Source organism: Syzygium oleosum, unplaced genomic scaffold, assembly GCF_021117445.2.
Source record: "Syzygium oleosum isolate NSW1041296 unplaced genomic scaffold, Sole_v2.1 Sole_v2.05, whole genome shotgun sequence".
In the NCBI taxonomy this organism is placed as follows: Eukaryota; Viridiplantae; Streptophyta; class Magnoliopsida; order Myrtales; family Myrtaceae; genus Syzygium; species Syzygium oleosum.
In genome coordinates, this window is record NW_026607489.1 from 6,601,941 (window position 1) to 6,746,119 (window position 144,179).

Genomic DNA, 144,179 nt, shown 5'->3' on the forward strand with positions numbered 1-144,179 from the left:
GGTTGGCACGTGGTTCGAGGCGAGGTAAGCTTGTCGTGTGAAATTGGTTGTGTTGTTTGGCTATTCGCATGTTAGACTTGTCTGGGTACGCATTGGCCTACGTGGGGTATAGGGGGTTGCTTATTGAGACTCGTTCTCACGGTTATTATATAACCATTTCAGATCCGCGATCGTGATCGATTCGGAGATGCCGCCAGAGCTCCACAGGGATTGAAAGATAGATCATTTACCCTGTCTTTTGAGTACCGTTTGTAGAGGAGATAAGTTTGTCAACCACCGTCCCCTTTTGAAAATTGTGGCTTTAAATTTGGTAGACTGGGTTATTGTTTTGTAATAGTGACTGCTTTATGATGTATGCAATTACTGTTGCGTGCTATCCCTTTGTTATTGTTTATTGTCTGGGTTAATTAATTTCGCTTCCGTTTGCCTTTATTGTTGGGTGTTTCGTTTGGGTCGGCGACGCGTCCTGGGACGTCGTGTTCAATACGACCGTGGAAGGGGTGTCGCGAGCCCGTTGGGGTTCGGGGCGTGACATCCCCGTTGAGTTGGTATCAGAGCAAGGTCAGCTCGATCCCAGTGGTCGAAACCTGGAGTGATAAGGAGCGATGACTTTGGGGTAGCTAGTTAGGGAGACTTGTTGGCCATACGTTACCCAGACTGTTTGGTTATGATTGCTGAGTGATATTATGCACTAATACGTGAAATGCAGGTGCGTCAGGACTTGAGGTAAGTGCACGAACTATGTTGGTTGTGATTGGTTGTCGGTTGTGATTGGCTGCCTGCTTAGTGAATTGTGTTGTGATTCACTGCCTAGGGCTTAGACTGGTATAGTTGGCCTAGGTTTTTAATTCCTGCGTGGAACTTAGCAGGTGAGCGTTTGTGAGAATCGGTAAGATGAGCAGTCGAGGTCGAGGTCGAGGTAGAGGTCGAGGTCGAGGTCGCGTAGCCCCGTTAGCTGGAGTTATGGAGGATCCTAGGGTGGATGAAATCTGGAGAGCGCTCGAAGAAGCAGGAATATTATCTGGTAGACAGACGGGGGAAAGAAGTGTTAATGTCGCCGCTGTAGCTGCCAGCGAGATTGTTGGGAATAATGGAGATCAAGGGAATAATGTAATTGGTGAAAATCCCGGTCCAGTGCGAGTAAATGCGATTAGGCCAATGTCCAAGCTGGTCGAGCAGTTTCTGAGGTTGAAACCCCCAAAGTTTGATGGGAGAGGTGACCCCGAGGCTGCACCGAGATGGGTAGAAGAGCTAGAGAAAGCTTTTGAGGTGCTGGGGTGTACTGAGGAAGAGAAAGTAACCTTAGGAGTCTACCAGCTTCAGGAAAATGCTAGCGATTGGTGGAGAGCCACCAGAGGTCAAGTGTTCCCCGCTGGTACTGCCCCGAATTGGACTATTTTTACCGAGACCTTCAATGGTAAATACGTCTCGGAAAGCGCCCGAGAGCAGAAACTGGCGGAATTTATGAGACTCCGCCAAGGTCAGAAGTCGGTAGATCAGTATGAAGCCGAGTTTGCAAGGCTATCTAAATTTGCCCCCAGAGTGGTGGAGGACCCAATGGACAAAGCTAGGAGGTTCCGGGATGGGCTGAAGCTGGACCTTCGCAGTCAGATGATCTCATTGAACTTGAGGGGCTATAATGAGATTTATGAAAGGGCTCAGGCAATTGAGCGAGATCAAACGGATCGGGCTGCAGCTTCTGGATCGCGGTATGCCCCGACTAGGGATGACCGTCAACTTGGGAAAAGGCCCATGGCAAGAAATAGTCGCTTTGTCCCTCCCGTTCGGAGGAATATTGGGAAGCCAAACCGTTATCAGAACGCCCCATGTAGGCTATGTGGTGGAAGGCACTGGAATGGACCGTGCCCAAATAGGAGCGGAGTCTGTTTTGTATGTGGCGGAAGGGGCCATCAGATGAAGGACTGCCCCAACAATAGGCAGGCTGGGTCGCCTGCACTCCTGCCGCCGCCGCCCCGGAATGGAAATCAAACTAGAGCTATCCAGCCGGCCAATCAGAATAGGCCGCCGGCCCAAGGCCGGGTGTATGCAATGGCAAGGAGGGAGGCTCAGGACGCGCCTGGCGTGGTCACAGGTACTGTCTCTCTCTGTGATCATGCTGCATATGCCTTGTTTGATCCGGGGGCGTCGCATTCATTTATATTTGAGCAGTTCGTTGAATTATCTGGGATTGAGCCGAAATCGCTTGATGTTATGCTGTGTGTTACTACTCCACTGAATGATAAAGTGCTGATTGCGTTTGGATGTCCCGATTGTAAGATAGTGATTGGCGATAGGGAAGGAAGGATAGATTTGGCGGTTTTATCTATGCATGACTTTGATGTGATTGTCGGTATGGGTCGTTTGGTCAAACAGAGCTGTTATGGATCGTAGTAGCGAGGGTGATCCAATTTAATCCAGTTGGACATCCTAGATTTGAGTTTGTGGGAAACCGAGGAGGAACCTCGATCCCTTGGATTTCGTCGCTCGAGGTAGCCAAGCTTCTGAATGAAGGGTGCCAAGGATTTCTGGCAAATGTAGTTTATTCGACGGCTGGAGAGCCGAGGCTAGAAGACATAGCCGTGGTGTGCAATTTTCCTGATGTTTTTCCTTAGGAATTGTCGGGACTGCCACCTGATAGAAAAGTGGAGTTCGTGATTGAGTTAGCCCCAGGAACGGAACCGATCTCGAAAGCGCCCTATAGGATGCCACTGTCTGAATTGAAGGAATTGAAGGTCCAAATGCAGGAGTTGCTAGATAAAGGCTTTATCCGTCCGAGTGCGTCTCCATGGGGAGCACCGGTGTTATTCGTGAGAAAGAAAGATGGATCTTTGAGGTTGTGCATAGACTACAGACAGTTAAATCAGGTGACCATTAAGAATAAGTACCCACTACCAAGGATAGAAGACCTGTTTGATCAGTTGCAAGGTGCATCGATATTTTCAAAGATCGACTTGAGGACGGGTTACCACCAATTGAGGATTAAGAAGGAGGATATACCAAAAACGGCATTTAGGACGAGATATGGGCACTATGAGTTTACGGTAATGCCGTTCGGATTGACTAACGCCCCTGCAGCCTTTATGGACTTAATGAATCGGATATTCAAGGAGTTTTTGGATCAGTTCGTCATTGTCTTCATAGATGATATTTTAGTGTATTCAAAGAGCCCCGAGGAACATGAGGTACACTTGGAAAAGGTTCTACGAACGTTAAGAGAGCATGCACTGTATGCTAAGTTTAGCAAGTGCGAGTTTTGGTTGAACCGAGTAGCATTTCTTGGGCATGTAATTTCCGGAGAAGGAATCTCCGTGGATCCGGCAAAGATTGAAGCAGTGATGGATTGGCCGAGACCGACGACGGTTACTGAGGTTCGAAGCTTCTTAGGACTGGCAGGTTACTATAGACGATTTGTGGAAAGATTCTCGGCAATAGCCACTCCATTGACAAGGTTGCTTAAGAAAGAGACTAAGTTTGAATGGACGGAAAACTGCGAAGAGAGCTTTCAGGAGTTGAAGCAGAGATTGACGACTGCGCCAGTGCTAACGATCCCTTCAGGACCGGGAGGATATGAGATTTATAGCGATGCTTCGCTCAAGGGATTGGGATGTGTGCTAATGCAACATGGAAGGGTGGTTGCTTATGCATCGCGTCAGTTAAGGCCTCATGAGATGAACTACCCAACTCACGACTTGGAATTGGCAGCAATCGTTTTCGCACTTAAGATTTGGAGGCATTATTTATATGGAGAAAGGTTCCAAATTTATACGGACCATCAGAGCCTCAAGTATTTATTTTCGCAGAAGGAATTGAATATGAGGCAAAGACGTTGGATGGAGCTTCTGAAGGACTATGACTGTGATATTTTGTATAATCCCGGAAAAGCCAACCGGGTAGCGGATGCCTTAAGCCGGAAATCGAGCATCGCACAATTATTAGTTAAGGAGTGGATTTTATTGGAAGAAGCACGAGACTCAGAGTTTAAGTTTGAGGTAGGACGCCTCTCCAGTTTGGTGGCAACGTTAAGGATTGAACCGGAAGTGCAAACCAAGATTAAGGCGTTGCAGTCTACGGACCCTGAGATTCAGAAAATTCTGGAGATGGATGGCACCAAGAGGAAACCGGACTTCCAAGTGTCCGAGGACGGAATTCTTAAGTTTCGAGGACGTTTGTGCGTACCCGAGGATTTGGAGCTTAAGGAAGAGATTTTATCGGAAGCTCATAGGAGCAATTATAGCATTCATCCGGGCAGCACGAAGATGTACCAGAACCTTCGACAGCATTATTGGTGGAATGGAATGAAGGTGGATGTGGCCAAGCATGTGGCCAAGTGTTTGACGTGCCAGCAAGTGAAGGCACAACATTGTAAACCTGGTGGGATGTTGCAACCGTTGGAAATCCCAGAATGGAAATGGGAGCATATTACGATGGATTTTGTAACGGGATTGCCAAGAAGCCAAAGGGGACACGACTCTATTTGGGTGATAGTGGACAGATTGACCAAGTCAGCGCACTTCCTGGCAGTGCGAAAGGATTTTGAGCTAGAGAGATACGCAGATTTATATATACGGCAGATAGTCCGATTGCATGGAGTACCGGTATCGATCACTTCGGACCGTGATCCCCGGTTTACTGCTAATTTTTGGAAAAGTTTCCAAGCGGCCTTAGGATCAAAGTTGCAGTTTAGTACGGCCTATCATCCCCAAACGGATGGCCAGTCTGAAAGGACAATTCAGACTTTGGAAGATATGTTACGGGCGTGTGTATTGGATTTTAAAGGTAGCTGGGAGGAACAGTTGCATTTGGTTGAATTTGCCTACAATAACAGTTTTCAGCAGAGTATTGGGATGGCGCCGTTTGAAGCACTTTATGGCAGAGTGTGTAGAACACCCTTGTGTTGGGATGAAGTGGGAGAAAGAAGTGTAACAGGTCCAGAGTTGGTTCAGCAGTTGATGGAAACGGTAAAGATTATCCGGGAAAGGCTAAGGACCGCTCAGAGCCGTCAGAAAGGTTATGCGGATCGGAGACGTAGGCCTTTGGAGTTTCAAGTGGGGGACCACGTTTTCCTCAAAGTGTCGCCTATGAGAGGACTATCTCGGTTCGGCAAGAAAGGGAAGTTGAGCCCGAGGTACGTGGGTCCATTCGAGGTCTTAGAGAGAATTGGCACATTGGCTTATCGTCTCGCTCTACCGCCGAATTTATCTCAAGTGCATAATGTGTTCCACGTGTCTATGTTAAGGAAGTATGAACCGGACCCGACCCACGTGCTAAATTATGAAGAAATAGACGTGGACGACACAGTGTCGTACGTGGAAAAGCCAGTAAGAATCGAGGACAGAATGGAGAGAGTATTGCGGAACAAAACAATTCCGATGGTCAAGGTAATTTGGGAGCATCATGGAACTGAAGGTGCGACGTGGGAAAGCGAACAGTTGATGCGACACCAGTACCCCCATTTGTTTGAATAGTTAGGTTGGATTGTAAATTTCGAGGACGAAATTTTTGTAAGGGGGGAAGAGTTGTGACATTCCGAATTTTGGCCCAGAGTTGGGATTTATAAAACGTGTAATTCATCAGTGTGCTTATAGGAAAATCTCGCCCGGGAACTGATCACTCTCGGTTATTATTATTTTTTTTAAATTAGAGATTTCGCTAGAATCGCACTCGATCGAATTTGGCCGTTATTTAGAGCCCAAACTTTGGTGTCGAATTTCTCGGAGTTTCGGGACGAATTTAATTGGACGGTGTCGATATTATTGTGGCCAGCGTTGCTATTGCCAGGAATATGTGGAAAGTGGATTTTCGACCGGATGCGAATTTGGACTAGTAGACCTCCCTCGTAGTGTGTTTTGAGTTATTTTCTTTTGGCCCTTTTTCCTATATTATTAATTAGGATTATTGTGGACCGTTAGATCGTTTTTGAGTTCGAACGTGGGCCGTTGGATCGCGATCATTAGGTTTGACTTTGTGGTTTTCTCTCTCTCTCTCTCTCTCCCCGGTCACCTCCCCCTGCGCACGTCTATCCCTTCTCCCCTGTGTCAGACCCATCCCTTCACCTTCTCTCTCTTCCTTTTTCTTTTTCTTCTTCCTTCTTTCTTCTTCTTCTTCCTCCTCCTTCGCCGCTCGATCGTTTTCGCTTCGCTTGCACCGGCCCGACGCCGACCGAGCTCGCCTCCAGCCCCGTCGCCGCCGTCGCTGCCGCCGCCGCGTCGCCCGACCGAGCCGTGCGCCGCTCGTCGCCCGCGACCGCCGCTCGTCGGCCTTGTCCGCCTCGTCGCCGGCCCCGTCCACGCGCACGCGAGCGAAGCTGACTTTGCTTGCCGCGTCCGCCGTGGTCCGGACGCTGCCCGGCCCGTCCGCCGGCCTGTCCTCCGTCGCCCGGCCACCCGAGACGCCGCCGTGCCACCTCCGGCCGCCGCGCGACCCCCTCTCCCCCTGTTTCTCTCTTCCCCGACGCCTTCCCCAGTTTCGGCTCCCAGCGTCGCCGCCGCCGCGTGCCGTCGTTCCGGCCGCCGCCGCTCGGCCTCCGCCACCCAGACTTTCCCCCCAGCCACTTCCGCCGATCTGCCGCTCCCCCCTTGGCCGCCACCACCTTTCTTCCTCTGTTGTTCTTCCTCCCCGACGCCTTCCCTGTTTTGGGCTCTCCCCGGCGCCGCCTCGACCACCCGCCGCGCCGCCGCACCGGCCGCCGCCGTCGCTGCCCGTCTACCACCACCTAGCCCCGGCGACCCGCTCGGCCCAGCCCGAGCGTGCCCGGGCCGTGGCCGAGCCCGCGCCCTTGCTCGTACGGTTCGGCCGAGGGGGCCGTCACTGTTCATCAGGGCCCATTCATCGTTCATTCCGAGTCATTGTTCATCCGGGCCCATTACTTGTTCATTCGTAGTACTCGTTCATCCGGGCCCATTCTGTTCATTGAATCATTGTTCATCCGAGCCCATTATCGTTCATTCCGAACACTTGTTCATCATGGCCCGTTCTTGTTCATTCAAGCCTTCGTTCATCCGGCCCGTTTTTGAGCCCGTGCGGGTTTTTCCCGAGCCAAATTGAAGTAAGTGACTTGCTAAACCCTACCTAGTACTTTGGGTATTTTATAGGCTTGTCTCCGGTTTAGAACGGCTAGGGCGTGTTTTAATTAAATTATATTATGATATAATTGTGCTAATTGGATTGGATAAAATAATGTGCATGATTTGGGTGATTATACGTGGCCGACTTGAACGTCGGGTTTGTGGATTGACGTGGCGAATTGTGAATATGGATCCTTTGATGCAATTGGCGTGAAATTGATTGAATTGAATGGCGTGTGCATGCCTGTCGATTTTAAGCCCGGATTGATCGGAGGGCTACGGACTTGGGACGTGTTGACGGCGGTCCGTGTGAAGGCATGAATGGTCGATGTGCCAAATGGATTCGGGCTTGAGACGTGTTGACGGTGGCCCGTTAAAGGTGTGTTGGACCGGGACGTGTTTACGTCGGTCATTGGAAATTGATTGAATAATGTGGCTTGGGACGTGTTGACGGCGGCCGCTGGAAATTGATTGAATAGTGTGGCTTGGGACGTGTTGACGGCGGCCACTGGAAATTGATTGAATAGTGTGGCTTGGGACGTGTTGACGGCGGCCACTGGATTTGATTGAATGGTATGGCTTGGGACGTGTTGACGGCGGCCATTGGAATTGATCGAATTGTGTGGCTTGTGTGCCTGTGAGACCGGACTTGAGACGTGTTGACGGTGGTCCGTGAGAGGAAAGTTGGTTGGACACGTGTGTGCGATGTGACTGATTGGTTTGGCGGATTGCGAGTGGGAGTGTGTGCCGAGTGATTGTGATATGGTGGTGAACTATTGTTGCGTTATCATGTTTGGACTAATATGCAGGGTTGGCACGTGGTTCGAGGCGAGGTAAGCTTGTCGTGTGAAATTGGTTGTGTTGTTTGGCTATTCGCATGTTAGACTTGTCTGGGTACGCATTGGCCTACGTGGGGTATAGGGGGTTGCTTATTGAGACTCGTTCTCACGGTTATTATATAACCATTTCAGATCCGCGATCGTGATCGATTCGGAGATGCCGCCAGAGCTCCACAGGGATTGAAAGATAGATCATTTACCCTGTCTTTTGAGTACCGTTTGTAGAGGAGATAAGTTTGTCAACCACCGCCCCCTTTTGAAAATTGTGGCTTTAAATTTGGTAGACTGGGTTATTGTTTTGTAATAGTGACTGCTTTATGATGTATGCAATTACTGTTGCGTGCTATCCCTTTGTTATTGTTTATTGTCTGGGTTAATTAATTTCGCTTCCGTTTGCCTTTATTGTTGGGTGTTTCGTTTGGGTCGGCGACGCGTCCTGGGACATCGTGTTCAATACGACCGTGGAAGGGGTGTCGCGAGCCCGTTGGGGTTCGGGGCGTGACATCTACCATCTGTCCGAGAGTGAGAGTGACCAAGTATAACATAACCGAACGAAATTGTTCGCTTGGTGACTCTTCATTTTTGTCCTTCTATATCCGAAATGTTTGCTTGGTGACTATTCATTTTCGCACATGATCGAACGAAACTCTTCGGTTATTAGCAACTGTTCATTCCGACTCTTCAATTTTTTTTTGTTAAAAAAAAACATCCGTGAGAGAGTCATTCTCTGATTTTTCCAAAAGTCATATTACTGCACTCTCATTCTTCATCATTGTCATTTTTGTGCGCTTATTCTGCGAAGTTGCGTTAGAAGGTTTCCTTTGAAGAAGTACCGCTTCATAGGAAAGGCGATCCGTTCTATCCTGGGAGGCAATTGTTCAACAACCTTTGGGTACCGGTAGAGGGGACAAATTATCTTAAGGATACAACGTCAATTCGTTGGGCTCGGATCAATCGTAAAAAATGGATAACTCATTTCAGGTTTGGCGAACAACTTTACTTTATTTTGCACATACAAATACACGTATACGTACAACAATCTTAAGACAATTTGTATTATCGTGTTTGTATAGTTACATTATCAATCATTTCTGTCTTCATTTCAGAAATGGTTACAACATCGACGACGCCTATTGCGTCTGTTCTAACTCATGGAGAGAAGCCGAAAAAGTTCAATGGGGCTGATTTTAAGAGATAGCAACAGAAGATGTTGTTCTACCTCACTACATTGAACTTGGCAAGGTTCCTCGTTGAGGATGCTCCTAACTTGGATGAAGGAGAGACAAGCAAGGAAAAGTTTGCTGCTGTAGATGCATGGAAGCATTCTGACTTCCTGTGTCGCAATTATGTCATCAATGGTCTGGACAATTCCCTCTACAACGTTTATAGTCCATTGAAAATGGCTAAGGAGTTGTGGGAAAGTTTGGACAAGAAATGCAAATCAGAAGATGCTGGGTTGAAGAAATTCATCGTCGACAAATTTCTGGACTTCAAGATGGTGGATTCTAAGACCATCTGAAGTCAAGTTCAAGAACTTCAAGTGATTATGCATGACATTCATGCTGAAGGTATGATAATTAGTGAATCATTTCAAGTGGCTGCTTTCATTGAAAAGTTACCACCGTCTTGGAAAGATTTTAAGAATTATATCAAACACAAAAAAAAGGAATTATCACTTGAAGACTCAATTGTTCGATTGAGGATAGAGGAAGACAATAGGAATTCTGAGAAGAAAGTTGGCAGCAATCTGGCGGTCTCAAGGGCCAACATTGTTGAAGAAGGATAAAAAACCAACAAGAACAAGAAAAACTATGGACAGGGATCCACCCAAGGCCTGAAAAAATTTGTTGGCAAATGCTACAATTGTGGAAAGCCTGGACATCGTGCCAAAGACTGTCGAGCCAAGAAAAGACAGAAGACTCAGGTGAATGTGGTGGAATAGATTTTCAATGGTGTTGATGATATCAATCTTACTGCTATGATATCCGAGTGCAACATGGTGGAAAACCCCAAAGAATGGTGGATTGATACTGGAGCAACTCGTCATATTTGTGCAAATAAATCAATGTTCTCATCTTACATGCCTATGGAAGGTGATGAAAAACTCTACATGGGTCATTCATCGACCTCTAAGGTTGAATGTGTTGGAAAGGTTGCTCTAAAGATGACATCTGGGAAAGTTATGACACTAAATAATGTGCTACATGTGTCAGACATACGCAAGAATTTAGTGTCCAGATCTCTTCTTAGCAAGAATGGTTTCAAGTTTGTATTTGTGTCTGATAAGTTTGAACTCTCCAAGAATGAGATGTATGTAGGAAAGGGTTACCTTAGTGATGGTCTTTTCAAGTTGAATGTAATGACTGTTATACCCAATGATATTATGAATAAAGTTGTTTCTGCTTATGTGCTTGAGTCTCCTAATTTATGGCATGCTAGATTAGGACACGTTAATTATAAGTCAATAAAGAAATTAATGAACATGGGGTTATTGCCAAAATTCGATTGTTTCAAGTGAAAAATGCCCAGTGTGTGTTGAATCTAAATTTTCTAAGCCTCCATTTCATTCTATAGATAATAGAATCACAGAACCTTTAGATTTAATACACACAGACTTATGTGATTTGAAAGCAATACCGACAAGGGGTGGTAAGAAGTATTTTATTACTTTTATAGATGACTGCTCGAGGTATTGTTATGTTTATTTGCTTAGTAGCAAAGATGAGGCTGTGAATGCTTTTAGAACTTATAAGTCTGAAGTTGAAACTCAGTTGAATAAGAAAATTAAAATAATAAGTAGTGACAGAGGAGGTGAATATGAATTTCCTTTTGAAGAAATTTGTTCTGAGTTTGGTATTATTCACCAAATTACTTCTCCTTATACGCTGCAATCTAATGGGGTGGCAGAAAGGAAAAACCGGTCTTTAAAGGAAACAATGAATGCATTGTTGAATAGTTCCGATTTACCACAGAATTTGTGGGAGGAAGCTGTTTTGACGGCGAATTTTATTTTAAATAGAGTACCCCACAGAAAGACACAGTAAACTCCCTATGAGAAGTGGAAAGGTAGAACGCCTAATTTGAAATATCTCAAAGTGTAGGGGTGTTTGGCTAAGGTTGCGATTCCTAAACCAAAAAAAGTTAAAATAGGACCGAAAACCGTTGATTGTGTCTTCATTAGATATGCTATTAATAGTAATACATATCGATTTCTTGTTCATAAGTCTGAGATCCTAGATATACATGTTAATACGATCATTGAGTCAAGGGATGCTTCGTTCTTTGAGAATATATTTCCGTATAATATAGTATATGAGCCAATTAATAATGATAAGAGGCCTTGGGACACTATACCTAGAAGCAATCCTATGGAGGATGAACCTAGACATAGTAAAAGACAAAGAAATTCTAAGTCTTTTGGACTTGATTTTCTAACATATTTGTTAGAGAATGAGCCTCAGATCTTTAAAGAGGCTGTGACATTCCCAGAAGCCCCGTTCTGAAAAGAAGCTATCAATAGTAAAGTTGAATCCATCTTGTCAAACCATACATGAGAATTGATTGACCTTCCTCCTGGTAATAAACCACTACAATGTAAGTGGATTTTCAAGAGGAAAATAAAAGCGGATGGTGCTATTAATAAATATAAGGCTAGGCTTGTAGTAAAAGGATACAAGCAACGAGAATGTTTTGATTATTTTGATACTTATTCACCTGTTACTAGAATTACATCTATAAGGATGCTAATTGCCATAGCAGCGGTGTATAAGCTTGAAATCCATCAAATGGATGTGAAAACGGCTTTCTTAAATGGGGATTTGGAAGAAGAAATATATTTGAAACAACCCGAAGGATTCATTGTTTCCGGACGAGAGAAGAAAGTATGTTGGCTTATCAAGTCACTCTATGGATTGAAATAAGCACCAAAACAACGGCACGCTAAATTCGACCAAGTCATGTTGTCGAATGGTTTTAAGATTAATGAGTGTGATAAATGTGTATATGTTAAGAACACTCATAATGGTTTTGTCATTTTGTGCTTGTATGTAGACGACATGCTTATAATGAGCAGTGATAGTGGGGTTGTCAAGGCAACCAAACGCATGCTCATAAATAAATTTAATATGAAAGATATGGGGGTTGCAAATGTTATTTTAGGAATTAAAATCCATAAAACATCTGGAGGATTAGCTCTATCACAGTCTCATTACATTGAGCAGAACTCTGGGAAGTGCCAGAATCTAGACATTGTACCAGTAAAGACCCCGATAGATGTTAATTTACATTTTTCAAAGAATACCGGTGAAAGCAAAGCTCAAAATGAGTATGCTAATATACTAGGCAGCTTGATGTATGTCATGAATTGTACTAGGCCAGACATTGCTTGTGCTATGAGTAAGTTAAGTCGATTTACAGTTAGTCTAAATGAAAACCATTGGAAAGCTATGAAACGTGTATTTGGCTATCTGAAGCATACTCAAAATTATGCTTTACACTACACAGAGTATCTAACGGTACTTGAAGGATACTGTGATGCAAATTGGATAACCGGCACAAGAGACACAAAATCCATAAGTGCGTATGTGTTTATACTTGGTGGGGGAGCTATATCTTGGAAATCATCCAAACAAACTTGTATTGCAAGGTCTACTATGGAAGCAAAATTTATTGCTTTGGATAAGGCCGGTGAAGAAGCTGAGTGGCTTCGAAATTTCTTAGAAGACATTTCTAATTGGCCTAAACCAGTGCCAACTGTGTGTATTCATTGTGATAGTCAAGCGGCAATAGGCAGGGCAAGGAATGTCATGTATAATGGAAAGTTCCGACATATATGTCGAAGACACGATACTGTAAGATAACTACTTTCTAGTGGAATTATCACGATTGACTATGTGAAGTCAAAAGATAATGTTGCGGATCCATTAACAAAAGGCCTAACTAGAGAGATGATTGTGACAACATCAAGGGGAATGGGTTTAAAGCCTATAAAATAAGTTATCATAGCGGAAACCCTACCTAGTTGACTCAAGATCCCAAAATCTAGGGTCAAAGGGACAGCCAAGTTACGCAGGCGGAGTAGTGTACTGTCAACTTTTACTCATTCCCGTATGGAGATAGTACCGACATGTGGAGGTTAAGTGTAAGCTTTTAATGATTCTGATTCGGGTATGTGATAGACCACACAATCAGAAATTACCTATGTAAGTGTAAAGTGATGGCCACTTTTTATGAAGAATTTGAAAGGCCAAAATTCTCTAAAGCACTCATGAAACCAGGCGGTGTTCATGGCCAAAACGAACACAACAGTGAGAACCAACTTTGTTTGAGAGATAATTGTGTGATTTCTATTGTCTTGACTTACACCGAAGGTCGACAGTTCAAAGACATCAAGTCTACTGATTGACCGAGTAAGTCCGATAGGTCTCACTAGGGAAAGTTCAAAGTCTCTGACTACTTATCCCAATGCAACATTCTCTCATGAAATAATCGCACTTTGCATCTCATGCATACACGAAGAGTCATGATATCATAACTTCTCATTCATGTGGGGGATTGTTGGGATTTTGACATCCAAATCCCATAGAATTGAACGAGAAGTGTGTGAATGAAAGTGTCCCACATAGGATAGAAGAGGTGATGGGAGATGGTTTATTTTGAGGAGCCTCTCAAATGGGTTTGGGCCCTAAGGGGTACCTCACTTTTGTGGAAGAGAAAGGACCTACGCCAAGCTGGGTCGGTTTCCTCGCGCGTGCTGCCGTCCGTCCGGTCGGGCCGGGCCCGGGTTTGCGTCGGTTTTATTTTTTCCCGAAATTGTTCCGAACAGATATGTTTGTTCGTAGGTTCGAATTCTACCATCTGTCCGAGAGTGAGAGTGACCAAGTATAACCGAACCAAACGAAATTGTTTGCTTGGTGACTCTTCATTTTCATCCTTCTATATCCGAAATGTTTGCTTGGTGACTATTCATTTTCACACATGACCGAACGAAACTCTTCGGTTATTAGCAACTGTTCATTCCGACTCTTCAATTTTTTTTGTTAAAAAAACAAAAACATCCGTGAGAGAGTCATTCTCTGGTTTTTCCAAAAGTAATATTACTGCACTCTCATTCTTCATCATTGTCATTTTTGTGCGCTTATTCTGTGAAGTTGCGTTCGAAGGTTTCCTTTGAAGAAGTACTGCTTCATAGGAAAGGCGATCCGTTCTATCCTGGGAGGCAATTGTTCAACAACCTTTGGGTACCGGTAGAGGGGACAAATTGTCTTAAGGACACAACGTCAATTCATTGGGCTCGGATCAATCGTTAAATTCGGATCACTCATTTCAGGTTTGTCGAACAACTTTACTTTATTTTGCACATACAAACACACGTATACGTACAACAATGCCTTGTCATGCTTCATCTTGAAGCTCTTCTCTAGTGGCCCTTGCTGGTGCTAGTAACCAAACAGTAAACGAGGAAGTGGAGGCACTCCTAACATGGAAGTCTAAGCTAGATAGCGAGAGTCGCTATACTCTATCTTCGTGGAATGGAAGCAGCCCTTGTTCATTGTGCGGAATCGTTTGTGATCCTCTTGGGAGCGTTGTGAGCTTGAACCTTTCAAATTCTGCCATACGTGGTACGCTTCATCATCTCAATTTCTCTCAATTGCGCAACTTGGTCACTCTAAAGTTTGGTAACAACTTGCTCTACGGTAACATCCCTCCGAGCATTGGCAATCTTGACAAGCTTACTCATATGGGCTTGTCTCTAAACAATCTTTTGGGAAACATTCCAACTCAAGTCGCGTCCATGCAATCTTTACAAATTATCAATTTGTGGAAAAATAATTTCGCTGGCTCAATTCCCAGTCAGATATGTAGTTTGACCAACTTGTCGGGCCTATCCCTTTCAGATAATAAGTTTTCTGGTTTCATCCCTAAAGAAATAGGAATGCTCAAATCTCTCAATTATCTCCACCTAGAGAAAACCCTCATCACTGGTCCAATTCCTTCTTCCATTGGAAACATTAGCAGGTTGTCGGATTTAAAGCTTTCCCGTAATCAACTGGTTGGGCCCATTCCAAAGGAAATAGGAATGTTGAAGTCTCTAAGTTAACTCGATTTATCAAATAATGATCTCAATGGATCCATCCCTACAACTCTAGGAAATCTGAGTAATTTGGCATTTCTTTATCTCTTCGGCAACCTACTTTCTGGCCCCATACCTTTGGAAGTTGGAGGAATGAGATCCCTCATACATTTCCAATTGCTAGTCAATGATTTAACAAGTCCTATCCCGTCATCTATAAGGAATTTGAGCAATCTGAAAATCCTTCACCTTTACCAAAATAAGTTATCTGGTCCTATTGCTAAAGAACTAGGAATGCTCAGATCTCTCTCTGATCTCGTGCTTATGGAAAACAGTCTCTCTGGCACGATTCCATCCACTATAGGTAACTTAAGCAAGCTCACATCCCTGCAACTAGGTGATAACAAGTTTGTTGGCCAATTGCCACAAGATATTTGCAGTGGTCGAGTTCTTCAAAGGTTTTCCGCGAGAAACAATTACTTCACTGGTCCAATTCCGCGAGGCCTAAAAAACTGCACGAGTTTGTATAGAGTTAGGCTCGAAAACAACTAACTCAAGGGAAATATATCTGAGGCTCTCGGCACATACCCTTACTTAGATTATCTTGAGTTGAGCAACAATGAACTTTACGGTGAACTACCACCTAGAGTGGGTGAATATAGCAATTTGACTAGCCTGAAAATCTCCAACACCCGAATCTCAGGCGTGATACCCTTTGAGCTTGGCAACATGACCCAATTGCATATACTTGACCTCTCTTCAAATAGTCTTGTTGGGGAAATTCCAGAAGACCTGGGAAAACTAAAGTCACTTCTAGAGCTTTCACTCTATGACAATAATCTCGTAGGCTCCATACCTCGAGAACTTGGATCGCTGTCTGATCTGTCAACAATTAACGTTGCCAGAAATAACCTAAGTGGCTCAATTCCTAGAGAACTTAGGGAGTGTTCAAAGCTTCAAATATTGAATTTAAGTAGAAACAGTCTTGACAGAAGCATTCCCTTTGAGATTAGCAATCTTCAATCTCTTCAAATTCTCGATATGAGTCAAAATTTGCTTACGGGAGATATACCTGGACAACTTGGGCTATTGCACAAATTGGAAACACTCAATCTCTCACACAATCGGCTCTCAAGTTCCATTGCGTCGACCTTTGATGAGATGGCAAGCTTGACATCCATTGACATATCATACAATGAGTTAGAGGGTGCCTTATCAAACATTCCAGCCTTTTGTAATGCTACAATTGAAGTTGTGAGAGGAAACAAAGGCTTGTGTGGAGTTATTCCTAGTCTCACAACCTGTACAGCCACAAGGTCGAAAGGAAAAAACAACAACAAAAAGTTGCTGCTAATTTTGATTCCTACTTTAGGTTGTCTACTCTCTTTGCTTCTTGTTGCGGGAGCTTCAAGTATCGTATGCCAAAGAGTAAGGAAAATAGAGGCTAGTTCGATTGGTGAAAGTAATAAAAACCCGTGGGCAGTATTGAGCTTTGATGGAGAAATGGTCTATGAGAACATTATTGAAGCTATAGAGGAGTTTGATGCCAAATATTGCATCGGTGTGGGAGGACATGGGAGTGTTTATAAGGCCCAGTTGCAAACAGGTGAAACTGTTGCTGTAAAGAAACTTAAGGAAGCAATGGACGTCGAAATTGCTAGTCGAAAAGCATTTGAAAGGGAGATTCATGCATTGACCGAAACTCGGCATCGGAATATCGTCAAGCTCTATGGCTTTTGCTTGAGGTCTCAACATTCATTTCTGGTGTACGAGTTCTTGGAATGTGGCAGCTTGAAGAATATATTGAACGATGAAGAGAGGATAACAACATTTTACTAGAATAAGAGAGTGAATGTTGTTAAAGGTGTGGCTAATGCTCTATGCTACATGCACCATGAATGCTCTCCTCCTATAATTCATCGAGACATATCGAGCAAGAACATTTTACTGGATGAAGAATATGAAGCTCACGTCTCTAATTTTGGCACGGCTAAGGTTCTAAAACCTTATTCATCCAATTGGACTTCCTTTGCAGGCACCTTTGGATATGCAGCTCCAGGTAAGTTGATTTCTTCGAAATTTCACCCACTTCATTTTATAGATATGAAAATGCTTATACGAGATCCTCATCCTTACCTGCCTTGCTTTAAACGTCTAGTTACCTAACACTAAATCCAAAGCTACTCGCATGGTTTGAAGTTCAACGAGATTTAGGCCCATCAGTTACTAAATCGAAACTTTTCCTTAAAGAAATGAAAATTTTAAAATCCCATTGGAATCCAGCGTATGCATTGATTTATAGTAAATTCGATTTGTTCAAAATCAGCTTAGATTAATGGAGCATGGAAACTGTATAAAAGCTAGAAAAAATCTGCTCTTTTCTCTATGTAGAACTCGCATACACTATGGAAGTGAACGAGAAATGTGATGTTTATAGCTTCGGAGTGGTGACATTGGAAGTAATCACAGGAAGACATCCGGGAGATCTCATATCATCTATTCTGTCCTCATCTTCATCGTCCTCATGCCATTCAACGGCTTCTTGGCCACTGAAAGAACTTTTAGATAAAAGAATTCCTTACCCGAAAGGTGATGTGCTAGGGGAAGTGGCTTTTGTGACAAAGATGGCCTTTTCGTGCTTAAGTCCCAAACCAGAGAATCGTCCGAGCATGCAACAAGATTCTCAAGCGATATCATCACATAGCTCGATCGTGTTAACCGCATCAGAGGACATCGAATTGGAAGAACTAGCTGATCCTACATGCTTCACTTATTGAGATATTTTGGTCTTTCTGTTGTCCCCCGTGTAGTAAGCTGTCTTCTGTATTTTATTTACCTTAGTCAACTTCATTATCTATTCCAGCAATGTTTAATTAACTACTTCAAAACACTTCAGAATCAATGCCATTTGTAATTTCAATCCGAAAGAGTTGGACTACAGCTGCGACTTCCAATCCTTAAGAATGACTCAAAAGATAATAAGATCATGATATTTCTTGCAGCTATTACATTTGCTTGTTACACATCTTCGTTCTCGTCATGTAGAATCGTGAAGAAAAGGTGATACGCTCAAAAGGTGCTAGAGCACAATTGGTATAAGCTGGCGTTAAGCTTTATGAATGTCCACAAACATTATAAATAAAAGAAAAACTCAAATGCAGATTAGAGTATGATTTGCTTAGATCAAATTAGGTAAGTATTTACAAATGTCTACCAACATCATAAATGAAAGAAAAACTCAAATGCATATTAGAGTATGATTTGGTTAGATCAATTTTTTTTATTTGGTTGAAGCTTAGATCAAATAAGGTAAGTAACTTTACATACTTCAAAGAGACAGACCATATTTTAGTAAGGATTAACTTTTAAGGGTAAGTGCGAACTAAGTCCTAAATTTTGAAAGTACAATAAAATCCTAAAACTTGTCATATTGATGCAATCGAATCCCTCCATTAACTTCGTCTAATTTGCCTAATGGATAATGTTGACATGATATTCATTTGGGTTTTTCGAATATACGTGGCGCTGCATCAGAAAAACTAAACTTGAAATATTAAAAAGAAAAAAGAAAAAGTATCATTGATTAAAAGACAAGGGCAAAAGGATAAAATATAAATCCAGAACTTTTTTTTTTTTAAAAAGTGCATATCAAAGGTTGGGTTCGGTTCGAGGGCTGCCCTACTTCACCGGCAAGGGTATTGGCAAGGGCACCCTCGCCAAAGAAGTACGGGTGAAGGCATCGCCTCTTAAGCCTCCTCTAGCATAGTATGTTTTCCCTTTTGCTTTATTTAACTTTGCTTCCTTTTGTCGCGACCCTCCCAAAAAGGGGTCTGGAGAAGCGGATTTAGAGGTAATGTCGAGTTGAGGACTAACGATCCTTAATCGACGCGGGTTCCCTCAAGACCTCACCTCGGGTGACGTTGGGATTTTCATTTTAGTTTGATTTAGCCTTTGAGAATTCTACGTGATAGGGTGCCGCCACTAGTATATTGGGGAGCCAAATTAGATACGAGAGTATATCTCACTTCCTACACAATCAGAGATCTAACTACAGGGACATGATTATACTAGATATTTAACTAATGCCCTTTCGGTACCTAAACTTAATAATTTGTCAACTAAGTCTCACATGCAGTCTTTTTATCCAATTACGAGTCCTAAAGTTCTCATTCGCTAAGTGTCCATGTGATGTCTTTGTGTTTGTTATGATCCTAAAATGTAACATAACCATTAATTAAAAGAATCAAATCACAACACAAAAGCAATATAAAAGAATCATAACAAATTAAAAAGATCGAGTAAAAGATTAAGTGTAGTAAAGTAACCCTATACAAGTTAATCAGAAAAATATATATGGCTTCGTTATTAAGCCTTGGGACAGTAACCCCGTGAGTTAAATTTAAATCAAATTCTATTTATTTTCTAAGAGATTAATCTACCAAAACCTAAACTAAACCAAAGGTATCCATTAAAATCCATTAACTATATGTATACTAACTTAATGAAATTAAACTAAATCGAATACTAAGATCTAACAATCTAAACAAGACCTAGTTTTCTAACTATTTTCCAATTTTTATTTTCTATTTTTTAACTTATTTATTATTATATATTATGATAAAAGAGGATACAGGTCGGGCGCTCTCAATTGAGTTAAACCCAATCCACTAAAACCAAAGCAAACCCAAAGTTACATAAGGGCAAAGCCACCAAAAATTCTAAATTATACCTGTCGCGACCTTCCCGAACCGGCTTGGTCGTCTAAGGGGTTTGGCTAATGGATTACTAAGTTAAACCTAACTCAAGCTCTCCCAAGTCCATTCCAACTCGCAACTTAATGTTTAAGTTGTTAGCAAGCAAATCAATTTCATCTAGAAGTTGCCATTAATCAGTTTTTGATGGATCGATTAGACATCCAATTAAAGCACGGGAGAAATACTTCACTTCTACGAACTAGAGATTCAATGGGTACGGGGACTTGATTACACTAATTGACTAACTAGTACCATTTCAATACCTAACCTTGTTCAATTACCGCCTAATGTGTTCACACTAATTGAGAGTCTTAAAATTCCATTCCCAACCAAGCTAAGGGAAGCAACAATCAACATATGAACCTAACATGCATAATTAATCACGTGCAATGTTAAATTAAACGCGCAATTTAAAGTGTGTGAATCAAACAAGATGCAATCCAAACATGGCACAAATCACACAAAAGGGCGAGAAAAGCTAATTCCAAGGCCCAAACAATATTTTTTGATTTTCCAGATTTTTTGGAATTTTTCTGATTTGATTTTTTTTCGATTTTTTTTTAATTTATCTTTTTAAAAGAAATTTTAATAATTTTTTTAGTGTTTCTTTCAATGTTCTTCAGACTTTTTAACATTTTTTGGATTTTTAAACATTTTCGATTTTTTTGAATTTTTTTAATATTTTAATATATATATTTTAAATATTTTAATGTTTTTTATTAATAAAATAAAGAACTCCGGACCGGGTCCCCTGACCCGATCCGCCCGACACCTGACCCGACTCTCTCTGACCTGCCGAGGATCTTTTTTCTTTTTCTTTTCTGATTTTTCTTTATTTTTTCTTTTTATCCCTCTTTTCTTTTCCCTTTTTGTTTGTTTCTTTTCTTTTTCTGTTTTTTTTTTCTTTTATTCTCTTTGACTTTTCTTCCCCTCTTGCGTGACTCTCTACCCAGAACGTCCCCTTCTTCACTGTTCTTCACCGAGACTACTTCTGATGCTTTCACCAAGAACTTCTTCACGAATCCAGCCGAGACCACGCCGGGAACCTCACCACCGGCCGTCGTCTCGCGAATCCCTTTTTCCCATTAAGGATTTGCAAAAAGGGATCTGCAGGTCCCATTTTGACGAGGTTCACGGCTTGTTTCCAACATACAACGCTCGGAAAAGGTTTATGGAGTGTTGAATGTTAGCCTTTGTCGACGGGACCGGGCGACCACCGAATATGCTCGGTGTGCCCGGCATCCGAGAGGCAGGGGAGGAGGAAGCACAACAGGGGACCTGAACCAACACTCACCTGGTTCGTGTCTGTCCCAGACCAAGCGCGGCAGTTGGGGGGTTCGGCGGTGTCTCGGGTCGCCCTCCGGCAAGTGGGTAAGACTCTAAACTCACCGATTTCGCTCAACTCTCTCCCGGCCTCCTCTTTCTCTCTATTTTTTTTTTCTCTGTTCTTCCTTTCCGTCTCTGTTTTTTTTCAGTAACCTCTCCTCCCCTCAAGCTCTCCTCTCTGTTCCTTTTTTAATCCTCACCCCCTTCCCTCTTTCTCGTCCCCTTCCAGACGACTTTTGACAGTCAACAACGCCAGCCACCTTCCCCTTCCATTTCCAGCTCAAAAATCCCATTGATCAGTGCGCTTTCCCTATTTTAGTCTATGTCAGAAGCCGGTCCTCTTCTTGGAGACTGAATCAGGTCTGTTTCCTTGCTAAAACGGCTGTAGCGCTGTGCCATCGCCTCCTCTCTTCTGGAATCGCGGCTATCAACCTCCTCGTGCAGAGCGAACTTCTGCTTTGTCGTCTCTGTTTGTCCTCGTCCTAGCCGAGCGTGAGCGTGAGGCGAAGGAGTGGCTGAGGGGCTAGGCTAAAGGCTGGAAGAAAGGCCAGGTTGGGCCGGAGCTACCGGGCCAAAAATAGGCCAAAAGTGGGCCGAAAAGAACAAACCCAAAAAAAAGGAAAAAATAAACAAACGGATTGGGCTCAAACAGCTAAAATAATTTAAAAAGGGGCCGGCCCTATCGGGCTGGGCCAAATCGGCCCGACCGATCCTCCTCCTCCCTTTTTTTTTAATTAATTAATTTTTAATTTTTTTTAAACTTGTTGTCTCCCTTTTACATTAATTTGGCCCGCTTACAATTTAATCATTAATTTAACGAGAGGGGCAAAATTAGGTGTCAACTGTTTACGATATTTCAAGGTGTAGAATTGGACTCTTCTTATTTCGTCTCTTGCTCTTTCTATTTTGCTCATTCCTCTTACATGTCAATATGCGTTTGACATGATCCTATTTGCATCTCGCATTTCACATGTAACGTCTTCACGTGGTTCAAGCCCCAAATAAAATATATGGAGTAATCGGAAAAAGTCATGGCTATCATTTCCTCTATGCTGTGTTTCGCGGAGTGGAGGAATCTTCTCCAAAACCGCTATCGCTTCAAGTGGGATGTGAACGCTTTTGTGTCACTCTCTCTTCCATCACATCGGATCCCGTACGATCTTTGGGGGGAACTTTCTTCACTATGCTAACTCCACATTAAAAGCATTTTTTAACCGATGTTAAGTTTTCAAAGTTGTTGACTTACATCCTAGTCCTTATTCTAAAGAAGATTAACGAGTCTTTACAAATAGAGGGCCACATGTATGGGGTACAAGTTGTGATGTGAGACGTGTGTATCACAATTAACAAGAAGTATATTTCTTTGTCAATAATGGTTGATTTGCTAGTCAAGTCATCTAATGAGAGCGAGAGGGATGATAGTATGAAATAACGAAGCTTGCTAGTCTATAGATATATATGAGTTATAAAACCAAAAGACAAAAGAAGTTTAAATTTGGAAACCAAAATGAAGTAAGGTTATTCAATAACTTGTTTCATGATTTCATGTTTTACTTTTGGGTGAGCGTTTGATTTGGGGCAAGAGACGAGGGTTCCAAGCAACAACTCTAAACTCTTTCTTTTTTTCAATTGTAGAAAATGTCATCGTTTTTATCTTCGACGACCACGTCAGCACTAGCCTCCCGCTAGTCCCGCCACATGGAATGGCCGGCGTTGACCGGACATCCACGCAAGCATTTTCCGGGGTAAATTTGCTGGATTGACTAAATTAACCGTCACATGATAGGTTTAGGATTTTTTGGACAATTTTTCTGATCAAAACAAGCTCGACCCATTGCAATTTGCATACATAAGATTAATGATCATTGTCATGTCCGTTCGCATTTAATTTTCATCCACGTATGTTATTAAGTGATATCTTGTATATTCATTATTGGTCAGTTTCCAAAATTTTTAACCGATATCTCACAGCGTAGAATTGGACTCTTCTTATTTCGTCTCTTACTCTTTCTATTTTGCTCGTTCCTCTTACATGTCATTATGCGTTTGAGATGGTCCTATTTGCAGCTCGCATTTCACATATAACATCTTGACGTGGCTCAAGCCCCAAATAAAATATATGGAGTAATCGGACAAAGTCATGGGTATCATTTCCTCTATGCCGTGTTTCACGGAGTGGAGGAATCTTCTCCAAAACCGCTATCGCTTCAAGTGGGATGTGAACTCTTGTGTGTCACTCTCTCTTCCATCACATCGGATCTCTTACGATCTTTGAGGGGAACTTTCTTCACTATGCTAACTCCACATTAAAATCATTTTTTAACCAATATTAAGTTTTCAAAGTTGTTGACTTACATCCTGGTCCTTATTCTAAAGAAGACTTATGAGTCTTTGCAAATAGAGGGCCACATGTATGGGGTACAAGTTGTGATGTGAGACATGTGGATCACAATTAACAAGAAGTATATTTCTTTGTCGATAATTGTTGATTTGCTAGTCAAGTCATCTAATGAGAGCGAGAGGGATGATAGTAGGAAATAACTAAGCTTGCTAGTCTATGGATATATATGAGTTATAAAACCAAAAGACAAAAGAAGTTTAATTTTGGAAACCAAAATGAAGTGAGGCTATTCAATAACTTGTTTCAAGATTTCATGTTTTACCTTTGGGTGAGCGTTTGATTTGGGGCAAGAGACGATGGTTCCAAGCGACAACTCTAAACTCTTACTTTTTTTTCAATTGTAGAAAATGACATCATTTTATCTTTGGCGACCATGTCAGCATCGGCCTCCCGCCGGTCCGGCCACGTAGAATGACCAGCCTTGATCGGACATTCACGTAAGCTTTTTCCGGGGTAAATTGCCGGATTGACTAAATTGACAAATTATTAAAAGGTTTAGGACTGAATTGACTACCCTATAATAGGTTTAGGACTTTTTGGACAATTTTCCTGATCAAAACAAGCTTGACCCATTTTAGTTTGCACACATAGGATTAATGATCATTGTCATGTCCGTGCGCCTTTAATTTTCATCCATGAGTGTTATTAAGTGATATATTGTATATTCATTATTGGTATGTTCTCGATATCTCAAGTTGTAGAATTGGACTTTTCTTTTTTTCGTCTCTTACATGTCAATATGCATTTGACATGGTCCTATTTGCATCTCGCATTTCACATGTAACGTCTTCACGTGGCTCAAGCCCCAAATAAAATATCTGGAGTAATTGGACAAAGTCATGGGTACCATTTCCTCTATGCCGTGTTTCGCGGAGTGGAGGAATCTTCTCCAAAACCGTTATCGCTTCAAGTGGGATGTGAACTCTTGTGTGTCACTCTCTCTTCCATCACATCGGATCTCGTATGATCTTTAGGGGGAACTTTCTTCACTATGCTAACTCCACATTAAAAGCATTTTTTAACCGATGTTAAGTTTTCAAAGTTGTTGACTTACATCCTAGTCCTTATTCTAAAAAAGACTTATGAGTCTTTGCAAATAGAGGGCCACATGTATGGGGTACAAGTTGTGATGTGAGACGTGTGGATCACAATTAACAAGAAGTATATTTCTTTGTCAATAATTGTTGATTTGCTAGTCATGTCATCTAATGAGAGCGAGAGGGATGATAGTATGAAATAACGAAGCTTGCCAGTCTATGGATATATATGAGTTATAAAACCAAAAGACAAAAGAAGTTTAATTTGGAAACCAAAATGAAGTAAGGCTATTCAATAACTTGTTTCATGATTTCATGTTTTACTTTTGGGTGAGCGTTTGATTTGGGGCAAGAGACGAGGGTTCCAAGCAACAACTCTAAACTCTTTCTTTTTTTCAATTGTAGAAAATGCTGTCGTTTTTATCTTCGATGACCATGTTAGCACTAGCCTCCCGCTAGTTCGGCCACATGGAATGGCCGGCGTTGATCGGACATCCACGTAAGCATTTTTCGGGGTAAATTTGCTGGATTGACTGAATTGACAAATTATTAAAAGGTTTAGGATTGAATTAACCGTCACACGATAGGTTTAGGATTTTTTGGACAATTTTCCTGATCAAAACAAGCTCGACCCATTGCAGTTTGCATACATAAGATTAATGATCATTGTCATGTCTGTTCGCTTTTAATTTTCATCCACGCGTGTTATTAAGTGATATCTTGTATATTCATTATTGGTCCGTTTCCAAAAATTTTAACCGATATCTCATAGTATAGAATTGGACTCTTCTTATTTCGTCTCTTACTATTTCTATTTTGCTCGTTCCTCTTACATGTCATTATGCGTTTGAGATGGTCCTATTTGCAGCTCGTATTTCACATGTAACGTCTTGACGTGGGTCAAGCCCCAAATAAAATATCTGAAGTAATCGGACAAAGCAACAGTCATGGGTATCATTTCTTCTATGCCATGTTTAGCAGAGTGGAGGAATCTTCTCCAAAACCACTATCGATTCAAGTGCGATGTGAACTCGTGTGTCACTCTCTCTTCCATCACATATGATCTCGTACAGTCTATGAGGAAAACTTTCTTCACTACGCTAACCGCACATTAAAACACATTTTTTGCCAGTGTTAAGATTCCGTTTGTTTTGTGAAAAATAAAAAATTTGGAAAATATATTCTTAAAAATGATTGTTTATATCCCCGCTACCTAGACCGTTGTCAAAAAATTCCTAGAGAAAACCCTCCTAAATTTACTAGATTCGACATTTCCAAATCACGTGACTTAGCTTTGGGGTTGACGTCAAAGCCCGCGAAGTGAGACGAGCGCAAGACAATGACGCTGCAATGGTTGTAGTGAATGAGCCTCCACCAACACGAGTTCGTCTGCCTCCTGTGCCATGCCCACCGCGTCGACTAAGATGGAATTAATCGAATCACGACGCAGCAAAGAAAAATCTGAGACAGCGCGCGCGGCAAGAACTAGGCACACCACTCCCCAGCTTGATGCGTCAGTACAGTGAAACGCAGGGAGCAGCGACGTCGGTGGCCATAAATGTCAACGATGACCAACGAGCGTCTGCGAGGATTGCGGCTCTGCGGGCTGACTCAATGGTGCGCTTGGTACGAGATGTTGTGATATGATGGTGATCTTGAACGATGAAAGAAACAATAGTTGGTGGGGTGACTACTGAGGGTGGTGGTATGTGGAGTCACCCTTGGTGGAGATCTCTCCGGGCGTATTTGGTAAAAGGACACTATAAGTATCATAAGTTGTGTACGGAAATTACTTTGGTGCCATAGCTTTTTTTCGAATCACTTTGGTGCCAACTTTTTTGAAAAACGATCACTTTAGTGCCAATGCTGACATGGCCGCCGGAAATATGACGTGGCTCTTTTTTGATTAATTTCCGATGCTGACATGGCTCACCGGAAATTTGATGTGGCTTGCCGGAAATCTAACGTGGCTCTTTTTTTGGCCAGAATTTTGGTCGGAGTCACTTAAGTGATCTCTTTTCCTCCGACCTGGCACTAAAGTGATCCGAAAAAAAGTTATGGCACCAAAGTGATCTCCGTACACAACTTATGGCATTTATAGTGTCCTTTTACTGGGCGTATTTCAAGCAATCCTGTGTGTGCCTTCTTGCACCGGTCTTTCTTGAAAGTAGAAAACTGTATACCCCCTCTTCAATCAGATATCTCTTATCGACCGAAAAAAAAAAAAAAAGATCAGATATCTCTTTCCTTGGTTGATCAAATCTATTGAAGATATTGGAGCCCTCGCATCCACTCTATCGCTCTTAATATATTGAGAAAATTCCAAATAAGGGCCTGAAGTGAACCATATTTTAAATAAAGGCTTGAAGTGCTATTATTTTCTCAAATAAAAGCTTGAAATAAACCTTGTTTCAAATAAATACCTGAAACAAGGTTTTCGTCCTTTACATTTTTGAAATTTTTTCCTTTGTCTTTTTCTATTTTTTTCTTTTCCTTTTCTTTTTCTTTTTTCTTTTTCCCTTTTCCCTCTATCGGCCGTCGTCGGGCCTCGTCGATGGCCGGCAAAAGTCGCTAGATTCAAGTGAGGGCCGCCCTCATCGGCGTTGGGCGAGGGTCACCCTGGGTTGGGCGAGCGAGGGCGAGGGTTGCCCTCACCGGATCTGGCAAGGTTCGCCCTTGCTCAAGCAACCCTCGCTTGATGCCGGCTAGGGCGGCCCTCGCCTGAGGCCGACGGCGTTGGCCATCGACGAGGCGCCGCGATGGCTGGGGGAGTGAAGAGGGAAAAAGAAAAAAGAAAAGAAAAAGAAAAGGAAAGTAAAAAAAATCAAAAAGTATATTTAGAAATTTTTTGACTAAAATATCCTTTCTCCGACGACTGATATAGTCAAATGTTGGCTGGCCGGCCAAAAGTTATTATTTGAGACAATTTGGCCATTTCATGCCCTTATTTTAGATGATTTGATCACTTCATTCCCTTATTTGAAATAATGTCAACTTCAGGCCCTTATTTGAGAAAATGATAGTACTTCAAGCTCTTATTTGAAATTTTCCCTAATATATTGGTGGTTATCCCATGAATCTCTCGCTACCCTTTTGGTTTAAACGTGTATTCACCTAATATTACCTTTCTTTAAATACGCCCATAATGTATATTTTCATCTGACATCTTCATTTGCCATGCGTGTATATATCGAAAGAATTGTGCGCCTCTAAGTGAATGATCGAATAAATGGACCCATGCAGCACTTTTACAACTGGGCCGACTTAAATGCAAATTATGTGGACCTATCGCAATTAAATAAAAATGTTTCTAAATGCAAATACAAATTATGTTAATTATATTTTAGTATAGGGGTCGCAATCGACTCCTAATTTTTTATGCAACAAATAACTAAATAAATCATCAAAATTTAGGTGTCAACAAGTTATAATCGTGTTCAGTGACACCACAGCCCGCTCAAGAATCGGACTAAATACTCAGGACCATCTATCGTCACTCTTGTTGGACCTAGACCGGCTGCAAGTCCTGAGAGCTTGCTCCAAAAAGACAATGAACTATCTTTCAAAAGAGAGGCCCATCCTTCAATTATTGTTAAAGTTGTGATTTGGATTGCGGGAGATTACTTGTCCAGCAATTAGTTGATGTAATTCGAATTATTGAACCTGTTTGTTTGTGTTCTATAAAGCAATTATAAACATATTATTTAAATTTCAAATAAATTGTGAAAAATTAGATGTGAATAAACGTGAAAATATTTCTTTGTTGTGAACCTTTCGTGTGTTTCGAGCAAAGAAAGGGCCAATCGCAAGATTTAAATACAATTAAAAGATAAAAGTACAAATATATCCACACATGCTCGAAGTTGACTAGACCATATAGTTGATAGAGACCGATGTGAATTATTGTACGTAACAGAGCAATCAAGTCTATCCTAAAGTCGATATAAATTGACAAAAATGATTTGTCAGCCATATCGTAATTCGACAATTTGCATTTTGGACTTATTCATCAAAGTCTAAAGTATTTTATTAAAAAAAAAAAGATATCTGTTACTTTCATTCTCCACATTTTGGGAACTATTTTTTTTTTGTATTGGTAGAGTTAATGTGTAGTAAACAACTTTCTTCCATCATTATCTTTTGGTAATTTTTTGATAAACAATATATAGAAAAATCACCTAAACGACGGACAGAGGCTAACTGATTCACTCACACTCACTCTCACTCAAGGACGCAGTTGGCTTTGATTTTCAATATTACTCATCTTTTTATAGTTTAAATTTGCAATAAATTAGAAGTCCAAATTCCCTATTGATATAAAGGATGTATGTCATGGACTTGCTTCAACGTGGCATGAGTGAAATACGTCATCTATTTGACTCCCCACATTCTATTTTGAGTTTACACATGCTCGAGACAATGTTTATTACATTTAACCTTCAAGTAAAAGGAAATATTATTCTAATAAATGAAAGTGTTTCTTTGACCGGAAATATTAACTCTTCCTAGTTGATTTACCATTTTTAATGCTCCGAAACACCTGACGGTCAAGAAAATGTTTTTCATAGAAATTCTTTTCAACGAAGTAAGCACACCGTAAAACGAATTTCTTTCCCAGGAACCTGAATTTGGATACTACCGGTACCAACAAGTGACTTCCGAGATCATAGATCCAACGATATCCTCGCATCAATTAGTCAAGTGGAAGACCTACCATTGATGAAGTCAACGTAGGCAAGTTACGGGTTTGTTAGCACTTATTCGATTTGAATGTTGTGGGCTCTTCTTCACTGCTCTTGACAATGAAAGCTCTCATGCCGCTGTCTTTATCACTTGCAAGAAAGAAGCACACATACGAAAGCTTATTCAACTAGGACTCAACGTAGATACGAAGGTCTCACAGTTTTCTGCTGTGCGGCTGGACAGAATATGCTACAGAAGTCACTCTTGAAAGGGTGCCGGATTTTAATTTTTCTCAAACCAGAAAAGCCAAAACTTTCGGGAGCTGTCACGGACAACAAGCATTGGGTGAGCTTAGAGCGTGAACCAATATTTGACTTGGTCTGAGATGGCATAAAGATACCACTTCATTCTACTACAAATACCTCGGCCGCTGGCATTGCCATTGCAACAAGAAAAGCCCCCTCCTCATAGCTTTAAAACATCCTGTCAAATGGCGGCATCATCTCAAAAACAACCCTCAATGCTCTTCCTAGTTTATGTCCTTCTCGTGCTTATTATGCAAGAAATGTCTCGTCCTGCTTCATCCAAAAGCTCTCCTCTAGTGGCCTTCGCTCTTTCAGGTAGCCAAACAAGAGATGAGGAAGTGGCGGCGCTCCTAAAATGGAACTCTAAGCTCAACAGCGAGAGTCGCTCTATCTTGTCTTCCTGGAATGGAAGCGACCCTTGCTCTTGGCGTGGACTCAGTTGCAATCCTCTTGGGAGCGTCATCAGTTTGAACCTCTCGAGCTCCGCCATCGGTGGTACGCTTCACGATCTCGATTTCTCCTCATTGCCCAACTTGGTCACCCTTAAACTTGCCAATAACTCGCTCTTCGGGAACATCCCCTCGAGCCTTGGCAATCTTTCCAAGCTTGCTTACCTAGACTTGTCTCAAAACCACCTTTCTGGACACGTTCCAACCCAACTCGGATCGATGCGGTCTCTAGAAGTTCTGGAATTGTCGTTGAACAACATCACTGGTCCAGTCCCCAGCTCCATAGGAAGTATGAGTAACTTGACTGGCTTATTCCTACAGAACAATAAGATCTCCGGGGTCATCCCTCGAGAAGTAGGTATGCTTAAATCTCTCAATTATCTGCTTCTACATAACAACAGCATCACCGGTCGAATTCCTTCTTCCATTGGAAACATGAGCAGTTTGATGAAGTTATGGCTTTTGAATAATGATATCACCGGGCCCATTCCAATAGAAATAGGAATGTTGGGGTCTCTTAGTGAGCTCGATTTATCAGGCAATTACCTCGATGGATCTATCCCTACAACTCTAGGAAATTTGAGTAAGTTAGGCTATCTTTACTTCTATAGAAACCAACTCTCTGGCCACATACCTGAAGAAGTTGGAGGAATGAGATCCCTCACATATTTTTCGCTGTCAAACAATGATCTAACAGGTTCAATCCCATCGTCGATAGGGAACTTAAGCAGCTTAGACATTCTTTATCTTTATGACAATAAGCTTTCCGGTCCTATTCCTCTGGAAATTGGAAACCTTAGGTCTCTCTCTCAACTCGCTCTCAGTAGTAATAATTTCACGCGATCTATCCCGGAAACGATAGGGAAGTTGGGCAACTTGACCAGCTTGTTCTTCGAAGAAAACAATATCTCAGGCCCTATACCTTCTAGTATTGGAAACTTAAGCAAGCTCAATGGATTGTTCTTGTACCAAAATAAGTTGTCCGGCTCGATTCCGAAAGAGATGGGAAGACTAGGAGCCCTTGGTGAGCTGTCTCTATTTCAGAATAGCCTAGAAGGCTCTCTTCCAATTGAGATCAACAATCTCACATCCCTGACAAGCCTACAACTATTCAATAACCAGTTCGTTGGCCAATTGCCACCGGATATATGCAACGGTCAAGTTCTTGAAAATTTCAGTGCTCACGACAATCACTTCACAGGACCGCTACCAAGAAGCCTGAAAAATTGTACAAGTTTGCATAGAGTTAGGCTCCAAAATAACCTGCTAAAGGACAACATTACTGATGTTCTCGGCACATACCCCTACTTGGATTACCTTGAGTTGAGCAATAATGAACTTTATGGAGAGCTTCCACCGAGATTGGGTGATTGGAGCAATTTGACAAGTCTGAAAATCTCCAACAATAAATTATCGGGCATGATACCGCCTGATCTGGGAAAGATGACTCGATTGCATGTACTGCATGTATCTTCGAATAATCTTGTCGGGGTAATTCCAAAAGAAGTTGGAAAATTGCAGTCTCTGATAGAGCTTTGGCTGGATGGCAACCATCTCGCCGGCTATATTCCTCGCGAAATTGGAGCATTGTCTGACCTATATCAAATCAACGTTGCAGGAAACAAGCTAAGTGGCTCAATTCCCAGAGAACTTGGGGAGTGTTTGAACCTTCAGTATATAAATTTAAGCAGAAATAATCTTGAGCAGAGCATTCCGATTGAGATCGGCAAGCTGCAATTTCTTCAAAGTCTAGATCTAAGTCGAAATTTGCTTACTGGAGATATACCTCTCCAAGTTGGAACATTGCACAGTTTGGAAACACTCAATCTCTCACACAATCAACTGTCGGGTTCAATTTCACCGACTTTGGACGCTATGACAGGCCTGACATCTGTTGATGTATCCTATAATGAGTTAGAGGGTCCTTTACCAAACATTCCAGCCTTTCATAATGCTACAATTGCTGCTGTAAGAGAGAACAAAGGCTTGTGCGGAAATATTACGGGTCTCACGCATTGTCCAGGGACGGCGACAAAAGGGAATGGCAGAGACAAAATTTTGCTGCTCATTTTACTCCCTACTTCCGGTTGCCTGCTTGCTTTGTTTCTTTTGGTGGGAGTTTCATGCATTATATACCGAAGAACAAGGCAAGAAGAGACTGACTTGATAGAAGCGAGCAGTGAAAGTATGCTGGAAATATGGAGCTATGATGGAAGAACGGTGTACAAGAACATTATTGAAGCCACCGAGGAATTCGATGCCAAAAATTGCATCGGCATGGGAGGACAAGGGAGTGTTTATAAGGCCAAGTTGCAAACGGGTGAGATTGTTGCTGTTAAAAAACTGAACGGAGGACCAGATGTTGAAATGGCTTGTCAAAAAGCATTCGAAAGGGAGATTCATGCTTTGATGGAAACCCGACACCGAAATATCGTCAAGCTGTATGGCTTTTGTTCGAACTCTCGCCATTCGTTTTTGGTTTATGAGTTTCTTGAATCGGGCAGCTTGGAGGATATTTTGAAGAGCGAACAAAGGATAAGAATGCTCGACTGGAATAAGAGAGTGAATGTTGTTAAAGGTGTGGCTAATGCTTTGTTCTACATGCACCATGAATGCTATCCTCCTATAATTCATCGAGACATATCGAGCAAGAACATTTTACTAGATGAAGAATATGAAGCTCACGTCTCGGACTTTGGCACTGCTAAGGTTCTAAAACCTGATTCATCCAACTGGACTTCATTTGCAGGCACATTTGGATATGCAGCTCCAGGTAAATTCTTTTCATGAGATTTTACTCCTTTTCATACGTGAGTATGTGATATTTCCCACATTCAACAAATCCTACTTAAAAGATAGATGAATAATTTGGCTTCATTTGTTTAACAGATACCTAACATAAATCCCAACGTTCTTCAAATGTTTTCCTTTGTGCAGAGTTACTGAAATATAAGTCACGTTAAAGGATAAAACGAGATATTGTTGTTAGTGGATGGGAATTATTCTAATCACATTGAAATCTAAAGAAAGTACAACGTGATTTGCAGTAGAGAATAGTTAGCTATGATAACGAGCTGGTGAGAGTTGCTACTTTCATGAAATTATAATCCCTAAAATTGGAGATTTTCCAAATATTTTTACATTATCAAATTTACCGTCACATATTATTTTTCAAGACAATAATATTCAAGAACAAAGAGGAGATTCAAATGGTTAAGAGTCCTAGAAAAACAAGTCCTCTTATCAGGATAAGGATACAATTTGAGTACACGGATTGATTGGATAAGGATTAGTACATGTTTTTTCTGTTTGACATTTAAGGCTCGGTCCAAATACAAGGTTTCTTTAAACTGGTTCCACTTACTTAAATGTGCATCTAAAAGACTAAAAGATCAATTTAGACAGCATTAATAAGATCAAGTGAGAAAAAGAGCTGTTCTATTTGCAGAACTCGCCTACACAAGGGAAGTGAACGAGAAATGCGATGTCTATAGTTTTGGAGTCGTAGCAATGGAAGTGATAATGGGAAGACATCCACGCGATCTCATATCATCTCTCTTGTCCACATCTCTACCATCATCAAGTGATTCGACGATCCCACATTGCTCACTGAAAGAAGTTTTGGATCATAGAATTCCATACCCTGAGGGCGATTTGCTAGGGGAAGTGGCTGTCATGACAAAGATTGCATTGTCATGCTTGAGTCCCAAACCGGAGCATCGTATGAGCATGCGACAAGTTTCTCAAGAGCTATCAGCACATCGTTCATTCATGTTGAATTCGTTAGAGAACATAAAATTGGAATACTGAGCTAATATTAGAGGCTTCACTTGTTGAGCAATTCTTGTCATGTCTGTACATTTGCATCGGTTATCCATGTCATTTTATATTGTTCCAATATTATTTCAATGTGATTAAAAAGTACTTTTCATTAAAAATGAGTGAAACTACGTCAATTCTTATTAGTTCTAAGTTAATTCATATTGTATTGTGTCAATTTTGTCTCTCATTAACTTGCGGTCGCGTTTGAGTCGTGTTCTCGTGTCATGAATGGAACCACCACCTCTAGTCCTGCCAATACTTGCAACTATTCTGTCTGCGAAACTTCAAACGCATGTATCTCCTCCTTTCGACATCAGTATTTGTGCGATTCTCACGGCAACGAAAAGTTCATGATTTCTAGTTTCTAGGAAGTGCGTGGATCACATTCTCATAACTGGAATACAAAGCACGAGCGCGACCTGTTTTTTGATGACTATACCAGATGAACTTCGGCTGTTCATCAGTAAACTAAAAACAGACTCACCCTCCGTTTGGTTTTAGTCCAACCAGACTATGGGAGTTCGCATTCGGTTCTTTGTCAGCTCTATGGCCTTACAATGTTCCTTTACTTGTTTCGTCCTTATTACCCAATATTGACCAAACTTTGACTTGTGATATCTCGTTTAAGATCTAATTGAAGTAATTCATAAGTATCCGGAAAGCTCGCAAACTCAACTCTCAAACGGTGCCACCATTGAAAGCTTACGAAATTTAAGTATCATCAAGATCAAATAATAGATATTTTGTTATATGATATCTTCAAATCGGATTTTGACAATTTGCGTATGGTCGGGATGCTCTCAATAGATGCTACCCAAATATTCCATCGGATAAAAAATTCGAATATGTAAGGCTTCCGATCAAACTTGATCAAGTTGTGAAATCTTAGGTTAGAAGAAAGTTGTCTACATTACTCTCTCTCTCTCTGTCACATTTATATACAGGGATGCTCTCTAAGTTATTGCTGTTACTATAAAAGAAGAATTTTTACAGCGCATGATAAGTGCATTGACCCCGAAGAAGGCAATCAGCTTAAACTTGTAAGTCTTACTCGTTTAATCCATTTTCATGTAATACAAATCTAATAATTTATACTTGACCTAACCCATACTCGACCTGACCTACATTACTAAAATACTTCAATATTTAATCAAATCTAGAAAAACTCATGCACGAGAGAGAGAGAGAGAGAGAGAGAGAGAGAGAGAGAGAGAGAGAGAGAGAGAGAGAGAGAGAGAGAGAGAGAGTCAAAGATGTGAGTTAAGTTACTTAGATTTAAGTAAGTTGTGAATTCATTTAACACCATTCCAAACCCATTTATGAACCATTGACAAAAAAAAAACTCATTTATGACCGGATATAACTAACTCATATAACATTTCAACCTATAAAAAATGAATTAAGAAATGAGTTTCTCACCCATTTTGACAGGTTTATCATAACACCTCATTGCATAATTATTTTTCTTGATGATGGCTTCTAGATTTATGAGATAAAAATGGAGAGAAAATGTAGCCCCAAAAAAAATTCGCAAAAAGGACTTTGTTGTGCTTTTGTTGAATTTCATGCTTTTTTGGGCAACGAATTCATATTTAATTAAAGCAGGTTGGGATTGTACTTAAGCAATATTAAGTCCTTGCTCTGAAGAAGACTAAGAAGTCTTTGCAAATAGAGGGCCCCACATATCATCAGATGTACCGTGTACTAGGGGTGAGCGGTTTCAGGTTCCTTACAGGTTTTACCTAGAACTTGGAACCTAATCTCAAGTGCAGATTCCTCATTTTTTTGGAATCTGAAACCTATCTATCGAAACTTGGAACCTAAAACCTACCCTGTCACAGGTTTTAAGGTAGGTTTCAGGGTTTAACAAGTTTTTTTTTTCATTTTTAGTTAAACAAAACGAAAATGAACGCAATAATACCGAACAAGTTTGTCATTCACCAAAGAAAATACAAAAGACTAGTTTTCCTAGCATTACAATTAAACTGAGAAGTTATTACGTGGATCGATACTAGGATTGAGTGGTTCCATGTTTTGTACAGGTTCCACCAAGTGGAACCTGCCCATGAGAATAAGTTCCTCATTTTTTGGAACTTAGAACCTATCCTATCACAGGTTCCAGAGTCGGTTTCAAGTTATACCCAAGTTCCACTTGTATATTAATTGAATAATTGCAATTAATCATCATCTTTAATGACAACCATTTGTTGTTATGATCCGCTAATTACAACTTATATTTAGACACACAAAGAATATGAAACATTAACAAGTCATAAAATGAAAGCTCAAATTAGTAGTTCTAAATTATACACCCATCATCTAACGCCATGAAACACCGCAAGATCACGTGAAGCCATAAAACCAAGAAAAAACACAAAAAAACTTGTTTAGGTTTCAGGTTCCAAGTTCCACTTACCTAGAACCTAGAACCTATTCGTCAAAACAGGTTCCTCAATTTTTGAAATCTGAAATCTATCTTGCATATCTTAGAACCTGGAACCTATAGGTTCCCACCGATCAGGTTTTCAGGTTCCAAGGTAAAATCTCAAATCATGCTCACCCCTACCGTGTGCAAATGGGAGACGTGTGGTCACGAGATGGTGTCTTAACTCTTTGCTGATGATCGTCGGTTCATTAGTCAAAGTCTTCTAATGAGAACCAACACCAAATTCGAGTAACAAAAGCACAGAAAAAGTTGGAAATCAAAATGAATTAGGTTATTTCAACTCGAAATTACTTCTTTTCTTGAGAAAAAAGAAATTGGGAATTTCATTTTATTAGCATAAATTGTTGGGGGGACGGAGGTGAAAATCCACGTGAGTAATTTGGCTATTTTCTTATTGTTAATTTATTACTCCTATCGATAGTGCTATTATTATCGTTCTCCCTAACTATTGACACATTGAAGCTAATAGTCAAGAAGCATCTTCAAACGAAATATGTTGCGGTTAGATAACTCCGCCCGAGCTGTCTGGCATTTTGCTCACAAACGCAAATGGAACTCGTGACCTCGTGGAAGAAAGATGAATGATTCACCAATTGGCCAACCACCTTGATGGTTTATCAAGATGAAGACTACAAAGTATTAAAGATGGTAAAATCCATCGAGTGCTCCAAAAGTACTCGTAAGTAAGACTATTGCATTGCTCAGTATTTTGCCTACCAACTGATGAACTGTTGCATTTTAGCACTCCGTGGCACGATTAATGGTAGTTGATCGTCCGAATCCTTTTTGGGCCAATAGAAGAGGAGCCCCATTATCGTCCAATGTATAAAATTTGGGGGTCTCACGGTGGGTCTTGAGGAATTCGTCAAGGCCTCCACCTCTACAAGTACCTGCATCCACGAACATGAGTTACGGTGTATCGATTTTGACCCGGATTGGCCGTCCGATGCCTAAGTAATTGAGGAGAGTGTATTCTAGGAAGTTTGAAATGGGGAAGAAGAAACTTACCATAGTTGCTTTCTTAGCATATAGAAGTGTGGATAATTTTGGTCATTGGATGTTGATCAGCATGTGGTGGTCTACTTATAACTGGCGGCTATATGTCATGACAAACGGCTATTTCATAATATGTCATGTCAAACCGCCCTCATTGGCCAATGAACACTTGAATTTAGTGGTTTCACTGTCGTCTCTTCCAATGGGATAGCTTTTAAGTGGAGGTCTTTTCAGTGTACCCTCATCAGATTTACCCGACTCTACTCAGATCGTCTCTCCTTAGCCATATCCATCAGGAAGCACCCATGATGAACAGTCTAGATAAGCTTGGCAGACCATACAAGACATCGAGATAAGGTTCAAGTCAAGTCATTATCGAGTATTCCGTGAGAAGGTGGGATCAATGAAAGCGACTAGGACTTTTCTTGTACGCGCAAGCGTAAGAAAAGTCCTTTAGCAATGAATGCTCTTAACTTCCGCATCCAACGACTCAATTTGTACAATACCCAAGTCCCAATGCTGAAATCTCTTTTGGGTGTGAACTTATATTCATACGAATCTATCGAGCAGTTTGGAATTCATGAATTTACAATAATGTCGTCCTCGCATGTAATAAGGCTATATTACCGTGAATCGATGAATGAAAAACAAGGGATCAGGGATGCAATACAAATGTTGATGCCCAAAGACCCAAAAGTCGAAAAGAAAAAAGAAAAAAGGTAAACTGATCAAAACAAAGCTCTCAATGCTTGCTTGAGACCATATATGTAACAGCCCGAATTTTGATGTAATTCCGGGATCAATAATGCTGATATTATTTCGCATTTCATTTTAGTAAGTCTCGCCTAGAGCTGATCACTCTCGGGATACTAACCAATGGGGTATGGCTAACTAGAAATCGGTACGTGGACCGGGGACCCTATCGTGAAACGGACACCGATCACGAAAGACGCTGAGGGAATATTTTGGGCCAACGTGGGCCGATCGTAGGAAAGGGTAATGGATTGGGTTTGGCCAAGGCCTACGATGTATAATAGGGACGCAGGTGATTCTGCAAGACCGAAAGTACACGTGGCCAACCAGTCCTGAACTTAAACCGAACGATCGTGACCTCTGGAACTAGTGATAATTTCTCATTCTTTCAATGATTGGGACCATTACGATACGGATAGCCCTAGGTCGATACGCGTAACCTCTAAACAGCCGCCCGTTAGTGAGAGACCCTGAAATTAAAAGTTTAGCGAGTATTGTTCACGGAATTGGGCCCGGATTACGATGTCGATTTTCAAAGGCTTAAGAGACTATTTTTGGGAATCTGACGTCATATTACGCTGGCCACACACGTTTGGAGTTAGTACGAGTAAAAATTGAAATTTCGGTCCGGGGGTGAAAAATTACGATTTTGCCCCTCGGGACGCCAGCATTGCTTTTCGAGGCCAAATGAGGTTATTTTTCTAGGCCGACGCCATTTTTGGGTGGCCACGCATACCAGGAGTCGTTTTGGACAAAAACTGGAATATCGACAAAAATTGAAAAAATAATATTATTTTATTCCCGAAACTTTGACGTGAATTTTCGAGGGCTTGCGCGATGAATTTCGCGATTCCGACGCCATATTATGTTGGCCACGCACATATGGAACACGTATGTGCGAAAATTGAAATTTCGGTTCGGGATCGGAAAATTATGAAAATGCCCCTAGGCTATTTTTGGACAATTCCGAATTTAGAAAATTTTTGGGGTTCTAACCAAGGTGAGTTAAATTAATTCAGGTCTGGTCAGCCCTTGGTTAGGGACAATTGACCATTTTAACCCTAAATTATTGGATATGGATTAATCTCGGCCATTGGATCAAGGGCAAAATTGTCCAAATGGCCAAGATTTTGATACTTGGACTCCACTTAGACCATCTTTGACCTTTTTGACCAGACCCTCTCTCTCTCCTCTCAGCCTATTCGGTCATTTCCCCGTGCAATTTCTTCTTCTTCTCCGTTTCTTGTTCTCGTTAGTTCCTTTTCGCATTTTGCACTGTTCACGCCGAACAAGATTAGCCGGAGCCGCGGCCGCCCACCACCGTCGCCACAAAGACCCTTGGACCTCCCTCTCACTGTTCACCCACCACACCCGGTTTTAGTCCGTAACAGCCTTCTCTCTCTCTTTTTCTCTCTTCCCGTTCTCGCAAACATGCATCACGGAGTCCGATCGCTGTTCGTTGACACCCAGCCTGCCCAAAGACGTCCATACGCCGCCCAAGACTGGTCCGTACAGTGTCCGTACTGCGCTGCATTCCACGCGCCGTACGGATCACTGTTCACGCGCGGACCGTACGGCCGCCGCAGCCATCACTGGCACCTCGCCGGCCACCGTTCCCAGCCTGTCCGTATAGTGTCCGTACGGAAAGTACTGTTCACACACCGTGCGGATCACTGTTCACCCGTCCGTACACCGCACCGCCGTCCGCCGGGAATTCCGCCATCGGTTTCACTGTTCACCAGTGATCGACCGCCGTTCCCCGACGTCGTGACTTTGGATTAGGTGAGTAAAATTCCTAAACCTGGATTAGGACTGATAGTGCGTTTTTCCTGGACTGGTTTAGGTATTATCGGTGCATTTTGGACTGGCTTAGATAATAGCAGTGTGTATTTCAGACTGGGTTGAGGACTGATTGGTAGAAATTAGGGTTAATACCACGAAAAACCCTAAACTGGTACACTTGTGACACATTTACCCCAAACTATTTTTTTGACCATAAAAAACCCCAAACTGGTACACCTGTGACAATTTTACCTCGAATATACCACAAAAAACCCCAAACTAGTACACATATGACAATTTTACCCCAACTAATTTTTAATATTATTTTTTAATTTTTTTTATTATTTGAATTTTTTCTTTTTTTCTTCACTTCAACCTCTGGCCGGTCGCCGGTCCGGCGACCGGCCAAAGGCCGAAGCCGGCGAGGGCCGCCCTCGCGGCCGCCGGCGAGGGCCGCCTCGCTCGACTCGGCAAGGGCGACCCTCGCCGGATCTAGCGAGGGCGGCCCTCGTCGGCGTCGGGGCGAGGGCCGTCCTCACCCGCCCGAGCGAGGGCCGCTCGCCGGCCGGCGAGGGCGCCTCGCTCGACGCGGGCGAGGGTCGCCCTCGCCTGAGTCGGGCGAGGGTCGCCCTTGCCTGGGCGGGCGAGGACAGCCCTCGCCCGACGCCGGCGAGGGCAACCCTCGCCCGACGCAGGCGAGGGTCGCCCTTGCCAGATCCGGCGAGGGTAGCCCTCGTCCGATACCGGCAAGGGTCGCCCTCACCTAAGTCGGGCGAGGATCGCCCTTGCCCTGGGCAGGCGAGGACAGCCCTCGCTCGACGCCGGCGAGGGCGGCCCTCGCCCGACACAGGCGAGGGCAGCCCTCTCCCGATACCGGTGAGGGTCGCCTCGCCGGATTTGGCGAGGATGGCCTCACCCGACGCCGGCGAGGGCGCCCTCGCCCGACGCAGGCGAGGGCGGCCCTCGCCCGATACCGGCGAGGGTCGCCCTCGCCGGATCTGGCGAGGACGGCCCTCGCCCGACGCCGGCGAGGGCGGCCCTCGCCGGCTTCCGCCTCTGGCCGGTCGCCGGACCGGCCAGAGGTTGAAGATAAAGAAAAAAAAAATAAAAGGAAAAAAATAAAAAAATAAATAAAAATTCGAAAAAAATAAAAAAAATAATATTAAAATTTTAATTCAGGGTAAAATTGTCACATATGTACCAATTTGGGGTTTTTTGTGGTAAGTTCAGGGTAAAATTATCATAGATGTACCAGTTTGGGGTTTTTGATGGTCAAAAAAATAGTTCGGGGTAAAATTGTCACAGGTGTACCAGTTTGGGGTTTTTTATGGTCAAAAAAATAGTTTGGGGTAAATGTGTCATAAGTGTACCAGTTTAGGGTTTTTCGTGGTATTAACCCTAGAAATTATTATCGGAAAAATTTAGTGGATTAATGAGAATCATTGGGGAGGATAATGGGGTTTAATGATCAATTTAGGAGCTTGTTGGTGAAATTGCCGGGTATACCCGGGTTGACTGATTGTACGTCAATTGTGCTTAATTGTGGTTGATTTCGTACTGCTATGTCGTATGTTGTGTGGCTGATTTTGTGGAGTGCGATTGGCCATTGTTTGGTTTACAATGAATTGCTGATTTGTGAATCGCACGTTAGGCCACACGGTATTAATTGGGCCAATTAAGCACGTGTTGTGACATTGGGTGTCTGAATTATGTTGGTGCTCGTGGTGCATTGCATTGCATAACATGGACACGCATTGCATATGCCAAGAGTGAGGCATGTGATGAAATTGTGCGAGAATGCGTGTCTGTTACGAGCATGTGATCACCTAAAATACCCCGAAGCGTTATACGCGGGTTCGAATAATAATGAGTTGTGTGATCACCTACGGACCTTCGGGTCGATACCGTCCTCATGCACTTTGAAGCAGGACGATGCCCGGTACGTCCGGAAGGCGACCATCCTCATGCACTTTGAAGCAGGCTCTGGTTCGCAAGGAGATCAGTGTTGCGCCTCATGCACTTTGAAGCAGGCTAGAGACACTGGGCCAGATCGGTTGCTGCGCCTCATGCACTTTGAAGCAGGCTAGACGCACCGGGCCGTGAAAAATTGATGACTCGAGTCGTAATAATAATTAATTGGGCAAGTGTGCCAGTGTGGGCCAGTGGGTCAAAGAAATGTGCATGACATGTCAATGACATTTGCATGCATAAACATACATTGAATAGCATGCGAGTGTGTGAGACTCGGTGTATGAGCATGTGATTGGCGTACGTGTGATAATGTGTGCCACGTATGTCCCGTGATTATTACATATTGAACTGTCTAACCTGCACGGTCAGAGAATTGTATGATTATGGTTGTGTTATGATTTTAAATGTTTGTTTCCGGTCAGGAGATTGCATGCAAGCCTAGCCTAGGTTTAGGGGTTGAACTCACTGAGATTCGTCTCACGGTTGTGTAAACCGAAACATTTTCAGACCCCCAGCAGTAGGATGCCGAGGTCACCACCTCTTTTTGGAATACCGCATTTTATCCGGCAATCGTCAAGCATGCACCCCGGTGGGGACGGAGCAGAACGGAGAAGTGGCTGTTTGGGTTATTCCCAGCTGTTGGTGTTTCCTTTTTAGTTGTAGTGAACACTGTAAAAAGAGTTTTAAAATAGTAATATAAGTATGTATATATTTTCTGCGTTGATCGTTGTTTATTGGATGGCTATCCTTGGCTCATATTGTAGTTGTCTGGGTTTGTTTATTTTATGCTTCCGCTTGTGTTTGATCTCTGTATGGGTGTGGGTCGGCGACGCTTCCTGGGACGTCGCAGTCAAACGACCGAAGGTGGGATGCTCGCGCTTCGTGGGGTACGGGGCGTGACAATATATGTGATGAAAGCCATGGCAGTTCACATAAATTTTGATCATTGTCGTGTCCATTCAGCTTTAATTTTTCTCCATGGATGGTGATATACTATATATTCATATTGGCCCGTTTCCAAACAGTTTTATGTCTTTGAGGGAAGATTATTTGTCTAACCCGATATCACAACAAAGGTCACGTTTATGGACTTTGAAACTCCTTATTTTAGCTCCTTCCTATTTCTATTTCCCTTGTTTTCTTGCCTGTCGATATTTATTTGACACGATCCCGCAACGCTCTACTTACAAGTGGACCAAGGAAAATGGAGTAAACAATTAAGTCCTCCATTGACGTCGAGTGTAGGTCCATATATGGGAATTTGTCCAGTCTTCTTCACTGCGTGGAGGACTCTCCTCCATCACTTCCAGCGGGATGTGATGTGAACTTTTGCGTCACTTTCTCTCGCATCACATCTTTCGTTGCCGACAGAAATGTTCTTGACCATGCTAACTGCATATTAAAATACATTTTTCAACCAAAAACATGAAATGGTAATCATCTCATGATCGGGGTAAATTTACCCAATTGAGCTAGGAAAAGTGTCAAAAAAAAGTCCTAAACATTTAATATTGGTGCCAATTTAGTCCTAAACCTTATGTATTTGTGCCAATTAAGTCCTAAAATTTTTTTTTGTGTCAATTTAGTCCTAATCCTTTTCATTGATGTCAATTCAGTTCTAAACCTTTTGTCTTTGTGCCAATTCAGTCCTAAACCTTTTGTTTTTGTGCCAATTCAGTCCTTCCGGTCAATTTTGGCTGGATTTTGCTGACGTGGACGCCGGCCGGCCGATAGTCGGTCACCGACGCTGACGTGGAACACTTTTAATAATATTTTAATATTTTTTTTGAATTTTTTTATATCTTTATATCTTTTTTTCTTTTTTTTCTTTTCAGATAGTCGGTCGCCGATAGCCGGCGACCGGCTAGAGGCCGGTGAGGTCATGCCTCGCCCAGTCACCGGCGAGGCTGGACCTCGTCAGATCTGCCAAGGCCGGGCCTCGCCTGACGAGGGCAAGCCTCGCCATGGATCCAACGAGGTCGGGCCCTGCCCAGCCGCTGGCGAGGCTCGAGCCCTCGCCGGAGGATGTGAGGTCGAAGGCCTCTGGCAATGGCTTGAGCCTCGCTAGTGGCCGGCGAGGTCGACCTCACCAGCCTCTGGCCTCTGGCCGGTCACCAATCTGGCGACTGGCTAGAGGGAGGAGGGAGGGGAGGGAAAAAAATAAAAAAATATTAAAATATTTTAAAAGTTGTCTACGTCAGCACCGGTGACTGGCTGTCGGCCGGTCGACGTCCACGTTAGCAAAATCTAGCCAAAATTGACCGGAATGACTAAATTGACACTAATGCAAAATGTTTAGCATTGAATTAACACCAAAAAAGGTTTAGGACTAAATTGGCACCAATGCAAAAGGTTAGGACTAAATTGACAACGAAAAAAGGTTTAGGACTAAATTAGCATTAATGCCAAAGGTTTATGACTTTTTTGGCACTTTTTCCCAATTGAGTCTATAACACCTCATGCCAAAATATATTTTTCTTGATGATGGCTGATAACGATCTCTACACAAAAAGTAAGAGAAAATATAGCTCAAAACACTCATTAGTATTTCTGAAAAAGAAAAAAAAACCGAAAATAGGACTCCGTTGTGCATTTGTTGAATTTCATACTTTTTTGGCAACGGATTCATTATTTAATAAAGTAGGTTGGGATTATATTTCAGCAGTATTAAGTTTTCGATTTGTGAATTATCTCCCAGAAAACAAATTTGATATTTCTCTTATTCACTGAGAAGCAGTGATCATTTACTTGTTTGTTGAATTGGTGGTGTCGATTCTTCTATAAATACGTCGCTTATAATTAGTCCATTTCAACACATATGCACCTAGAAACGAAGAAAAGCCCACCCCAAATAACCTCAAATCTCTCATGGTTTCGTCTCAGAAACAACTCTCAATGTTGTTCCTCCCTTACCTCCTTCTCATGCTCGTGCAACAAATGCCTTGCCTCGCTACATCTCGAAGCTCTTCTCTAGTGGCCCTTGCGGGTGCTGGTAACCAAACGGTAAATGAGGAAGTGGAGGCACTCCTAACATGGATGTCTAAGCTAGACAGCGGGAGTCGCAATACTTTGTCTTCGTGGAATGGAAGCAACCCTTGTTCATGGCGTGGAATTGATTGTGATCCTCTGGGGAGCGTTGCGAATCTTTCAGATTCTGCCATACATGGTATGCTTCACCATCTCAATTTCCCCCATTTGCCCAACTTGGTCACCCTTAAGCTTGCCAACAATCAACTCTTTGGGAACATCCCTCCGGGCATTAGCGATCTTTCCAAGCTTACTCGTCTGAAATTATCTCGAAATAATCTTTCGGAAAACATTCCAACTCAGCTCAAGTCATTGCGATCTTTACAACTTCTCGATCTTAGGGATAATGATTTGTCTGGCCCAATTCCCATTGAGATATTTAGCTTGAGCAACTTGACCGAACTATACCTTTCAGTTAATAAGCTTTCTGGTTTCATTCCTAAAGAAATAGGAAGGCCTGGGTCATTGCGATCTTTACAAGTTCTCGATCGCAGGGATAATAATTTGACTGGCCCAATTCCCAATGAGATAATTGGCTTGAGCAGCTTGACTGGTCTGTACCTTTCGAATAATAAGCTTTTTGGTGTCATCCCTCAAGAAATAGGAAGGCTTAAGTCTCTCATTTTTCGCCACATAGCGGACAACCGCATTGATGGTCCTATTCCTTCTTCTATCGGAAACATGAGCAGCTTGTTGAAGTTATGGCTTTTCCGTAATCAACTAGTTGGGTCCATTCCAAAGGAAATAGGAAAGTTGGGGTCTCTTAGTGAACTTGACTTATCTTCTAATTATCTCAATGGATCTATCCCTACAACTCTAGGAAATCTGAGTAATTTGGCATTTCTTTACCTCTATGACAACCAACTTTCTGGCCCTATACCTTTGGAAGTTGGAGGAATGAGATCCCTCATACATTTCCAACTGCTTAACTAATGATTTAACAGATCCTATCCTGTCATCCATAGGAAATATGAGCAAACTGAATATCCTTCAACTTTACCAAAATAAGTTGTCTGGTCCTATTCCCAAAGAACTAGGAATGCTCAGATCTCTCTCTATACTCGTGCTTATAGGTAACAGTCTCTCTGGCTCGATTCCATCCGCTATATGTAACTTAAGCAAGCTCACAAACCTGCAGCTAAGCAACAACAAGTTTGTTGGCCATTTGCCACAAGATATTTGCAGTGGTCGAGTTCTTCAATATATTTCTGCCAGTGACAATCACTTCACTGGTCCAATTCCGCGAGGCCTAGAAAACTGCACAAGTTTGTATAGAGTTAGGCTCGATAACAACCGGCTCAAGGGAAATAAATCTGAGTGGTCTCGGCATATACCCTTACTTAAAGTATCTTGATTTGAGCAACAATGAACTTTACGGTGAGCTACCACCTAGACTGGATGAATATAGCAATTTGACAAGCCTGAAAATCTCCAACACTCGAATCTCAGGCGTGATACGCTTTGAGCTTGGCAACATGACCCAATTGCATATACTTGACATCTCTTCAAATAGTCTTGTTGGGAAATTCCAGAAGACCTAGGAAAACTAAAGTCTCTTCTAGAGCTTTCACTCTATGATAATCATCTCGTAGGCTACATACCTCGAGAACTAGGAACATTGTCTGATCTATCAAGAATTAACGTCGCAGGAAATAACCTAAGTGGCTTAGTTCCTGGAGAACTTGGGGAGTGTTCGAAGCTTCAAATTTTTGAACTTAAGTAGAAACAGTCTTGATAGAAGCATTCCCATTGATATTAGCAATCTTTAATCCCTTCAAATTCTCGATCTGAGTCTAAATTTACTCACGGGAGAAATACTTGGACAACTTGGGCTATTGCACAAATTGGAAACACTCAATCTTTCACACAATCAGCTTTCAGGCTCCATTGCGTCGACCTTTGATGATATGGCAAGCTTGACATCCAATGACATATCGTATAATGAGTTAGAGGGTGCCTTACCAAACATTCCAGCCTTTTTTTGTAATGCTACAATTGAAGTTGTGAGAGGAAACAAAGGCTTGTGTGGAGTAATTGCTAGTCTCAATCCCTGTACAGCAACAAGGTTGAAAGGCAAAAACAGAAGCAAAAAGCTGCTACTAATTTTGATTCCCACTTTCGGTTGCTTACTTTCTTTGCTTCTTGTTGTGGGAGCTTCAAGTATCGTATGCCGAAGAATAAGGAAAACAAAGGCTAGTTTGATTGATGGAAGCAATGAAAACCCATGGGCAATATTGAGCTTTGATGGAACGATGGTATGTGGAAACATTATTGAAGCTACGGAGGAGTTTGATGCCAAATATTGCATTGGTGTGGGAGGACATGGGAGTGTTTACAGGGCCCAATTGCAAACAGGTGAGATTGTTGCTGTAAAGAAACTTAAAGAAGCAGTGGACGTCCTTACCAAAAAAAAAAAAGAAGCAGTGGACGTCAAAATTGCCAGTCGAAAAGCATTTGAAAGGGAGATTCATGCTTTGACTGAAACTCGTCATCGGAATATCGTCAAGCTCTATGGCTTTTGCTTGAGTTCTCAACATTTATTTCTGGTGTACGAGTTCTTGGAATGCGATGGCTTGAAGGATGTATTGAACAATGAAGAGAGGATAACAGCATTTGATGGGAATAAGAGAGTAAATGTTGTTAAAGGTGTAGCTAATGCTTTGTGCTACATGCACCATGAATGCTCTTCTCCTATAATTCATCAAGACATATCTAGCAAGAACATTTTACTAGACGAAGAATACGAAGCTCCGTCTCTGATTTTGGCATGGCTAAGGTTCTAAAACCTTATTCATCCAATTGGACTTCCTTTGTAGGCATCTTTGGATATGCAGCTCTAGGTAAGTTGGTTTCTTCGAAATTTCACCCACTTCATTTTATATATATATGAAAATGCTATACAAGATCCTCATCCTTACCTGCCTTGCTTTAAAAGTCTATTTACCTAACACCAAATTCAAAGCTATTAGCACGGTTTGAAGGTTCAACGAGATTTAGGCCCATCGGTTAATAAATTGAAACTTTTCCCTAAAGAAATGAAAATTTTATGATCCCACTGAACCTAGAGTATGCATCGATTTATAGTAAATTTGATTTATTCAAAATCAGTTTAGATTGATTGAGCATGGATACCGTATAAAAGCTAGAAAAAATCCGATCTTTTCTCTATGTAGAACTCGCATACACAATGGAAGTAAATGAGAAATGCGATGTTTATAACTTCGGAGTGGTGGCATTGGAAATAATCATAGGACGATATCCGGGAGATCTCATATTGTCTCTTGTGTCCTCATCTTCATCATCCTCCCGCCATTCAACAGCTTCTTGGCCACTGAAAGAAGTTTTAGATCAAAGAATTTCATACCCGAAAAGTGATGTGCTAGGGGAAGTGGCTTTTGTGACAAAGATGGCATTCTTAAGTCCCAAACCAGAGTATCGTCCAAGCATGCAACAAGTTTCTCGTGCAATAACGACACATAGCTCGATCGTGTTAACTGCATCAGAGGACATCAAATTGGAAGAACTAGTTGATCCTACTTGCTTCACTTATTGAGATATTTTGGTCTTTCTGTTGCACCCCGTGCAGCAAGCTGTCTCTTCTTGTATTTTATTTGTCTTAGTCAACTTCATTATTTATTTTTGCAATGTTTCATTGATTACTCCATAACACTTAGGAATCACTGCCATTTGCAATTTCAAGTCGAAAGAGACGGACTACAGCTGCGACTTCCAATCCTTAAGAATGACTTAAAATATAACAAGATCGTGATATTTCTTGTAGCTATTGCATTTGCTTGTTACAATTCTTCGCTCTTGTCATGTAGAATCGTAAAGAAAAGGTGTTACGCTCAAAAGGTGCTAGAGCACAATTGGTATAAGCTGGCATCAAGCTTTATAAACGTCCACCAACATCATAAATAAAAGAAAAACTCAAATGCAGATTATAGTACGATTTGCTTAGATCAAATTAGGTAGGTAACTTTAAATTTTTCAAAGAAGGAGACCTATTATGATCCAGAAATATAACATAACCATTCAACTAGAGCAAGCAAACCACAACACAAAACCAATATAAAAGATTTATAACCAATTTAAAAGAAAGAGTAAAAGATAAAATGTAGTAAAGTAACCTGATACGATTTAATCAAATATTAATATCGGGCCCTGTTATTAAGCCTTGGGATAGCAACCTCCACGAGTTAAATCCAAATCGAATTCGATTTCTTTTCCAAGAGATGAATCTACCGCCGAGACAAGCAGACACGGAAATAGAACAATGTATCTGTGTCACTCTCGGTGGGTAGGTAAAATCTCACAAAATCATGTTTGATGACTAACGAATCGATCAGTAACAAACAAAATACACTAGCCTGTCTTCAGATTAAACGAAAGCAGGCAGTTATCCCACGTACGCCTGTCAGAGACATTTCATCAAACATATGGTGAGTGTCTCGGATAAGGGTCCTATCTATACGCAACGCTAGCGCGATGTTTCGATTCAACAGTATCGCATCAGCGAAAATTCAGACCAAATCGTCAACGACAGCTCTAATTTTCGCTCTCTCTCAGTGTCGAACGAAGGACAAAAAATGATTTCTCAAGAATGGTCCCCTCCCGGTGAGTGAGCGCGCGCGTTGCAGTTGCCAGACGAAGGTGAGGGAGAGAACAAAGGGTGCTCTTCCTTTCTGAATCGAGCTGCGTCTTTGAGGCATTTGTATTATTTTATTTTACTATTTTGCCTATGACTTTTATACCATTTCTCAATCTTATATTACAAATTTGGGTTTATTTTATATTTTTTAGTATTTATAAACTTAAATATCAATTATTAATGAAAAGTTAAATTTATCTATTCTAAATAAAATAAGGGCGGGCCGAATTTCAAGACCCTGCCTTGCCCAGCCCGCCCATTAAAGGGCTAACGGGCCCAATCCTTTTTCGGACAATAGAAGAGGAGCCCATGATAATCAAAATCATTAATCGAGTGGACCCAACATTGGGACCCACATGATCGACGGTCTAGACGAGGTTCGGCAGACCATGTAACGTTTTTTTGCGCGATGACATCGAGAAGAGAATCAAGTCAAGTCATTGTGCAATACTCCTATAGATGGTCAGGATCGACAAAACTGTTGGGGCTTTTCTTGTGTGCACATGCATATCCTTTCGGAATGCTCTTGACTTCCACATCCAATAACCAAATTAGCAAGAGTAACCAGCTCCCTCAAGAAATCTTTATCTTGTGTGTTATAAACAATTGGGGCTTGGAAAAATTTAAACTAAGGATCTCCAACTCTGATACCATATGAGATTTTATGAGATTATCATCGACTATTCTAAAGCTTAAGCTGTCAGATGAAAGCGTGATTTAATATTTAATTACTCTAACATAGTCTCTCTTTCTTTTTATCGTTCAAATGAGATAAGCTTTTCCTTTGCCCTTTTGTTAGCTCTTTTTTCCTTTCTTCAGCTCTTCTTCACCGACGCTCATCATCTTTGTTATTGAAGGTCCAGCTCTTCTTCAACTGCGCTCAACACAGCTTTCCACTACAATGGAAGCTCCTTGCAAAACTGATTCCTTTGGGACGAGTTCGGGAACCTCGAACGAATTCCCTCACCGTGACCCTGTGATTTTGGTATGATCGACATTTTTTCCTCTTGCTTGTCAATTTTTTTTCTCCTTCCGTTTCGTCGCTCCTCTTCTGCTTTGGTTGTTCTTCTTCTACGGAAAATTTCACGTCGTGGCTGTGGTTTAGCTTGATTTCAAGCCCTCTCAAAGACGAAATCCGTTCTGGAGGGTTTTGATTCTGGTGCTGATTGGAGTTTCATCAGTGGTTTCGATCTTGTTTATTGCCTTTAGTGGCGACTTAAGAATGTATTAGCTGTTAGTTTGTGGAAGGTTGTGTCTGTGTTCAATCGAAGCACCCATTGTTGGAAGAGACCACCGCCTAACGTCTATAGTGCAAGCAGACCGCGATTGAACGGCATTGCAGCAAACTGTGACTGGTCTTTAAGTTCTTTAAAAGGAATTTTTCCTATTTTGTAAAATTTGTTAGTTCAAATGCTATTCATGAGATTGAAATTATTTTCCAAATGAAATCTAAAAACTAGAATTCGTTTTTGATCACATATCACCAAACAAATAAAAATTAACTAGTTTTTTAGAAATGATTTCTTGGAAAGCACTTTCCTTTATCATGAAGTTATCCTCAAAACAAACGCACCCCTAATTTTGTCTCACTCTTTCTATTTTGCTCGTTCACATTCCATGTCATTATGCACTCGACATGGTCACATCTGCATCTCACATTTCACGTGTAATGCCTTACTTAGACGAGAGATGGAGTATGATCCAGCTCGATCCACGTGGGTCAAGCTCCAAATGAAATATCTAAAGTAATCGGACAAACCGACCGATCATTTATCGTCATAGATATCATTGATTCAAGTGGGATGTGAACTCTTGGGTCACTCTCTCTTCCATCACATCGGATCTCATACGCTCTTTGAAGGGATTTTTCTTCGACCAATGTTAAGTTATTAGTCAAGTTGTGATGTGAGACGAGTGGATCACAATTCACAAAGAAGTATCTTTCTTTATTGATGATCGTTGGTTGGTTTACTAGTCAAAGTCATCTAATGAGACCGGGGGGTTGCAAATAGAGGGCCACGCATATCAGATGTACGGTGTACAAGTTGTGATGTGAGACGAGTGGATCACAATTCACAAAGAAGTATCTTTCTTTATTGATGATCGTTGGTTTACTAGTCAAAATCATCTAATGAGAGCGCGGGGGGGGTGGTGTTGGCGGTGGTGCAAAAGAACGAAGCTTCCTAGTCAATTCATATATCTGAGTTATTGAAGCAAAGACAAAAGAAGTTTTAATTTGGAAACCAAAATGAAGTAGGCTATCCAACAGCTTGTTCCGTGAATTCGTGTTTTACTTTTGTTCTGCACATTAAGTTCAAACTTTCGAGTGCAAATCCGACAATCAATGATATTCCATGGTAATGTAAAAAAAAAACTCTGCTTTCTGTTACTGTAGTTTCACTACTTTCCTAATCATTTCTCCGCACTTTCACTTTTTTTAATCAATTCCTACTAATTACAAGATAAAATATACGCACACTTGGTCTGACATGCCCCAAAGATAAACACAAGGGACAAGCGATTGCAACATGCTACTCTGATTATTACAACTGTCCGGCGGTTTCAAGCAGCTAGATTTCTTGGCCTCATCCTTGGCCAACTGCTCTGTCCGAGGCCTTCCTTGTGCCTGGAATATGTGGCTGGTCATGATCTTGGTGCACGAACGAAGTGCAACTGCACAATTGTAGCTTGAGTGGACATTGGCTCATGCGGACCTTGGCTAGCGCATGACTCAGGCAAGAAGGTGAAACGCACACTGGGGGCTTAGTGCTCGTGACCAGGTCATGTGCACTAGCTGGGTCCGTGACTTGGCCCCGCATGTGGCCATGCCTTGGCCGTAACCCGAGCCATGTCCTAGTGAGTGAGCTCGTGAACCAGCCCCTTGTCATTAGGATCACCCAAGAGCAGCAACCCGTGCTTCACCCAAAGCTTGCGATTTCCGTTTGCATCGACCGTTCCTTCCTCAATGCCATCCATTCATGCTCGATCATTGGTTGCCTTTCTCACGCACGCTTAGTCCCTGCTGGTGATCCGTGCTTGGCATGAGTTCAAAGCCGCAGCCCGTGCCAATGCTCTGATTCAAGGGTCTAATAATAGGCCACTCAAAGGATACAATATCTTTTGATCACTCAAGAACCCTAGGAATCTGCCAAAAGGGACACAGAGAAAAACAAAGAGAAGATAACAAGATAACTCCCGAAAAGAAATTTTATTAAGGGAAAAAACTATAAAAAAATCTCAAACTATGCCCACTGTAACACATTTACCCTAAACTTTTTTTTGTGACACCAACAATTCCAAGTTTGTACCTGTGTGAAACATTTACCCTCCGTCAAGGTTCCGTCAACGAACACCATTAAAAATCTGCTAATATAGACACCGAAAAGCAAACAGTGGCACCCACGTAGCTTAAGTGAAATAAAACTGATGTTATATTGACTGAAAAATCATCTGACGGAACTTTGACAGAGGATAAATGTGTCACAGACGTACAAGTTTTGGGTTTTTTTATGTCACAAGAAAATTTTTTTAAGATAAATGCATCTCGATGGGCATGATTTGGAGTTTTTGATATCACAAAAAAAAAATCATGTAAATGTATCACAATGGACATAGTTTGAGGTTTTTGGTAGCTTTTTTCCTTTTATTAAATAACTCAATCCTCTTGTCTTGCAATGAAATACTCAAAAGTACTTATTGCTATCACATTGTAATTCTATTATGTAACTTCCAAGTAAGGCGAAGATAACTAATCTAAAATACGCAATTCAAATAAAAAACATTATAATCAAATTCCTAATCTAGGATAGAATAATCCTAAATAAATTGAAATCATAACTTACAAACCAAGAAGGTATAATGCCCTCAGATTTACTAAATTATGCTAGGAAAAATATTAGAATTCTACTGAATACTAATTCTATAATAGGACATCAATTGGGCAAAATATCTTCAGCAAATCTCCATGCTCTCCTCATTGCCCCCCGTGTTACACATGATCCAGCTGACGTGGTAGTCAAAGAATACTAGAGTGTGATGTATTAGGATTCGCCGCACAATCACAAAGAAAATAGAGAGTAAAAAGCGAGAAAGAGAATTTGAGACGCAAGGTTTTATTCTGATTTACCCTTAAACTAGAGTTACGTTCAGCTGAGGATTCCACTATAATTAACACATCGCACCTCTTTGTTACATCTCTCAATTACAAAAGAAATAGAACATATATAGGAAATAATTTGATTCAAAATAGGAAACCTCTTTCTAGGGACCCCCATGCTATCTAGTTGTTGGGGAGTATGAACCACACCCCAACATGACGCAGATTACATATTTCCTACATAGACACCTACATTGATAGCGAATGGGTAGGAGAATGAAAAAATAACAGAAATAATGTATTCCCTTCACAATCCGTGCTCATGAAATGGTGTTCGCATAGGCAATAATTACTCCACGTCATGCTTCGGCACCCTCTAATGGCTAAGTCAGTTGGATTCGATCGGATTTTGTGCCGGAGGGACTAGTTTAGACAATTTTGTAATAGTACAAGGAGGACTTGACCAGAAAAATTAAAAGTACAAAAACTTGATTAGAAAAGTTGTGAAAGTATAGAAACGAAATGTAGAATGTTTCCCGATAGTATATCCCACACCTCCAAGAGAGAGATTAAATATCAAATTCCATGGCCCACAGGACAGCTAATTAATTAACTCGTGGATGTGCTTTGGTGATACTGTCAGTTTCAATCTTGCTGTTGCATTGAAGATGACCAATGACTCGGTTGTTGACTTCATTTGTCCACTACGGTTCTATAAATGCCTAGGGCATACATGGTTCATTTGCTAACACATTCGCGCCTCTAGAAACAAGAATACCTGTCATGGCATCATCTCAAAAGCAACTCTCAGTTCCATTCGAGGTACTTTATCTTCTTCTCGTGCTCGTGCATAATATACCTTGCCTTGCTTCATCCCAAAGCTCCGTTGCTGGTGTAACTAACGAAACAAAAGACAAGGAAATGGAGGCCCTCCTGAAATGGAAATCTAAGCTCGACAAGGAGAGTCGCTCTATCTTGTCTTCATGGAATGAAAGCAGCCCTTGTTCTTGGCTTGGAATCGCTTGTGATCCTTCTGGGAGCATCATCAGCTTGAACCTTTCGAGTTCTGCCATATGGGGCACGCTGTACCATCTCAATTTCTCCCAATTGCCCAGCTTGGTCACCCTTAAGCTTTCCAACAACTCACTCTACGGGAACATCCCTTCAAGTATTGGTAATCTTTCCAAGCTCACTTATCTGGATTTGTCACGAAATCGTCTTTTTGGACATGTCCCTGCTCAACTTGCATCACTTGGATTGTTACAAGTTCTAGAGATATCACATAATAATTTGACCGGTCCAATTCCTAATCACATAGGTAGTCTGAGCAACTTGTCTGGCTTACATCTTTCGGATAATAAGCTTTCTGGTTTCATCCCTAAAGAAATAGGAATGCTCAAATCTGTCAAATTTCTGATGTTAATGAACAATCGCATCACTGGTCCTATTCCTTCTTCGATAGGAAACATGAGCAGCTTGATAAAGATGTGGCTTTTCGATAATCAACTTGTTGGGGCCATTCCAGAGGAAATAGGAATGTTGGGGTCTCTTAGTGAACTTGATTTATCAACCAATTCTCTCAATGGCTCCATCCCTATAACTTTAGGAAATCTGAGTAATTTAGCATTTCTATACTTCTATCGAAACCAACTTTCCGGTCCCATACCTTCAGAAATTGGAGGAATGAGATCCCTCATACATTTTCAGCTGCTGAATAACGATCTAACAGGTTCGATCCCATCATCCATAGGAAACTTAAGCAATTTGAATTTCCTTTTCCTTCACAAAAATAAATTGTCTGGTCCTATTCCAAAAGAACTGGGGATGCTCAGCTCTCTCTCTGTTCTCATGCTCTACGACAACAGTCTCTCTGGCTCGATTCCTTATACTATAGGTAATTTGAGCAAACTTGAGATATTGGCCCTAGCCCAAAATGAGTTGTCTGGCTCGATTCCGAAGGAGATAGGAAAATTGCAACTCCTCACAGCTCTGCATCTATTTGAGAATAACCTAGAAGGCTATGTTCCCATCAAGATTAGTAATCTCACATCACTCTCAACCTTTGAAGTATCAAATAACAAGCTTGTTGGTCGACTGCCACCAGATATATGCCATGGTCAAGTTCTTGTATGGCTTACTGCTTCTGACAATCATTTCACAGGAGCAATTCCACGGAGCTTAAAAAATTGTACAAGGTTGTATAGAGTTAGGCTCCAGAACAACCAGTTAAAGGGAAGTATTACTGATGCTCTTGGCATATATCCCAACTTGGATTACCTTGAGTTGAGCAACAATGAACTTCGTGGAGAGCTTCCGTCCACATTGGGTGAATGGAGCAATTTGACAAGCCTGAAAATCTCCAATAACAATTTATCGGGTGAGATACCATCTGATCTTGGAAAGATGACTCAATTGCATATATTAGACCTCTCCTCAAATAATCTGTTTGGGGAAATTCCAAAGGAACTCGAAATGCTATCGTCTCTGCTAGAGCTTTCGCTGGATGGAAATCATCTTTCAGGCTACATTCCTAGAGAAATCGGAACACTTTCCAATCTACAGAGGATTAACATCGCAGGAAACAACCTGAGTGGCTTGATTCCTGGACATCTTGGGCACTGTGTGAACCTTCAATATTTAAATTTTAGTGGAAATAATCTTGATATGAGTATTCCTATGGAGATTGGAAACCTGCGCTCTCTTCAAAATCTCGATTTGAGCCAAAATTTCCTTGCGGGAGAGATACCTGGACAACTTGGGCTATTGTACAAATTGGAAATACTCAATCTCTCACACAATCACCTCTCAGGTTCAATTCCGTCGACCTTTGATGATATGGCAAGCTTGACATCCATCGACATATCTTATAATGAGTTAGAGGGTCCTTTACCAAACATTTTAGCCTTTCGTAATGCTACAATTGAAGTTGTGAGAGGGAACAAAGGCCTGTGTGGAGTTATTGCTAGTCTAGACCCCTGTACAACAACAATGTCGAAAGGCAAAAACAAACACAAAAAGCTGCTGCTAATTTTGATTCCTACTTTAGGTTGCCTACTGCTTCTTGTTGTGGGAGCTTCCAGTATTTTATGCCGAAGGGTAAGGAAAACAGAAGCTAGTTCGGTTGATGGAAGTAATGAAAACCCGTGGGCAATATGGAGCTTTGATGGAAGAATGGTTTATAAGAACATTATTGAAGCCACGGAGGAGTTTGATGTCAAATATTGCATCGGTGTGGGAGGACAAGGGTGTGTTTACAAGGCCCAGTTGCAAACAGGTGAGATTGTTGCTGTAAAGAAACTTAAGGAAGCACCGAACGTAAAAATGGCTAGTCGAAAAGCATTCGAAAGGGAGATTCATGCTTTGACTAGTGCTCGACATCGAAATATCGTCAACCTATATGGCTTTTGCTCGAGTTCTCGACATTCATTTTTGGTGTATGAGTTTTTGGAATCTGGCAGCTTGAAGGATGTATTGAGCAACGATCAGAGGATAACAACATTTGACTGGAATAAGAGAGTGAAAGTTGTGAAAGGCGTGGCTTGTGCTTTGTCCTACATGCACCATGAATGCTCACCTCCTATAATTCATCGAGACATATCGAGTAAGAACATTTTACTGGATGAACAATATGAAGCTCACGTCTCTGATTTTGGCACGGCTAAGGTTCTAAAGCCTTATTCATCGAATTGGACTTCCTTTGCAGGCACCTTTGGATATGCAGCTCCGGGTAAGTTGGTTTCTTCAACATTTCACCCCACTTCATTATATAGATAGGATAATGCTAATACAAAATTCTCGTCCTAACCACCTTGCTTTAAATTTCAAAATACCAAAGACAAAATCCAAAGCTACTCATAGATTTGAATTCAAAATTGATTAGTTGAGATTCAGGCCACCAATTAGTAAAGTGAAACTTTTTCCTAAAGAAATGAAAATTTTAAAATCCCATTGGGATCTAAAGAATGTATTGATTTATACTTAAAAATATAAATTTCAGTAGCCTCTTCATTAAAAGGAGTGAAGTAGAATTTCCCTATGTTGATAAATAATCGAAAAGAGTCGCTTAAATACCCAACACCACAACACCCCCTCCCCCTCAATAAAAATAAAAAAAGAAAAAACTTGTTCTACTAAGCACCAATGGCACGTAGTGATACTTTTTTAATTGACAAAATCATTTAGATTTACGAAGCATGATTATTGTATAAAAGCTAGACAAAATTTACTCTTTTCTCTATGTAGAACTCGCATACACAATGGAAGTGAACGAGAAATGCGATATTTATAGCTTTGGAGTGACGACATTAGAAGTAATCATGGGAAGACATCCGGGCGATCTCATATCATCTCTTGCGTCCTTGCCTTCATCATCATCGAGCAATTCAATAGCTTCTTGTTCACTAAAAGAAGTTTTAGATCAAAGAATTCCAAACCCGGAAGGTAATGTGCTAGGGGAAGTGGCTTTCGTGACAAAGATGGCCTTTTCATGCGTAAGTCCCAAACCAGACCATCGTCCAAGCATGCAACAACTTTCTCGAACGATATCGGCGCATGGCTTGATCATGCCAACCGCACCAGAGGGCATCAAATTGGAAGAATTAGTTGATCCTACATGCTTCATTTATTGAGATATTTGGGTATTTCTGTTGTAGCCCGGATAGCAAGCTGTCTCCCATACTTTGTTTAGCTTTGTCGATTTCATTATCTATATTTGCAATGGTACATTAATTACTCAAAAACACTTGGGAATTACTGTCATTTGCAATTTTAACCCGGTAGAGATGGGCTACAGTTGCGACGTCCGATCCTTAAGAATGGTTTAAAAGATAACAAGATCATGATATTTCTTGTATTTATTACATTTACTTGTTACGATTCTTCGCACACTAACGCGAATCAATTTGGCTTGTCATTTAGAATTGTAAGCACTAACGCCAGAAAATGTGACTAGCTCAAAAGGTGCTTGAGCACAAATGGGATAAGCTGGCATCTAGTTTTATGAAGTTTCCTCGAATTCTTTTATTTGAATCCGTACCGACATCACAAACTAAAGAAAAATCCAATGCAAATCAGAGTATGATTTGCTTAGATCAAATTACCTGCGTAACTTTATATTCTTCGCCAGGAGAGAACATAGTTTAGTATGAATATTTTTAGGGATAAGTGTTAAAAAAAATTAAACTTGTCGTGGATGTGCAATTGAATTCTAAAACTTTCAAAATGCGAGATCAAATCCCAGAATTTGTCAAATTAGTGTAATCTAAAATCTGCATTAGCTCCGTCTAATTTCCCTCATGGAAAATGCTGACGTGACATTTTTCTATATTATCTAAATAAATATGGTGCTGTATGAGCCACATCAGGATAAAAATTTAAAAAAAAAATTAAGAAAAAGGAATAAAAAATTTAGAAGAAAAGAAAAAAAAGGATAAAAGAAGAAAACAACGAAAAATTAACCAAAGTGCATATCGAGGATTTAGTTGGGGGGGCGGACCTGCTTCATGGGCAAGTGTAAGTTGACCGTTGAGGGCCCGTGGACCTCGCCTGACCCTCCCGGAGAAGTTGGGGGGCGATGGCACCGGCCCTTCAACCACCTCTTGTAGAGTGTGTTTCCCCTTTTTACCTTTCGTCCTTCTTCAAACTTTTTAATCTTTTCTTAATCAAAATCAACATCGTGTTGGTCATTGTTGCACTATTCATTAATATAATGGCCATGTAGGAAAGAGAGGTAATATAGAGAATCACATCAACATTATTTGTTGGCCAAATTAGAGAAATTAGCATAATTTAATTGCATCAATTTCACAAGGTTTATATCTTAATTACATTTTTTGAAAGTTTTATGACCCAATTACATTTTCATAACAAGTTTTAGAACTTCTGACATACTTATCCCTCATTTTTACGTCCATTACCATTGAAAGTGCCCAAGCCAGCCCGAAAGAAAACATGGGCGGGCCAAGGCCCCCAACAAGCCACCTTTTTCTTAAAGTTGCATTTAAAAATAAATAAATAAAATAGATTGATTAAAGTCCCTGCTTATATTGAGTTTGCTCTGTTTCCGGACTTTTAAGTCACTTACAATTTATCTAATGTCACCAAGAGGTGCAAAATGAAATGGAAAATTGATTTAGATTAGGGAATTTTAATGATTGGAAAAGTTAATATGAATCCAAACATGCTTGCCCGAGGAACTACGAGCAACTCTCAAATAGTTGCTCGGGCTTCCTGCTTGCATGTATTGAGAAAAAGGGAAAACTAACTAGTCCAACAAAGCTCCGATCGGCCGATATAAAAATATTAATTGATGGCAAAACTAGCATAAATTTTTAGGCCAGATCAGGGAATAGTTCATCCGAGTCCACAGTCATTACGAAATGTTTAGTTCGAGCCATAGCTACACTGCATTACCCACGACCCGAATGTGTGAGGTTAATGAACCAATCACTAGAGGCCCATCATGATGCTAATAGTTAAGAGTCTCTTCACACGAAATATATCGTGGTTAGGTAATTCACTACGAGCCGATCAAAAGTTTGCTCGTACATGAATCAAACCATCCTGGTGGTTTGTCAAGAAGAAAACTACCCGACATGACTTATCACCTGTATACCGTCTCTCCTCAGCCATACCCGTCGGGAATCAAACATGAATAACGGTCAGATCAGCATGGCACACCATGTAAGACATTCAGAAGAGAACCAAGTCTAAGTCATTGTGGAATACTTCAGCACAAAGTGGGATCAATAAAAACAGTCCAGACTTTTCTTGTGTGCGCGGGCATAAGAAAAGTCCTCCGGTATTGTTCTTGAGTTCCACATCCAACAACTCAATCAGCATAACAACCAGGTCCCTAATGGTGAGTTCTTTGTTGAGTGCGTACTCATATTTATACGAATTTATCGAGCAATGTGGAATTCGTATTCTACAATAATGCCGTTCGTGTATGAAATAAAGCTACATTACATGAATCGATCAATGAAATGAGGGACCCAGAGATGCAAAACCAATGTTCATGCCAAAAGACCCAAAATTCGAAAAGGAAAAAAAAGAGCTATACTGATCAAAACAAGCTCTTGATGCCCACCGGACGCCATATACATGATAGGAGCCATTGCAGTCATAAATAAGATTAATAATCACTGTCTTGTCTGCACGGCTTTAATTTTTCTCAATTTTTTTCCATGGGTTGTTTCAAGTGATATACTTATATATTCAGATCGGTTGATTGCCAAGCAGTGTAAGTTTTTGAGAGAAAATGATTTGTCTAACCTGATATCATGACAAATGTTATGGTTGCAGGCTTCGACGCTCCTTATTTTATCTTTTTACTCTTTCTAGTTTGCTTGTTTTCTTAATTTCACATCTTGGGTTTCACATTTAACGCCCTACTTAGTACTCACAGTGTTCGACCGTTTTCTAATAGCTTTAAAATGTGGGGAAAAATGCTGGTTTAACTTATGGAGTGAAAGTCCTCGTTAGTAATTTGGAATAGATAGTTGAGTGGGCCAAGAAGAATGGAATTTGATGGTTTAGTCCTCCTTTGACGTCAACTGTCCTTCCACAGGGGCAAGTTGTCCGGCCGCCTTCAAGAACAAAATATCTTTGGCCACTTGACAAACCAAATATCGAGCCGACGTTAAAAAGGCCAGATTGAAAGAACAAGAAAATAGCTTTTGATTAACCCGATTGCGCCTATAACACCTAAAAATTATTATTTTTCTTGATGATGGCTTCTGTGTTTATGATAACGATCTCTATATAAAAACAGAGACAAAATATAACTCTAAACACCCATCATTATTTGTTTAATTTCATGCTTTCTCAGCAGTGAATTCATAATTTATTAGTGCAGGTTGAGATTGTATTTCAGCAACATTAAGTTTTCAGCGTTGTTAACTTACATCCCAGTCCTTACTTTAAAGAAGACTCGATGAGTCTTTGCAAATAGAGGGTCACGCAGATCAGACGTGCATATCACAATTCACGAGAAGTATATTTCTTTGTTAATAATTATTGGTTTACTAGTCAAAGTCATCTGATGAGAGCGAGATTTGAGAGGGACGGTAGTTCGAAAGAACGAAGTTTGCTAGTCTACTGAAAAATATGAGTGTTAAAACCAGTAGACAAAAGAAGTTTTAATTCGGAAACTAAAACGGAGTAAGGCTATTCAACAACTTGTTCCATGTCAATAGGCATGCGGCCCTGCTATTGAAGGGATTGGAGAAGTGGGGACGCTAGTATCACATATGCGAGTTGACGTACATCCCAGTCCTTACTCTAAAGAAGACTTGATGAGTCTTTGCAAATAGAGGGTCACGCATACCAGACAAGTAGATCACAATTCACGAGAAGTATATTTCTTTGTTAATAATTATTGGTTTACTAGTCAAAGTCATCTGATGAGAGCGAGCTTTGAGAGGGACGGTAGTTCGAAAGAACGAAGCTTGCTAGTCTACTGAAAAATATGAGTGTTAAAACCAAAAGACAAAAGAAGTTTTAATTTGGAAACTAAAACGAAGTAAGACTATTCAACAACTTGTTCCGTGTCAATAGGCATGCGGCCCTACTGTTAAAAGGATTGGAGAGGTGGGGACGCTAGTATCACAAATGCGGATTGACTTACATCCCAGTCCTTACTCTAAAGAAGACTCTATCAGTCTTTGCAAATAGAGGGCCACGCATACCAGATGTGTGGATCACAATTTTCGAGAAGTATATTTATTTGTTAATAATCGTTGGTTTACTAGTCAAAGTCATCTTGTGAGAGCGAGATTGAGAGGGACAGTAGTCCGAAAGAACGAAGCTTGCTAGTCTATTGAAAAGTCTGAGTTATAAAACCAAAAGACAAAAGAAGTTTTAATTCGGAAACCAAAACGAAGTAAGACTATTCAACAACTTGTTCCGTGTCAATAGGCATGTGGCCCTACTAGTAAAGGGATTGGAAAGGTGGGGGCGCTAGTATCACAGATGTGGAGTTCAACTCTCGCCTCTGCAAGAGGCAGAGCAGAAAGTCAGAGAGAAATGAGAGTTAGAAATGGGATAGACCAAAAAAAAATACAACTTATTTCGTGATTTCATGTTTTACTTTTATACCTCAAATGAAATTCAAACTGCCGAGTGCAAATCCGAAAGTCTAAAAAAAATTTGAATGTATTTTTTCAGCTCCAAGTGAACGAGTCTTAAACTCAAAAGGACTTCCTTTGAAGAAAAAAGTTGAGAATATAGATGATATTTCATGGTAATATAGAAAAAAGCTTTACTTTTTGTGGCGATCCCTTCACTACTTTTTTTTAACCAAATCTCTGCACTTTCATTTTTTCTAATCAATTCCCGATAATACAAAAAATTTTAATTAAGTCCCTCAGTTACGATGATGCCAAGATGTATGGAACATCAAATAAAATAATATCTTTAATAGCAAATAATAGCAAATAACGTCGAGATGCGTTGAATGGATAATTAAAGAAAAAGGGTTTTCTGATCTTGTCTAGGTTAAGGACCCCAGTTCGGAGGATACAGGAAAAAAGAGACTAATCAATGTAGGTTCCATTAACCGAATCACCACCTTGGTAGGCGTCACGGGGCAGAATTTTAGCCACCAAATTTTCAGCCCAGTGTTGTCGGCAAGCATCTCGCCTTGACTTGACCAGGCCACAAACCATTAAGCAAAAAGCAAACACGATGGCGAACTGAATCCCACGGGTCAAGCCACACACGGCACATTCCGACACGAGCATGCACGTCCCAAGCCTTCCCTTTGGTCACGTTCATAGCACCCTTCCACAAAATCCAGGTCACGATGCCCCTGGTCACACGCCAGATTGCACCTGTGACTGGTCCACAAATACTTGGTCAATCACGGCTAAGTGTCTGTCCACACTGGGAATTTGTCCAGTTTTGATGCAGTGTTCAGCGAATAATTCAAGCAAAACCTTACTTAGAGAGAAAAATCTCGAAATTCAATATTGATGATAATAATGTTATCTCTTCAAAACAAACCCTAAACACCCTTTTATAGGGGTTAAACCTAATTACAATAGGAAACCCAATCATAATAGGAAAATTACCTAATCTGAATTGGAAACTTAATCATAATAGGAAAGTTACATAATTTGAATTGGAAACCTAATCATAATAGGAAATCTAATCATAATAAGAAAGTTAATATGCATCAAATAGCAAGATTACAAAAACGACCCTTAAAATTAACTCATAAAAAAATACTAAAATAATAGGAAAAAACCATCTAATCGCATCACCGTTTCGCTTTCCGTTTGGATTTCTGTTTGTCCAATCGGTCCAGAAATGCACCACTAATAAATTCTGCATCATTCTCCTCCACTTGAAAAGAACTCGTCCTCGAGTTAAAATCAGGATCTGGATATAACGACTCTGTGGACTCATGAAACGGTGACAAATCAGCAACATTAAAAGTGTTGGATATGTCCATGCTATGTGGAAGGTCTATAACATAAGCATTATCGTTGATCTTCTTGCTGACAGCGTAAGGTCCATACTTCTTGTGCTGTAATTTACTGTAAGATCCAACTGATAATCGCTCTTTACGAAGAAAAACCATGACTTGATCACCTATCGCAAACACCTGCTTTCGCTTGTGTTTATCTGCTCCAGCTTTATACTTATGATTAGCTTCCTCTAATTTCTGTTTGACTTCATGATGCTCTTCCACAATCTGTTTAGCCATATGATCCGCTGCTACACTTTTATTCGCTTGCTTAGGCAACTGTACCAAATCCAGAGTATGCTGAGATGCCTTTGTATAAATAACGGAAAAAGGCGACCTGCCAATAGAACTATGAACTGCATTATTATAAGCAAACTCTGCTTGTGATAAAGCAACATCCCATTACTTCGGCTTATCTCCACAAATGCTTTGAATCAAGTTTCCCAGAGTTCTATTAACCACCTTTGTTTGCCCATCAGTCTGCAGGTAAGCTGTGCTACTGAAATTCAAAGATGAATCAAACAACTTCCACAAAGTCCGCCAAAAATGCCCCAGAAATTTGCTATCCCTATATGAGGTAATAGACTTGGGCACACCATGCAATCGAATCACTTCCTTAAAGAATAATCTAGCCACACTTACTGCATCAGAAGTCTTCCTACAAGGAATAAAGTGCGCCATCTTGGAAAATCTGTCAACCACAACGAAAACAGAATCCGCGCCTCTTTGTGTCTGTGGTAAACCAAGCACAAAATCCATGGACAGATCTTCCCATATATTGTTAGGAACAGGTAAAGGCATATAGAGACATGTATTCTTAGATTGACCCTTAGCAGTCTGGCAAACATAACACTTTTGTACGTACCTACTGACATCTCGACGCAACTGGAGCCAGTAAAATCGCTCCCGGACTGCAGCAATAGTTTTATCACGGCCTAGATGTGCAGCTAATCCACCATCATATAAATCGCGAATTACCTTCTCTCATAATGATGTCCAAGGAAGGCAAAACTGATTGCCACGCATCAGATAACCATCCTGCACATAAAATTCTTGTACAGGTTGACCAGCAGTACATGACTCCTAAATTTTTGTAAAGTCATCATCATCTGCATAACAGTCTTTCAGCTGCTTGAACCCTAGAATTTCCTGGCTCAACATAATCAACAAGCCAGCTCTCCTACTCAATGCATTTGCTACAACATTATGCACACCTGACTTCTGCTGTAATCTGAAAGGAAATTTTTGCAAAAATTGACACCATCGTGCATGCATATCTTTGCTAATCCTTTTCTAACTATTCAGATACTTCAAAATTTCATGATCAGAATAAAGGACGAATTCTTTCCCAATCAGATAATGCTCCAAAGTCTCCAAAGCCCTTACGACAGAATAGAATTCTTTATCATAAGTGCTCCACTTCTGCCTTGCGTCACTGAGCTTCTCACTAAAATAGCAAACTGGTCTGCGCTCTTGAGATAAAACAGCTCCTATACCCACTCCACTAGCATCACGGTCAACTTCAAATGGTTTATCAAAATCAGGTAAAGCAAGAACAGGTGTAGTACATAACTTCTCCTTCAAAATAGCAAAACTATTCTCAGCTTCCTCTCCCCATAGAAATTTGCCTTTATTCATACATTCAGTAATTGGGGCTACGATAGTACTAAAATTCTTAATAAATCGCCGATAAAAAGTAGCCAACCCATGAAAACTCCTAACGTCAGAAACTGTTTTAGGAGTCGGCCACTCTCTGATTGCTCTTACCTTCGCCTCATCTACCTCTATTCCTTCAGCAGTAATAATAAACCCCAAGAATAACAGCTTATTAATTAAAAAACTGCACTTCTTAAGATTAATATACAGCTTATTAATCTGTAAGGCTGTCAACACCTCCCTTAAATGCATCAGATGATCCTCCTCAGTCTTACTATAAATCAAGATATCATCAAAATAAACTACAATAAATTTGCCAATAAAAGATTTCAGAACCTGATTCATAAGCCTCATGAAAGTGCTTGGAGCATTGGAAAGTCCGAAAGGCATAACCAACCATTCGTACAACCTCTCCTTTGTTTTGAAAGCTGTCTTCCACTCATCTCCAGGCCGAATCCGAATCTGATGGTATCCATTCTTCAAATCTAGCTTCGAGAACCACTTAGCACCGTGCAACCTATCCAGTATGTCATCCAATCTCGGAATTGGAAACTTATAACCCGCGGTTATTTTATTAATGGCCCTGCTATCTACACACATCCGCCAACTCCCATCTTTCTTAGGAGTCAACAAGGCCGGAACAGCATATGGGCTCATGCTATTCTGAATGTGTCCCTTTCGCAACAACTCCTCCACCTTCTCTTTTAGAATCTCGCTTTCTTTTGGACTCATCCTGTAGTGCGGTAAATTTGGCAGACTAGCACCAGGAATTAAGTCTATATGGTGTTGAATATCGCGCATAGGCAGCAACCCATCTGGAATCTCTTCAGGCATCAGTTCGCTAAATTCCTTCAATAAAGGCCTGACTGCTTCAGGCTGCTCCTCCACTTGTAATTCAGCCTCAGTCTCAATTATTTGTTTCATGACCAGCATGTGAATCTATCGAGTCTCCTTAACCTCAGCTTCAAATTTCCTCGTAAGGGTAAGGAAATTATTTTTAGCAACTTGTTTTCCTTTGTTCTTCAGTGACAGCAACATATACTTCACTCCATCATTCACAAAGTTATACTGATTGCTTCTTCCCGAATGCTGAGCATCTACATCAAATTGCCATGGTCTCCAAAATAACACATGACATACATTTATGTCTACTACATCATAATACAACTTATCATGATACTTACCGATGGGGAATGGAATTTTACATCGCTCAGTTACCTGAATACTTTTCTCTCCAGATTTAATCCATCTTAATGTATATGGATTAGGATGCTTCTCTACGGGTATTCCCAACTTCTTCACTGCCTCCTTCTCAATGATATTCTCCATACTTCCACTATTAATAACCACAGCAAAGATTTTTCCCAGAATGGTGCACTTGGTTCGGAATAACTGATGGCGCTGCGAATCATCTTCCTATTTTGGGGCCAACATCATTCTACGCACCACACAGTTTACTTGCTCCTGTTCTTCATCTTCAAAATCATCGTCTTCACCATCCGGCGCACAGCAATATCCATCTTCCTCCTCTTCTCTCGCTGCTACGTTTACGGTTTTTCTTTGAGGGCATTCATTAGAACGGTGCCCAGGCTGATTACACCTGTAACACTTTATCGTGGCTGGTTTAGTATAAGGGTTAGGGTTCGCAGTTTTCTGTGCTTGCGTTCCCTTATCCCTCGGCTCATTCATAGGGCACTTTTCTACCGCCTTATATTCCTGATTTCACCCTACGTTAAAGCGATTATTGAAACTGCTCTTTTCTACCGAACTGCTCGAACTGCTACCTCGATAATTTTCGTAGCCTCTTCTTCCCCTATCTTGCTGCATCAATTCTGCCTTCATCGCCATATTCTTGGCTTTAGTTAAATTTCGCAAAAACTACACTCCAATTTTATCTCGAATGAAGGGTTTCAAACCATCAAGATATCTGGCCACTTGCTGTCCATCCGTCTCTGATAAATTATTCCGCTCCGCCAATCTCATAAATTCGGCCGTATACTCATGCACAGTCCGATTGCCCTGCTGGCAACGTTGGTACTGCTGGAACATAATCTGCTCATAGTCTGGTAGAAGGAATTCTTGCTTCAACAGCCTCCTCATCTTAGTCCAAGTTCGAACTCTCTCTTTCCCTTCTCGCTCCCTCTTATTCTGCAATCTCTCCCACCATGCAGACGCACTCCCCTTTAATCTACAGGCTACTAATTGCACCCTTTTCTCACCAGGGGTCTCCATATAATCGAAAAATCTATCTATATCAGCAAGTCAATCCAGAAATTCTTCTATACTCAGACTACTATTAAAATAAGGGATATCGACTTTCAATTTAAAGTTGTTACCTTCACGATCGTCATAGCGTCGTCGTCCATCTCTCCTATCATGCCTTCTCTGAAAGTCCTCCCTGATGATTTCTGCCACCATAATCAGCACATTCCTCATCAAAATTTTCAGTTTCTTCTTCTTTCGAACTCTCTGAAAACAGAGGGTTATTCTGCCTGCGGACAAGAACAGGCCTATCAACAGGATCACCGCGAGCAAGATCTGCACCCGACCTTCTGTCATTCCGCCGATTCCGGTTCACATCAACGCCGAGACCTTCGAATCGTTTTGTTAACTCGTCAAATCGTTCTTCGAAACAACAAAGACTTTGATCGAATCATTGATCCAAGCGTTCCATTAAACGCTGCTGCAAACGTTGCAGTGCGTCGTCCCCAAGGGTTGGGGCTCTAGTCTCCTAAGCATCGTCACGAAGACCACCGCCAGTCACCATAGGCTCTGATACCACCTGACGCAGCGTTCAGCGAATAATTCAAGCAAAACCTTGCTTAGAGAAAACAATCTCGAAATTCAATATTGATGATAATAATGTTATCTCTTCAAAACAAACCCTAAACATCCTTTTATAGGGGTTAAACCTAATTACAATAGGAAACCTAATCATAATAGGAAAGTTACCTAATCTGAATTGGAAACCTAATCATAATAGGAAAGTTAATAAGCATCAAATAGCAAAATTACAAAAACGACCCTTAAAATTAACTCATAAAAAATACTAAAATAATAGAAAAAAACCATCTAATTGCATCATTGTTTCGCTTTCTGTTTGGACTTCTGTTTGTCCAATCAGTCCAGAAACGCACCACTAATAAATTCTACATCAAGTCTTCTTCAATGCCGTGTTTCACCAAGTGGAGATATCTTCTCCAAAATCACTATCTCTTCAAGCGGGACGTGAACTGTTGTGTCACTTTCTCTTCCATCCCATCTTCCATCCCTAGCGGATCTCTTCTTTACTACCTAATGCACATAAAAATACATTTCTAACCAAGAACATAACATAGTAATCACTTATGATAGGGTAAGATTGACCCAATTGCACCTATAACACCTCACGGAAAAATTGTTTTTCTTGATGATAGCTTCTATATTTAAAAAAACAATCTCTACATAAAAAGAGAAAGAAAATAGCTATGACATTCTGAATTTCAATCCACTTTTGGGATAAATGAAATGTGTATATTCTTCGATGCAGTTGTAGTTAAATCTCGCCTGAAACTGATCATTGTCGGGATACTAACCTTTAGGGAATGGCTACCTAGGGAAATGTATGTAGACCTAAGAACTCGACCATGAATTGACCTTCGATGACGATCGAGGTCGCCATGACTTGAGTAACCATAGGTCGATACGCATAAACCCTAAAAAGCCGTCCGTTAGTTAAAGATACACTCAAGTCGCATTTGAGTGAAATTGACCGTCATTTGAATCCGAACTTGGATGGCGAATTTCTCGAAGTGTCACGACTAATTTATTTGGACAACGTCACATAAGCGTGGCCAACCTTGAGATTGCTCGGATTTGTCGGAAAGTGAAATTTGGACCGGGTGTGAATGTAGATCAGTATACCTCCCTCTTGGTTTATTTTATTTAGTGTCTATCTAGTCTTTTCTTTGATTTTGAAATTCGAAATTTTCGTGGCCCTTGGATCTAGCTTGCCCAACAAGACCAATTGTGAGCCCTTGGATTGCACTTGATTGATATGTTGACTTTAGTCTCTCTCTCTCTCTCTCCTCTCTCTCTCCTCCTCCTCTTTCCCTGCCGAGCAGCCCCACGTTGCTGCTTCTGTTCTGCTTGCTGACTTCCTTTCCTTCTTTTCCGCTGCACCCCTACGTCCACCCATGCTACTGCTGACTTCTGGCTTTGCTGACCTTGCTGACTTCCGCCCATTCCTCCCAATGATGATCCCACGTAACCTCTGCTTGGCTGACTCCTCAAGCTGCCCTCACGTGCTGCTTCTTCTTCTTCATTTCTGCTTTTGTTTTTGCTGCAACTTCTCCATTACAGCACCACGCCAGCCCATTTTCCACTAGAACTAGCCACCATCCCGTCCCCGTTCAGCCCCCATCTCCGCCCGACTCCGTCGTGAGCCGCCGCCCGTCCGCTAAGGCTGCTGCTGCTTCGCTACTACTGCTGCTGCTTTGCTGCTTCTTGTTCTGCTTCTTGGCTTCTTCTTGCTGCACGCCCGACCAGCAGCTTCGTCCACCTCCACCAGCCAATCACCTCAGCCGTCCGGCAACCGCTCACCGTCGTCCAAGTCGCCGGAAATCACCGAGCCACCCGTCCGACCGCCGGAGCAGCTGCTGCTTGCTTGGCTTGGCTTGGCTTTGTTCGGTTTCTTGCTCAGGCATTCTTAGTAAGTGGCTTCCTAACCCTTGACTAGGCTAAGGGGTGACTAATGGACATGTTAGGGATGGTTTAAGGGCTGTGGATAGTTGGTTTAGTGGCTGGTTGTGCTTGGTTTGCTTGGTGGTGCTTGTTGGTTGATTTCCGGTAAGGTTGCTACTGCATCGCTGGTTTTTACTATTTTTTTGTGACTTTTGTGAGCCGAACTTGGAGAAATGTTCTTCATGAAAGTTTCTCCTAACATCTTAAAGTATAACATGATTTAATTTGGGAATTTTTTAAAATCATTTGAAACCATTCGGAAGTCCATCTTTGGATCGAAATTAGTCTGTCGGAAACACTGTTCCTCCGACCTTCGGGTCTATTCGAATTTTTATAAATTTTTCCAGACCTATTTTCAAAATACTCCCTTCACAAAACTTGTTGGATACATTTGTGGCTATGACATATAAAAATTTCAAATCTTTCTAAGAAGATTTGGTTACTGTTTGAAATGCATTTTGAAAGCCGGATGGCCAGTCCGAATGAAATATTTTATGTCCGACTTTGGATGACAAAAAGAGGTAGTTCTAGACAGAACTGGATTTTGTGTTCTTCATGAAAAATGTTCATCAAAATGTTTTGTACAACATATCCAAATTTCATAATTTTTGGAATTGGTTTATTATTTATTTCAAACGGATTTCTGTCACTGCACAACTGCCTAGTTTGGACCTGATTTTGTATATTCTCGATTTTTCTCTCTCTCAAGAATTATTCGGTGTTATCGTGGCGTTTTAACGGGTTTAGTTGACATTGGGCTAATTTACAAAGATAAGAATTGGTAATGATTGTTGAGGTGTGTGCATGGTCACGACACGTTCCGTCTAGGCGGGGGTTCTAGACCACTACAAAAAAACAAGGATTTAGCCACGGAAATTAGCGACGGAATTTGCAACGAATTTTTTTTTCGTCGCTAATTTCCGACGAAAAAAAAATTCGTCGCAAATTTGGGACGAATTTTGCGACGGAAAAAAATCCATGGCTAATTTGCGACGGAATTTGCCACAAAAAAAATTCGTGGCTAATTTGCGACGAAATTAGCGACGAATTTTTTTTCCGTTGCTAATTTGCGACGAAAAAAAAAGTCGTCGCTAATTTGCGACGGAATTTGCCACGAAAAAAAATTCGTCGCAAATTTGCGACGAAATTATCGACGAATTTTTTTTCCGTTGCTAATTTGCGATGGAAAAAAATGTCGTCGCTAATTTGCGACAGAATTTGCCACGAAAAAAATTCGTCGCTAATTTGCAACGGAATTTGCGACGAAAAAGTATTCGTTGCTAATTTGCGACGAAGTTAGTGACTTATTTTTTTTCGTCGCTAATTTTGCGACGTAATTTGCAATGAAAAATAAATTCGTCGCTAATATATGTATTGCGTGTCAAATATTTACTAATATATAAATGTAAATTGTTAATAGGATTTTTCAAACTTCAATGTATGAACTACCACCAAATGAGTTGGACCGTTTGTGCGATGAACAATTTGCAGCATGGTTCAAAACATATGTAAGTTGCCTATGGACTAAAATCAAGTTATTAATATTTTATACATCATTTAAATATATATTATTGACTTTGCGTGTGTGACCTTAGGTTCACAGTAATCATGATCAAGTTGAAGAGCAAAGATTGCTATATTATCTGTCATGGGGTCTAAAGTCAAGAGTACGAACTTGGCCAGCATATTTCATAAACGGGTATAATTTTCACACTCAAGAATATTGAATGGGAAAAGCCACAATGAATAGTGGTGTGTGTGTTCGGTCATCCAATGGTTGCAGTTCAAAAGATGATTTTTATGGCTTGTTGGATGAAATCATGGAGATAGAGTACCCCGGACCATTAATGCGGGTTGTGTTATTTAAGTGCATGTGGTTCGACCCCGTCAAAGGAATGAAGGTGCATACGAAGTTTAATTTAGTTGAAATAAATTACAAGAAAAGGTATATGAAATATGAACCATTTGTGTTGGCACAACAAGCAATTCAAGTATATTATGCATCATATCCTAGTTTGAAACGTGACAAAACTGATTGATTGGCTGTATCTAAAATCAAAGCACGAAGAAAAATCGAGGAACATTGGAAGGATACAGCATATCAACAAGAGGAAGTTTGTAACACGGTTCAAACTGAAGAATATGATGACGATGACGATGACGACGATGATGTTCAAGAAGAAGATGAAGATCAAGATGAAGACGAAGGTGAAGTTGACGATTTAGATTTTTGAGACTTTTTACTAATTATGTCGTAATTATTATTATGACAAGAGTTTATTGTTGTTGTCATATTTATTAGTATTGTTGTTATTGTTGTTGTTATTGTTATTATTATTATTGTTGTTGTTATTGTTATTATTATTATTGTTGTTGTTATTGTTGATTATTATTATTGCTATTATTGTTACTGACACGTTATTGTCGAGAAAAAAAATGAATTAGGCGTGTGTGGGCTAGTAGAAATGAAATTCATGGCAAATTTGCACGGATTTAACATTTGAAAAAAAAATGAATTGCGGGCATTTTTTATGAAATTCGTGGCTAAAATCCGTGGCAAATTTGCCATGGATTTTAGCCACAAATTTCATAAAAAAAATGAATTGTGGGCATTTTTATGAAATTCGTGGCTAAAATCCGTGGCAAATTTGCCACGGATTTTAGCCACGAATTTCATAAAAAAATGGACGTAGGCATGTGTATGGCATTTTTTAAAAATTCGTGGCAAATTTGCCACGGATTTTAGCCACGAATTTCATAAAAAAAATGAATTATGGGCATTTTTGCCACGGATTTTAGCCACGAATTTCATAAAAAAAAATGAATTGTAGGCATTTTTGCACGGATTTTAGAACGAATTTCATAAAAAAAATGAATTGTGGGCATTTTTATGAAATTCGTGGCTAAAATCCGTGGCAAAATGGACGTAGGTGTATGGGCATTTTTTTGAAATTCGTGGCTAAAATCCGTGGCAAATTTGCCACGGATTTTAGCCACGAATTTCATAAAAAAAATGAATTGTGGGCATTTTTGCTACGGATTTTAGCCACGAATTTCATAAAAAAAATGAATTGTGGGCATTTTTATGAAATTCGTGGCTAAAATCCGTGGCAATTTTTGCCACGGATTTTAGACACGAATTTCATAAAAAAAAATGAATTGTGGGCATTTTTGCCACGGATTTTAGCCACGAATTTCATAAAAAAAATGAATTGTGGGCATTTTTATGAAATTCGTGGCTAAAATCCGTGGCAAATTTGTCACAGATTTTAGCAACGAATTTCATAAAAAATGGACGTAGGCATGTGTATGGAATTTTTTATTTTAGCCACGAATTTCATAAAAAAAATGAATTGTGGGCATTTTTATGAAATTCGTGGCTAAAATCCGTGGCAAATTTGCAACGGATTTTAGCCACGAATTTCATAAAAATGCCCGCAATTCATTTTTTTTATGTCCGTGGCTTTGTTTAGCGACGAACTCTTCTGTCCGTGGCAAAATTCCCTAATTTTGCTCCCCGCCCTCTCTCAAATTTGCCCGCCCTCACCCCAATTTTTCTCTCTCTCTCTCTGTTATTCCTCGGATCCCCCTTCCGCCAAACACCTCTCCGTCGCTTCCTCCTCCCCTCCACCAGCCATGATGGCCACCCTCACAGCCACTGCCGCCGTCGCCTCCTCCTCCGTCGCCATCCGCCCGTTCCGCTCCCACAAGCCCTCCCGCGCGCCCGCCGGGATCAGGTGCTCCGTCGCCGAGGGCCCCGCGATCTCCCAGCCGAGGGCCGCCGGCGGGGGACTGGTTGATTGCGTGGTGGTCGGGGGCGGGATCAGCGGGCTTTGCATCGCCTAGACGCTCACCACGAAGCACCGCGACAGGGCCCCCGACGTGGTCGTCACCGAGGCCAGGGACCGCGTCGGCGGCAACATCACCACCGTCGAGAGGGACGGCTACCTGTGGGAGGAGGGCCTCAATAGTTTCCAGCCATTCCGAGATTGGTACGTTCCCATTCCGAGATTAATACGTTCCGTCGGTCCCATTCCGAGATTTGTACGTTCCGTCTACTCTGATTTTGTGACCTTCTTATTGAAGTTCTCGAGTATGTTCGTGTGTCAACTGATAGATATATCGTCGGATTATTGTAATGGTTGTCGTTGCTCTTGTTTCGTTAGAATTGGGTATAGTCTTGATCGAGAAATGGAGATGATGTTTGTGAGTTTATAGGGTAAATGGGTCAGGATAGGGTGCTTTGCAAGTGTTTGATGAATGACCCAGTTCTCCAATTTGAGAATAGACGTGCAATTTTGGACCTTTTTTTATGCTGTTGTGAATAGCGGGCCGAGGCTCGAATCGGCGTGAGTTCTTTCTTGGGTGTTCTTCCTTTATTTTTTTTTCTGGGGAAAAGGAAGAAAATGGAGAGGACAAAGCAATCGTTGGATAGATGCTCAAGAACACTCAGACTTCACTTGCAGAAGGTAGTGCTTCATGTGTTAATTTTTGTGAAGCTTTCGTTGGATAGATGCTTGCGACCTTTTTTAGCCAGGTTATGGCTGCTATTGGAGGAAATACTGCAGGTCCAGGTAGGAGGACTTTAATTTTAAGCCCTTGAGTTAATAACTATTTTAGTTCACATTTCTATTATGGTATTGATTTTCATCTTTTGTTTTTATGTGCACAGGGGATGCTGTTGTCAATGTTTACATAAACCATGAAAAGAAGTTTGCTTTTGTGGAAATGAGATCTGTTGAGGAGGCAAGCAATGCAATGGCCTTAGATGGCATTATCTTTGAGGTAAGTTCAATTACATTTTTAACATAATTCTACATTTTTTCTTGCGGTGGATCTGCCCCCTTTTTTCGAGGACATTCATATATCTACAACATTGACAAAACGTTAACTAGTTTGAATTTTTGTGCAGGGAGCGCCTGTGAAGGTGAGGAGGTCCAGTGATTACAACCCCTCCCTTGCAGCAACTCTTGGTCCTAGCCAACCTAATCCTAACCTAAATCTTGGTGCGGTTGGTTTAACCCCGGGTTCTGCTGGTGGGCTTGAAGGTCCTGACCGCATTTTTGTGGGTGGATTACCATATTACTTTACAGAAGTGCAAGTGAGGGAGCTGCTGGAATCTTTTGGTCCTCTTAGGGGTTTTGATCTAGTGAAAGACAGGGAGACTGGAAATTCCAAAGGCTATGCTTTTTGCATTTATCAAGATCTCTCAGTCACGGATATAGCTTGTGCAGCTCTCGATGGCATTAAAATGGGCGACAAGACTCTCACTGTTAGGCGTGCTAACCAAGGTGCAAACCAACCAAAACCTGAACAGGAGAGTGTTTTGTTGCATGCACAGCAGCAGATAGCTCTGCAGGTGAAAGGTTTTTACATTCATCGTTGAGGAGTCCTTTTGCATGGTCAAGTTTTTCTACAATTTCAATTTTTTGGCTAATTCTTGCAATTTCAGTTCCGTGAATTATAGCAGCATTGTTGACATATTCTCGAGTATATTCATAGTAGTTTTTTTCAGCGTCATCTCCGCTTTTATTTTATTTTGCATCTGTGAGTTGGAACTTTAACTGAGATGTGGTTCATTGAATGTGTGACATTGGTTTCTTCTTTTTAATTTGTCTTGTTACGATTATGTCCTCAAGTCTAAATTACCAAGGCTTTTTAACTTTTGCAGAAGCTTATGTATCAACTTGGTGCACTTGCTACTAAAGTGGTATGTCTAACACAAGTAGTTACTGAGGATGAGCTTAAAGATGATGGGGAGTATGAAGATATATTGGAGGATATGAGACAAGAAGGCGGAAAATTTGGTAAGAACTGTCTATATAGTTCTTGTTAATTTTTGCTCTTATTTTGAGGTTTTTGACTCGCCAAAAGTATATTAATATTTTTGTTCTTTCTTTGTGCTGTATCTCTATTTTACAGCCTTTTCTTGTTCCACATTCTGCTTAAAGAATCGGGCCTAACATTCAGAAAGAAGTTTCCAAAGCCTTATATCTTCACCTAGATTTCAAAATCTAAGCTCTTTTCTTCGTTCTAATGATACTTGTTTTGCAGGTAATTTGGTGAATGTGGCCATACCTCGTCCCAGACCAGATGGAGAACCTTCCGCAGGTGTTGGAAAGGTAATTCTACCACCTGCTATGGGCAATGCTCTTCTGCCTCCCTGGGTATCTGCGTTTGTCTTCATTTTTCTCCCTCTGGGTGTTGGAAATACATGGGTGCTCATGTGTCTTTCTGCTTTTGGTTTTTTTATGACGTTTGGAGGAGGGGTAAGGGGTGTTGGCTGCTACCATGTTACAATACTCTCCCATCATAAGTTGCAAATTATCTGTTATATTATGATTCGTTGTCTCTGATTCTTTTCTATCCTCTGTGGCCAATGTGCCTACTGTGCAAGACTTAGGAAATGATGGATTTGGGGGTTGATAATGTAGTGCTTTGTTGCCATAAAAGACCTGACCGCAAATTAATAATTGTAGTGCTTTGTGGCCAATCCTTGGTAATGGACCATCCTCTACTGAAAATTGTAGATGAGGGTCGAGATCATGTCTCCTTTGGTGCCCTGAACCAATGTAATGAAATGTATGAAGTGATATTAAATTGCCAATCCAGCATTCTTATCACTGATGCAATTGCTGGATTCCAGAAAATGCTCTGCATGGATCCTAGAAGAAGCAAGATGCTCTGCAAGAACTTCACGATCTTATTACCTCGAAGAGATCCCGAGCATGGCAAAATACCCTTGAGAGGATTATGTTCAAGTACATTGAGCTATGTGTTGATATGCGGAGGGGGAGATTTGCCAAGGATGTTTAAGTACATTGAGCTAATGTTCAAGTACATGAAAAATGTAGATGAATGTATTCATTTTCATATTATTATAATAGTTTGATGACATTGAGCTATATGTTCAAGTACATGGAAAATGTAGCTGAATATATTTCATTTTCATATTATTATAATATTTTGATGTTATTAAGTGCTTAATCAATGTTAAATACAAATTCTAGAAATTAATTTTGCTTTAAATTACATTTAAAATCGAATAAGAAAATGAAATACATTCATTTTGGTGGGTAATTTAAATTACCCACGAATTTTGCCACGAATAAGTTCGTTGCAAAAAACTGACAAAAAAAAAATTGGTGACAAATTAGCCATGAATTTTGCCACGAAATGTGTTCGTCGCAAATTAGCGATAAATTTTGCCACGAATAATTAAGAACGATTTTTGCCACGAAAATATTTCGTCGCAATTTCGCGACCAACAAAAAAAAGTTTTAAAAAAAATAGCGACGAATTTTGCCACGAATACAGTTCGTGGCAAATTAGCGACGAATTTTGCCACGAATATTTAGCGACGAATTTTGCCACGAATAAAGTTCGTGGCAAATTAGCGACGAATTTTGCCACGAATACAATTCGTGGCAAATTAGTCACGAATTTTGCCACGAATAATTAGCGACGAATTTTGCGACGAATTTTGTTTCGTGGCAAATTAGCCACGAATAATTAGCGACGAATTTTTTTTCGTCGCAAATTTGCGACGAAAAATGAAATTTTCCGTCGCAAAATTTTGCGACGGCCTATTAGCGACGAATTTTTTTCCATCGCTAATTTCGTCGCAAATTAGTTTAGCAACGAATTTTGCCAAATTTTTCGTGGCAAAATTCGTCGCTAAAACCAACTTTTTTGTAGTGGACAATGCCCGACGGGGGTTCGGATGCCGTCTAGGCGGGGGTTCTAGACGTTGCCGATCGCGGTGGAGGCCGGATCGATGCTCCTTTGTGGAATGCCGTCTGGGCGAGGGTTCCGGACATTGCCGTCGCCGAAGTAGCGAGACGATACCTGGTTACGCTAGAAGACCGGCGGGAGTTCGGTGGCCCGAGGGGTTGTTAATAATCTGGACTTAATTAGTGCGATTTGCATTGGGGAATGCTTTGCCTGAGTTAATTGATAAGCACGTCTGGATTATTAACCATGTTATGCTTGATCATGCCATGAATTGCTTTGCGCATGCTTGATGGGCTATTGGCTATGTTATGGCGATATTCTAACGTGCAGGGCTTGTGTATGCGCCAAGGCGAGGTAAGGAAACCTGTGATTGTTTATGGCACATCGATTGTTTGAATCGCATGTTTAAAATTGTTCGGAGGTACGCTTTGACCTAAGCGAGGCTTAGGTAGCTGCTTTTTGAGAAGTGTTCTCATGGTTGTATAACCAAACCATTTCAGACCAGCAACCGTAATTGATCCGGAGACGCTGCCAGGATACTACGGGGATTAAGGATAGGTCGAGTTACCCCATCCTTTGAGTGCCCCTTTTGTAGAGGAGTTAAGCTTATCAATCACCCGATCCTTTTTGTTGTGCGTGGTTCGTAGATTGTGGCCTTGTAGAAGGCTTGCAAATGTATGTGTTGTAATCGATGTTATGTTTATAAAAGTGTCTTGTTAATGTGTATTCTTTGTCTCTCCACTATCCCGTTATTTATATGTTGTATGGAGAGTTCGAGGTTGCTTCCGCATGCGTTGCTCGTTAGTGTTTCGATTGGGTCGGCGACAAGTCCTGAGATGTCGCATGCTTGACGACCCCTGAGGGATGTTGCATGCTTGTTCGGGTTCGGGGCGTGACAATAGTTCCAAGCACTCATCAGTATTTCTGAAAAAAAAAATTGAACTTTACCGTGCATTTCTTGAATTTCATGCTTTTTTGGCAAAGTATTGATTATTTACTAATGCAGCAATATTAACTTTTCACTTCAGCGTGATTGACTTACATATTAGAAACAAAGGGCCTTGCTCTAAAAAAAGATGAATAAGTCTTTGCAAATAAAGGGCCATGCATATTAAATGTACAATGTGCATTGTACATATAAACGGAAAATTTAATGGAGGGTTCACGATTGCAACAAATTAAGTGAAAATTCAGGAGATAAATGCATAACAGTTCAAAGTTTTTGGGTAGAAATTTGAACTTCCTCTAACTCACCTGGAAGAAGTGATCCATCACTCTCTTCCGAGCGGAATCGCGAGCTCTAAAGAATTGACATCTCTTAGGTCTTCTTCGAATTGAGACAGATTTTTTTGTATTTTTCTTGATTTGGATCTTGTCTTTTGAAAATCCCTTTACAACTATTTTACCATATCGAAGCTTTCAAGATAATATAATAATTTATTCCGGCAACTATGTGGAATGAACCACTAGCCCAAGCCGTGGGGCTTGAGGATCGTACTCCATTACTATTTATAACGATACCGTCCAATTTATATGAATCAAGCTATTAAATAAAATATTTAAAGTAATAGGAAAAGATGACTATAATTCATATCAACTTAAGTGGCCTCTTTCGTGTCCCATCAAGGTGGGGCATTCGGATATTACACGCTTTTCCAAAGGAACCGAAGACTTTTGCAGCTAGGAGGGAATGTCACCAAGGTTATTGACTTGGTTGTTGACCTGATGGTCTCAATTTTTTTCCATACATAAGTTGGTTGAACTTGGTCCATTCCAACACATATGCACCTAGAAACGGACAAATCCCACCCCAAATAATAATAAAAAAATCCACTATTAGGAAAAGTCTATGGAACGAAAAAATATATGTAAAGAGGGTAATGTTGCAGGATTATATTAAATGCATAATTATTCGCGACTCTTTCACGACTCTTATTATCAAAACCTTACATATGGCATAATTCCAATTATTTTTTAGTTTATGAGTATAAAGTCCTACATTCGGTATCATTCTTATCACCAATGACATATGATACCCATTTGAAAAAGCATATTTTGCCCTGTTTCACAAATAAATTATATTAAAATTTCAAGAAATAATGCATGACATGATAGCCCCATATTAAACAAACAAGCCATATGAAATTATCTGAATTAGATCATAACATATATTTTATGTGCAAATGTAAATTAGACAATTAATAATAAAGTATCTGCTAACACAAACAATAATCTATTGAAGAAAACAGTTATCTTAGAAGGATTTTATAACATGATAGTGCATGTTCCGTAAATATAGCATGTTAGAGGATAAAAAAAAAGTTATATGACATAATACTTCATATGTAATAAAGACATGGCATTAGAGGATTTATAGAAAATTTTTGTTATGCATGATTTTTTTTATATTGTGAGATTGATAAAATAAAAGCTATCAGATAAAACAAAAGAACCTGTCTTTACAAAATAACTTATTGTATAACGTTAAAGGGTCATATTACATAATTGAGCATATTTGATTAATAAACATGAATGAAAATTTGATGACCCTTATGACTAAATGCATAATCGGTGATAACTCTTACCCCTTTGCAATTAGTATAATTGTGAAAGGGAGTTGAATAATATATAGATACACAATATAAAAAATATTTTCACAAATAAATGATGTTAGAGGATTATTAAAAAGAACTATTTATAAAATGATAGCTCATATTTGATGAATAAATAATATTACGGGATTATTAAGAAATTACTTGTCAATTTTACATATTAATGAATACTAGGAAATCAACAAAAAAGTTCTAGTAAATAGAAAAACATAATTTCGTAAGGCTTATAGACCATCATTTCATAATGTTTATAGTGGAAGAAAATATATATTTATATATTACATTTCCGTATGTCATACACCTATATCACCAGATGACTCTTATTATTAAATGCATAATCAGAGATAATTCTTATGAGATCATTTTTTAAAATATTTTTAAATTTGTACTAAAATAAGGATAAGAACATTATCAATCCTCAAAAAAAAAAATTAATAGAACATATCTTATATAAAAAAAGAGGTGGGCAAACATGCAAATCAAACCAATCTAATCATCAATGTCATTGATAAGGGATGTTTATCTGCAACTTTTTGAAACACAAGTGCCTCGGTAATTTTTGTATCTTACATACATAGTGTTGTCCCAAAGAATTGCCTCGGAAAATATAACGGAGGATTAATTCGTGTTTTAGAATAACGTGGTCCATGTATGTATGTAGCTAAGCTACGTTACCATGAATCGATCAATGAAAACAAGGGACCCCAGAGACGGAAAACAAATGTTGATGCCAAAAGACCCAAAAATGGTAAAAAGAGAAGGTGACGCCCTCCTTATAAAAAGATATGCTAAATGTACAGTTCGACCATTTTCTAATAGTTTTGGACTCGTGTTTCATGCTATATTTACATGGGGAACTTGTCCAGTCTTTTCCTTTATCGTGTTTCACCGAATGGAAGAATATTCTCCAAAATCGCCATCACTTTCTTGATAATGGCTCACACATTTAATATAACGATTTCTACATAAAAACAGAGAGGAAATATTGCTCAAAACAACGTCAGCAATTCCAAAATCGCTGTCATTTCCTTGTGCATTTCTTGAATTTTATGCCTTTTTTTTTTTGCAACGAATTCGTTATTTTTAATACAGGTTGGGATTATATTTGAGCAATATTATGTTTTTGGGTAGCTGGTTTCCACCCCTGTCCTTGCTCTGAAAAGGACTAACAAGTCTTTGCAAAATAAAGGGCCACGCGGATTAGATATACAATGTCCATTTCATATGTTAACGGAAAATGCAATGGACGGCTAACGACCTTAACAAAATGAAAGCTTATGGGGTATACGTAAAACTCAAAAGTTTAGATATAAACGTGTACAATCCGCAAAATTTGGAGGGATAGAAATTTGAAATTTTCTCTCGTTCACTAGGACTAAGTGTTTCTCTCTCGCTCTCTTGTAAAACTGTGCAACCAAGTATCTAAACGCAAACTTCAAAATTTCCAAATAGTAATAACTCGACTTGAATTTTATGACATTTATACATTACTTGTATGAAGAATTTATATACTCTCGAAAAGGGTGCCAAATTTAGTCCTGTACACGTATAACTTGGTCTCTATCAAGTGTCAATTTAGATGATTAATAGGTCGATGATGTTTTTTGCCTTTATTCGTCAGATTCATTTAACTCCGCAGAAGCTCAGATAAAAAAATGCTTAAAAAGGGGAATTGTTAGCATCGATCCACAAATTCGTGATCACAAATCCAAAGGACGATGTCCTGCAACAGCAATTGAGATTGATATTTCCTTCAAATGGCCGACATATTACGCCTGTAAAGTAAGAAAAAAAGAAAAGGGCCAAAATAAAGTGGCATGCGAGAGCTAGATCTAACACGTTATATGTGACATTACGTAAAGGCACGTGAAGGATCGCTGTCACTGAAGGCTAGAAAAGAAAGATAGCGTGGGTCCAAAAGAGAGATAGGGTCTTCAATAATTTGGCGTGTTGACGTTGACCTTTGCCTTCAATCATTCCTCTAATTCATGAATTCTGAAACGGAAGGAGACTAAAGATCGATCATATCAGCTAAAAGTATACGAGGGGAAATGTCACCTTGTCATTTACTAGGGATATTTATCTGCAACTTTTTGAAACAATGGTTCCTTGTTAAATTTTTGTATCTCACGTAAGTGGTGTGTTGTTCCAAAGAATTGCCTCGGAAATTATAACAATAGGTTAATGATCGTAACAAAATGAAAGTTCAAACGATAATTGCATATCAGTTAATAGTATAAGGGCGAACATGTACTGTCCCTAAATTCAGAAAACTTTTCTGTAATTTTCCCTATAAAGAAATTTGAAATTTTCTCTCATTCACCGGGAAGAAATTTGAAATTTCCTGTAATCCCGGTGACTTGAATAGGACTTTCTAGTTGTGTTTCTGGAATTTCATCAAGCAATGGTGCTTTTTGTTGTTTAGGTGTAGATATATTAGTTTAGTTTTCCCCGCTTTTTTACCATTATTACATCCCAGTCGTTGCTCCAAGATGACCAATAAGTCTTTGTTTGTTTTCCGGAAAAAAATATGCAGAAACTTCGACGAAGCTAAGCATTGCTTTTGGACTTTAAGAGAGGCATGTATACGTAAAAGTTAAACAGGATGAAAAAGGAAAAAGGAGAAGAGAAGTAGAATAATTAGATGTCGTGAGTTTGACGAGAGGAAAAATTGTGTAGGAATTATCTAGTGCAGTCCACGTTGAGAATGCGATATTGTGAGGTAATACTTGTTAGTTCTATCTTGCGTGTAATTAAAGATTAAAAAACACTTGAACGATTGTAAATTATGTATTCACCGCGTTCATAATAGATTTCTTGAAGATGGGCTCTCCCTAGGGAGTTGGTACCAGCACTTGGACCGGATCACGTAAAATCTTAAATGTTATTTATCATTCTTTACTGATTTCTATGGTAATTTTGTCTTCTCACGTTGGAATTTATGGCTACATGTCATGATAAATGGCTATTTTAGTCACACTACTATTATTGGTCAATAAACTTTTGAGTTAGTGGTTCCACTTTTGCCTCTCCCAATAGGATGACTATTAAGTGGAGATCTTTTCAATGTCTTCGTCCTCGGATTTACCCGACTTGACTTAACACCTGTATATCGTCTCTCTTTAGCCATTCCTGTTGGGAAGGACACATGATCAACAGTTTACACGAGCTTGGCGTGCTATGAAAGTCATCGAGAAGAGAATCAAGTTAAGTCATTGTGGAATGATCAGTCAAAAAGTGGGATCAGTTAAAGCAAATCAAACTTTCCCTGTGCGTGCAAGCATAACAAGAAAAGTCCTTTGAAGATGCTAGACTTCTACATACAACAACTCAATCAATAGAATACCCAAGTCCCTAGCGGTGAATTCTTTATCGAGCAATTTAGAATTCGTATTTTAGAGTAATGTCGTCCATGTGCCTAACCATGAATCAATCAATGAAAACAAGGGACCCAAAGACGCAAAACAAATGTTGATGCCAGAAGACTGGAAAATCGTACGAAAAATAATAAAAAAGGTAACGCTCTACTTATAAAAAGTCAAGTCAAGGCAAGTCATATGTACCGTTCGACCATTTTTCTAATAATTTTGGACTCATGTTTCATGCTATATGTACATGGGGAATTCGTCCAGTCTTTTTCTATGCCGTGTTTTACCGAGTGGAGGAATGTTATCCAAAATCAATATGATATCAAGTGGGATGTGAACTTTAGTGTCACTTTCTCTTCCATCACATCTCCCGTCCTTGACAACGATCCTTCAGAGAAATTTTCTTGATGATAGCTTACATATTTATGATAACAATTTCTACATAAAAATAGGGAGGATATATAGCTAAAAACAACATCAGCATTTCCCAAACAGAAAAGAAAAATTGAAAATAGGTCTTCATTGTGCATTTCTTGAGTTTCTTGCTATTTTGGCAACGAAACTATAATGTTTAATGCAGGTTGGGATTGTATTTCAGCAATATTATGTTTTTGTGTAGTTGATTTCCATCTCAGTCCTTGCTCTTAAAAAGACGAACAGGTCTTTGCAAATAAAGGGCTGTGCATATTAGATATACGATGGGCATTGCACATATTAATGAAAAATATAACGGAAGGGTAATGACTACGACACAATGAAAGTTTATGAGGTAATTGCGGAACACTTGAAAGTTTAGATATAAAAGTGTACTATTTCCAAAATTCAAAGGAATTTTGTGTAATTTCCTTTAAAGAGAAATTTGAAATTTTCTCTCATTCACCGGGAATAAAAAGATCTATCTCTCTCTCTTATAAAAGTTTGCAACCAATTACTACATAAACACCAACTTTAAATTTCCAAAGATAATAACTCGACTTGGATTTAATGACATTTGTACATTATTTATTGGAAGAATGTACATGATCTCAAAAAAGTTACGAAATTTAGTTCTCTACACGTACAATTTCATCTTTTTCAAGTGTCATTTTTGATGGGCAATACATTGATGATGCTTTTTGCCTTCATTCGTCTGATTCACTTAATTACTTCCGCAAAAACTCGGTTTAAAAAATGCTTAAAAAGGAAATTGTTAGGCATTGATCGACAAACTTGATGATTATGGATCGTGAAAATCACTTAGATATCCAAAGGACAAGGTAATGGACTAGCGATTAAGATTGATATTTCGTTGAAATGGGTAATTAATTTCGCCAAAAAAAAAGTATAAAAATTAAAAAAAACGCACAAAAATGGTAAACGAAAGTGAGATGTAACAATATATGCTATATTACGGGAAGCTACGTAAGGGATCGCGGTCACTGAATGCTAGAAAAGGAAGACAACATGGGTCCAAAAATTGAGATTGCACATCCTGTGACTTTCATGTGAGATACGGTCTTCAATAATTGAATTGGCCTGTTGACCATGAGCTTTGCCTTCAGTCATTTCTCTAATTCTTGAATTCTGAAATGAGATGATAACACAAATTATTCACGAATTTTGATTTAACATGCAATATCATTTTCGGTCTTTAATTTATATAATGTGATCTCTAAACTTTAGATTAATGGATAATATCATTCCTTCATTTTTAATTTATTCAATATGATTTTTGCATTGTGCCCCATTTTTATACAATGCAAATCTAGTTACTCATACCGACCCAACACATAACTGACCCGACCCGATCTATATTGTTAAAAAACCTCATATTTAACTCAATATGGGAAAACTCATACCTAAACTAAGGCAAGAGCGCGGAGCGAGCGAGCGAGCGCGAGATCAAATGAGGGCGAGAAAGAGTGAAGAGAGTTCTGGATGTGGATTGGGTCTAAGTAAGTTGTAAACTTATTTAACACCCATATTATATTGGACTTGATCACTCTAAACCCATGTATAACTAACTCGTATAATAACTCAGCAATCAAATATGGGTTAAAAAAATGGATTTATGATCCATTTTGACATGTCTAGTTACTATGAATCGATCAATGAAAACAAGGGACTTGAGACACAAAACAAATGGTGATACCAAAAGACCCAAAAATGGTAAAAAGAAAAGGTAACGCCCTACTTATAAAAAGATATGCTAAATGTACAGTTCGGCCATTTTCCAATAGCTTTGGACTCGTGTTTCATGCTACATTAACATGGGGAACTTGTCCAGTCTTTTTCTCTGTCGTGTTTTGCCCAGTGGAAGAATATTCTCCAAAATCACTGTCATTTTCTTGATAATGGCTTACACATTTAATATAACGATTTCTACATAAAAACAGAGACGAAATATACCACAAAACAACGTCAGCATTTCCAAAAAAAGAAAAATGAAATTGAAAATAGGTCCTCCTTGTGCATTTCTTGAATTTCATGTGTTTTTTGGGCAACGAATTCGTCATTTTTAATACATGTTGGGATTGTATTTCAGCAATATTATGTTTTTGTGTAGCTAACTTCCATCGAGGTCCTTGTTCTGAAAAAGACTAGCGAGTCTTTGCAAATAAAGGGCCATGCGGATATGTCCACTGCACATGTTTAACGGAAAATGCAACTGACGGTTAATGGCCTTAACAAAATGAAAGCTTATGAGGCAACTTGAAAGTTTAGAGATAATGGGAAGACATTCGGGCAATCTCATATCGTTTCTCTTGTCCACATCTCTACCATCATCAAGTGATTCAACAATCCCACATTACTCATTGAATGAAGTTTTGGATCAGAGGATTCCATATACAACGCACGAGCGCGACCCGTGTTTTTGATGACTATACCATATGAACTTCGGTTGTCTATCAGTGAACTAAAAGCAGACTCGCCCTCAGTTTGGTTTTAGTCCAACCAGACTATGGGAGTGCGGATTCAGTTCTTTGTCAGCCCTATTTCTATTTTGCTTGTTTTCTTACCTATCGATATCTATTTGACACGGTTACGCGACACGCTATTTACAAAGTGGACCAAAGAAAATTGAGTAGATGGTTAAGTCCTCCATTGACGTCAAGTGTCGGTCCACATTTGATAATTTGTCCAGTCTTGTTCCATGCCAGGTTTCACCGAGTGGAGGAATTTTTCTTCAAAATCATATCATTTCAAGTGGGATGTGTGAAAGAAAAAGTGGGATGTGAACTTTTGTGTCACTTTCTCTTGCATCACATCTTTCGTGGCTGACAGAAATTTCCTTGACCATGCTAACTGCCAACCAAAATACAATTTTCACCCAAAAATATGAAATGGTAATCATCTCATGATCGGGTAAGATCTACCCAATTGCGCCTATAACACCTCACGCCAAGATTTTTTGTTTTTTCTTGATGATGGCTGATAACGATCTCTAGATAAAACCTAAGAGAAAATATAGCTCAGAAGACTCACAAGTATTTCTGGAAAAGAAAAAAAATAGAAACTAGGACTTCGTTGTGCATTTATTAAAGCAGGTTGGGATTATATTGATTAAATTTTCACTTTGTTGACTTCCATCCCAGTCTTTGCTCTCCGAAAGACTAATAAGTCTTTGCAAATAAAGGGCCACACATATTAAATATACAATGAAAATATAAAGGAAAATATAACGGCCGTGACAAAATAAGAGTTCATGAAGCAATTGCATAATATTGAAAGTTTAGAGATAAACGTGTACTACCTCTCAAAATTCAAGAGTTTTGCGTAATTTATCCCTAAAAAGAAATTTGGAATTTTCTCGCATTCACCGGGAAGAAGTGATTATTGACTTGGCTGTGTGTTGACTTGGTTGTTTGTTGACTTGACAGTCCCAATTTCTTCTATAAATACTTTGGTTGTACTTGGTACATTTCAACACATATCTTCTACATCCAACAAATCAATCAGCAGAATAGCGAGGTCCCTAGCAGTGAATTCTTTATCGAGTTTGTACTTATATTTATAGAATCTATCGAGCAAATTTCAAATTCATATTTTAGAATAATGTCATCCTCGTATGTGATGAAGATACTTTACCACGAATCGATCAATGTAAACAAGGGAGCCAGGGATGCAAAACAAATTTTGATGCCAGAAGACCCAAAAGTCGAACAAAAAGGAAGAAAAGGTAACTCCCTACTTATGAAAAATCAAGTCAAGTCATATGTACTGTTTGACCATTTTTAGCATTGGACTCGTGTTTCATGCTATACGGTGAAACACGGCATCGAAGAAGATTGGACAAATTCACCTGCTTTTTAGCTTATGTACATGGGAAACACGACACTCACAGAATATGTACTTGTTTCACCATTTTCCGGGATCATGTCCATTTCTAGCTCATGTACATGGGAAGCACGACGCACACAGAATATGTACATGGGGAATTTGTCCAATCTTCTTCGATGCCGTGTTTCACCTTGAGTGGAGGAATCTTCTCCAAAATCATGTTTATCTTTACCTTTGTACAATCACCAACAAGGACATGTGCACGGCATCGATGCCGTTTTTCACCAGAGTGGAGGACTCGTGTTTCATGCAAGATTGATATTTCATAAAAATGGGCAACTAATTACGCCCAAAAGAATATGAAAAATAAAAATAAAAGGGCCAAAAATGGTAAACGACAGTGAGATCTAACACGTTATAGGTTGGGAGCGGTTAGCATGACCGTTCTCTGCAAAATGAGATTGTGACAGTCAAAGGCCAGCCACAAGTTTTTTTTTAGGAAACCGGATTCAATTTTTGACTTTATATTTCCTTTCTTTCTTTCTTGTTTTACTTCTGTGTTTCCTTATTGCAAGCTCAAATTGAGAGACAAATCATAAGAGGATCCACATAATCAATTTTCCTGAATATGAAGAAAGAAAAAATAAATTAGATTCCGAAATATAACTAATTACAAGTAGAAAAACATTATCACTTACTAAAAAGAAATCATTAATGTCATTATATAGATCTATTAAATTTAAAAGACAAAAAAACACTTGAAACGTTGGTTTTGCAACTAATAATGAAATCATTGTGCAATAAAGTGACTTTTCATTTCTTTCGCTCAAATAAAATTCCTCTAGAAGGACTCTCCAGTGACCTAAAATTAAGACAAGTGATATCGATTATGCATAAAACGAATAAAGTAAAGAAAACATCAAAATAAGAATCAAACTCCGTACCTATGCAAGGTGCGAATTTCATGTTCTCTAGTGTCATGATGCTTTCATCACTAGCATCTTTGGTCACATTGTTCATCTTGTCTTCATCACCACCATTATTTTCATTAGTGAAGTTGCTTTCAATACAAACTCTATCCATCTGAATGAGATTAGAAGAAAAAATTAAACATTATACGTCTAAAATATATAGATACATACTAAAATTCGACGACAATGAATGCCTCTTACTTTCTTGCAATCAAAGAAGCAGAGATTAACGAGCCTTTCTCCACAGTTATGACTTATTCGATTACAAAATCCAACAATAATTGAAAGTTCAAAGTATACAAGACAATTACATTCCTATTTTTTGAGTCATTAAGTTCTTTTTTATTTGGGAACAATGTCTACATAATCTTTTTCTTTGGCCGAATAATAATATCAACTATTTTAAAGTTGCAACTGAGTTCTTCATATATTTCATTTTGTTTGAATATTAGCACTTTGATTTGTTTCTTTAAATAAGACAAGAAAATCATTCTCTTCTTATAGTTTTTTTATATGGAAAATGCATTTTTTTTAGTCTCTCATTTTTTAAGATGGAAAATGAGTAGCTGAGGTTTGACTGTCCGTTTTCTAAGCTAACGGCACGGTTATGCAAGCATTTTCCTTATGTGTTATGCTACGTGAAGTCACTGAAGGCTAGAAAAGAAAGATAACATGGGTCCAAAAGAGAGATAGCGGATATACGATTTTATCACTTTGAATTGGCGTGTTGACTATGACCTTTGTCTTCAAGATCATATTATTCATACAAGGGTATATACGAATTTTATAGTTGATAATTTTACCAAGATTTTTCTGATAGAGTAAAACGAAATTATACCAAATAATCATTGGACATGTCACTTTTGTGCTTGAGACTCATTTTAATTTGAGCTAGTGTGTAATAAAATAAAATAAAAGAGTCAGCTTCGTACTCTGCGTAATTAAGAAAAATGCAAGCCAATTATCTAATGTCATTGACAAGGGACGTTTATCTTCAACTTTTTGTAACACAAGTGCCACGGTAACTTTATTATCTCATATATATAGTGTTGCACCAACGAATTGCCTCGGAAGATATAATGGAGGGATAATGCCCGTAACAAAATAAAAGTTGACAAGATAATTGACTTAGTTGTTGACTTGATGGTCCCAATTTCTTCTATAAATACATCGGTTGTACCTGGTCCATTTCAACACATATGCGCCTACAAAAGAAGAAAGCTCAACCAAAAATAACCTAAAAAGCTGTCATGGCCTACGAGAAAGAACGACTCTCAATGTTGTTCCTCGCTCATGTCCTTCTCATGCTCGTGCAAGAAATGTCTGGTCTTGCTTCAGCACGAACCTCTTCCAAAATGGAAGTGGAGGCACTCCTAAAATGGAAGTCTAAGCTAGACAGTGAGAGCCGCTCTACTTTGTCATCGTGGAATGGAAGCAACCCTTGTTCATGGCACGGAATCCTTTGTGATCCCTTCGGGAGTGTCACCAGCTTGAACCTTTCGCATTCTGCCATATACGGTACACTTCACCATCTCAATTTCTCCCATTTAACCAACTTGGTCAATCTTCGGCTTGGCAACAACCGGCTCTTCGGGAACATCCCTCCAAGCATTGGTGATCTTTCCAAGCTCACTCTTCTTGACTTCTCTTTTAATAACCTTTCGGGAAACATTCCAACTCAACTCGGGTCATTGCGATCTTTACAAGTGCTCAACCTTTGGAAGAATAAATTATCCGGTCCAATTCCTACTTCCATTGGAAACATGAGCAGCTTGTCATGGATGACAATTAGCGAAAATCCGCTTGTTGGGCCCATTCCAAAGGAAATAGGTATGTTGGGGTCTTTATATCACCTCAATTTTGCAAACAATTATCTCAATGGATCCATTCCTACAACTCTAGGAAATCTGAGTACTTTGAAATTTCTTTACCTCTTTGGCAACCAACTTTTTGGCCCCATACCTTCAGAAGTTGGAAAAATGAGATCCCTTACAATGTTGCAACTACTAGCCAATGATTTAACGGGTCCTATCCCGTCATCCATAGGCAACTTGACTAATCTATCTGACCTCCGCCTTTTCAACAATAAGTTGTCGGGTCCTATACCGTCCTCCATAGGTGACTTGGGCAATCTGACTGTTCTTGCCCTTTACCAAAATGAGTTGTCAGGTTCTATTCCGAAAGAGATCGGAAAACTAGGACTCCTCAGTGAACTAAGTTTATTTACGAATAAGTTGTCGGGTCCTATACCGTCCTCCATAGGTGACATGGGCAATCTGAGTGTTCTTGCCCTTAATGAAAATGAGTTGTCAGGCTCTATTCCGAAAGAGATTGGAAAACTAGGACTCCTCAGTGACCTAAGTCTATTTACGAATAATCTGGAGGGCTTTCTTCCCACCGAGATTAATAACCTCACATTCCTCAAAAAACTACAGCTATCTGAAAACAACTTTGTCGGCCAATTGCCAAAAGATATTTGCGGTGGTCGAGTTCTTCAATATTTTGCCGCGAATGACAATCACTTCACTGGTCCAATTCCGCGAGGTCTCAAAAACTGCACGAGTTTGTATAGAGTTAGGCTCCAAAACAACCAGCTCAAGGGAAATATATCCGAGGATCTCGGCACATACCCTGACTTAGATTATCTTGAGTTGAGCAACAATGAACTATACGGTGAGCTACCACCTAGACTTGGTGAATATAGCAATTTGACCAGCCTGAAAATCTCCAACACTCGCATCTCTGGCATCATGCCCTTTGAGCTTGGCAAATTGAGCAGATTACATATACTTGACCTCTCTTCAAATAGTCTTGTTAAGGAAATTCCAGAAGACCTGGGAAAACTGAAGTCACTTCTAGAGCTTTCTCTCTATGACAATCATCTTGTAGGCTACATACCTCAAGAATTTGGAACATTGCCCGATCTAGCAAGAATTAACCTTGCCGGAAATAACCTAAGTGGCTCAATTCCTAGACAACTTGGGGAGTGTTCGAAGCTTCAAATATTGAATTTTAGTAGAAACAATCTTGATAGAAGCATTCCCGTTGAGATCAGCAAGCTTCAATCTCTTGAAGTTCTCGATTTGAGTCAAAATTTGCTTACCGAAGAAATTCCTGGACAACTTGGGCTACTGCAAAGATTGGAAACACTCAATCTCTCCCACAATCAGCTCTCGGGTTCAATTGTGTCGACCTTTAAGGATATGGCAAGCTTGACTTCCATCGACATATCATACAATGAGTTAGAGGGTCCTTTACCAAATATTCTAGCCTTTCATAATGCTACAATCGAAGTTGTGAGAGGGAACAAAGGCTTGTGTGGAGTTATTGCTGGTCTCAATCCTTGTACAGCAACAATGTCCACAGGCGGAAACAAAATTAAAAAGTTGCTGCTAATTTTGATTCCTACTTTAGGATGCCTACTTTCTTTGTTTCTTATTGCGGGAGCTTCAAGTGTTGTATGCCGAAGAGTAAGAAAAACAGAGGCTAGTTTGATCGATGAAAGCAATGAAAACCCATGGGTAATATGGAGCTTTGATGGAAGAATGATTTATGAGAGCATTATTGAAGCCACAGAAGAGTTTGATGCCAAATATTGCATCGTTGTGGGAGGACATGGGAGTGTTTACAAGGCCCAATTGAAAACAGGTGAGACTATTGCTATAAAGAAACTTAAGGAAGCAGTGGACGTGGAAATGGCCAGCCGAAAAGCATTTGAAAGGGAGATTCATGCTCTGACTCAAGCTCGGCATCGGAATATCATCAAGCTCTATGGCTTTTGCTCGAGTTCTCGACATTCATTTTTAGTGTACGAGTTCTTGGAATTTGGCAGCTTGAAGGATGTACTGAACAATGAAGAGAGGATAACAATATTTGACTGGAAGAAGAGAGTGAATGTTGTTAAAGGTGTGGCTTATGCTTTGTCCTACATGCACCATGAATGCTCTCCTCCTATAATTCATCGAGACATATCAAGCAAGAATATTTTATTGGATGAAGAATACGAAGCTCACGTCTCTGATTTTGGCACGGCTAAGGTTCTTGAACCTTATTCATCTAATAGGACTCCCTTTGCAGGCACCATTGGATATGCAGCACCAGGTTAGTTGGTTTCTTCACAATGTCACCCCACTCAATTTTGTAGATAAGAAAATGCGTAAACTTCTAAATTCCTAACGAAAAATCCAAAGCTATTCATATGACTTCAAGTTTCCATAGTAGATTAATTGACATTTATGCCCCCAATTGATGAAGTGAAACTTTTTTTGAAGAAATAATGAAAATTTTAAAATCCCATTTTTTTGTCAACTTTTAAATCCCATCGAAATCTAAAGAATGTATTAATTTATACGTAACTCTCTAAATTTTATTTCCTCAAAATCAATTTAGATTTATGAAGCATGATTATTGTATAAAAGCTAGAATTTTTTTTTGCTCTTTTCTCAATGTAGAACTTGCATACACAATGGAAGTGAACGAGAAATGCGATGTTTATAGCTTCGGGGTGGTGACATTGGAACTAATCATGGGAAGTCATCCAGGCGATCTCGTATTGTCTCTTGTGTCCTCTTCTTCATCATCCTCACACCATTCAATAGCTTCTTGGCCATTGAAAGAAGTTTTAGATCAAAGACTTCCATGCCCGGAAGGTAATGTGCTAGGAGAAGTGGCTTTGGTGACAAAGATGGCATTTTCGTGCATAAGTCCTAGACCAGAGCATCGTCCAAGCATGCAACAAGTTTCTCGAGTGATAACAGCACATAGCTCCATCGTGATAAGCACATCGGAGGACATCAAATTGGAAGAACTAGTTGATCCTACATGTTTCATTTGTTGAATATTTTTGTCTTCCTGTTGCAGCCCTGTGTAGCAAGCTGGCTCCTGTACTTTGTTTTAGATTTGTCAATTTCATTATCTATTTTTGCAATGGTCCATTAATTGCTCGTAAACACTCAGGAGTTACTGCCACTTACAATTTCAATCCTGAAGAAATGGACTACAGCTCCGGCATTCACGCCTTAAGAATGCCTTAGAAAGATAACAAGATCATGATATGTGAAGTTCCGTCGAATTATTTTAGTTGAATGCGTACCGACATCATGAATTTAGAAAAAAAATGAAATGTAGATCATAGTATGATTTGTTAAGATGAAATTATGTAAGTAACTTTGCATCCTTTGAAAAGAGAGAGCATATTTTAGTAAGGATTATTTTTAGAGAATAGTGCATTGAAATTCCTAAAATTATCATGAAAATGCAATTGAATCTTAAAACTTTTAACAAGTATAATCAAATCATAAAACTTGTCAAATTGATACAATCGACTCCCTTCGTTAGCTCCATCTACTTTGCCCAACGGAAGATGCTCACATGTGATCTTTTGTAATTTTTTAATACATGTGGCGCCAATGTGGCACACTAGGGGCCATACAGGAAAATAAAACCTGAAAAATTAAGAGAATTAAATAAAAAATTGATAAAAAAGTTAAAAGAACAAAGAAAATAGAAAAATTTTAAATAAAACAGCCAAAGATTTAAAGGAAAAGAAAAAAAAAAAAAAAGAAAAGAAAAGAAGGTGCAAACCAAGGGGTTGAGTTGGGGGGCCAAGGGCACCTGCCCTTGCCCGACCTTTGCCGAGGAAGTTGGAGGTGACGCATCGCCCTCGAAGCCCCCCTTCGGCAGAGTGTGTTTTTCTTTTATTTTCATTTCAGCCTTTTTTAATTTATTTTTATTTTCAGCTTGAAAAATGAATGAATATGGAAAAATAAATTTAAAAAAAATGAGACCCTCGTATTATTTAAAATTACTATTTTACCAGTGACTGTCATACTATTTCTCGATCCTATATTAGAGATTTGGACTTACTTGAAAGATTGCATTATTAGTTATATTTAATGATGAACGTATGGGCGGGCAAGATTTCGAAGCCCTTGCGCGCAACCGGCCCGCCCAAAAATCGGGCTTGAAAATTTTGTCCAAATTCGCCCAACGGGCCTGGACGGGCCCGCCTGCCGCATGCTGTCTCTCTCTTGTTACTCCGCGTCCCTCGGGCTTCCATTTCGAGAAAGTGGATGCAGTAATTGCAACGACACGTGGCGGTCGTACAGTACCTTCTCCTTAGTGCTTTCCAAGTTACGTTGCGCTCACACTCTCTCTCTCCTTGAAGGCGGAGGCCAACTTTTTCTTTTTGTCTCCTCCTTCCTCTCTCGTTTTCGCTTCGATGCAAACACCCCGACCGATCTTCTATTCCCTCAACAATGTCGACTCTCACAGTCCCGGAGCCAGTGACCTCCATGGCCGATGACTACAAGCAACTCCGGAAAGCATTCGCAGGTTTGCTATCTCCTCAACGCCTTTCTTTCTTCTTGGTGCTCCCTCCTCCGACTCCAGCCAGCTTGATGTTTGATGATCACGTATTGTTTGGTCGTCAACGATCCTGTTTTTAGTGTTTGGATCTATGCTCTACTTCGAGATCGTGATCTGATCGGAATGATCTTTCGGTTGCGATCTGTTCTAGAGTTCTTGTGCTTTTTTTGAGTGATCGGCTGTTAACATCGAGCTATTTCTGGATCCAGGAGTGATTTAGAGATGCAAAATAAATTCGACCATTATGATTTCCTTCTGAATTCAATCTGATCCTTCCATTGTTTCTCGGCTTTTTGTCTTGATGCTTCGGCGATCACTATTCCTATTAGAAACCGAAATGAAATGAAAGATATAAGATTCTTTTGTACAGAGGATGTTTCCTGTAGCTGCAGTATATTGTTCGCTTGTACAAGTAAAGAAATTGTTTTCACCCTGAGCCCGGGATACGGTGTGGTCTCCAAAAAAAAAGTGAAACTTATTGTCTAATTTAATCTTTTCTCGTTTGATGATTCTCTTGAAGGATGGAGAACAAATGAGAAGTTGATCATATCCATATTGACTCATAGGAATGCGTCACAGAGGAAGCAAACCTATGCCAAGACTTATGGCGAGAACCTCCTCAAGGCATTGGACAAAGAACTTATGCTTATTTCAAGGTCTGGTCTTCTTTAATTATTTGAAGGGAAAATTCCATATAAGGACCTAAAGTGCCTTCATTTTCTCAAAAAAAAGTGCTTGAAGTGGAACTTGTTTCAAATAAGGGCCTAAAATGCCATCATTTTCTCAAATAAAAGCCTAAAATGAATCTTGTTTCTTACTGTTATGATGGAGATGAGGTGAACATGACTTTGGTAAAAGCAGAGGCTAAGATACCCCACGAGAATAGGCTTACGGCCATGAGGATCTCACAAGGATGTTAGCCACTAGAGCAAAGCACATGTCAATGCTACACTTAATCACCACAAAAATGTGTTTGGAAAAGATATCAACAAAGTGAGTTTGAATGTGACTATTCATGCTTTTACCTATATGACTAAAGTTTACAGTACCTTGAGGATGAAAAGTGCTAGTGGATATTGTTCTTTTTATGAGCTTTTGCTCACAGTCATGTTGTCGCTAAAAGTAAGAGGCAACTTAACGATGTCTTGTTTCTAAAATATTGAGACCTAATAATATCACTCATTTTGGTGATACTCATTACCTTGCATTGTGCTCTGTTCTGACATGGGTCATTTCCATACTATAACCTTAGGTAGTATGTATGCATCCGATTGCATTGAGTTTCTCTCTGCTCTAGACTAATAATTATCCAAATTCTTGATCCTTCATGTTCACACGATTTGAAAACTGATTCAAAACGAGTTCCTTCCTACACTGAGAGCTATAGTCAGTGCTTGACTCGCCTGGAGAAGAATTTTGAAAAAATTCTTCATTTGGCCATCAATAGGCGAGGAACAAATGAAGGGGCCTTGACAAGACTGGTTGCTAGTAGGGCCAAGGTCGACATGAAGTTCATAAATGAGGTGTACTAAGAAGGAACAGCTTCACCCTCATCGCGCCATTGTCAAGGACACCGCCGGAGACTATGAAAAACTGCTTCTGGCAGTGGTTGGCTATGTAGACGCATAATTTACAAATACTCATGAAGCTGTGTCCGGTAGAGGCAATATGTCTATTCAAAGTTAATGGACACCCATTTAGACGTAAACATGGGTCTACGAATTGACTTGCAGCCATCCATTGGGACGCTTGATGTAGTCAAAGCCTGTACTCAGGTGACTCAAGTGCGCGCAATAATAAGACGGGACGGGTAATCTCTCTCCATCCAAGTCATGCGAGTCAAAAGCATTTGAGCCATCAAATCATGTGAATTCCATAGAATCCGACGCTTCACATGCATTTTATAAATAGAGTGCATGCAATATTGAGCAGGGACTAGTCCTAGGGAAAGATCTTAACTTCCAGGTCCAAAAGATAAAGCAGTAATCCATGTATTTATGGTGAAATCTCTATCACGCTAAGGAATTCTCATTTTACAATGACATTATGTCAGATATCCCTATGTGGGTAAAGCTCCCACATCATTGGAGAAAATTTTCCAAAAAGTCCTAAAACTATTGTACGGCGGCCAATTTAGTCTTAAATCTTTCAATTTTGCCAATTCAATCATAAACCTTTTAAAAAGTTATCAATTCAGTCATAAACCTTTTAATCGTGCCAATTTAGTCCTAACCGTATTGACTATTTATCAATTTAGTCATAAAACCTTTTAACGAATTGTTAATTCAGTCCTTCCGGCTAATTTTGGCCGGAAATCGCTAACGTGGCGGTCTAGTCGGCGCCAGCGGGCTGTCCTACGTGGCGCTGACGTGGATAATTTTCTATTTTAAAAAAAAATTCAAATTTTTTATTGATTTTTATTGATTATTTTACTTTTGTTCTTTTCTTTTCTTTCTTTTTCCCCTTTCTTCTTTTTTTTTTTCCTTTCTTCTTCTTTGTTGAGCTCCCCAGTTGAGAGCCGGCGGAGGTGGCCAGCCACTAGGCAAGGGCCGGTGACCCCTGCAGGCCCGGGGGCGAGAGCCACGAAGCCCTCACTGGCCGTCGCTGTGGCCGGCGAGGGCTACGACTCCTTCGCCAGATCTAGTGAGGCGAAGGCGTCGCGACCCTCGCCCAGGCCGTCACTGGCCACAGTGAGGCGAGTGACGGCTCGCGACACCCTCGCCGGCTGCAGCGAGGGCGGGCGAGGGCTCGCGACGCCCTCGCCGACAGCAGGGAGGGCTCGTGAGCCGTCGCCCAGATCTGGCCAGGGCCACGACGCCCTCGCCCACGGCCCGGCGGGGGTCGCTGGCCGTCGCCTAGGGGCCAGCGAGGCTCACCAACTGTTGCCCAGTGGCCTGCCACGTCTGCCAGCCCTCGATCGCCGGCTCAACAAAGAAGAAAGGGGAAAAAAAGAATAAAAATAAAATAATCAATAAAAAAATTTTAATTTTTTTTAAAAAAATATAAAATTATCCATGTTAACGCCACATAGGACGGCTGGCACCGAGTGGACCGCCACGTCAGTGATTTACTAGCAAAATTAGTCGGAAGGACTAAATTAGCAATTCGTTAAAAGGTTTATGATTAAATTGACAAATAGTCAATATGTTTATGACTAAATTGGCATGATTAAAAGGTTTAAGACTGAATTAGCAATTTTTTAAAAGATTTAGGATTGAATTGGCCGTCATATAATAGCTTTAGGACTTTTTGGATAATTTTCCCCATATCGTTGTGCTACGTGACACGTTCATGTGTGAGTACCTCGTAATTTTCTTTTTGATTGTGACGTTAGAAAATATCTAATCCGAACAAATCTCTAAATCTTATGCACTTTTATAATAATTTTTTAATCGGTTCTTATGCATATTTTGTTATAATGCTTTTAATCGCGACTTCAACAAATCTATAATCCAAGCAAATCACTAATTCTTATGCATATTTTGGTATCAAATCTATAATCGATATACAAGAAATAATAGAACTAATTATATATTGGTGATAAATCTTCAAAAATAACTATTTATGGAGATATTCTAATATAAAATACCTGTATATTGTATATTTAAAAAGGCTCATGCTAATTCGATACCTAATTTGAAAAACACAAGTTCGGCGACTGAAATGTCTAATATGTACTTATGACCTTTTCTGTGGTTATGACAATTTGCTTCTCCAGTGTCTCTTCTAGTAATTATCTTTTATCAAAATGTCTCTTTCCCCCCATCGGCATCCTAAAAGACTTTCGGTGCGAATTGGCTATATTATGTCTAATCCGGAAGGATTACCTGTTTATGGTGGCCGGGCTAGGTGGGATGATCCCAGTTATCCCTTACATTGATGACCTTAGATTTATCTCAGTTTGATGATCGAGTCACCAGAGTGCACCACGTTTAGGTTGACCTAGATGTAAGGGTGTGGTGGCTTAGTGGCTGTCAGAGAGAGAGAGAGAGAGAGAGAGGGGCGATGGTCAACATGGTGATGGGCTCTGCAACAACGATGAGCATTGGAGCCTGCAGAGGAAGCGACTTCGTGGTTATAATGGGGCAACAACGTGGTGGAGACATGCATAGGCGAGGGAGACAGAGATTGAGGGAAGAGGATGTGGAGGCCGGTAGGTTAGCCCTTGTTTCAGTTGGATTTTCTTTGTATGTTTATTGAAGTTAAGTTTAATTAGAGATTAGATATATGTATGCAACACCGACCGGAGATTTTTTTTTTTTTTGGTCGAACACCGACCGGAGATTGACCAAAGAGAATTTCCTCTTCATTAGAGATTGAGAATAAAAGAGCACTAAATCTGAATTCCTTATTTTTAACTAAATTGAATAGATAGCATTGTTATTTGAATTTTTTCCTACCATTGACGTCAACTTGCAAATGTATGAGAATCAGTCTAAATCTTTGATGTGCCATGTTTCACGAGCGGAAAGAGTTTTCTCTAGGTTACATTATTCAACATCACCCACTTGCGCATGGCCGAGTTGGTGGGCGCTTTCCTTCCCTCCTCAGAGGTTCTAGGTTCGAATACCCGCTCGGTTCCGTAATTTAAGTGGGGGGCCCTGGCGTTGGGTTGCTGGGCTAGTCTCCTCCGAGGTATAGGCGCCCCGATTACCCGTGCGGGCTCGACCCTAGGGAATGGTGGCGGATCCTCGGTTACCAAAAAAAAAAAAGTAAACCTTATCGACGGAATATAGCTCCAAACATCAAGGAGTTATCCACAATAAAGAAAGATCTAAACTAGGACTTTCTCGTTGTTTTTCTAGAAGTTCATCAAGCAATAGTGCTTTTTTCTGGGCGAAGTAGTTACATTAGTTTAGTTTTCTCCGCTCTGTTGACCATTATTACACCCCAGTCTATTTCTCCAAAATGACCAATAAGTCTTTGGAAATTAATAAAAGAGGGAAGTGTAAAAAAAGTCCTAAAATTATTGCATTAGTATCAATTTAATCTTAAACATTTTAATTGTACCAATTTAGTCCTAAACTTTATGACTTAGTGTCAATTCAATCATCCTGGCTAATTTTGGCCAGATATTGCTGACATGGAAGCTAACGGTCTATGTGGCACCGCCAACGCTGACGTGGACAACTTTTAATAATATTTTTTTCGAATTTATTTATTCTTTCATTCTTTTTTTCATTTTTTCTTTCTTCTTCCTTCTATCAATAATCGGCTACTGACCACAGGCAATGGCCAGCCACCAACCATGGCTGGGTGGGCTGGCCTCACCTAGGCAAGAGTTGTCGTCGCTCGCCACAGGCGAGACCTAGCCTGCCCCGGCCAGGCGAGGGCTAGCCCCGACGAGGGTCAGCCTCACCCTCACCCAGGTCAAGGCGGCCTTGCCAAGTGTCGCTATCGCCCAAGTGATGCCCAGTGAGGCTAGCCCGTCCGTCCATGGCCGATGGCCAATCACCAGCCAAAGGAAGAAGAAAGGGAAAAAGAAAGAAATAAAAAATTTAAAAATTCATAAGAATTTAAAAAAATAAAAAAATTAAATATTTTTAAAATTGTCCACGTTAGCACCGGTGGTGCCATGTAGGCTGGCCAGCATCCACGTCAGCAATATCCCGCAAAAATTAACCGGAATAACTAAATTAGTACAAAGCCAAAAGGTTTAGGACTAAATTTACACCAATAAACGATTTAAGACTAAATTGGCATCAATGCCATAGATTTATGACTTTTTTAAGACTTTTTCCTAATAAAACAAGTTGTGATGTGAGTTATGTGGACCAATAAATATATTTTTCTTAGTTAATCATTGTTAATCGATAAGTCCATTCACATATTCAAAACGAGAGGGTAGGTAGACTTGATGGAACAATTCCATATATTCACCCGTTACCTTTCAATTCCCACTTGAAAGTCCAATGGTCCTGCTGCCAATCCCGCAACCATGAAAATAATATAAATTTGAAATTTTGCCACGTTAGGTCGAGATAATTGATAAGCAAGGTACTGACTATTTATAGGTGTGAGTGTCATTTTATATATCACCTAACATGGTTTCTTCCCGTCCTATTCGAAAGGAAATTGTCCAATTAGTCCTAAACTAATTTCACGGATGCCAATTTCATCATAAACTTTTCAATTTTGCCAATTTAGTCTTAAACATTTGTGCGAAATTTCAATGTAGTTATTCCGATCAATTTTCGCTTAAAATCGTTGATGTAGTGGTGTGCCACGTAGAACGACTAGCGATGACTAGACCATTACTGCAGTGATTTTCGGCAAAAATTGACTAGAATGATTACATTGGAATTTCAACCAAAGGTTTCATGACTATATTGGTAAAATTGAAAAGTTTAGGATCGTATTGATATCCATGCAATAAATTCAAGATAGATTGGATAATTTTCTCCGACGTAGGGCATTGGGACATTCCTTTTTCAGAGGAATTGAAGACTTTCGCAATGGGGAAGGAATACCAACAATATTATTGACTTGGTTGTTGGCTCCATGGTCCCGATTTTCATCTATAAATACATCTCGTTTGTACGTGGTCCATTTAAACACATAAGCGCCTAAAAGCAAAGAAAAGCCTACCCTAAATAACCTGAACAACCTGTCATGGCCTCCTCTCCAAAACAACCCTCTAATCGAATTTTTATTTCTTTTCTAAGAGTTTAATCTACCTAAACCTAAACTAAACCGAAGATATCCATTAAAATCCCTAAACTATATGCATACTAACTAAATGAAACTAAACTGAATCGATTACTAAGATCTAACACCTAATCAAGACCTATTTTTCTAACTATTTCCAATTATTTTTATTTTATTTATTATTATATATTATGAGAAAAGAGGACATGGGCCGGGGCCCTTGGACCCTGTCCGAATATGGATCATACTTGGACATCACGGGTTCTAGGCCGTGGACACAGTTAGGCTCTTATATCCGGCCTTTCAATAGACTTAACCCCAACCCACTAAAAATCAAACTCAGCCCAAACATTTATAAATTAAGTCAAGCCCAAACTGTTCTAAACTATATCAAACCCAAACTCACTAAAACCAACGTAAACCCAAATTTACTAAAATTCAGCTTAAGCCAATTTTATTATTTTCTTTTTCTCCGTTTTTTTATTCTCCATTCTCTCTCTCTTTTACCCCTTTTTTCCCTTCACAGATCTATATTATTTCAAGCTTAAGAAACAAAACACTAAATTTACCAACAAATCTCCACCTAAATTAAAACCATTAATTGGGTGGGTCTAACATTGGGGCCCACATAATCAAAGGTCTAAACGAGGCTCGGTAGACTATGTAATGTTTTTTTCACCCGACGACATCGAGAAGAGAATCAAGTCGAGTCATTGTGCACTACTCCAATAGAAAGTCTGATTGATAAAACAGTTTGGGCTTTTCTTGTGAGCACAAACATATCCTTTAGGAATGCTCTTGACTTTCACATCCAATAACCAAATTATTAATAGAGTACCCAGGGTCCTCAAAAAATCTTTATCTTGTGTGTAGTTATATTTGTAGGAATTTATCGTACAATTCGGAATTTGTATATCCATGTGTTTGATTAAATCTCAATTACCATGAAAACAAGTCATCTAGAGACACAAAACAAATGTTGATGCCAAACCACCCAAAAGTCCAAAAGAAAGTTAAAAAAAGAGAAAAATTAAACTGATCAAAACAATCTCGACCCATTGCAGTTTGCATACATAAGATTATTGATCATTGTCATGTCTGTGCGCCTTTTATTTTCATCCATGCGTTTTATTAAGTGGTATCTTATAAATTCATTATCGATCCGTTTACAAAAACATTAACTAACTCGATATTTCACAATGTAGAATTGGACACTCCTTATTTCGTCTCTTACTCTTTCTATTTTGCTCGTTCCTCTTACATGTCGTTATACGTTCGGCATGGTTCTATCTGCATCTCACATTTCACATGTAACGTCTTCCTTAGGCGTGAGATGACGTATGTCTAGCTCAAACGATGTGGGTCAAGCCCCAAATGAGACAAAACAACGACCATTTATAGTCACGGGTATCAATTTTTCTACGCTGTGTTTTGCGAAGTGGAGAAATCTTCTCCAAAACCGCTATTGTTTCAAGTGGGATGTGAACTCTTGGGTCGCTCTCTATTCCATCACATCAGATCTCGTTTGAACTTTGAGGGAACTTTCTTTAATCAATGTTAAGTTTTCAATGTTGTTGTTAGATCCCGGTACTTGCTCTAAAGAAGACTAATGAGTCTATGCAAATAGAAGGCTACGCATATCAAATGTACGGTGTTACAAGTTGTAATGTGAGACGTGTGGATCACAATTCACAAGAAGTATCTTTCTTTGTTGATAATAGTTGGTTTACTAGTCAAGTCCCATTTGCATCTCGCATTTCACTTGTAACGCCTTGCTTAGATATAGATGGGGTATAATCCAGCTCGATCCTCGTGGCTCAAGCCCCAAATGAAATATCTAAAGTGATTGGACAAATCGACTACCATATATTGTCATAGCTATCATCGATTCGAGTGGGATGTGAACTCTTAGGTCACTCTCTCTTCCGTCACATCAGATCTCCTACGATCTTTGAGGGGAACTTGTTTTAACCAATGTTAAGTTTTCAACGTTGTTGACTTACATCCCAGTCCTTACTCTAAAGAAACCAATGAGTCTTTGCAAATAGAGGGCCATGCACATTAAATATATGGTGTTACAAGTTGTGAAGTGAGACGTGTGGAATTCACAAGAAGTATCTTTCTTTGTTGATAATCGTTGGTTTACTAGTCAAGTCCTATCAGCATCTCGTATTTCACATGTAACGCCTTGCTTAGATGAGAGATGGAGTATGATCCAGCTCGATCCATGTGGGCCAAGCCCCGAATGAAATATCTGGAATAATCGGACAAACTTATGACTATTTATCGTCATAGATATCATCGATTCGAGTGGGATCTAAACTCTTGGGTCACACTCTCTTCCGTCATATTGAATCTCCTACAATCTTTGAGGGGAACTTTCTTTATCCAGTGTTAAGTTTTCAGCGTTGTTGACTTACATCCCAGTCCTTGCTCTAAAGAAGACTAATGAGTCTTTGCAAATAGAGGGCCACGCACATTCAATATATGGTGTTACAAGTTGTAAAGTGAGACATGTGGAATTCACAAGAAGTATCTTTCTTTGTTGATAATCGTTGGTTTACTAGTCAAGTCCTATTAGCATCTCGTATTTCACATGTAACGCCTTGCTTAGACGAGAGATGGAGTATGATCCAGCTCGATCCATGTGGGCCAAGCCCCGAATGAAATATCTGGAATAATCGGACAAACTGATGACTATTTATCGTCATAGATATCATCGATTCGAGTGGGATCTAAACTCTTGAGTCACACTCTCTTCCATCATATCAAATCTCCTGCAATCTTTGAGGGGCACTTTCTTTAACCAATGTTAAGTTTTTAGTGTTGTTGACTTACATCCCAATCCTTATTCTAAAGAAGACTAATGAGTCTTTGCAAATAGAGGGTCACGCAAATCAGATGTACGGTGTTATAAGTTGTGATGTGAGATGTGTGGATCACAGTTCACAAGAAGTCATCTGATGAGACAAGAGGGACGGTAGTATGAAAGAACGAAGCTTGGTAGTCTATTGATATATCTGAGTTATAAAAGCAAAAGACAAAAGAAATATTAATTTGAAAACCAAAATGAAGTAAGGCTATTCAACAACTTGTTCCGTGATTTCATATTTTTATTTTTATTCCTCACATTAAGTTCAAACTTTTGAGTGCAAATCCGACAATCTAAAAATATTGAATTTATTTCTTCAGCTCCAAGTGAATGATTCTTAAACTCAAATGACTTCTTTTGAAGAAAAAAAATTGGGAATATCAATGATATTCCATGGTAATATAAAAAGAAACTGTACTTTCATTATTTTCCTAATCAAATATTTGTACTTTCACCTTTTCTAATCAATTCTTACTAATACAAAATTTTTAATCATGTCCCTCAGCGACAATGATGTCGTGATGTATGAAATATTAAATAAAATAATATCTTTGATAGCAAATGCTGCCGAGATGCATTGAATGAATAATTAACGAAAAGGGTTTTCCGATCTTGCCAAGGTTGAGGACCCCACCACGGAGGATGTAGGAAGGAAGAGACCAAACAACGTAGGTTCGATGAACCGAATCACCGCCTTGGTAGGTGTCACGGGGTAGATTTTTGGCCACCAAATTCTCGACTCTGTATTGTCGGCAAGCACCTCGCCTTGACCAAGCCACAACCCATTAAGCAAAAAGCCAACACGATTGGGAACTCAATCCTACGAGTCAAGCCACACACGGCACATTCCAACACGAGCACGCACGACCCAAGCCTGCCCTATGGTCACGTTCATAGCACCCTTCCACAAAAACCAGGTCACGATGCCACTAGTCACTCGCCAGATCGCACCTATGACTGGTCCACAAATACTTGGTCAATCACGGCTAAGTGTCTGTCCACATTGGGAATTTGTCCAGTCTTCTTCAATGCCGTGTTTCACCGAGTGGAGATATTTTCTCCAAAATCACTATCTCTTCAAGTGGGACGTGAACTGTTGTCACTTTCTCTTCCATCCCATCTTCCACCCCTGGCGGATCTCTTCTTTACAACCTTATGCACATAAAAATACATTTCTAACCAAGAAAATAGCATAGTAATCACTTTATGATAGGGTATGATTGACCCAATTGCGCCTATAACACCCCACGGCAAAATTATTTTTCTTGATGATGACTTCTATATTTAAGATAACGATCTCTACATAAAAATAGAGAGACATTAATCGAACATGAGCATGCACCCAAGCCTGCCCTTTGGTCACGTTCACAGCACCCCTCCGCAAAAACCAGTTCACGAGCCACTGGTTAAAGAAATTTGAATTTTTAATTTTTCTTGTTCTTCTATTGATGAACATAATACGGTTAAATAGATACATAGTTACATGATGAGGGCAAAATTGATTCCTTAAATCAAGGAAAGTATCCTCAAATTGAGGAAAGAATTTTAAATTCAAATCGAGGAAACTATCCTAAAAGATTTTAGGACTATATGTTATCACTGGTCACACGCTCACACCTATGACCGGTTCACAAATACTTGGTCAATCACAGCTAAACCTGGCCACTCAACGAGGGTTGTGCCCAATCCAAAACACATAGAAAATGGGATAAGAACACTACAAGTGCAACAATTTTTGTACGGCGCTCGCTTGAGTGCCAAGTCCTTGCTCTTAAAAGGGCGAACAAGTCTTTGCAAATAAAGGGCCATGCATTCGACAAAAAAAAAGGGCCATGCATATTAGATATACGATGTGCATTGCACATATTAACGGAAAATAGAATGGAAGGGTAATGACTGTGACACAATGAAAGTTTATGAGGTAATTGCATAACACTTGAAAGTTTAGATATAAACGGAATAAAAGATCTATCTCTCTCTCTCTCATAAAAGTGTGCAACCAAGTATATAAACACCAACTTTAAATTTCCAAAGATAATAACTCGACTTGGATTTTATGAAATTTGTACATTATTTATTGGAAGAATGTATATGATCTCAAAAAGTTTATGAAATTTAGTTCTCTACAGGTACACTTCGTCTTTTTCAAGTGTCATTTTAGGTGAGCAATACATTGATGATGCTTTTTGCCTTTATATGTCTTATTCATTTACTTCCGCAAAAACTCGGTTTGAAAAAATCCTTAGAAAAGGGAATTGTTAGGCATCGATCAACAAACTTGATGATTACGGATCATGAAAATCACTTAAATATCCCAAGGACAAGGTAATGGAACAGAGATTTAGATTGATACTTCTTTGAAATGGGTAACTAATTTTACCCAAAAAAAAGTACAAAATTTAAAAAACGCGCAAGAATGGTAAACGAAAGTGAGATCTAACAAGTTATATGTTATATTACGTGAAGCCACGTAAAGGATCGCGGTCACTGAATGCTAGAAAAGAAAGACGACATGGGTCCAAATATTGAGATTGCGCATGGCCTGTGCCTTCCATGGGAGATGCGGTCTCCAATAATTGAATTGGCCTGTTGACTATGACCTTTGCCTTCGGTCATTTCTCTAATTCTTGAATTCTGAAACAAGATGATAACACAAATTGTTCATGAATTTTGATTCAATATGCAATATCGTTTTCGAACTTTTAATTTATGCAATGTGATATCTAAACTTTGAGCTAATTGACAATATCATCCCTTAACTTTTAATTTATTTGATGTCGTCCTTGAATTTTGATCAATTTTGACGCAATATAAATCTAGTTACTCATATCAGACCCAACACACACTTGACCCGACACCTGACCCGACCCATATTGTTAAAACACTTTCACGTTTAACTTAATATAGGAAAACTCATACCCAAATTGAGGTGAAACCGCAGACTGAGTGAGCGTGAAATCAAATGAGGGCGAGAAAGAGTGAAGAGAGAGTAATGGAGGTGCACTGGATCTAAGTAAGTTATGAACCCATTTAATACCCATATTATTTTGGACTTTATCACTCTAAACTTATTTATGATAAATTTACTGAATATAACTAACTCATATAATAAATCAACAATCAAAGATGGATTAAGAAATGAGTTTATGACTCATTTTGACATATCTAGTTACTATGAATCGATCAATGAAAACAAGGTACCTGAGACGGCAAACAAATGTTGATGCCAAAAGACCCAAAAATGGTAAAAAGAAAAGGTAACGCCCTACTTATAAAAAAGATATACTAAATGTACAGCTCGGCCATTTTCTATTAGCTTTGGACTCGTGTTTCGTACTACATTTACATGGGGAACTTGTCTAGTCTTTTTCTCTGTCGTGTTTCACCGAGTGGAAGAATATTCTCCAAAATCACTATCATTTTCTTGATAATGGCTTACACATTTAATATAACGATTTCTACATAAAAACAGAGAGGAAATATAGCACAAAACAACATCAGCATTTCCGAAAAAAGAAAAATAAAGTTGAACTTGTGATTTTCTTGAATTGCATGCCTTTTTTGGGCAACGAATTCGTCAATTTTAATACAGGTTGGGATTGTATTTCGGCAATATTATGTTTTTGTGTAGCTGACTTCCATCCAGGTCCTTCTATGAAAAAGACTAGCGAGTCTTTGCAAATAGCGGTCCACGCGGAGATGCCCATTGCACATGTCAACGGAAAATGCAAGGGACTTCGTTGTGCATTTATTAAGGCATGTTGGGATTATATTTATTAAGTTTTCGCTTCGTTTGCTCTACGAAAGACCAATAAGTCTTTGCAAATAAAGGGCCACACATATCAAATATACAATGAAAATATAAAGGAAAATATAACGGCCGTAACAAAATGAAAGTTCATGAAGCAATTGCGTAAGATTGAAAGTTTAGAGATAAACGTGTACTACCTCTCAAAATTCAAGAGAGTTTTGTGTAATTTCTCCCTAAAACGAAATTTGGAATTTTCTCGCACTCACCGGGAAGAAGTGATTATTGACTTGGTTGTTTGTTGACTCGACGGTCCCAATTTCTTCTATAAATACGTTGGTTGTACTTGGTACATCTCAGCACATATGTGCTTAGAAGCGAAGAAAAATCCAACCCCAAATAACCCAAACAACCTGTCATGGCCTCGTCTCTAAAACAACCCTCGTTGTTCCTCGCTTGTGTCCTCCTCATGCTCATGCAAGAAATGCCTTGTCTTGCTTCATCTCGAAGCTCTCCTCTGGTGGCCCTTGCTGGTGCTAGTAACCAAACGGTAAACAAGGAAGTGGAGGCACTCCTAACATGGAAGTCCAAGCTAGATAGCGAGAGTCGCTATACTCTATCTTCGTGGAATGGAAGCAGCCCTTGTTCATGGCGCGGAATCGTTTGTCATCCTCTTGGGAGCGTTGTGAGCTTGAACCTTTCAAATTCTGCCATACGTGGTATACTTCATCATCTCAATTTCTCTCAATTGCGCAACTTGGTCACTCTAAAGTTTGGTAACAACTCGCTCTTCGGTAACATCCCTCCGAGCATTGGCAATCTTGACAAGCTTGCTCATCTGGACTTGTCTCTAAACAACCTTTCGGGAAACATTCTAACTCAAGTCAGGTCCATGCAATCTTTACAAATTATCAATTTGTGGAAAAATAATTTCATCGGCTCCATTCCCAATCAGATATATAGTTTGACCAACTTGTCAGGCCTATCCCTTTCATATAATAAGTTTTCTGGTTTCATCCCTAAAGAAATAGGAATGCTCAAATCTCTCAATTCTCTCTACCTAGAGAAAACCCTCATCATTGGTCCAATTCCTTCTTCCATTGGAAACATTAGCAGGTTGTCGGATTTACGGCTTTCCAATAATCATCTGGTTGGGTCCATTCCAAAGGAAATAGGAATGTTGAAGTCTCTAAGTCAACTCGATTTATCAAACAATGATCTCAATCGATCAATCCCTACAACTCTAGGAAATTTGAGTAATTTGGCATTTCTTTATCTCTATGGCAACCAACTTTCTGGCCCCATACCTTCGGAAGTTGGAGGAATGACATCCCTCATACATTTCGAACTGCTAGTCAATGATTTAACAGGTCCTATCCCGTCATCTATAGGGAATTTGAGCAATCAGGAAATCCTTCAACTTTACCAAAATAAGTTATCTGGTCCTATTCCTAAAGAACTAGGAATGCTCAGATCTCTCTCTAATCTCGTGCTTATGGAAAACAGTCTCTGTGGCATGATTCCATCCACTATAGGTAACTTAAGCAAACTCACAGACCTGCAACTAGCCTCTAACAAGTTTGTTGGCCAATTGCCACAAGATATTTGCAATGGTCGAGTTCTTCAAAATTTTTCCGCGCGTGACAATTACTTCACTGGTCCAATTCCGCGAGGCCTCAAAAACTGCGCGAGTTTGTATAGAGTTAGGCTCCAAAACAACCAACTCAAGGGAAATATATCTGAGGCTCTTGGCACATACCCTTACTTAGATTATCTTGAGTTGAGCAACAAAGAACTTTACGGTGAGCTACCACCTAAAGTGGGTGAATATAGCAATTTCACTAGCCTGAAAATCTCCAACACTCGAATCACAGGCGTGATACCCTTTGAGTTTGGAAACATGACCCAATTGCATATACTTGACCTCTCTTCAAATAGTCTTGTTGGGGAAATTCCAGAAGACCTGGGAAAACTAAAGTCACTTCTAGAGCTTTCACTCTATGACAATAATCTCGTAGGCTCCATACCTCGAGAACTTGGATCACTGTTCGATCTGTCAACAATTAACGTTGCCAGAAATAACCTAAGTGGCTCAATTCCTAGACAACTTGGGGAGTGTTCACAGCTTCAAATATTGAATTTAAGTAGAAACAGTCTTGACAGAAGCATTCCCTTTGAGATTAGCAATCTTCAATCTCTTCAAATTCTCGATCTAAGTCAAAATTTGCTTATGGGAGAAATACCTGGACAACTTGGGCTATTGCACAAATTAGAAACACTCAATCTCTCACACAATCGGCTCTCGGGTTCCATTGCGTCGACCTTTGATGAGATGGCAAGCTTGACATCCATTGACATATCGTACAATGAGTTAGAGGGTGCCTTACCAAACATTCCAGCCTTTCGTAATGCTACAATTGAAGTTGTGAGAGGAAACAAAGGCTTGTGTGGAGTTATTTCTAGTCTCACACTCTGTACAGCCATAAGGTCGAAAGGAAAAAACAACAACAAAAAGTTGCTACTAATTTTGATTCCTACTTTAGGTTGCCTACTCTCTTTGCTTCTTGTTGTGGGAGCTTCAAGTATCGTATGCCAAAGAGTAAGGAAAACGAAGGCTAGTTCGATTGATGAAAGTAATAAAAACCCGTGGGCAGTATTGAGCTTTGATGGAGGAATGGTCTATGAGAACATTATTGAAGCTATAGAGGAGTTTGATGCCAAATATTGCATCGGTGTGGGAGGATATGGGAGTGTTTATAAGGCCCAGTTGCAAACGGGTGAGACTGTTGCTGTAAAGAAACTTAAGGAAGCAGTGGATGTCGAAATTGCTAGTCAAAAAGCATTTGAAAGGGAGATTCATGCATTGACCGAAACTCGGCACCGGAATATCATCAAGCTCTCTGGCTTTTGCTTGAGTTCTCAACATTCATTTTTGGTGTACGTGTTCTTGGAATGTGGCAACTTGAAGAATAAGTTGAACGATGAAGAGAGGATAACAACATTTGACTGGAATAAGAGAGTGAATGTTGTTAAAGGTGTGCTACATGCACCATGAATGCTCTCCTCCTATAATTCATCGAGACATATCGAGCAAGAACTTTTTACTGGATGAAGAATACGAAGCTCACGTCTCTGATTTTGGCACGGCTAAGGTTCTAAAACCTTATTCATCCAATTGGACTTCCTTTGCAGGCACCTTTGGATATGCATCTCCAGGTAAGTTGATTTCTTTGAAATTTCACCCACTTCATTTTATAGACATGACAATGCTTATACAAGATCCTCATCCTTACCTGCCTCGCTTTAAACGTCTAGTCACCTAACACTAAATCCAAAGCTACTCGCACGGTTTGAAGGTTCAACGAGATTTAGGCCCATTAGTTAATAATCGAAACTTTTCCTTAAAGAAATGAAAATTTTTAAATCCCATTGGAATCTATCGTATGCATTGATTTATAGTAAATTTGATTTGTTCAAACTCAGCTTAGATTAATGGAGCATGGGAACTGTATAAAAGCTAGAAAAAATCTGCTCTTTTCTCTATGTAGAACTCGCATACACTATGGAAGTGAACGAGAAATGCGATGTTTATAGCTTCGGAGTGGTGACATTGGAAGTAATCATGGGAAGACATCCGGGAGATCTCATATCGTCTATTCTGTCCTCATCTTCATCGTCCTTGCACCATTCAACAGCTTCTTGGCCACTGAAAGAAGTTTTAGATCAAAGAACTCCATACCAGAAAGGTGATGTGCTAGGGGAAGTGACTTTTGTGACAAAGATGGCATTTTTGTGCTTAAGTCCCAAAACAGAGAATCGTTTAAGCATGCAACAAGTTTCTCGAGTGATATCATCACATAGCTCGATCGTGTTAACCGCATCAGAAGACATCAAATTGGAAGAACTAGTTGATCCTACATGCTCCACTTATTGAGATATTTTGGTCTTTCTGTTGTACCCCGTGTAGTAAGCTGTCTCCTGTATTTTATTTACCTTAGTCAACTTCATTATCTATTCCAGAGCAATGTTTAATTAATTACATCAAAACACTTTAGAATCACTGCCAATTGTAATTTCAATCCGAAAGAGTTGGACTACAGCTGCGACTTCCAATCCTTAAGAATGACTCAAAAAATAATAAGATCCTGATATTTCTTGTAGCTATTACATTTGCTTGTTACATATCTTCGTTCTCGTCATGTAGAATCGTGAAGAAAAGGTGATACGCTCAAAAGGTGCTAGAGCACAATTGGTATAAGCTGGCATCAAGCTTTATGAATGTCTACAAACATCATAAATAAAAGAAAAACTCAAATGCAGATTAGAGTATGATTTGCTTAGATCAAATTAGGTAAGTATTTAAAATGTCTACCGACATCATAAATAAAAGAAAAACTCAAATGCAGATTAGAGTATGATTTGCTTGGATCAAAAAAAAATTTTTGGTTGAAGCTTAGATCAAATTAGGTAAGTAACTTTACATTCTTCAAAGAGAGAGACCATATTTTAGTGAGGATTAACTTTTAGGGGTAAGTGCAAACTAAGTTCTAAATTTTGAAAGTACAATAAAATCCTAAAACTTGTTATATTGGTGCAATCGAATCCCTCCATTAACTTTGTCTAATTTGCCTATTGGATAATGTTGACGTGATATTCATTTATGTTTTTCGAATATATGTGGTGCTACGTCAGAAAAACTAAATTTGAAATATTAAAAAGGAAAAAGAAAAAGTATCATTGATTAAAAGACAAGGGCAAAAGGATAAATTATAAATCCAGAAATTTTTTTTAAAAAAAAGTGCATATCAAAGGTTGGGTTCGGTTCGAGGGCAGCCCTACTTCACTGGCGAGGGTACTGGCAAGGGCACTGACCCTCGCCAAAGAAGTACGGGTGAAGGCATCGCCCCTTAAGCCTCCTCCAGCATAGTGTGTTTTTCCTTTTCCTTTATTTAACTTTGCATCCTTTTGTCATGACCCTCCCGAAAGGGGTCTGGAGAAGCGGATTTAGAGGTAACGTCGAGTTGAGGACTAATGGTCCTTAATCGATGCGGGTTCTCTCAAGCCTTTACCTCGAGCGACGTTGGGATTTTCAATTTAGTTTGAATTAGCCTTTGAGAATTCTATGTGATAGGGTGCCACCACTAGTAAATTGGGGAGCCAAATGAGATACAAGAGTATATCTCACTTCCTCCACAACCAGAGATCTAACTACAGGGACATGATTATACTAGATGTTTAACTAATGCTCTTTCGGTACCTAAACTTAATTATTTGTCAACTAAGTCTCACATGCGGTCTTTTTATCCAATTACAAGTCATAAAGTTCTCATTCTCTAAGTGTCCATGCGATGTCTTTGTGTTTGTTAAGTTCCTAAAATGTAACATAACTATAAACTAAAACAAGCAAATCACAACACGAAAGCAATATAAAAGAATCATAACAAATTAAAAAGAAGGAGTAAAAGATTGAGTGTAGTAAAGTAACCCTATACGAGTTAATCAAAAAATATATATATGTCTTTGTTATTAAGCCTTGGGACAGTATCCCTGTGAGTCAAATTTAAATCAAATTCTATTTATTTTCTAAGAGATTAATCTACCAAAACCTAAATTAAACCCAAGATATCCATTGAAATCCATAAACTATATGTATACTAACTTAATGAAATTAAACTAAATCGAATACTAAGATCTAACAATCTAAACAATACCTAGTTTTCTAACTATCTTCCAATTTTTATTTTCTATTTTTTAATTTATTATTTGTTTTATTTATTATTATATATTATGATAAAAGAGGATACAGGTCGGGCCCTCTCAATTGAGTTAAACCCAATCCACTAAAACCAAAGCAAACCCAAAGTTCCTTAAGGGCAAAGCCACCAAAAATGATAAATTATACCCGCTGTGACATATTATCCTAAACTTTTTTCTATGACATTAAAAATCCCTACTTATACCCGTTTGACACATTCACCGTCCATCAAAGTTTTGTCAATGAGAACTGTAAAATTTCTGTCTCCATGGGCGCTAGAAAGCAAACATGTTGATATCGCACACACGCGGCTTAATTGAAATAAAACGATGCTATTTTTTTTTGAAAAATCATATAGCAAAACCTGATAGAGGGTAGATGTGTTACAGAGGTAAAAGTTTAAAGTTTTTTAAGTCACAAGAAAAAGCTTAAGATAAATGTGTCACAATAATTCACAATGGGCATAGTTTGATATCTTTTACGTCACAAAAAAAGTTCAGGGTAAATGTGTCGCAGTAGAATAATTTGGGGTTTTTTATGGTTTTTTTACTTAACTAAAATTCAACTTAAGCCCATTTCATTACTTTCTTCTTCTCCAATTTTTATATTATTATTATTTTTATTCTCTTTTCTCTCTTTTTATTTTTTTTCCCATTGTTTTTCCCTTCTGCTAAGTTCATCGTTCACACATCTATCTCATGTCAAGCTTAAGAAACAAGACACTAAAAAATTAGCAACAAACCTTCACCTAGATCAATACATTCAAAGATCAAGTTGAACTCCACTGTCGGCCACTCCAGGCCGTCACAGGAATACCGCCGTTGGCCGTCACCGGACTACCACCAGCAACTCAACATTCACAATCGGATAGCTATGGAGAAACAAACTGACGCGAATAACTCGAGGGATCAACACTCTGGCCATGGAAGCAATCCATTTCCTCACCAGTCACCAGTGACCCCGCCATCCATTACCACCGAGACAAGCAGACACGGAAATAGAACAAAGATATCTGTGTCACTCTAGGTGGGTAGGTAAAATTCCACAAAATCATGTTTGATGACTAACGAATCGATCAGTAACAAACAAACTACGCTAGCCTGTCTTCGGATTAAACGAAAGCAGGCATTATCACACGTACGCCTCTCAGAGACATTTCATCGAACATATGGTGAGTGTCTCAGACGAGGGTCCTGTACGCAATGCAAGCGCAATATTTCGATTCAACAGTATCACATCAGCGAAAATTCAGACCAAATCGTGAACAACAGCTCTAATTTTGGCTCTCTCATATTGGCGAACGAAGGAGAAAAAATGATTTCTCCAGAATGGTCTCCTCCCGGCGCGCGTTCTCCCTCGTTTCAATCAATTCCCCAAACCGTGACAGAGAGAGATCAGAGGAAGGCCGGGCTCTTCCTTTCGATTTGTCCTGAGCTTTGAACGAGTCCTTTATTGAATCCAGCTGTTCTTATGGGCTACGGTTTATTCAATAGGCTTAAGGGCCCGAACCGAAAAAAAGACCCCCCTTTTATTACCTTCCTTTTTTAAATCTTTTTTATTACTGCAATTTTTTTTATTTATATATTTTCTTATTATTATCTGCACTTTTACAAATGAACGCTTGAATTGTAGATTAGAAATCAGGTGCCAACGGCTTTTATTACTTTTTAATCTAAATTTAGTTTAAGATTAGGATGAAAACATCGTCGTTTTGGTCTTTATTGCCCACTTCATTGATATAATGGCCACGGGTGAAAGAGAAAGTAATAAAAAAAGACAACATCACCATTTTTCGTTATCCAAATTGGACGGACCTAAGGGAGCAACTTAATTGCATCAACTCGACAAGTTTTAGGTCTTAACTGCATTTTAGAAAATTTTCAAACTCGATTTCATTTTTCGCGACAAGTTTTGGATCTTCTGGTACACTTATTTCTTATTTTTATGTCCATTGCCAATGCAAGTGCCCAAGCCTGCCCAAGAGAAATTAGGCCACCTTTTTATATTATGGTTTCTAAAATTTCAACTTAAAAAATTAATATATATATAAATTAATAGTTAATATAAGGCATTTGTATCATTTTATTTTACTACACCTGTGACATTAATGCTATTTCTCAATCCTATATTAGAAATATGGGTTTATTTTATTAATTAGTGTCTATAAAGTTAGATATCAATAATGAATTATTCATAAAACGTAAATTTTATATATTCTAAACAAAAACAATAACCTCGCCCAGCCCGCCCATTAACCAGACCTCTAAATTTTGTTCAATGGTGGTCAATCGTCTACTAAAGGGCTAACGGGCCCAATTCTTTTTCGGCCAATAGAGGAGAAGCCCAGGATAATCAAAACCATTAATCGTATGGGCCCAACATTGGGTCCCACATGATCAACGGTCCAGACAAGGCTTGACAGACCACGTAATGTTTTTTCACCCGATGACATCGAGAAGAGAATCAAGTCGCGTAATTGTGCAATACTCCAATAGCAAGTTGGATGCATAAAATAGTTTGAGCTTTTCTTTTGCGCACACTCGTATCCTTTGGGGGGAATGCTCTTGCCTTCCACATCTAATAACCAAATTAGCAGAGTACCTAGGTTCCTCGAGAAATCTTTATCTTGTGCTGTAGTTATACTTGTATGAATTTATCGAGCAATTCAGTTTGTATTTTCTTAATAATGTAGCCCATGTTAATAAAGCTAGATTACCACGAAAACAAGGCATCTAGAGACATAAAACAAAGGTTGATGCCAAATGACCCAAAAGATTAAAAGTAAGAAAAAAAGAAGAACAAGAAAAAACTAAACTGATAAAAACAAGCTCGACCCTTTGCAGTTTACATAAATAAGATTAATGATCATTGTCATGTCCGTGCGCCTTTAATTTTCATCCGTGCATGTTATTAGGTGATATATATTAATTATTGGTCCATGTCCAAACAGTTAAAATTTTCCAAAGAGAAATTTTCTCCATTCCGCTTTCTATTTTTCTCGTTCCTCTTACATGTTGTTATGCATTCAACATGGTCCCATCTGCATCTCGCATTTCACATGTAATGCCTTGTTTAGACGTGCGGTGGAGTACTAAATGATATGCGGCATGCGCTATTTGACCATTTTTTTAATGGCTATAATGATCTAGCTCGACCAGCTGATACAAGCCCCTAATTAAATATCTCAAGTAACCAGACAAAACGATGACCATTTATAGTCATAGGTACCATTTCTTCTATGCCTTGTTTTGGGGAATTGAAGAATTTTCTCCAAAACCACTATCTCTTCAAGTGGGATGTTAACTCTTGTGTTGCTCTCTCTTCCATCACATCGGATCTTGTACGATCTTTGGGGGAACTGTTTTCATTATTCTAACCTCACGTTAAAACACATTTTTTAACCGATGTTAAGTTTTCAACATTGTTGACTTACATCTTAGTCCTTATTCTAAAGAAGACTAATGAGTCTTTGTAAAAAAAGGGCCACGCATATCAAATGTACGATATGACAAGTTGTGATGTGAGATGTTTGGATCACAATTCCCAAGAAGTATATTGTTTTGTCAATAATTGTTGGTTTGCTAGTCGAGTCATCTAATGAAGGACTAACGGGCCAATCCTTTTTTCGTAATAGAAGAGGAGCTCATGAACATTCAAACAATTAATCATAGGGTCCAATAGTGGGGTCCACATGATCAAAGGTATAGACAAGGTTGGCAGATTATGTAATGTTTTTCCGTCCAATCGACATCGAGAAGAGAATCAAGTTGAATCATTGTGGCATACTTCGATAGAAAGTCGTATTAGTAAAACTGTCTGGACTTTTCTTTTGTGTACAAAGATAATAATAATAATCCCTTTGAGAATGCTCTTGACTTTCACATCCAATAACTAAATTATCATAGTGCTCAGGTCCTTCCTGAATTTTTTTATCAAGTAGGCACTTATATTAGTACAAATTTGTCGAACAATTCGGAGTTTATAATTTTTCAATATGTGCGTAAAATAAAGCTAGATTAACATGAATACAAGGGATCCAAAGACACAAAACATATGTAGATGCCAAAAGACCCAAAAGAAGACACAAAAAAGAGAGAAGGTAAACCGATCGAAACAAGCTCACAATGCTTACTGTAGACCATATATATGTGATAGAACACATTGCAGTATGCATACATAAGATTAATAACTAGTGTCTTGCCCGAGCACCTTTCATTTTTTCATCCATCCCCAATAATTTAAACTTTTCGAATAAAATTTTATCTAACCAAATATCTCACAACCAATTAAAGGTAGTGGTTGTGGACTTCAGACGCTCCTTATTTCGTCTCTTACTCTTTCCTTTTTGTTCGTTCTCTGACCTGTCCTTCTCCTACCTGTCCTTAGGCATTTGACGTGGTTACATCTGCATCTCGTATATCACTTGTAACACCCTATTTACATGTGAAGTAGAGTGTTAAGTGATTCTGTATATACTGTTTGGCCATTCTGCATAAATTGTAGGAGGATGAGTGAAAGTCCTCTTGAGGATGGTTTTAGTCCTCCTTTAACATAAAGTGTCTAATCCACATGGGGAATTTGTCCAGTCTTCTTCTAAGCCGTGTTCCACGTGGAAAAGTCCTCTCCAAAAACACTATCACTTCAAGTGGGGATGTGAATTCTTGGTTAGGCATAAATTGCGGAAAGATGGAGTGAAAGTCTCGAGGATGGTTTTAGTCCTCCATTGACGTCAAGTGTCTAATCCACGTGGGGAATTTGCTTAGTCTTCTTCACCGTGTTTTCCTAAGACTCTATTTGTTTTGAGAAAAATGAACGATATGAAAAATATTTTTTAAAAAATGATTACTTATATCGTTTGAAATAATTAGTCAATTGAAAATATTTTTATTATCGATAACAATTTATGTCAAAACATTTTTATGGATGGTGAATTTTTTTTTGTTTATTCAATTTTTTAAGCGACATAAGCGATCGTTTTTAGGAAATTATTTTCACAATCGTTCATTTTTCGCAAAACAAACGGAATCTAAATGGAGGAGTTTTCTCCAAAATTACCATCACTTCAAGTGGGGATGTGAATTCTTGGTTCTGCATAGATTGTGGAAGGATGGAGTGAAAGTCTCTTGAGGATGGTTTTAGTCCTCCATTTACGTCAAGTGTCTAATTCACATGAGGAATTTGCCCTGTCTTCTTCTACGCCGTCTTTCATTAAGACTCCGTTTGTTTTGTGAAAAATGAATAGTTTGAAAATTATTTTTCTAAAAATGATCACTTATATCATTTGAAATAATTAGTCAATTGAAAATATTTTTATTATCAATAGCAATTTATGTCAAACATTTTTGTGGATGATGAAAATATTATTTATTTATTCAATTTTATAAGCGACACATCATTTTTAGAAAAATATTTTCAAAATTGTTCATTTTTCGCTAAACAAACGAAACCTAAGTGGAGGAGTTTTCTCCAAAATTACTATCACTTCAAGTGGGGATGTGAATTCTTGGTTCTGCATAGATTGTGGAAGGATGGAGTGAAAGTCTCTTGAGGATGGTTTTAGTCCTCCATTATCGTCAAGTGTCTAATCAACATGGGGAATTTTTCCGATCTTCTTCTAAGCCGTGTTTCACGCGGAGGAGTCCTCTCCAAAATCACTATCACTTCAAGTGGGGATGTGAATTCTTGGTTAGGCATAAATTGTGGAAGGATGGAGTGAAAGTCCTCTTGAGGATGGTTTTAGTCCTCCATTGACGTCAAGTGTCCAATCCACATGGGGAATTTGCCCAGTCTTCTTCTGCGCCATGTTTCACTAAGACTTCATTTGTTTTGTGAAAAATGAACGATTTGAAAAATATTTTTCTATAAATGATCGTTTATATTATTTGAAATAATTAATCAATCGAAAATGTTTTCATTATCAATAGCAATTTATGTTTAAACATTTTTGTGGATGATGAATTCCAAGAAAGTTTGCTTCTTTTTTGGTCAATACTTGGTCTTGTTGTTTCCGAGTTTTCTCATTATCTAATTCACTTATAATTACTTCATTTAGAGGCTATTAATGCTTGGGAGATTTTAGAACTAAAGTTGAGAGCCATAACATATGGAAGAACTTCTCATTCTATGAAAGTTTGGCTCTTTTTGAGTCTAAAGATTGATTTTATGGTTTCCGAGCTTCTTAATCATCTAACTTACTTATAATTGTCTTAATTTAGAAGGTATTAGTGCATAGGAAAGATTAGAGCCAAATTTGAGAGCCACAACATCATTTTAATAGAAGAACTTCCTATTCTAAAAAAGTTTGGCTCCTTTTGGATCTAATGCTTGATCTTGTGATTTCCGAGCTTTCTAATTACCTTATTAGTCTGCGTACAAAAATATTAACTAACCCGATATTTCACAGTGTAGAATTGGACACTCCTTAATTGATCTCTTACTTTTTCCATTTTGCTCGTTCCTCTTACTTGTCGTTATACGTTCGGCATGGTCCTATCTGCATCTCACATTTCACATATAACGTCTTGCTTAGATGTGAGATGAAGTATGATCTAGCTCTACTGATGTGGGTCAAGCCCCAAATGAAATATGAAGTAATAGTCATGGGTATCAATTTTTCTACACCATGTTTTGCGGAGTGGAGGAATCTTCTCCAAAATCGCTATTGTTTTGAGTGGGATGTGAATTCTTGGGTCACTCTCTCTTCCATCATATCGGATCTCATACAAACTTTGAGGGGAACTTTCTTTAACCAATGTTAAGTTTTCAGTGTTGTTATTACATCTCGGTCCTTGCTCTAAAGAAGACTAATGAGTCTTTGCATACAGGGCCACGCATATAAGATATACGATGTTACAAGTTGTGATGCGAGACATGTGGATCACAATTCACAAGAAGTATCTTCCTTTGTTGATAGTCGTTGGTTTACTAGTCAAGTCCCATCTGCATCTTGCATTTCACATGTAACGCCTTGCTTAGACGAGAGATGGAGTACGATCCAGGTCAATTCACGTGGCTCAAGCCCCAAATGAAATATATGAAGTAATCGGACAAACCGACTATCATTTATCGTCATAGATATCATCGATTCAAGTGGGATGTGAACTCTTGGGTCACTCTCTCTTTCGTCACATCAGGTTCGATTAGCCGTATCACCCCCTTGGTAGGTGTCTTGGGGTAGGTTTTCGGCCACCAAATTTTCGGCCCAGTGTTGTAGGCAAGCACCTCGCCTTGACTTGACCAGGCCACAAACCATTAAGCAAAAAGCAAACACGATGGCGAACTGAATCCAACAGGCCAAGCCACACACGGCACATTCCGACACGAGCATGCACGACCCAAGCCTTCCCTTTGGTCACGTTCAAAGCACCCTTCCACAAAATCCGGGTCACGATGCCACTGGTCACACGCCAGATCGCACCCATGACTGGTCCACAAATACTGCGTCAATCACGGCTAGGTGTCTGTCCACGTTGGGAATTTGTCCAGTCTTCTTCAATGCCGTGTTTCACCGAGTGGAGACATCTTCTCCAAAATCACTCTTCAAGTGGGACGTGAACTGTTGTGTGCCTTTCTCTTCCATCCCATCTTCCACCCCTGGCAGATCTCTTCTTTACTACCTAATGCACAAAAAAATACATTTCTAACCAAGAACATAACACAGTAATCACTTTATGATAGGGTCAGATTGACCCAATTGCGCCTATAACACCTCACCGCAGAATTATTTTTCTTGATGATAGCTTCTATATTTAAGATAACGATCTCTACATAAAAACAGAGAGAAAATAGCTCCAGGCACTCATCAATATTTCTGAAAAAAAAAAATAGGACTTCACAGTGCGTTTCTTGAATTTCATTCTTTTTTGGCAACGTATTGATTATTTACTAATGCAGTAATATTAACTTTTCGCATTAGCGGGATTGACTTACGTATTAGAGACAATGGGCCTTGCTCTACAAAAAACACTAATAAGTTTTTGCAAATAAAGGGCCACACATATTAGATGTACAATGTGCGTTGCACATATTAACGGAAAACTTTATAGAGGGTTCACACTTGTAAGAAAATGAAAATTCAAGAGACAAATGCATAATAGTTCAAAGTTTTCCGGTAAACGTATACTACCCCCAAAATTTGAGAATTTTGTGTAATTTTCTCTAAAAAGAAATTTGAACTTTGCTCTATCTCACCTCGAAGAAGTGATCCATCACTCTCTTTCCAAGTGGAATCGCTAGCTCTGAAGAATTGACTTCTCTCAGGTCTTCTTCAAAGGAGACAGATTTGTTTGTATTTTTCTTAATTTGGATCTTGTCTTTTGAAAATCCTTTTACAACTATTTTACCGTATCGACACTTTCAAGATAATATAATAATTTATTCCGACAACTATGTGGAAAGAACCACTAGCCCGGCCTGCGGGGCTTGAGGATCGTACTCCAATACTATTTATATGATACCGTCCAATCTATATGAGTCAAGCATTTAAATAAAATATTTAAAGTAATCGGAAAAGATGACTTTAATTCATATCAACTTAAGCGGCCTCTTTTGGGTCCCATCAAGGTGGGGCATTCGGATATTACAAGCTTTTCCAAAGGAACCGAGGCCTTTTGCAGCTAGGAGGGAATGTCACCGCGGTTATTGACTTGGTTGTTGACTTGATGGTCTCAATTTTTTCCACACATAAGTTGGTTGAACTTGGTCCACTCCAACAAATGTGCACCTAGAAACGGACAAATCCCACCCCAAATAATAAAAAAAAATCCACTATTAGGAAAAGTTTATGGAACGAAAAAATATATGTAAAGAGGGTAATGTTGCAGGATTATATTAAATCCATAATTATTCGCGACTCTTTCACGACTCTTATTATCAAAACCTTACATATGATATAATTCCAATTATTTTATAGTTTTTTTTTTGGTAACCCAGGGAACCCCCGCACGGCCGACAACCGGGAGGTAAACCCTGGGGGCGACACGTGCTAGCCACCACACACGTGCACCGGTTAAGTCACCTTGCGGCGCCCGGGATTCGAACACTTAACCTTTTGCGAGAGGAAGAGTGTCCTTTCCAGCAGCGCCACCCAGGCGGGTGGTATTATTTATAGTTTATGAGTATAAAGTCCTACATTCGGTATCATTCTTATCACCAATGACATATGATACCCATTTGAAAAAGCATATTTTGCCTATTTCACAAATAAATTATATTAAAATTTCAAGAAAATAATGCATGACATGATAGCCCCATATTAAACATACAAGCTGTATGAAATTATCTAAATTAGATCATAACACATATTTTATGTACAAATGTAAATTAGAAAATTAATAATAAATTATCTGCTAACACAAACAATCTATTGAAGAAAACAGCTATCTTAGAAGGGTTTTATAACGTGATAGTGCATGTTCCATAAATATAGGATGTTAGAGGATAAAAAATAAGTTATATGACATGATACTTTATATGAAATAAAGACACGACATTAGAGGATTTATAGAAACTTTTGGTTATGCACGATTTTTTTATATTGTGAGATGAATAAAATAAAAGCTATCAGATAAAACAAAAGAACCTGTCTTTACAAAATAACTTATTGTATAACGTTAAAGGGTCATGTTACATAATTGAGCATATTTGATTAATAAACATGAATGAAAACTTGATGACCCGTATGACTAAATGCATAATCGGTGATAACTCTCATCACTTTGCAATTAGTATAATTGTGAAAGGGAGTTGAATAATATATAGATACACAATATAAAAATATTTTCACAAATAAATGATGTTAGACGATTATTAAAAAAAAACTATTTATAAAATGATAGCTCATATTTGATGAATAAATAATATTACAGGATTATTAAGAAATTACTTGTCAATTTTACATATTCATGAATACTAGGAAATCGGCAAAAAAGTTCTAGCAAATAGAAAAACATAATTTCGCAAGGCTTATAGACCATCATTTCATAATGTTTATAGTGGAAGAAAATATATATTTATATATTACATTTCCGTATGTCATACACATATAACACCAGATGACTCTTATTATTAAATGCATAATCAGAGATAATTCTGATGAGATCATTTTTTTAAAATATTATTTTAATTTTTACTAAAATAAGGATAAGAACATTATCAATCCTCAAAAAAAAATTAATAGAACATATCTTACTGTGGCACTGAACATAAGATGTGATTTTTTACAATCTGGAGGATATTAGAAGGACTTCTAGTCCTACTTTATCCTATCATATTCTAATCCAAATCCGGACGATCAAATGCAGTTCAAACGATCCAATTTTTTGAACCGCAGAATTAGGCTTATATTCCACTTTGATCTCATTTCTTTGACGTGGGATTTCATTCACCTTCAACCAAACATTACCATGAGCGCAATGGTAGCTAATTCACTCACACCACTCTCACTCAAGCATGTAGTAGCCTTTGATTTGTAATATTACTGAGGTTTTGATCATTTTTTTATTTATAATAAGTTAATGTTTAGGACTAAATTGATCAGAAGGATTAAATTGCCAAGCCATCAAAGGGTTAATGACTAAATTGAAACTATTAAAAGTTTTAGGACTAAATTGGCAAATCGACAAAAGTTTTAAGAATATATTGGCATAATTGAAATATTTAAGGCTAAATTTGCTACTGTATAATAAATTTAGGATTTTTTGGACAGTTAGATCTTATATTTTATATGTTATATCACGTGAAGTCAAGCAAAGGATCCCGTCACTGAAGGCTAGAAAAGAATGACAACGTGGGTCCAAAATAGAGATTGCACATGGCCTGTGCAACATCATATTATAGTTTTTTTTTTTTGGGTCAAACATCATATTATAGTTGAATTGGCGTGTTGACTATGACCTTTGCCTTCAATCATTTTTCTAATTCATGAATTCTGAAACGGAAGGAGACTGACGATCATATTATAGTTGATAATTTCAACGAAGGTTTTTTCTGACAGTGTTAATTGAAAATATACCAAAAAAAACATTGGACACGCCTTCTCATTGACAAGGGATGTTTATCTGCAACTTTTTGAAACAAGTGCCTCCGTAATTTTTGCTTACATACATGGTGTCCTTCCAAAGAATTGCCTCGGCAAATATAACGGAGGAGGGTTAATGGTTATAACAAAACGAAAGTTCAGAAGATAGTTGCGTAACAATTAAAAGTTTATGGGCAAACTTGTATTACGCCCAAATTCAGAAGAGTTTTGGGTAGTTTTCCCTAAAAAAAATTTGAAATTTTATCTCATTCACCGGGAAGAAGTGATTATTGACTTGGTTGTTGACTTGATGGTCCAATTTTTCCTATAAATACGTTGGTTGTACTTGGTCCATTTCAACACATATTCGCCTAGAAACGAAGAAAAGCCCACCCGGAATAACCTAAACCTGTCATGGCTTACAAGAAAAAACATCTCTCAATGTTGTTCCTCGCTCGTGTCCTTCTCATGCTCATGCAAGAAATGCCTTGTCTTGCTTCATCTCAAAGCTCTTCTCAAGTGGCCCCTGCTGGTGCTAGTAACCAAACGAGAAATGAGGAAGTGGAGGCACTCCTAAAATGGAAGTCTAAGCTAGACAACGAGAGCCGCTCTGCTTTGTCTTCGTGGAAGGGAAGCAGTCCTCGTTCATGGCGTGGAATCAATTGTGATTCTTTCGGGAGTGTCACCCGCTTGGAGCTTCCAAGTTCTGCCATACGCGGTACCATTCAGCGTCTCAATTTCTCTCATTTGCCCAATTTGGTCATTCTTAGGCTTCCCGACAACCAGCTCTTCGGGAATATCCCTCCGAGCATTGGCGATCTTCCCAAGCTTCTTGGTATTGACTTTTCTCAAAACAAACTTTCGGGAAACATTCCAACTCAACTTGGATTGTTGCGTTCTTTAAAAAATCTCAAGCTTTCGCATAATAATTTTGCCGGTCCAATTCCTTCTTTCATTGGAAACATGAGCAGCTTGGAGTCGATTGTACTTGACAATAATCAACTCAGTGGGCCCATTCCAAAGGAAATAGGAATGTTGGGGTCTGTATATACAATTGATTTATCAGAGAATCATCTCATTGGATCCATCCCTGCAACTCTAGGAAATCTGAGTACTTTGGTACAACTTTACCTCTATGAAAACCAACTTTCTGGTCCCATACCTTCGGAAGTTGGAGGAATGAGAACCCTCGTAAATTTCCAACTGCTATCTAATGATTTAACAGGTCATATCCCATCATCCATAGGCAACCTGACCAATCTATATGACCTTAGCCTTTTCAATAACTCATTGTCAGGTCCTATCCCCTCCTCCATAGGTAAGTTAAGCAATCTAAGTGTTCTTTCCCTTTTCGAAAATGAGTTGACAGGCTTTCTTCCCACCGAGATGAATAATCTCACATCCCTCACAAACCTCCAGCTAGCTTATAACGACTTTGTTGGCCAATTGCCACCAGAAATATGCAGTAGCCAAGCTCTTGTGTATTTTGGTGCATCAGACAATCATTTCACTGGATCCATCCCAAGAAGCCTGAAAAATTGTTCAAGTTTGTATAGAGTTAGGCTTCAAAAAAACTCGCTGAAGGGAGATATAACCGATACTCTTGGTGTGTACCCCTCCTTAAATTACCTTGAGTTGAGCAACAACGAACTTTACGGTGAGCTACCACCGACATTGGGTCAATGTAGAAATTTGACGAGCTTGATGATCTCCAACAATAAAATCTCCGGTGCCATACCACCTCATCTTGGAAACATGACTCAATTGCAGAGACTTGACCTCTCGTCAAATTATATTGTTGGGGAAATTCCTAAAGACCTGGGAAAATTGAAGTTGCTGCAAGAGCTTTCGTTGGACTGCAACCTTCTTGCAGGCCACATCCCTCAAGAACTTGGAGCATTGTCCAATTTGCAGAAACTCAACATTGCAGGAAACAACTTGCGTGGCTCAATTCCTACCCAACTTGGGGAGGGCTCCAACCTTTTGTTCTTAAATTTAAGCAGGAATAATCTAGAAAAGAGTATTCCCATGGAGACCGGGAATCTTCATTCTCTTCAACATCTCGATCTGAGTCAAAATTTGCTCACGGGAGAAATACCAAGACAACTTGAGCTATTGCACAGATTAGAAATACTCAATCTCTCACACAATCAGCTATCGGGTTCAATTATGTCGACCTTTCAATATATGACAAGCTTGACATCCATCGACATATCGTTTAATGAGTTAGAGGGTCCTTTACCAAACATTCCAGCCTTTCATAACACTACAATTTTAGTTGTGAGAGAGAACAAAGGCTTGTGTGGAGTTATTGCTGGTCTCAGCTCCTGTACAACAGCAACGTCGAAAGGCAAAAACAAAAACAAAAAGTTCCTGCTAGTTTTGATTCCTACTTTGGGTTGCCTACTTTCTTTGCTTCTTGTTGTGGGAGCTTCAAGTATTGGATGCCGAAGAGTAAGAAATACAAAGGCTAGTTCGGCTGACGGAAGCAATGAAAACCTATGGGCAGTATGGAGCTTTGATGGAAGAATGGTTTATGAGAGCATTATTGAAGCCACGGAGGAGTTTGATGCCAAATATTGCATCGGTGTGGGAGGACATGGGAGTGTATACAAGGCCCACTTGCAAACAGGTGAGATTGTTGCTGTAAAGAAATTTAAGGAAGCTGTGGACGTGGAAATGGCCGGTAGAAAAGCATTTGAAAGGGAGATTCATACTTTGACCGGAACTCGGCATCGAAATATTGTCAAGCTCTATGGCTTTTGCTCGAGTTCTCAACATTCGTTTTTGGTGTACGAGTTCTTGGAATGTGGCAGCTTGAAGGATTTACTAAACAATGAAGAGAGGATAACAACATTTGACTGGAATAAGAGAGTGAATGTTGTTAAAGGTGTGGCACATGCTTTGTCCTACATGCACCATGAATGCTCTCCTCCTATGATTCATCGAGACGTATCGAGTAAGAACATTTTACTGGATGAAGAATACGAAGCTCACGTCTCTGATTTTGGCACGGCTAAAGTTCTAAAACCTTGTTCATCCAATTGGACTTCCTTTGCAGGCACCTTTGGATATGCAGCTCCAGGTAAGTTGGTTTCTTCAAAATTGCACCCCACTTCATTTTTATTGATAGGAAAATGAACATACAAGATCCTCATCCTTAACTACCTTCATTTAGACTTCTAAATACTTAACACCAAGTCCAAAGCTATTTGTGAAATTTGAAGGTTCGATTAAAGATTATTTGAGATGTAGGCTACCAATTAAAAAAGTGAAACTTTTTCCTAACGAAATAAAGTATGTTAAATCCCATTGGAAACTAAAGAATGTATTGATTTACACTTCATTCTCTAAATTTGATTACTCAAAATCAGTTTAGATTTACGAAGTATAGATATTGTCTAAAAGCTAGAAAAAATTTGCTTTTTTCTCTATGTAGAACTCGCATATACAATGGAAGTGAATGAAAAATGCGATGTTTATAGCTTCGGAGTGATGACATTGGAAGTACTAATGGGAAGCCATCCAGGCAATCTCATATCTTCTCTTGCGTCGTCGTTTTCATCATCATCAAGCAATTCAACAGCTTCTGCGCCACTGAAAGAAGTTTTAGATCAAAGAATTCCGTACCCAGAAGGTAATGTGCTAGGGGAAGTGGCTTTCATGACCAAGATGGCATTTTCGTGCTTAAGTCCCAGACCAAGGCATCGTCCAAGCATGCAACAAGTTTCTCGAACGATATCAGCGCGCATAGCTAGATTGGGTTGAGCGCATCTGAGGACATCAAATTGGAAGAACTAGTTGGTCCTACATGCTTCACTTATTGAGATATTTTGGTCTTTCTGTTGTAGCCCGTGGAGTAAGCCGTCTCCTTTACTTTATTTATCTTAGTTAATTCCATTATCTATTTTTGGAATGGTTCATTAGATACTCGAAAGCACTTGGGAAATACTGTCATTTGCAATTCCAACGCAGAAGAGATGGCCTACAGCTGCACATCCAATCCATAAGAATGGCTTAAAAGATAACAAGATCATGATATTTGTTGTAGCTATTACAATTTCTTGTTACAATTCTTCGCAGAATAATGCCAACTAATTTGGCTTGTCATGTAGAATTGTTAGCATTGATGTTAGAAAATGTGATAAGCTCAAAAGGTGCTGGAGCACAATTGGCGTAACGTGGCACCAAGGTTTTTGAAGTTTCCTTGGATTCTTTTAGTTGAATGTGTACCAACATCAGGAATTAAAGAAAAAATCAAATGCAGAATAGGGTGCGATTTCTTTAGATCAAAATGTTAAGTAACTTAACATCCTTCGAGTAGAGTGAACATATTTTAGTAAGGATTTTTTTGGGAATAAGTACAACATAAATTCCAAAACTTGTATCAGAAATGCAAACAAATCCTAAAAAATTTTAAAAAATACAATTAAATCCTAAAACTTATCAAATTGGTATAATCAAATCATTACATTAATTCCATACAATTTGTTTAATAGAAAATGCTACGTGAATTTTTTTATGTTTTGAATACATGTGGCACTGATGTGACACCAAGTAGGCGCTACTTTGGAAAAAAATTGAAAATTCGACAAGAAAAAAGAAAAAGGATAAAAAATTTAAAGAAAAAGAAAACAGGATTAACATAAAAAAAGCTGAAATTAAAATTTAAAAAAAAGTACATATTGAGGGTTGGATTGGGCGGGCACCCTACTTCACTGACGAGGGCCAGCAGCCCTGGCTTGACCCTCGCCATTGAAGCAGAGGGCGACAGCATCTCCCATTAAGCCCTATGGAGACTTAAAAATCAGGTTTTCCAATCTTAGACTAATGGATTACTAGATCAATTAAATTAACTAACCTAACTCGAGTTCTCCCAAACTCTACCAATTCGCAACTTAGGTCCAATTATGAGCATGCAAATATTTTCAATGGGAGCTGCCACTAATCATTTAAGGTAGATTAATTAAAAACCTAAATAAAATAGCGGAAGTACTATTTTATTTCTACGAACCAAAGATTATAAATCCGGGGACTTGGTTACGCTAGATTACCCTAACGTTCTTTCGGTACTAATCTCAAGAAAAATGCTCAATTCGGCAATTTTGAAGAATTCTAACTTAGAGTTCAAAGGTGCAAATTTTTTTTGGATTTTCTTTTTTTATGAATTTTTTTTGTATTTTTTTATGTATTTTCGAATTTAAATTCAAGTCGCAAATCTTTTAGTAGAAAGATTATAACCGCTAAATCTTTCGAACTAAGTTTCGATCTGAAGCCTGATAGATCGACCCTAAAAATTCGAAATACCCGCTATGGAAATAACTCTATCTAAAGCCTGATAGATAGACTTATTCCCATGTATGCGGTTGCGGATTAGGAGATTTTCCTAACCAGTCACATCTTGAAAAGATTTTGCTATCTTGAATATCTTGGATATATTCAAAAGATTTTGAAATTTTCAAATTCTATCCAAATTTGACAAGTAATACACATCCAAGATTTCCAAAGAATATTCAGTTAAATCGCAGTTTTTAAATTAAGCGAGGTACCGTTTTTTTTTTAAGTCTTTTTTTTTAGACAATGCTTAATCCTTTAGAGATATTTCGTGTGTACTATACTCATCAGCAAATTCGGATGAAACTCTTGCAATCACCAAAAATTCAAATAAGATCAACTCATCCACAAGGGAAACGTCCATCCACTAATTTTGAATAAAGATTCAAACAATAGTCATCCACAAGTCCATACCATCAACGGATTCGAAATTACAATGATCCAATTAACATCTTGCAAGTCAAATTGCAATTTTAACATGATCACCAATATAATGCGAATTTTCGGATTGAGCAAGAACAAGAAGGAAAACCCGGATTTTTTATGCAAGTTTCTCTCGTAATCCAAACTGTAATCATTACCTAAAAATCATGCACGACAAATATCACAAGTTAAGAACATTCGTTACCTAATTTGACAAAGTTATCAAATTGAAACACCAAGGATTGCTTGATCCACGGGTGAGGTGACAATGCCCGATTCCCAGCCTTAAAAAAAAATGAATGGCAGAAGCGAAGGACCCCGGCAGTAGCTCGAACTTGTTTCCTAGCGACGATGGCAAAGGACCGAGCGGCGGATGGATCAACATATGCCGATGCAAGGTTCTCGGCTAGTGGAAATCGAAAACCCTCTTTCTTTTCCTCACGTCTGTTCTCTCCTTTCTTTTTCGACCCAACCCTCCCCTCTAACTTTTTCTCACCTTTTTTGGACGTACTGTGAAGCATATTTTTTTTTCTCTCCAATTCACTCTCTCTGCTCACCCTTTTCTTTTGACGAAGCCCTCACTCCATACCTCTCTGGACCCCTCTTCGCTCTTTCGCTTTTGGGTCCCTTTTATAATTGGGGAAGACTTAGGCTTTCCAGGAAAGAGAATAAATCAAATTTCCTCATATTATATTCTGGCTCTTTTCATTATTTTGGCCTTTTTGTTCACGCCCATTGATGCAAGATATTGATCAGAATATATGCCCCTATATTGACCGGATTCCACTTTCCTCTCTTGTATTTTTTATATTGTTTCCCTTTTGCACGGAGATACAAAGGAAATCAAATTCACTGATCTTCCTCCCTGTCCACCAGATTCGAGACCCCAAAGTTGCTGAAAATTCATGCACCACGTCATAATCTCCATATGCTGCTTTGTCCTCAATGTGCTCTCATGAAGATGGTGCAAGTCGTGCAACCGCGGCGAAAGACTTCTCTTGAACGACGACTCCAAAACTTCTAGTACATTAGACATGCCGGCCAGCGGCACAGAATACTTGAGAAGCAAAAAATATAATGCATAAAATAAACTATCCTATATGAAAAATGATTTAAATACTTTTTACTAGGGATTAAGTTTAGTCCCTAATTTTTATGGAAAAAATTAATGACTAAAAAAATAGCTAAAATTTAGGTGTCAACAGCTGCCCCTCTTTGAGTGGAGGCTCGCAGAGGTTTCGCTCAAAGACTGAAACCTAAATTTAAACCATGCAAAATGATGAATGATCTTCTTCTTCCTTTTTTTGTGGGGGTTTTAATTCCAATTTTTCAAATGCAATGATGCGTGATATGCAAACAATAAGGAACTTATGCTAAGGCTTCTCACTTCATGAAGAGCGGTAAAAGAGCCTTACATACGGATCGCACAAAAAGCGCCCAAGTGAGGGAAAGCTTTATAATGCTGTGAACTCCCTCGATCTGCAAACTTCTAGTCCACTAGAAGTAAGGTTCTTAAGGTACATGATTGCCTATCTGTTACCTGTAGTTTCCTACAGAAGCGAAATAACGCATGATATGAAGAAAGAATTAAAAGGGACGTGTTGCCTATACCACTGGGCAATCACGAAAAAGATCATGTCACATGTTCCATTGGGTGAGCATGAGGTTAGTTGTGCCACCTATTCCACTGGGTGAACACAGAATGAGAAACTATGCTGCCTGTTCCACTGGGCAAACATGAAATGGGTGTGCTGTCTATTCCACCGGGCAACACAAAGAGATATGTTACCTATTCCACTGAGTGAACACGAAAAGAGAAACAATGAAGAATAATTAGCAGACGTACCTGAATTCTTCTTGTGTTATAAAAATGATAGAGCCAATTGCATTGCACCTGTTTTTACCTGAGAAAAGGTTAAAATAACACATGCGCGTAGGCAAAGAAAACATAATTCATGAATCTGCCTGCATTACCAAGCTTCACTGGGGAATTTATCAATAAGAACAACAATTTCGTCCTTTTGACAATTTGATCACATTAAATGAGAAACCTTTAATCAGAAAGGACTTTTCACTCACTTTCAATGAAAGCCTTTTGACCTGGCCTTTGATGCGGATATAAGAATCACTCAAACTCTCTTTATCGTGCTTGACAAGGGTTCGGATATTCTCAAAATCAGTATGACTTGGCCAATCTGAGAGGTCTTTATAAGGACTGAAACGCAGGCTTGGTCAAAGGTCTCACAATGGGGACTCATGAGAGCCATAGCTTTGAAAGAATTGATATCACCAGCTGCTTCGGGTTTATAAGTCGGGAATGCTGCAAAAATGAGATAGAAAAATCTTGCTCGCACTTCTTTGAGCAACATTTATAAGCATTTGAAACTCTACGTTAACTCAAGTACCCTATTCTGAAGAGACTTCAGTAAGGGTTGTAACGTAGATTCGGGTAGGTTTGAAATGAATGGCCTATTTCCATCAAACGGGGTATTATGAACATGAAAATTGGTGATCATCCAATCATGCTACTGGTACCATTGATCTAGCTCTAGCAATTGCTCCACAAATAAACCTTCAAATGGTCTTTTCGTTGAAGAATGATCTTACATATCGACTCAGTTCTTGCCGAAGCCTTTCTTTCTCTCATATTTTTTTTTGAGAGACAGATTTTCTTTTCGAGAGACTTTTCTCCCTCTTTTTTTTAAGAGAGCTTTTTCCGAGAGAGAGAACTTCGATTTAATGGAGTCCTTTTGCGTCTTTTCTGATGAATTTTCTTTTGAGCTCCCATTTGCCTCAAGTCACCTTGAACTTGCTTTGAGATGATTTCATTTATTTATCACAAGAATGATCATCAATCGGGTTGAAATGAATTCACCGGTCAAATTGGGTATGCAAAGGGTATAATGTGTAGGGATATAGAAAGAAATGCTTTTCGTCATATCTAAGGCACTCGAACTAACACAGAATTTGCAAGCAGTAAATATACTTGAAGATTGATGCAAGTGAAAGCAGGAAAATTCTAACCATTTTGAACTTTCTAAGAAATTGCCACAGTATGGGGTTGTTCCTGACAGGGGTAAGAAGTGAAACTCTATTCAAAGGGTTAAGCAAATTATAACATGTAGTGTTTAGATAGAGGAAATGAATCTCTCATCATTTTGGTCGTCATTTCGCGAGATAATCCTTTACCCTGTCAGCATAGAATTTTCACTCAACTCGCATTAGGGATTATAATTCAGGACGTGTATGAAAATGACTTGCCTTTCGTCATCTTGAAGTCTCTCATGCAATATGATCACTTCATTAGGACAGAAACAGATTGCCATATCAAAAGACTTCCTCAAACGAAGCTTAGTAACATAACAAGAAAATCAATTGATTCATGAAATTCAATTTGAGACAAAGTCAGAATGAGTACAAATCAAGTGTAATACTTCTTCACAGAATCAGAATCAACTGGACTAGAAAAAACACAACCATCCATCTCGGCCAAAATCAAAGCACCTCCTGGAAGGACTTTTTTCACAATGTACGGACCGCCATAATTTGGGGCGAATTTTCCTTCTGTAAGAGGAACTATCGGCAATAACTTCCGCAGGACAAGGTCGCCTACCTGAAAATGTCGAGGCTTGACTTTCTTGTTGAAAGATTTAGCAACTCGTTGTTGGTAGCACTGGCCATGACATAGAGCTCTAAGTCTTATCTCATCAATCATGTTCAACTGGTCCAATCTCTACTGGATCCAATCTGCTTCTGACAATTGTACCTGTGAAAGAATACGTAACGAAGGAATTTCAACCTCAACAGGTAGAACTGCTTCCATACCGTACACAAGAGAATATGGAGTTGCCCCTGTAGATGTCCGGATAGAAGTCTGATATACCATAAGTGCAAAAGGTAATCTCTCATGTCAATCACGATAGTTCTCAGCTGTTTTAGCCAAAATTTTCTTGATATTCTTGTTGGCTGCTTCTACCACTCTGTTCATCTGCGGACGATATGGAAAAGAATTCAGATGCTTGATCTTGAACTCCTTGAACAGATCATCCACCAATTTATTATTTAGATTCGATCCATTGTCAGTAATTATGGTCTCAGGTGCACCATATCGAGCTATGATGTCTCGACGAATGAACTTCACCACATTCCGGGCCGTCACTGTCGTATAGGACATAGCTTCATTCCACTTCGAAAAATAATCGATAGCAACCAGGATAAACCAATGTCCATTTGACGCTTTAGGATTGATTGGGCCAATCACATCAATGTCCCACATAGAAAATGGCAATGGTTCAGACATCTGATGCAATTCATTCAGAGGAGTATTAATCTTGTCACCATGGATCTGGCATTTGTGACAACTTCGGACATGCTGAATGTAATCACTCTCTAAAGTGAGCCAGTAATAACCCATCCTCATTATCTTCCTTGCTAGCATATAACCATTCATGTGCGGACCACATACTCCCTCATGCACTTCTAGCATCAAACGAATAGCCTCGGTTGAATCAACACACCTTAATAAAACCGAATCATAGGACCGCTTGTATAGGCATTCTCCGCTCAAGAAGAACTTCGACGCCATTTTCTTGATATACTTTCGATCATATGCGGTACTTTTCTCAAGAAACTCTTGTGTTTGAAGATATGCCTTGATATCATGATACCACGGCTTGCCGTCAGGCTCTTCTGTCGTGGCCATGTAATAAGCCAGTTTCTGTAAGACCTCTATCTTTAAAGGTTCAACTTCTAACCCACTTGTCACTCGTAGCATTGCCGATAACGTAGCCAGAGCATCGGCAAAATGGTTTTGAGTCCTTGACAAGTATTCAAACGAAATGTCTTCAAACTCTTCCACCAACTCCTCTAAATAGGCGTGATAGGGCTGCAACTTAGCATCTCTAGTTTGCCACTTATCAACGGTATGAAGAATAATGAGGGCTGAATCTCCGAACACCTTAAGTCGAGCTACTCCCATTTCGATTGCAGCTTGTAACCCGAGGATGCATGCTTCATATTCAGCGATATTGTTTGTGCAAGGAAATATCAATTTCGCCACCACCAGATAATGTTGTCTACCTGGGGATATTAAAACTGCCTCGATACCTGATCCTGACAAGTTTACGGCCCCATCAAAATACATGGTCCATACATACTCATCAATTGACATGACTCTATCCTCTAGCGAACCCAAATCCTCATTTTTCCTAGCATTTTCGGCCAGGACATCAGCAATTACTCATCCTTTGACTGATTTTTGAGACAAGAATTGAACATTGAATTCTGATATGAGAATCTACCATTTTGCAAGTTTTTCAACCAAAGTGGGTTGATTGAGCAAGTATTTAATGGGATCACACTCTATTACAAGCAATATCTGATAGTGCAAAGTGTATTGCCTCAACCTATGTAGCACCCAGACCAGTGCTGCGCACGTTCTTTCTGCTTCTGAATAGTTGATCTTAGAGGCGGTGAACTTCTTACTCAAATAATAAATCACACGCTCTTTTCCATCCTCTTCACTTTTCTGAGCAAGCATGGCGCCTAAGGACTCACTGTGGATTGTAAGGTGTAGGGTCAGAGGTTGCCCCGGCGTCGGCGGAACAAGCACCGGCGGATTCATCAAGTGGTGCTTAAGCTTGTCGAATGCCTATTCACACTCTTCATCCCATCTAACTAACGCATTCTTCTTGAGAAGTTTAAAGAATGGCTTAACTGTCTCAGATAGCTGAGAAATAAATCTGGCTATATAGTTTAGTCTACCCATTAAACTACGAACTTCCTTCACCGAAGAAGGAGATTTTATTTCACAAATGGCCTTCACTTTTGACGGGTCAATCTCAATCCGTTGTTACTGACAATGATGCCAAGTAGTTTGCCAGAGGCTGCCCGAACACGCATTTTGCCGGATTGAGGCGCAATTTGAACTTGCGAAGCCTGTCGAATAATTTCGTCAAGATTTCTATGTGATCCTCTCCATGCCGAGTTTTTGCAATCATGTCGTCAACATAGACCTCAATCTCATTATGCATCATGTCATGGAACAACGTGACCATTGCCCGCTGGTAAGTTGCCCCAGCATTTTTGAGACCAAAGGGCATCACCTTGTAATGAAATGTCCCCCATGGAGTGGTAAATGCTGTTTTCAACTTATCCTCCTCGTTCATCAAGATCTGATTATAATCTGAGAAACCATCCATGAAGGAAAATAGTTTGAACCCGGCTGTGCTGTCCACAAGCACATCAATGTGTGGGAGTGGAAAATCATCCTTAGGACTAGCTTTGTTCAGATCTCAGTAGTCAACACACCCTCGAACCCGACCGTCTTTCTTCAATACTGGGACTATATTAGCGACCCATTCTGAGTATTGGGTAGTCTCAATAAATCCCACGTCAAGAAGCTTCATGACCTCTTCCTTGATCTTCTTTGCCAGTTCTGGCTTAGCCCTTCGCGGCCTTTGCTTCACGGGCTCAACCGAAGAATCAGTCGGCAGATAATGTTCGACGATCGATTGATCAAGACCCGGCATGTCAGCATAAGACCAAGCAAAGATGTCTTGATAATCCTTCAATAATTGGGTCAAGCGTTTGGCCACATCTTCAGGGAGACATGCCCTAATCTTCACCTCTCTAGGATTCTCCGTGTCGCCAAGATTGATCACTACGATTTCTTCAACAGTCAGAGGCTTAGATTTCTCATGGATTTCCAAGTTCCGTCGTATCTCTTCATCATTCGGATTAGAATTGTCTGAGTTATCGGATTGACTTGCATCACATATATGAGGATTCATGATTCCCGTCCCTTCGCATGCCTCGAGATTAGTCCTGAAACATGAAAGAAATGGATCAAAAAGACAAGACAAGGCTTAACTACATGCAATTTTCGAAAATTGATCATTGCTTTTTGAAATTCATTTTGCTTTCGAAGACCTCGAGACGAGAATTCTTGAAAAGCCCAACCCTCAGTTCTTACCGCAGATGAAAATTTTTTCCAATCGTTGGTTATCGTCATCGGATTGGTTTGGGGCACTTCAACAAGATTCAAAATGATAAAAACCTCTGTAATTTTATTGATATCGAATCAATGAATTACATCTTATTGGATTAAAAAACTTAAGTGCAACATGAATTGGAATGAAAATCGAAAAAAAAGCAATAAAGATTCCCACGCAGGGGAGATACGAAAACTAGAAATAATTACTCTTGAGGGCCAGCGCCCATCCCTTCAAATGGTCCTTCAGTAATTGCACCAATGGAGGTCTCAGCAAACCAACCGGTGAGGTAGGGTATACCATCATTAAAGTCAAAGTCCACCACCCTCGACTCCGACTTCTTGAAAATACAGGGTGGCTAGTCATCCTCAGAATCATCAGACAAACTGACCAAAATCACTTTACCGTGCTTCTTAGGGGAGTCAGTTAGGACTTATGGCGACTTAGGAAAGATAAGTCTAAGATCATCCTTAGTCGGGCTCGGCTTTAAATGCTCATATCCCCCACTACTCCAGCTGAGCGAAAGGTGTGGTCAATGGGAGGTGGTAAAGGACTTTGCCCTGCTCCTCTTCGGCCTCTGCAACGACCGTGGCCTTGTCTGCGGCTTCTTGGCCCATTATATCCCAAACTAGCCGTGTGGGATTGTCCATTTGTCTTAATTGGGGCATGAATGCCTTGGCCTTCCTTCCCAAGACCCTTACCTGTCTCAAAACCATTACCGACCATGACCTTGGCCACCATGATAGCTGCATTAGAAACCTCAGGAACGGGCAACGGCATATCAGAGGAAGCCTAAACAACTTGAACTATCTCAAATGAATGATAGCTATCCTCATCAACATGATCGGGCTCAATGTATGGGACCGATGTCGCATTGAAGATTCGATGATCTTCCTCTCCATAAACTGTAACCAACTTTGCCTCAGCCACAAACTTGATCTTCTGATGCAAACTAGAGGGCAGTGCGCCTGCATTGTGGATCCATGGCCGTCCCAACAAGAAATTGAAAGCAAAAGGGATATCTAGCACTTGAAAAAGATTATCAAACATCGAAGGTTTGATTTGTAGCTCTAAGTTAATCTGGCCTATCACATCATTCTTTACTCCATCAAAGGCTAGAACAAAAGTCTTGGCTGCTTGCATGGTAGATGGATCAATGCCCAACCTTTTCAAAGTAGCTAACAGGCATAAATTCAAAGCTGACTCGTTATCAACAAGCACCCTAGCCATGTGAGTCTCCTTGTAATTCACTAATATATGAAGCGCCTTTATTATGACCACGTCCCTCAACTGGGACTTCCTCATCAGAAAATGCTACTTGATCCTTGAGGTGGATCGCCCCGACAAACTCCTCTAGCTTATCTTCTTCAATAATCTCGGGCACATGAATCTCACTCAAAACCTTCATCAGAGCACCCCGATGCTTATCTGATGTATGGAGAAGTTCCAACAACGAGACTTGTGCAGGTAACTTTCTCAGCTGATCAACCACGCTATATTCACTAGCCTTAATCACAGCTAGGAATTCCTTCGCTTCTTTCTCGGCCACTGGCTTGGCCGGTTGATTATCAACATAAGTTCGCACTGACCTTGTTATCAGATCAACATTGTATGACCATGGAACCATCTTGTCACTTTCATAAGCGTAGGCCTGAGGTGATGCCGGCACCAATACTTCATAAGCATCGGGTATAACAATCCCGAGGTCATCGTCAGAGGCGTCCTCAAGAGGGGGCATGTTAGTTAGCTCAGGATCCAACTTAACTTGTTCATCGGTCAACATTGTGAGTTCTTCGTTCTAGTCAATAATGACCTAAGATATAGTGGCCACTACCCCGAATTCATTAGCCGTCCCAATCATTCCCTCTCTTACCAACTCATCCACCTTCTTCTCTATTTCACCGAATGACACCATTTCACCAGTCGAAACATAACTAGCTCGGACTAAAGCATCGAACATATCCTCGAAAGGAACCCTGAAGTCTTGAACCTGCTTGACCCCTGGGCCAAGGACAACATTTGCACTGCTCGAATGATCAGGGAGTGGATTGCTCTGCACATTGGGCTTACCAGCTGGCTGTAGTGCAAACGCTCCAGTCTCGAGTAGATCCTGTACTCGATGTTTGAGCACTTGAAAATCATCTGTCGAATGTCCTACCTCACCTCTATGGTAATCGCATTTCTTCGACGGATCGTACCTTGCAAAGCCGACATCGTTAGATCTTTGTGGCTCTGAACTCAACAAGCTCTTCTTCCTTAGCACCGCCAGTACCTGAGATAATATCCCAGGAAGTGGAGTAAACTGGCGAGGTTTGCGCTGCTGGCATAGGTCCTGCTGGCCTTGCTGCCCATAAGAGGCTGGCTGCTGGGTGGTAAATTGTAGCTTCGGGGCCTGAGCCGGCGTCTTCTGTACATAAGTCATGTTGACTTCGGGGACATGCTCTTTATCCTTCTTACTAGCAAATCTCTTGCCTGATGAACCTGACTCACTGTACCATCCTTTCTTGAGCTCGGGCTCAATCTCCTCACCCATGGCTATCAGCTGGCTAAAAGATTGGACGGCCGTTCCTAACATTCGTAAATGAACCGGCTGCGATAGAGTGGACACAAACAATTTCATTAAGTCATGCTCTGAGGGTTCAGGCATGATCTGTCCCGCCATGTTCCTCCGGCGAGTGGCATACTCCTTTAGAGTCTCGCTCTTTTTCTGCTCAGCTCTCTCCAGGTCTTCCCTTGTAATGGTGACAACGAGATTGAACTTAAAGTGCTTGACGAAAAGGTTTGCCACCTCTTCCCACGAGTTCTTCCGGTTAATCTGGTGGTTGGTATACCACCTCATTGCAGCATCCTTCAAGCTTGCTTGAAAAGTTTGGATCATTAGAGGTCCGTTAGAAACATATTTGTTCATGAGCCCCTGGTACATCTCGATGTGCTGAATTGAGTTTGAGGTGCCGTCATACTTCTCGAAAAGCTGGCATCTTGAATTTATCGGGCACTTGGACACAGGCAGAAATAGACAAATCAACAGGCGGAACACTTTGAATTCCCTCCACTTCACGTAACCTCTAGTCGAGCTTAGCCAGCAACTTGGCATTCTCATCATTGGGGGGTGGATGAAGAACATGGGCTGCCGAAGATACACTAGTGTCAGTCAAAATGACATCATCAAGTTGAAAGGTTGGATCAGTATTTACTGCGGGAGCTTTGTCAGGGCGGAGGCCTTGACAGGTTGGAAGTGGAATCTCCGATTGAGAGCCAGCATTGATCTGTTGCTGCTTGGCCATGAGATCACTCATCATTTTGGACATGGTAGCCGCGATCTGCTCATTCATTGTATTCATGTGTTCTTTCAGCTTTTCGTCAATCATGGCTGCAATCTCGGCTTGATTGGCCATCCTTCTTTTGGTCACTGATATAGTATTATAAGAATGAGGGGGATCTGTGGCAAATTACCTACAAAAAGTAACGATCGAATAAATACAACAAGTAAGAATAGCGAGTCGGTCCATGACATCCTCTGGGCCCCCAAGACGAAATTTCTTTCGAAAGACCGATTCGTCCAGTAAATTTCGAAATTCCAGATTGCATCATTCAGTAATAAATAAATAAAAACCTGGACTAATTCCAAAATTTACAAATTATAGCTTAATGTTTCTCATTGAATTGCCCAAAATGGAAAATGTCTCAAAGGAATTCCTAGAAAGATCGCCCAGAAACAACAACATCTATTTCAGAAAACGTCAATAGTATGAAGTACAAATGTAAGCTAACATTCCATCCTAAAAAAAAAAAAAACTCCCTAAACAAAACATGAAATCAAATGGTCTTCATTTTTTTAGAGGCCACGTGATGTACAGACGAATGGACCTTCAAGGCACGCCGTAATCATGCATTCTCTTCAGCCAAAACATCTGCCTTTTCCTGGGCCTTCATCGCATTTTCTTTGCTGATTTTGATTTAAGTCTGACGGGTATGCCATGTTGTCACAATCGGGATCTTCGGGAGTATCTCAGCAGGGATGGTATGATACTGAATATACCGGACCGTGGCAAAGTGACTCTTCATCCTTCCGGTAGGCTCATCTGCGGGCCAAATCAGCTTCTGAGTGGAACATTTCTGCCAAGCCTCAGAATGACGCCTAAGCTCAGCTCTGTAGCACTCGCCTTTCTCGAATTGGACTTGAAATTCATTGGGCCTAAGTAGAGGTGGGACGTCCTGCAAAACTCGGAATTATCGTGTAACTCGAAGGGGCTGATAGCTGGTTGCCCCATAAATGCCCATCAAAGGTACGAGCTTCTAATTGCCATGGCATAGTCGAGCCTCAACCTCCCGAAATCACACAGCTTGCCAAAGGAAAATCTTAGAGTTTGGATCCTTGAACAGATGGACCCATTGTGTATAGTGCAAACTCTTAGTTTGATCTTGTATTTGTTTGAACCTTAAAATAGGGTTATCAGTCATGCCCATTTCAAATACAGTCATATTTTCCCCAAATTGAGAAAGGTGTGAGAAAAGCCAGATTTGTAAAAGCTCAATCGGGGCTCGAAAAGTTCTATCTTTTTCTTTCTTGAATCGTGTCAGAGATATGAAAGTCTCTGCCAGAATTGTGTTTATGAAACTAACTCCACCACATATTTGTTTTACCGTCCAAGCTATCATAGGATCAATAGCATTTTGACGGAATGGAAAAATGATGAGTCCAAAAAAACCTAAGATAAAAATCTTAGATCTCATGAGGTCGGAGCTATTTTCGAAACATTCAATAAGAAAAGATAATGGGCATGCTTGACAATTACCCTTTAGCACTTTTTCAATTTCTTTTTTAGTCAAACTCAAAAATTCAGCAAGCGCTACCACATGATCTACCCAAATGAGTGGTTCAACTATATCCAAATCAATCGATTTCCCAATGGCAATACTGTATTCTTCCAGAGTCGGTATGAGCTCAAACTTACCTCCCAACACAAATGTGGTCGTCTCGGGGCACCAAAAATGAGCAAGTACCTGCATGATCCCGCTCTGAACATTTATGTCAAGGGTTGGTAGCATGAATCCAATGCATTTGAGAACGTACTGCTGACCACCTGGCTTCAACTGGCCCCATAACCACTTGAGCTCTAGCTTCGGAGTAGGCACGAAACGGATATCGAGGCGACCCATTCGTATATAGACCACGTGCCAAATGACTCGACCTAGATCAAGGACCGACCCAAGATAAGATGAAGAAAACCAAAGATAAAGCTCAAGAAATTACCGCCTTTGGGAAAAAAGTGTCAATCACAGAGACATGCACATGAATCGTGAGTTTAAATCTTAATCAATCTACTCTAAAGGCTTTTGCAAAGTGAAATGATGAATGGAACGACATGTCGTAGCCTCGCACACAATCATCATGACTAGTCGCAGCCTCGCATACAATAGTCATAACTAGTCGGGTCCAATCACTTTGGCTTGGTTCGGTTGACAAGGGCAACCCCCATGCATCGTAGCCTCACGTGCATGAGGACGGCCCTTGAACCATTTTTTGGAAAAATTTTCGGGATCCGGATGGGATAACTTTTAGCGAAGCCTTACCGCCAAGGTTAAAGAACCATCTAAATACCATCTTAAAACTATGGGTGTGACCCAAGTCCGGTCATAGGTTGTATGTGGTGTAGTGCAAATACAGTAAATCATGCACAACAATTACATGCAAACACCACTTCAATAGTACAAAAATTAAATCACAACTCCAATCCACCAAGCCTGCAAAACAAAGG

General features: G+C 39.7%; 9 protein-coding genes and 3 pseudogenes across 11 annotated transcripts; all 12 read left to right on the forward strand.

Moving 5' to 3' along the window:
• Positions 1-14,929: 14,929 nt before the first annotated feature.
• LOC115662412 (MDIS1-interacting receptor like kinase 2-like) lies at positions 14,930-17,783 on the forward strand (annotated as a pseudogene).
• An 11,732-nt stretch (positions 17,784-29,515) lies between these two features.
• Positions 29,516-33,770, forward strand: LOC115662413 (probable leucine-rich repeat receptor-like protein kinase At1g35710). The gene is made up of 2 exons (XM_030584558.2): positions 29,516-32,703; positions 33,379-33,770. The coding sequence occupies exons 1-2, from the start codon at positions 29,667-29,669 to the stop codon at positions 33,738-33,740; spliced, it is 3,399 nt and encodes a 1,132-aa protein (XP_030440418.1). The 5' UTR covers positions 29,516-29,666; the 3' UTR covers positions 33,741-33,770.
• Positions 33,771-44,530: 10,760 nt separating this feature from the next.
• On the forward strand, positions 44,531-45,787 carry LOC115665319 (probable leucine-rich repeat receptor-like protein kinase At1g35710). The gene has a single exon (XM_056311215.1). The coding sequence runs from the start codon at positions 44,569-44,571 to the stop codon at positions 45,658-45,660; it is 1,092 nt and encodes a 363-aa protein (XP_056167190.1). The 5' UTR covers positions 44,531-44,568; the 3' UTR covers positions 45,661-45,787.
• Positions 45,788-46,094: 307 nt separating this feature from the next.
• On the forward strand, positions 46,095-48,377 carry LOC115665320 (MDIS1-interacting receptor like kinase 2-like; annotated as a pseudogene).
• A 5,880-nt stretch (positions 48,378-54,257) lies between these two features.
• On the forward strand, positions 54,258-55,867 carry LOC130138209 (probable leucine-rich repeat receptor-like protein kinase At1g35710). Its single transcript, XM_056311619.1, has 2 exons — positions 54,258-55,800; positions 55,857-55,867. The coding sequence occupies exons 1-2, from the start codon at positions 54,258-54,260 to the stop codon at positions 55,865-55,867; spliced, it is 1,554 nt and encodes a 517-aa protein (XP_056167594.1).
• LOC115676314 (MDIS1-interacting receptor like kinase 2-like) lies at positions 55,480-58,102 on the forward strand. Its single transcript, XM_030599196.2, has 2 exons — positions 55,480-57,201; positions 57,717-58,102. The coding sequence occupies exons 1-2, from the start codon at positions 55,878-55,880 to the stop codon at positions 58,100-58,102; spliced, it is 1,710 nt and encodes a 569-aa protein (XP_030455056.2). The 5' UTR covers positions 55,480-55,877.
• A 16,584-nt stretch (positions 58,103-74,686) lies between these two features.
• Positions 74,687-77,276, forward strand: LOC130138254 (splicing factor U2af large subunit B-like). Of its 2 annotated transcripts, none has more exons than XM_056311786.1 (6): positions 74,687-74,894; positions 74,993-75,105; positions 75,233-75,679; positions 75,992-76,127; positions 76,375-76,442; positions 76,967-77,276. In XM_056311786.1, exons 1-6 carry the CDS (start codon positions 74,834-74,836, stop codon positions 77,210-77,212), a joined length of 1,071 nt encoding a protein of 356 aa, XP_056167761.1. In that variant the 5' UTR covers positions 74,687-74,833; the 3' UTR covers positions 77,213-77,276. The 2 variants fall into 2 exon arrangements, 1 of the variants encoding a protein (XP_056167761.1); XR_008816647.1 differs by having other exon boundaries at positions 74,699-74,894; positions 76,243-76,442; positions 76,967-77,047.
• A 13,208-nt stretch (positions 77,277-90,484) lies between these two features.
• On the forward strand, positions 90,485-94,146 carry LOC130138263 (MDIS1-interacting receptor like kinase 2-like). The gene is made up of 2 exons (XM_056311835.1): positions 90,485-93,366; positions 93,717-94,146. The coding sequence occupies exons 1-2, from the start codon at positions 90,516-90,518 to the stop codon at positions 94,100-94,102; spliced, it is 3,237 nt and encodes a 1,078-aa protein (XP_056167810.1). The 5' UTR covers positions 90,485-90,515; the 3' UTR covers positions 94,103-94,146.
• A 1,304-nt stretch (positions 94,147-95,450) lies between these two features.
• LOC130138307 (annexin Gh1-like) lies at positions 95,451-97,431 on the forward strand. Its single transcript, XM_056311973.1, has 3 exons — positions 95,451-95,598; positions 96,152-96,287; positions 97,079-97,431. The coding sequence occupies exons 1-3, from the start codon at positions 95,523-95,525 to the stop codon at positions 97,161-97,163; spliced, it is 297 nt and encodes a 98-aa protein (XP_056167948.1). The 5' UTR covers positions 95,451-95,522; the 3' UTR covers positions 97,164-97,431.
• An 11,886-nt stretch (positions 97,432-109,317) lies between these two features.
• On the forward strand, positions 109,318-110,779 carry LOC130138210 (probable leucine-rich repeat receptor-like protein kinase At1g35710). The gene is made up of 2 exons (XM_056311620.1): positions 109,318-110,718; positions 110,774-110,779. The coding sequence occupies exons 1-2, from the start codon at positions 109,318-109,320 to the stop codon at positions 110,777-110,779; spliced, it is 1,407 nt and encodes a 468-aa protein (XP_056167595.1).
• On the forward strand, positions 110,440-112,871 carry LOC115676312 (MDIS1-interacting receptor like kinase 2-like; annotated as a pseudogene).
• Positions 112,872-126,019: 13,148 nt separating this feature from the next.
• On the forward strand, positions 126,020-129,594 carry LOC115676400 (MDIS1-interacting receptor like kinase 2-like). 2 transcript variants are annotated; one of them, XM_056311209.1, is made up of 3 exons: positions 126,020-128,630; positions 128,733-128,756; positions 129,111-129,594. In XM_056311209.1, exons 1-3 carry the CDS (start codon positions 126,086-126,088, stop codon positions 129,437-129,439), a joined length of 2,898 nt encoding a protein of 965 aa, XP_056167184.1. In that variant the 5' UTR covers positions 126,020-126,085; the 3' UTR covers positions 129,440-129,594. The 2 variants fall into 2 exon arrangements, with proteins under 2 accessions (XP_056167184.1, XP_030455161.2); XM_030599301.2 differs by having other exon boundaries at positions 126,020-128,756.
• Positions 129,595-144,179: the final 14,585 nt, after the last annotated feature.

Bases quoted from the DNA above. Each gene is read 5' to 3' on its own strand.
- LOC115662413 (XM_030584558.2), top strand. From the start codon at position 29,667: ATGGCGGCATCATCTCAAAAACAACCCTCAATGCTCTTCCTAGTTTAT. The intron at 32,704-33,378 runs GTAAATTCTTTT...TTCTATTTGCAG, and splicing joins ATTTGGATATGCAGCTCCAG to AACTCGCCTACACAAGGGAA.
- LOC115665319 (XM_056311215.1), top strand. From the start codon at position 44,569: ATGGTTTCGTCTCAGAAACAACTCTCAATGTTGTTCCTCCCTTACCTC.
- LOC130138209 (XM_056311619.1), top strand. From the start codon at position 54,258: ATGGCATCATCTCAAAAGCAACTCTCAGTTCCATTCGAGGTACTTTAT.
- LOC115676314 (XM_030599196.2), top strand. From the start codon at position 55,878: ATGACTCAATTGCATATATTAGACCTCTCCTCAAATAATCTGTTTGGG. The intron at 57,202-57,716 runs GTAAGTTGGTTT...TTCTCTATGTAG, and splicing joins CTTTGGATATGCAGCTCCGG to AACTCGCATACACAATGGAA.
- LOC130138254 (XM_056311786.1), top strand. From the start codon at position 74,834: ATGCTTGCGACCTTTTTTAGCCAGGTTATGGCTGCTATTGGAGGAAAT. The intron at 74,895-74,992 runs GTAGGAGGACTT...TTATGTGCACAG, and splicing joins AGGAAATACTGCAGGTCCAG to GGGATGCTGTTGTCAATGTT. The intron at 75,106-75,232 runs GTAAGTTCAATT...ATTTTTGTGCAG, and splicing joins TAGATGGCATTATCTTTGAG to GGAGCGCCTGTGAAGGTGAG.
- LOC130138263 (XM_056311835.1), top strand. From the start codon at position 90,516: ATGGCCTACGAGAAAGAACGACTCTCAATGTTGTTCCTCGCTCATGTC. The intron at 93,367-93,716 runs GTTAGTTGGTTT...TTCTCAATGTAG, and splicing joins CATTGGATATGCAGCACCAG to AACTTGCATACACAATGGAA.
- LOC130138307 (XM_056311973.1), top strand. From the start codon at position 95,523: ATGTCGACTCTCACAGTCCCGGAGCCAGTGACCTCCATGGCCGATGAC. The intron at 95,599-96,151 runs GTTTGCTATCTC...ATTCTCTTGAAG, and splicing joins ACTCCGGAAAGCATTCGCAG to GATGGAGAACAAATGAGAAG. The intron at 96,288-97,078 runs GTCTGGTCTTCT...GGCCATCAATAG, and splicing joins GAACTTATGCTTATTTCAAG to GCGAGGAACAAATGAAGGGG.
- LOC130138210 (XM_056311620.1), top strand. From the start codon at position 109,318: ATGGCCTCGTCTCTAAAACAACCCTCGTTGTTCCTCGCTTGTGTCCTC.
- LOC115676400 (XM_030599301.2), top strand. From the start codon at position 126,086: ATGGCTTACAAGAAAAAACATCTCTCAATGTTGTTCCTCGCTCGTGTC. The intron at 128,757-129,110 runs GTAAGTTGGTTT...TTCTCTATGTAG, and splicing joins CTTTGGATATGCAGCTCCAG to AACTCGCATATACAATGGAA.